The sequence below is a fragment of the Antennarius striatus genome, chromosome 10 (assembly GCF_040054535.1).
Source record: "Antennarius striatus isolate MH-2024 chromosome 10, ASM4005453v1, whole genome shotgun sequence".
NCBI classification, from domain to species: domain Eukaryota; kingdom Metazoa; phylum Chordata; class Actinopteri; order Lophiiformes; family Antennariidae; genus Antennarius; species Antennarius striatus.
Genome location: NC_090785.1, coordinates 11,169,599 through 11,311,991, shown reverse-complemented (window position 1 = coordinate 11,311,991; position 142,393 = coordinate 11,169,599). Strand labels below are relative to the sequence as shown.

The following is a 142,393-nucleotide window of genomic DNA, read 5'->3' as shown; positions in this document are numbered from 1 at the left end:
TGGAAATCAATGCGAAGGTGTCTTACAAATTATTAGATAATACTCAAAAAAATATTCCGTTTTCATCAATGATCAATATCAACTCAGAGACAGGAGATATCATCAGTCTGCAGTCTTTTAACTACGAGGAGTTGAAAACGTTCCAGTTTAAAGTTCAGGCCACAGACTCTGGTGTTCCTCCGCTCAGCAGCAACGTGACTGTCAACGTTTTAGTCCTGGATGAGAACGACAACAGTCCCGCCATCCTTCCTCCATATTCTGAGCACGGCTCCGTTAACAGTGAGAGCATCCCCTACTCTGCTGAAGCGGGATACTTTGTGGCAAAGATCAGGGCTGTAGACGCAGACTCTGGATACAATGCGCTGCTTTCCTATCACCTGTCTGAGCCCAAAGGGAACAACCTGTTCCGGATCGGAACCAGCACCGGGGAAATCAGGACCAAGAGGAGGATGAGTGACAATGACCTGAAGAGTCACCCCTTGGTGGTGCTGGTTTGTGATAACGGAGAACCCTCCCTGTCAGCTACTGTGTCTATTGAGGTGGTGGTGGTTGAGAACACAGCTGACATCCAGACTCAGTTCAGACATGTGCCCATAAAGGAGGAGAGCTTCTCTGATTTAAACCTGTATCTGCTGATCGCCATTGTGTCGGTGTCAGTCATCTTTCTGCTGAGCCTCATCACTTTAATGGCTGTCAAATGCCACAGGACAGACGGCACTTTCAGCAGGTACAGCGCCCCCATGATCACCACCCACCCTGACGGGAGCTGGTCTTACTCCAAATCCACGCAGCAGTATGACGTGTGTTTCAGCTCAGACACGCTGAAGAGTGACGTAGTGGTTTTCCCCGCACCGTTTCCACCAGCTGATGGTGATCTCATCAGTATTAACGGAGGAGACACTTTCACCAGAACTCAGACTTTACCAAGTACAGACAAGGTAAGATGTAATCCACCCCGTTACTTTTGTAACTAGCACACACTTCTCCCACTGAGTCAAAATTAACCTGGTAGCTCTGTTGAGTAGTGGAAGAAATGTCTTTGCAGCCTATTTTTCATCAAGTGTGTAGCTGCTTTGGTTACCATCCATGGACTTGGAAAGGGGTTTGCTTGCCGGTTGTGGGCAATGAATAAGTGTATGCCGATCACCTGTCACGTGACCGAGACCTGTCAAGCCGGTCAGACACACGCATTCGTCTGTGTGTCTTTCCGCACAGGCGTCACTTTTCAAAATAAAACAACTTTCAGAGTCTGAAAAAATTACAACGGAAGTACTGTTAAAAAATTGTTTTTCTTTTTGTGCGGCCCGGTACCAAATGACCCACGGACCGGTACTGGTCCGCGGCCCGGAGGTTGGGGTCCACTGAGTTAGTGAACTGGCTTGGCGGTTTATCATGAGACTCTTTCCGAGGTCTTAAACACACCACGTGTTCAACCTGTCCGCAAGCGGCGTGATTTCGTTGAGTATTTACGTTTTTTGTTTTTATTTTTTTATTTTGCGGTTGCTCAGGGGTGTAAATCAATTAATTTACTGTGTTGTAAACAGTTCCTACATAACTGCTGACATTGTTTGACATTTAATTCCGTTTTTCAACTAATTCATGGACGAAATTTATAAGATCCTCAATATTCATAGAAAACTTGTATTGTTTCTCCCACCTTTTAAAAATCTGTCCAGTATTTTACCGACAGTGTAACAGGAATTTGCTTTTATATCAGCTTTTTAACACTCGAGGTCGCTGATGACCACGTTATTCTGAGCTCGGCGTTTTGTTTCTCCTCCTTTCCATATGACGCGTCAGCAGACTGCGAGTGTTTTGTGAGGAGAGGACGAATGTCGACAAAGAGGAGCGAACTGGAGCCGATGGGATTTTAAGGCAGTAGTCGATCGAGAGACATGTAATGGGCGTTAATATATTTTACTCTCGTTTGTTTCTTTGAAAATAGCGATGGGCGTTGGAAGGAATACAATTTCGTGGACCTTGTTTATTCTATGTTTATGCGACTGGACTGCTGCACAGATTTCATTTTCTGTTACCGAGGAGGCGGACAAAGGCACTGTGGTGGGGAGTCTGGCAAAAGCTTTAAATGTCAACGTTCGAGACCTGGAAACGAGGAATCTAAACATCGTATCTGGGTATAGTAAGAAATATTTCGATGCGGATTTAAAAACGGGGGATCTTTATGTAAATGAACGGATAGACCGCGAGGAGCTTTGTCCAAACACGGTAAAATGCACGATCAATTTGGAGCTGATACTGACCGATCCCATGGTTCACCACCGCATCGAGGTCGTAATTGTTGATTTAAATGATAATGCGCCGATCTTCGTCGAGAAATTACATTCGTTGAACATATCAGAGCTATCACCCACGGGGGAACACTTTTTGCTTCCACTGGCTATTGATGCAGACACGGGGAGACATTCAGTAAAGACTTACAGGCTGAGTCCAAATGAATATTTCTCCCTCGATGTGCAGAGCAGTGGAGACCACAGCGTGTCTGCTGAATTGGTGCTGCTGAAAGCTTTGGATCGCGAAAAACAAGCGGTTGTTAAACTCAACCTGACCGCTGTAGATGGAGGAAATCCGGCTAAAACCGGCAGCTTGAACATCAACGTGAATGTTCTCGACGCTAACGATAACACGCCGTCCTTTAATAAAACACTCTACAAGGCAAGGGTGGACGAAGATGCGCCGACAGGATCCGTGGTGATTCAGCTCAGTGCCACAGATTCAGATGAAGGGGATAACGCGAGAGTTGTTTATTCTTTTGTTAAACGTGGGAACTTCAATCCTGCTGATGTCTTTTCTATTAATGGAGAAAGTGGGGAGATAACTGTTAAGAATAATTTGGATTATGAAGCGGAGTCAGCATACGAATTTCACGTCCAGGCGAGAGACCAGGGATCATCACCACGTAGTACAAATGTAAAGTTGCTGGTGGAGGTAGTTGATGTGAACGATAATGCCCCAGTAATAGCGGTGACGTCACTCATGAACCCGGTGAAAGAGGATGCTGAGATTGGGAGCGTAGTTGCTTTAGTGACAGTGACTGATAGAGACGACGGGAAAAATGGCCAAACTAAATGTAAGATTAGTGGTTCTGTGCCTTTTAAACTAAAGTCTAATTATAAAAATTATTACTCGTTAGTTGTTGATGGCCATCTTGACAGAGAAACACTTTCTTCTTACAATGTCATGATTACGGCTGTTGATGAAGGAAACCCACCTCTATCGAGCACCGACGTCATCACTGTTCACGTTTCTGATGTTAATGATAACCCGCCTAGATTCCTAGAACACGTGATTAATATTTATGTGAAAGAAAACAGTCCTGTTGGAGTGCTAATTCACACGATGACTGCAGTCGACCCGGATGTAGGCGAAAACGCTCGAGTGACATATTCATTAGATGGTGGTTCTACACTTATGTCTGTAGCGTCAGTTGTCAACATCAACTCAGAGACAGGAGATATCATCAGTCTGCAGTCTTTTAACTACGAGGAGATGAAAACGTTCCAGTTTAAAGTTCAGGCCACAGACTCTGGTGTTCCTCCACTCAGCAGCAACGTGACTGTCAACGTTTTAGTCCTGGATGAGAACGACAACAGTCCCGCCATCCTTCCTCCATATTCTGAGCACGGCTCCGTTAACAGTGAGAGCATCCCCTACTCTGCTGAAGCGGGATACTTTGTGGCAAAGATCAGGGCTGTAGACGCAGACTCTGGATACAATGCGCTGCTTTCCTATCACCTGTCTGAGCCCAAAGGGAACAACCTGTTCCGGATCGGAACCAGCACCGGGGAAATCAGGACCAAGAGGAGGATGAGTGACAATGACCTGAAGAGTCACCCCTTGGTGGTGCTGGTTTGTGATAACGGAGAACCCTCCCTGTCAGCTACTGTGTCTATTGAGGTGGTGGTGGTTGAGAACACAGCTGCCATCCAGACTCAGTTCAGACATGTGCCCATAAAGGAGGAGAGCTTCTCTGATTTAAACCTGTATCTGCTGATCGCCATTGTGTCGGTGTCAGTCATCTTTCTGCTGAGCCTCATCACTTTAATGGCTGTCAAATGCCACAGGACAGACGGCACTTTCAGCAGGTACAGCGCCCCCATGATCACCACCCACCCTGACGGGAGCTGGTCTTACTCCAAATCCACGCAGCAGTATGACGTGTGTTTCAGCTCAGACACGCTGAAGAGTGACGTAGTGGTTTTCCCCGCACCGTTTCCACCAGCTGATGGTGATCTCATCAGTATTAACGGAGGAGACACTTTCACCAGAACTCAGACTTTACCAAGTACAGAGAAGGTGAGTTATTCGTAACGCTCGGCCCTTATCGTGTGATTTAATGTCAGTTGTTCTATCAAGTTTTAATATCTGGGAGTCTTTCAAAATTTCTGATTTTTTTTTTAGGAATTTCGGGGACGGTTATGTAAAAGTGCAATGTATAGTGTCACATTGATCGATGTAAATCTCTCATCACATTTATTTACTTCAAAGCTATTCATTAAAATAATGTTTGATGATGGGGATTTTTGTTCTGGAATCCAATCCGAAACAGTGAAATAATAGTAACTCACAGTAAGTAGAGAAGTCATTGTCAGAAGTGTTGCGCTGCACTGAGAACGCTATCCACGGTGCTGAAATCTGGAGAACATTTCTTTGTGCCTGAACAAACGGTGTCGCGACTGAAAATTATTAACATCTGAATAGAAGACAAGGCTTAACTTTATTCAGTATGTTTTCCTCCGGTAATAATTAATAGATTTAATTTTTGAGGTATTCTCCAGAAACTAATTTAGTAGTTTTTGCATAGATTGCTCAACGCTTTGGCCCTATAAATAAGTAAATGAAAATTTAAAGATAAAAACGATTGCTGTTTTAAATAAGAGGCACTGGAACAACATTCGGTGTCGCTGGAGACCACAATATTTATGTAGTTCGTTTTATCCTCCAGACTCCTCCCCGAACGAAACACCCCCGGTTCTTTGTCGGGAGGCGCACACAATGGCCACGGGACAGAGAAGGCGTCGCTCCTGCCTTTATAGCGTGGAAATGTTTAAAAATGAATGTTGTTTTATTTCTGTAGCAGAGATGGGACGTAGAAAACTCTTATTTTCGTTGTGGATAAATTTAATAGCGCTGTTATTTTTAAATGACGGATCTTTGGCGCAACTCTCTTTCTCTGTGTCGGAGGAGGCTGACAAAGGAACGGTAGCGGGGAATCTCGCTAAGGAATTACGAATCAATGTTCGGGACCTGGAAAAACGGGATTTACGAGTTGTTTCTGGGAATTCTAAGATATATTTCGACGTGGATTTAAAAACCGGTGCTCTGTATGTCTGCGATAGGATCGATCGTGAAGAGCTATGTCCGAATTCAGAAAAATGCTCCTTGAATATAGAAGCCATTCTGAGCCATCCGACTCATCTGCATCGCATTGAAGTAGAAATCATTGACGTTAACGACAATGCGCCATCCTTTCGTGAAAAGGAGAATGTTTTTAACATTTCGGAATCTTCCATTCCCGGGGAGCGCTATCTTCTTCCGATGGCCAACGACGCAGACACAGGCAGCAACTCGGTTAACAGCTACAGGCTCAATGCAAATGAGTATTTTTCACTGGACGTACAACAAAGTGAGTCTGCTGAATTAGTGCTCCAGAAATCTTTAGACAGAGAGAAACAGTCTGTTATTCACCTGACATTAACTGCTCTGGACGGAGGAAAACCTCCCCGGTCAGGGACATTAGTAATAGTGGTGAATGTAATGGATACAAACGACAATGCGCCAGTATTCAGTCAGTCTCTGTATAAAGCCAGGGTTACTGAAAATGCTCCATTTCAGACATCCATCCTGAGTGTCAGTGCGACAGATTTAGACGAGGGAGTAAATAGTGAAATTGTGTATTCATTTATTGAAAGGGGGAATTTTAATCCAGAAAGTGTGTTCTCTATTAACTCAAACACAGGGGAAATATATGTGACAGGAGAGGTAGACTATGAGAAGAATACAGCATATGATATTAGAATACAGGCAAGAGATAATGGTATACATTCAAAAAGTGTGTATGGTAAAGTTTTGGTGGAGGTGATTGATTTAAATGACAATAGACCTGAAATCATTATCACCTCTCTCATGAGTCCAGTTAAAGAGGATGCTGAGATCGGGACAGTGGTGGCTTTGGTGACTGTGACAGACAGAGACGGGGGCAAAAATGGTCTCACCAATGCAAACATTATTGGTAGTGTTCCTTTTAAACTCAAACTTAATTATAAAAATTATTATTCATTAACAGTTGGTGGTCCCCTTGACAGAGAGAAATATTTTCATTATAATGTAACAATCATGGCTACCGATGAAGGCAGTCCACCTCTCTCCAGTATGAGGGTTATTTCTGTTCATATTTCAGATGTTAATGACAATGTCCCTATATTTTCAGAGCCTATAATTAATGTAAATGTAAAAGAAAACAGTGCAGTGGGAACTACTCTCTGTACTATAACTGCAGTTGATCCTGATGTAGAGGAAAATGCAAAAGTAACATACTCATTATTAAATGTCATTTCAAAAGGCATTCCAATAGCTTCGATAAGTATCAACTCAGAGACAGGAGATATCATCAGTCTGCAGTCTTTTAACTACGAGGAGATGAAAACGTTCCAGTTTAAAGTTCAGGCCACAGACTCTGGTGTTCCTCCACTCAGCAGCAACGTGACTGTCAACGTTTTAGTCCTGGATGAGAACGACAACAGTCCCGCCATCCTTCCTCCATATTCTGAGCACGGCTCCGTTAACAGTGAGAGCATCCCCTACTCTGCTGAAGCGGGATACTTTGTGGCAAAGATCAGGGCTGTAGACGCAGACTCTGGGTACAATGCGCTGCTTTCCTATCACCTGTCTGAGCCCAAAGGGAACAACCTGTTCCGGATCGGAACCAGCACCGGGGAAATCAGGACCAAGAGGAGGATGAGTGACAATGACTTGAAGAGTCACCCCTTGGTGGTGCTGGTTTGTGATAACGGAGAACCCTCCCTGTCAGCTACTGTGTCTATTGAGGTGGTGGTGGTTGAGAACACAGCTGACATCCAGACTCAGTTCAGACATGTGCCCATAAAGGAGGAGAGCTTCTCTGATTTAAACCTGTATCTGCTGATCGCCATTGTGTCGGTGTCAGTCATCTTTCTGCTGAGCCTCATCACTTTAATGGCTGTCAAATGCCACAGGACAGACGGCACTTTCAGCAGGTACAGCGCCCCCATGATCACCACCCACCCTGACGGGAGCTGGTCTTACTCCAAATCCACGCAGCAGTATGACGTGTGTTTCAGCTCAGACACGCTGAAGAGTGACGTAGTGGTTTTCCCCGCACCGTTTCCACCAGCTGATGGTGATCTCATCAGTATTAACGGAGGAGACACTTTCACCAGAACTCAGACTTTACCAAGTACAGACAAGGTAAGAGGCAATCCTCCCCAACGTGTTTGCAGGCCATTTACATTTCAAACTTGGACACACTCTCTTAATGTATCAAAGTTATTCCAGCAGTTATCTAGGGTAGTGAAAAATACCTTTGCAGACTATACTTACTTATACGATTGCTTTTGGAAGCTGTCTTACTGTGAAGAAGTCTGTGTGTGTGTGTGTGTGTGTGTGTGTGTGTGTGTGTGTGTGTGTGTGTGTGTGTGTGTGTGTGTGTGTGCGCATGCGTGTGTGTTTATGTTTGTGTGTATGTGTGTGTTAAATTTGGCATAAAACAATCTTTGATAATTTTTTGTACATGACATTTTTGTACGATCTACCACCTCTTCTTCTTCTTCTTTTCCTTTCGGCTTTTCCCCTCAGGGGTCGCCACAGTGAATCAATTGCTTCCATCTAACCCTGTCTTCTGCATCCTCTTCTCTCACACCAACTACCTTCATGTCCTCCCTCATTACATCCATAAACCTCCTCTTTGGTCTCCTCTAGGCCTCCCGCCTGGCAGTTCAAAACTCAGCCACCTTCTACCAATATATTCACTATCTCTCCTCTGGACATGTCCAAACCATCTCAGTCTGGCCTCTCTGACTTTATCTCCAAAACCTCTAACATGTGCTGTCCCTCTGATGTACTCATTCCTGATCCTATCCTTCCTGGTCACTCCCAGAGAGAACCTCAGCATCTTCATCTCTGCTACCTCCAGCTCTGTCTCCTGTCTTTTCCTCAGTGTACAATCTACCATACTTGTTGATTATTGCCCTTTATATCCCTGTTCTCTATTGTAGTCCATTGAGATCTTTGCTTTTTCTGTATTTGGTTCGAAAATAAATGTTTTTAGTTATTTAAATTCACTCTTAAGATATAAAATAAAATAATATATATTTTCTCGCTTCTGACGTCAACATTACCACTAGATGTCACCATTAGCTCGCAGAGATGAAAATCTTATTTTTTTTGTGACTCGCCTCCCTTCTGGAGAGAGGTTTGTGCGTCTTTGTTCGCCGTATAGCAGGACGGAACATTCTTATTGTTTTAAGGGTCGTGCTCTGGGTGTGCCATCGTTTAGTAATGTTACCGTTTGGATGATTACTTTTCTATTTACTTTGATCAGTCGGATATCAACAGAATGCAACAAGGAAATATTTCCCGGCACTGGATTTATTTTTTCTTTCACCTATCTCAGATATGGAGTATCGGAGCCGCACAGACTGTGTATTCTGTTACAGAGGAATCGAGCCCCGGTACCACTGTGGGCAATTTGGCGAAGGACTTACATTTAAATACACAGGATTTGGAAACTAGAGAATTTCATATTTCAGGACAGAATACAAAATATTTCGAAGTAAATGTTCAGAGTGGGATGCTTTTAGTGAAAGACCGAATAGACCGAGAGGAGATGTGCTCTCGGAATGTAAAATGTTCTCTTGAAGTGGAAGCCATTGTGAAGTCTCCGCTGAACCTCTATCGTTTTGAGGTTAAAATTCTGGATATAAACGACAACGCGCCGTCCTTTAGAATACCGAGAATTGTTCTGAACGCATCTGAATCAGCCTTCATTGGTGAAAGATTTGCGCTACCGAAAGCATTCGATGCAGATGTCGGTAACTATGCGGTGAAAGGCTATAAACTGAGTCAAAATGAACATTTCACCCTGGATGTGCAGAATGGAGGGGAGCCGACAATGTCCGCTGAAATGGTGCTGCATAAAAACTTAGACCGTGAAAAACAGTCGGTCATCAAACTGACACTGACCGCTGTTGATGGTGGAAAACCTCCTAAATCAGGAACGTTACATATCACAGTCAATGTCCAGGATGTAAATGATAATATTCCTATTTTTGACAAGCCGCTGTACAAAGCTGTATTACCAGAGAATACGCCCAATGGCACTGCCGTAGTGTCTGTGCGCGCTCGGGATTTAGACGAAGGCCTTAATGGTGAGATATTTTATTCTTTTATCAACCAAGACAATGATAACTTTGTCGATATATTCGCCATTAATCCCACGACAGGAGAGATTACAGTTAACGGTGAAGTCGATCACGAGAAAAGTAACGCAGTTGAAATTCGAGTACAAGCAAAGGACAAAGGATCAAGTCCAAGAGCGTCTCATTGTAAAGTGCTGGTTGAAATAACTGATGTTAATGACAATTCACCAGAAATAGCAGTGACATCTTTAGTTGACTTTGTGAGGGAAGACGCACCTTTAGACACGATGGTAGGACTGATAACAGTGAGAGATAACGACGCGGATAAAAACGGCGCTGTACAGGTGACGATAGTTAATCCTGTTCCATTTAAAATTAAGAACACATATAAGAATCATTTTTCTTTGGTCGTAGACGGGACTCTAGACAGAGAAGTGGCCTCTTACTATAATGTCACAATAACAGCGATTGACGAAGGGGATCCCCCTCTTTCTGGAACGAGTGTTATCACGGTGCAAGTTTCTGATGTTAACGACAATGCACCGCGATTTAAAGATCCTGTGATAAACGTATTCGTCAAAGAGAATAGTCCAGTGGGCGCTGTTATCTATACTATTACTGCAGATGATCCCGATGACGATGAAAATGCTAAAGTTACATTTTCAGTGATTAACACTAATCCTAAAAATAATTTGATAGGGTCTGTTGTCAACATCAACTCAGAGACAGGAGATATCATCAGTCTGCAGTCTTTTAACTACGAGGAGATGAAAACGTTCCAGTTTAAAGTTCAGGCCACAGACTCTGGTGTTCCTCCACTCAGCAGCAACGTGACTGTCAACGTTTTAGTCCTGGATGAGAACGACAACAGTCCCGCCATCCTTCCTCCATATTCTGAGCACGGCTCCGTTAACAGTGAGAGCATCCCCTACTCTGCTGAAGCGGGATACTTTGTGGCAAAGATCAGGGCTGTAGACGCAGACTCTGGATACAATGCGCTGCTTTCCTATCACCTGTCTGAGCCCAAAGGGAACAACCTGTTCCGGATCGGAACCAGCACCGGGGAAATCAGGACCAAGAGGAGGATGAGTGACAATGACCTGAAGAGTCACCCCTTGGTGGTGCTGGTTTGTGATAACGGAGAACCCTCCCTGTCAGCTACTGTGTCTATTGAGGTGGTGGTGGTTGAGAACACAGCTGACATCCAGACTCAGTTCAGACATGTGCCCATAAAGGAGGAGAGCTTCTCTGATTTAAACCTGTATCTGCTGATCGCCATTGTGTCGGTGTCAGTCATCTTTCTGCTGAGCCTCATCACTTTAATGGCTGTCAAATGCCACAGGACAGACGGCACTTTCAGCAGGTACAGCGCCCCCATGATCACCACCCACCCTGACGGGAGCTGGTCTTACTCCAAATCCACGCAGCAGTATGACGTGTGTTTCAGCTCAGACACGCTGAAGAGTGACGTAGTGGTTTTCCCCGCACCGTTTCCACCAGCTGATGGTGATCTCATCAGTATTAACGGAGGAGACACTTTCACCAGAACTCAGACTTTACCAAGTACAGACAAGGTAAGAGGTAATCCACCCCGTTACTTTTGTAACTTGTGCCGCTTCTCCCACTAAGTCAAAATTAACCTCTGTTGAGTAGTGGAAGAAATGTCTTTGCGCCTCTTTTTCATGGACTTGGAAAGGGGTTTTCTTGAAAAAACCTTCCTTGTCATTATCGTGCGTTCCTTTTCCAACCATACCTAAGAGTCTTCTTTTCCTTTCAGCTTTTCCCTTCAGGGGTCACCACAGCAAATCAGTTGCCTCCACCTAACCCTGTCTTCTGCATCCTCTTCTCTCACACCAACTACCTTCATGTTCTCTTACACTACATCCATAAACCTCCTCTTTGGTCTTCCTCTAGGCCTCCTGCCTGGCAGTTTGAAACTCAGCGTCCTTCTACCAATATATTCACTATCTCTCCTCTGGACATGTCCAAACCATCTCAGTCTGGCCTCTCTGACTTTATCTCCAAAACCTCTAACATGGCCTGGCCCGTTGTTCTGTACCTAAGAGTACGGCACAGAAATGTGCATGGATACAAAGTAGTCAGGAAAATTAAATTGTTGCAATCAATCATAGTGGAAACATATTTTTAGTAACATCAAGAACAGAAAAAGTCAAACATTTCTGGTGGACTCTGATGCTTACAGGCATCATGATGAAGCCAGTACTTTCACCTCACTGCAAGGAAACTGGAAAAAGTGTTGGATTAGATCCATCAAATATTTGGGTGTGTAGTGCTTTTAGTTTGCAGCACCTTTGTTTTTCACTTTTGTTTATATCATCTACAATAATGTGTTTTTCTGTGTTATTGCTCCAGTCATTGTTGCCCTATTCATGTAATTTTTTAGACATACATTTTCCTCCCTGCTTTCCTTACTATTTGCATTTTCTTTATTCAACTAAGCATCACACACACACACACACACACACACACACACACACACACACACACACACACACACACACACACACACACACACACACACACACACACACACACACACACACACACACACACACACACACACACACACACACACACACACACACACACAAATGAGCCTAGGGGAGTACCTTGCTTTGTATTTTAGCATCTATTCTAAAAAAAATACAGCTCACAAATGCAAAACAATTAGATTCTATTGATCAAAATTATCATGCACACATCCTCTATATTTCTGTGATTCGATTTCCGATTTCAGTTAATATACACAGCATACACACGACATTTTCTCCTTTATAGACGGTCCTTTTTTATTTTCCTCCACCAGCCTGCTGTCAGACTTCCTTCCCCTCCCCCTCTCTGACATCAGTGCTGCTGAGAAGGGGAGCAGCTGAGAGAACTAACAAGGAATTAACCCTCATCTCTGCAGGCATGAGTTCTATATGTTAGGCCACTGTAAACACGATCCAATATACTGTCATTAACCTAATTTGTAGACAGATTGGATGCAATTCCGATGTGCCTTTGACAAATAAGACAGATGCGCCTCGTGTATTGTTTTTTGATTGAATGTGTCGTGTTTACTCTGGATCGAATCTGCATTCTCCTGGTATATGTGCATAGTACTGTATTTTCACTCATAGCTCATGGTATTCGTTCAGAACGCCGTTCTCGCTCGCTGTGCTGTGCGCTCTGGTAAATCTATGACGTTTAGTATGACCGAGACAGTGTGACCTCATTTCAGGGAATGGAACAACACCAGGACGCACAAACAGATTTGTCCTAACTGTATTGGGTGAGAACGAACCGGGGCTTACATTTCTTTCAAAGACACGCTCCACATTGTCGTCAGTGGGTGTGGGCTGAGCTGTGTGAAGCTTATAACTGGGTCAGCGTGTGATTTAAAGATGGCAGCGCGCAACATGCACCATGTCAGTGGTTTGACCGAGCTTTTTCTCTGATGCAGTCCCTGTTTCCTTGTTTAAGGAAACAGTCTCTGTTTCCTTAAACAATGCCTGGAGCTGTCTCTGCGTAAAACTGGTTGAAAACTGGGCTCTGCATGCTGCAGTTCTCTGTGAATGTGAGCGGGGGAGGGGCAGGTAATTTTCCGCTACTTGCTGCAGCAGCAGGGACTTTCAGCACCGATCGCGGTAACAGCTCCTGTCGGCTCCGCTCTGCGGCTGGGTGGGGCCGGCAACGCCGTCTGTCTGACTTGTCCCATAAAATCATTCCAACATCGTGCGTCTGCGTTAGTTTTTGTCCCAGAGGCGTTTATATAATGAGAAATATAATGCATATAGATATATAGTATAATGAAAATAATTATGGTAATAATAACAATATACATGAAGAACGACTGAGGCCATTAAAGCTTTTAGGCAGTGCGCAATTACATTCGTGCTGCATTAAATTATTGATTCAACAGTATCCAGGTTGAAACAGACAGCTGAGTGGTTTGCAGTCAATGCATTGCAGGCATTTAGTAGAAGCAGTAATTTCGTTCGATAACACAAACGGGGTTCTGCAGATGGATCAAAAGGAAGTCAGTAGATGTCACACAAAGCGCCACAACAAAGTGGTGTCAGAAATAAAGGAAATGTGTTTATTCTTTTCCTCTCTGTCTGTTTCACACACGTCTTATGTAGCACTTCCTGTTTTTCTCCTTCACAAGGGTGTGTCCTTTGTGTGAGTGGGGTGAGCGCTGCTTATCCGTGGTTACCATGGAGACTGTTCTGAGCCAAAATGAAATGATGATGATCCAGTCTGTTGAGCTGCCAGTATATACACCACCCCCACCTAGATATCCATCCCAGCATGCATTGCACGGATGCAAATAGGAAGGAAACAGGGTGGACACAATGGGAGGCAGGAGAGACTTAGAGGGAGAGAACAGGAAGGATGCTAATTAAAGACATGCAGAATTCATGCAGTGATGCCACTGCAGATGAAGGGTTAAAGATGGTGAGCATGTGAAAGAGAAGAGTGTGTGAGATTACTGAATCCATTTTGAAAGGGGTAGTAATTTTGAGGAAGTCTCAAATATAACAGCTCATGCTGAAGCCTTGAGCAAGAGATAGTGACAAAACTAGAGCTTGTGAGGATGAGATGGACAAAATACACATTAAATGCTTCCCCTGCAGCTGAGGGAAAGCATCACAAGCTTGCAATTGGTCACAGATAAAAGGGAGAATTTATCACTTCCCTTCACCCTGCTTCAATCAAAGTGTCCTCCATCTATGCTCCCTCTTAGTGGTATTGGGATATTGTTGCAATCATTAGATTAGCTTTGTCATGCTCAGAGCCAAAGGATCCATCCTTCTCCACTCAGCAACGATACAAAGCCACAGCATCCTAAGAGGGAAGTGTGGAAAGCCTGCCTGCGTTCCCTGATAGCATTGTTCAGTACCCCAATAAGAATGTGTTTGATTTATTCATAGGGCGAACCAGAACCCTTGCAGGGCCGCTGAGGGAAGGATTTGTGCTGTTTAAAGTTTCGCATGCCCTTTATTTCAATAGCAAGTCGCACATGGGATCATCACAAACTAACTCACCCAGAGGATGCTTCCGCAATCCGCTTACTGCATCCACCTGACTAAAAGGATTGTGTTTACCATGGAACATTTGTTTTACAGATTTAAAATGGTAAAGTTCTTGTACATGAGAAAAGTGATGACATAAGAATGAAAATAAAATCCTTTTTCTCAAACCTTATAATCTTGTTAAAAAAATACACATAACTAGTCTGTTTTGTCTGACATATTTACTAGGCTGTATTTTGATATTTTTAATTTAAAAAAAAGTAATGATAACACGACTAACAGTGAGGCTATTAAAATAATTTTGCAACTTTCATTCCTTCTTGACGTGAATGAATGGTCTTTGTGATGAAATAATTGAGTTCAGATAGCTTTAAAGCACTTGACAGTGGCATGCATATCAGTTCTAGTTCTCATTGACTGAATTGTGAATTATATGATTTGCTGTTTATCGAGTACAGTCTATATGTAGAGAAAAAAATTCTACCATCTTTGAGCTTCGAACTGCTCCACCCTCACCCCCCCCCCCCCCCCCGTGCTCTGACGATGGTTGTCACGTGTCCAACCCTTGTACTACCAATTTCATCCAATAGAGGGACCAATTTCACTGTCTGCCCCACCTCTGTCTCCTCTGATACAGCCATCCTGTGTGCATTTGTTCAGTTTGAAAATTAATCTCTTTCATTATTTCAATTCAGGATTTAATTTTACTGGACTAAACTTAAAGCACTCTTCGTGACACCACAGATGCTGTTGCCCACCTACTCACCAGCTTGCAGACATCTTTTTAGCTCACTTTCTCTTCAGTGATATGAAGCAAAATGAATTCACCAGTACCAATACAATCTATAATACAATTATTGATATCCAATATATAAAGTAGCAGTGAACCAAAGCGTTATATGAAACAATCAATTTAATATTTAATTTATTACTAAACATGTTAAATATACTGTATATAGATAGAGTGTAAAGATAATTTCTTGATGGGAATGATTAAAGTGAATTTCTTCCTCATATAAGGTACAGTCACAGTGACACATGTCAGTGGCAATTACAGCAATATGATGTTGAAAATTGTTATATTTAGAGTAAATTAAAAACACATCCATGTCTCTATTACCCACAAAGTGATACAGCGTTTATCATAATTCTGGGTAAATCAATCTTCCACTAATATGTACTGTTTTCTATCAGTTGGCTCTGTCCTCTGCCAACTCTCGTTTTTTTTTTTTTTGCACGAGATTGTGTTATTTTTGCATGGATACAGAACAGGTGGAGCGGTGTTTGGGGGAAACAAAACATGTTTCTTGATGAATTTTACTGACCTATGTGTCACTGATGTATTATTTACAAGTAATCTACCAATTACAATAAATACATAAATAAATGATTTTTTTTGGTTTGGACCAGTGGTCTTTAATTATGGATGTACCTGTAAATATTAATAATATCTATTTATCTCTAAATTTTCTTGTCAGCATGACCTTTAAGAGCCTGTGGGTTCCTATCCCCTGCAGTCAAGAGCATCTGTTTATCTGAGCTTTTGGTAGCCACTTTTTGCTATTTAGAAACGAGACCGAACAACAACAAAATATGTTCTGATGTCCTTTGACAATAAATGAATTTGTCCTTGCATGCTATTTATTTTATGGTAGTGGCCGCAGAATGAATGTGCTTATGGGATTGTAGTTGCAAACACAAGTGACTTGTAAATTTATGATTGCGTTTTAATTTTATGTGCTGATTGGGGGAGTGATGTAAAATGAATGATATCCCACCTATGACCTTGTACTCCGTGGGTCTCGGGTGTTATTTGACTCATTAAAAATTGGAGCGAATCCAAATAGCAGACTCTTGGATGATGTAATATTAATGGTTTTTAGAGTGGCCACTTACATTATTAATGAGGTTAAGCTTAGTATGATGATCATCTTGGACTAACGATAGAAAATGGGAGATGTTAAAATGGGACAGAATGAAACAAAAAAGAGTATTAAATATTTAAAATATCTTTGCCCTATCTATCTCAAATTTATCTGCGCCAAGTCTTGTTTTCCCTCAGCCTGTTAAAAAAATGAGAGTTTGTGTTTCCACTGAGGACTCTGTTATGCCCTCAGGCACCTTTCAGCTGCATCAGCAGAATCTGTCTCAAGCACAGCTGTAGGCATTTCAAAGAGTTGGTGAGAGATTCTGCAGTGAATGTGAGATGGATAGCAATGGGTTTGATAAAATAAAATAAAAAACATTTTAAAGATGAGTTAATGAAGCTATCGATGATGGCTTCATTGACAACAAGGTAAAGCAAATAAACTCAATTTGATTCAATTACTACCTTGAAATGTGTGCATCTATGCATGACAGACATCTGTCTGAAGGCAGAATTATGATGATGACTTTATCTGTATCACCCTTGAGTGAAACATTAAGTAATCCACTGCTCAGCAGCATGGAACATGCCCTTAAACAGATGGGCACCTTTGAAATAGGTATTCCAGAGCGGCTGCATGCATCACAGCAGAGGAGTAGGAGAGGGAGTAAGATGAATGTGATAGACAGGTGCAAAGGTCAGGTGTAAAACCAGCCCTGTGTTTGTTGTTGATGAGATAAACATTGCCAGTTCCTTTATGGTTGTTTTACCACACCCAGAGGTCAACATCCCACCAGGAAAATCAGCTAAATGTCACAGTTACAGCTGACACCTGCAGACCATCTAAGACTGTAGAAAGAAACTGTGTTATCATCACTCCTCACTCAGGTAAACATGCAGAGAAAGAAAGCCCTGCAAAAAAGAAATATCAAGGGTTACAGCATATGCTTCCACAAATACAGGCAAGCATATTATATGATAGTCTGAAATGCATCCATCTTCTTAGGACTGCTATACAAATTGATTAGTTTGTGAACACTCCGTACATCAGATAGTTTTACGTAGTCACAATTTGTGTTCCTTCATCCAACATTTGGCTGCTTCTACATTTTGCCACCTCCTCCTCGTCACCTCAGAGTGCGAAGAGTCACTCTATCTAGCCATCCACTAGCAGCATCCCAGTGAGTCACTGTCTTCTCCACATCTCACGGTATGCCAAGCGCTGTCATTGCCGTGGGCAGTCTGGGCGTGGGTGAGAGTGGCAGTGCGCAAAGACAGGGAAGAAAAAGGCATTGTGGGCGTTGGACAATCTTGACTTGGTGGCTATAAGTTGAAACAAGAAGGCTCCGGATTTTCACACCCTGACCTGTTTAAAGCATGTATTACTATTTTAATATTGGTACATTATGTTGTTCCTGGGAATAATTTGTATTCTTGGTGACTTGGGGAAACTGAAATTGGCTTATAGTGTGTTCCATGGAGGAATCCATTGCTTAGAGGAAATTGTTTTTCATTCTGTAATGTTGGACACATTTATAATCGAGTTTAATTGAGTTTCCTGTAATATGATTCAAACACAGATCTTCTTTTCCTTTCGGCTTTTCCCTCCATGGTTTTCCAACCGAGGGACATCATAGCATGTTGAGTTTTGTATTAATTGTGGTACCTGCCCTACTGCGATGCTCATATATTTCGCTGTAAAATGCAGAGAAGTTTGTCTTGCATCATACAAAAGGTCGTTATGTGTTTTTGTCATTTGAGAAATGGAGTCATGTTCAGAGCATCTGGTCTGTGATCACAGGTTGGGTTTTTTTAATTTTTATGGATGAACTTGTGCAGCAAAGGACTCTCTCTCTCTCTCTCTCTCTCTCTCTCTCTCTCTCTCTCTCTCTTTTGTTTTTTGATTGTTGTTGTTGTTGTTTTTTTTAATCTACTGTCTTAAACAGCCAGACCAGCAACACTGCTGGGCTAATAGGTGTGTAACAAACCCATCAGATTCATTTCAGTTGTATCATTCTGATGTGATGTAAACTCGTCTGCACTGAAATCTTTCACATCAACGACAGTTGTTCTTTTTAAACAAATACAGGCTGCTTGGATTTTGTAATCGCTTCGTTTCTTGCTGTAGAGGATCCCTACGTGATTGTGTTTACATCAATGAGGACGTGGTGGCCAGGCTGGTTTATAAATCAGTTTTCAGCGCATTATGAAAAGGGCGGTGGCACGCACAAAAAAAAAAAAAAAAAAAAAAAAAGAGGAAAAACGATTGTGTCCAAACGAACTCGGTTTGCAGATGGCGCTGGCCGCTCCGTGTTCGGCATTTGGATCTGTATGCAGATGAACTGCTGGTCGTTTCCTCTTTTTTAGTTATTTTTATTTGGATGTGCTCGATCATTCTATCGGAGGTGCTGAAATGCAGCCAGCACAGCTTGATAGAATGCCCCCCCCCTCCCCTCTCGCCATCGCCACATCGCAGAGGGAGGGAGGGAGAGGGAGAGGGAGAGAGAGAGAGACCAGTAGGCAGCATCAGTGAAAGCCAGCCTTGTTCAGAGGAGAGAGAAATTTAAAAACAGCGTCCGTACAGACGGAGGAAAACATGGTTGCACGGGGGGATATTTCTTTTCACCAGGCACCTGAGAGGATGCGGTGGTGGTCCCGCACGTAGTGGAAGTTGTTCCCGGACTATTACCTCGTTTTTAATGAGGTGGGAGGGTATAATCAGCAACCAGGAAAGGCGGAAAGATTTCTCAAACCCCTCTACGAATTTCGCCTGCCAGCGATGGCTGTGACGGCGCGATGCTGTTACAGTATAAAAGAGAACGCGCCTTTTTCCTTGTATTTTTTTATTGTTGTACTCAGTGGCCTTATAAATGCACAAATTCGATACTCTATTCCTGAGGAGTTGGAGAACGGGGCTTTGGTCGGTGACATTGTCCGAGATTTGGATGTGGACCTGCGAAAACTTTCCACCCGACGTATCAAAATCACTTCGGACAGTGGTCGGAGATATTTCACCATCAATCACAAAACCGGGAAGCTGGTGGTCAGTGACCGTATTGACAGAGAGACGTTTTGTCAATTCAGTGGCTCCTGTTCACACAACCTGGAGCTGGTGTTGGAGAACCCACTAGAGGTGCACAACGTGGAGGTGGAGATTTTGGACGTGAACGACAACGCGCCACAGTTCCCCCGAGAGGAGTACCAGCTGGAGGTGTCTGAGTCCGCCCTCACAGGGTCGCGGTTCCACATCGAGGGAGCTCAGGATGCAGACGACGGTTTCAACTCTGTGAAGCAGTACCGCCTCAGCCCTAACGACCACTTCACCCTGGAGTCTATCAAGCCTTTTCCCGATGATAAGCATATCGAGTTTATCCTGAGAAAGCCCTTTGACCGAGAACAGATGCCTTCTCATCAGTTAATCCTGACAGCGATGGATGGGGGCACCCCACAGAGAAGTGGAACGGCAAAAATCAACATCCGTATCCTTGACGCTAATGATAACGTGCCTGCCTTTGACAGCTCAGTGTACAAAGTCAAACTGACCGAGAACGCTCCAAAGGGTGCACTTGTCATCAAGTTAAACGCAACAGACCCAGATGAGGGTTCCAATGGGGACGTCTTTTACTCCTTCAGTAGTTACACACCAGAGAGAGTCAGACAAATGTTTTCCTTGGACACAGACACAGGAGAAATTCGTGTGAAAAATAATATAGACTATGAGGAGACAAACTCCTACGAAATGTACATCCAGGCTATGGACAAGGGTCCTGCTCCTGTGGCAGTCCACTGTAAAGTAGTTGTAGAAGTTTTGGATGTCAACGACAACATTCCTGAGATTGTGCTGTCTTCACTATCGAGTCCTGTGCGGGAGGATGCACGGGCTGACACGGTTGTAGCATTGATCAGCGTGAATGACCGTGACTCTGGACCAAATAAACAAGTTACCCTGGAGATCATGCCTAATTTACCTTTTAAGATCACATCCTTCCGGAACCATTACACCATTGTGACATCTGCTTTCCTAGACCGAGAATCAGTTTCATCTTACAATGTCACTGTCAATGCTGTGGATGGAGGCACCCCACCCCTGTCATCTCAAATGACCTTTAAGGTGGATGTTGCAGATGTGAATGATAACCCACCTCGCTTTGAACAGACGTCGTATACTGTTTACATTACTGAAAACAATGCTCCTGGTGCACCACTTTGTATTGTCAAGGTCACAGATGCTGATGCAGCAGAGAATGCACGCATCACCTACACTGTCCTCAGTGACAACAACCATGGCATCCCAGTAGCCAGATATGTCAGCATCAAACCCAACACAGGTGAGGCCTACGCCTTGCAAGCCTTTGACTTTGAGAAGCTCAGAGAGTTTCACTTTCAGGTTAAAGCCCAGGACAACGGTGTGCCTCCACTCAGCCGTGTTGTCACGGTGTATGTTTATATCATGGATCAGAATGACCATGTTCCAAGGATAGTCCACCCACATGCCAATGGAAGCCACACTACAGAGACGCTAACAAAAAATGCTGAAGCAGGAGTGTTGGTTAGCAAAGTGACAGCGTGGGATGGTGATGCCGGCCACAATGCTTGGTTGCTCTTCTCCCTGGAGCACACCGATTCAGACCTTGACCTGTTTAAGGTGCATGAATACACGGGTGAGATCCGCACCACAAGGCGCGTAATTGAGGACAACACCACCTCCTTCACTTTGAAAGTGCTGGTGCAGGATAACGGTTTACCTCCTCTCTCGTCTACAGCTACTATCCATGTGCATGTCATGGAACTGCCGCCAAAGTTGAGCCCTGACCCCAAGCGGATCATAAGGCCCAACAGCCCCCTAATGTTTTCCAATGTCACAATCTACCTCATCATTGCCCTGTGTGCTACAAGTTTTGTGTTCCTGGTTACCATCTTTGTCCTGGCTATCGTGCGTTGCCACGCTTATTGCACACACCCTGGCTCATGCTCCCCATGTTGTGTTTCCAAGAAGAGTGTCCCAGAAGGGGGCACCTCAGCAGGTGGGGGTGGGGGTGAAGGAAGAGCTACAAGTGGAGGAGGCGGAGGCCAACCAAACAGTAATGTGGCCATGCGGCGGGACCTAAAAGTCGAGCCACATTATATTGAAGTTCGTCGAAATGGGTCTTTGACCAAAACATACTGTTACAAGACATGCCTGACAGCTACATCAGGAAGCGACACTTTTATGTTCTACAACACAGGACGGCCGCACAGTGGCACCTGGGGCTCAGGCTACGTCACCTGTCACAGTGGACAGAGCCAGATATTTGTACGGCGTCTGAGTATGCCAGATGCAACTACCATTCAGGTGTGTGTCTGGCTTATCGATGTGTTTTCTATTTTAGGTTGCATCATAACTTAAAATGACATACAAGTACAGCTGACAGTTATAGTTCAAGTTTTGCTCTAGGATAATTTTCTAAAGATACTGTTTTTTGTGCCTTGTAAACATACATAATATCACATACTTAATCACACACTGATCACATACTATTATTTTTTGTCATTGCTGCAGTTCATTTATCTGCACATCTGTATCTTTATTTGGCAGACCTAATGGTGGTTCGCTTTGATTTGTGTGTCTTGTTGGGCAGGTGTGGTCACTCTGATTTGCTGGATGTGGGAGTTCAGTCCTGAAGCATTATTTCTATGTCTTCTGGCTTTTCAAACCAAGCCCATAGATTTCAAAAGCATCTGCATCAATGGCTTCACACAATCAGCATCATTTTCAACTCTGGGCTGTGTGCCACGATAGTCCAGACCAGATGGTCCAAAGGGCATTGAGTGGTCATCTAGGGAAACAGTGCAGACTTTGTCAGCTATGAGGGCCACTGGTCCCACTGCACCAAAATATCCTATTCCACTTCTGGTCACGTACATCTCTGGTCCTGAGTGGTAAGCCAGAGTTTTAGAATCAGTAAAGGCAACAGGGATTTGGCAGTTTAACATACATTAGAGCTGCTTTACATATTTCCGTAGTGCTTTTTTTTTTTTTTTGACAAGCATAAGGGTGGTGACTATACGCAGAGGTTTTAGTTGTAGCAGAACAAACAGTACTGTTATGATAAAACAAACATTATCCCAGTGTCTGTCTCAATGCCTCTCTGGGTGTGTCTGCAGCAAGAAAAATCCTCTCGAAGAAAATAATTGATACAAAGAAAAATGAAGATACTTTTTGTATTCACACTTAACACACTCCCCGTTAAATACTAGTACTGTTTGTTCTTGCTTTATAATTAACTGGCAGCAATGATTTTCTCAGTATTGTGCATGGATTGGCTTGCTCTGCAAAGATGAGGCGGGGGATGAAAGGTGATTGGACCGAGTGTTGATGGCGGAGGTGTGAGCTCTGTTTCCATGCTAGAAATTTTCAGTCAGAGGGAGGGGGAAGAATGGAGATTGAGGTAAGAAAGGGCTTAAGTGGACAAACGCTAAGCATTTATTAGCCAATTCAGTGGACAACAAGGCAAGGAAATGAACATATTCAATAGATTTTATTGTTCTGTCTATGTCATGTGATTTACTCTCTTCTAATGAAAAAAAAAATACACGTGTACAATATGATTTGTTTTCCTCAGCACAAGTCATTTATTTCTCTACATTTACTTTGTGGTCACATCTGAATTTAGTTTTGCATGCACATCCTTTCTTGAGAATATATCAGACTACAAACATGTGTGGGTTCCAGATCCTTAATCGTGTGCATTTTTGCAGCATTGTGTGTTTTTATTTACCACAGTTAACAGCACACAGCTGGATAGACCTCTCCCTTAGGCCACTGGTATTGCATAACATTTAGAGGCTTTTGGTGTCATTTGTGGACAGTCTGGTCTTTCTTTAAGCCTTTTTTTAATGTCTTGGTCTTTTTTCTATATTGTGTGAAAGGTAAATTGGAGAAAATGCTTTTAGAAAGTTATGTTTGTAGTTCTGTACTAACATCTTCCTCGAAATCATGTGAATGTAAACCAGGGCTCAAGGCATTGGCTGCCTGTTGTTGTGTAATTGTCTTCTAATAATTAAGTACACCCTCAGTTTCCAGTAAAATTGGTCTCCGATGCAGCAGTATTCTTTATCCCTGAACACATTCAGCTCTGTTTGACTCCAAGAAGAATACCAGGCTTCTCTCATTAAGAACACATATTGGATTTTGAAGGTGATGAATGTTCTCTGCAGCCTCATAGAGGTCAATGCAGCTTGAGCAGCAAGTGAACATCTTTCATGTACAGTATTCCTTTATGAACTGTATGACCAAGCAGGAAAAAATTCTGTTTTTGGTCTGATTGGTTTAACTCTGTCAATTCTTTAGGTTAGGATTAGAAACAAATGCAAACTCACATTAACAATATGTTTAGTTTAACATTTAATTTCTCTGAATGTCAACTACTTTTGTTATTCTTTTCCTTTCAGAACATTTAGTAAGGTTTATATATAATATATATTAGTGAGCAGCATTTACAAGAATCATAGTCACTAAAGACCTATAATGTCAGTTCTAGTGATGTGTTGTCCCTTTTTGTGTAGGATTTTAGATGCAGGGCCGAGGGGTGTAGTCTGACACCCCCCCCCCCTTACCCCACCTGTGACCAGAAGTGTCAGACTGAGTCAAATAGACTGTTTGTTCTAGACGGGTGTCAAAAGGAGAACGGAGAAAGAACACAACAGCCAAGGAGAGGGGGGAGCTGTGGACGTGTTGCCCCAGAGTCTTTGGGTCAAAGTGTCAGTGTGAAACATCTTTTAAAGATTGTTTTACTGAAATGCATATATGGAACTGGGGATATGGAGGATGAGGAGAGGTTGTTTTGATAGGCGTAGTTGAGGGTACTTTATGCTTTAAATGCTGGCTTACATGGCTCCCATGGGGGGGGGGGGGGGGGGGGGGGCTGTGGAAACCTGCTATGTCACTGCTATGATTGTGTGTGTGCCTGAGTATATGTACTTTCATGTGTGTGAAACAGGCATACATTAGCAGCTCTTGTTATGACTTATTAATGAAATGGTACTGGTTTCAGCCTGTACTAAATACTCTGTTCCTCTCACTCTGTCTTACAGCCCAAAGTGCCGAGTGCAGATTGGAGATATTCAGCCTCCCTGAGAGCTGGAGGGGTGATGCAGAGGTAAGCATATCCCTACTTTTTCCTATCACTTGGAAGTAGACATCACATTACTTTCACATTTTGTTGAAGAATATAAGACACACATGCCATTGTCACACCTTATGAGACTTCAGCATAAACTGCAGCCTTCGCCTCGGGCAGCCGGGTTAACACCACTTCTAGTTCAACCAACACCACTGTTAGCTGGGCCTCCACCTCTGCTGGCTGGGCCAACACCACTGTTAGCCAGGCCTCCATCTCTGCTACCTTAAGAAAACATTTGATACATAAATCACTCTGTCTGTCTTACCAGCACAACCCAACCTTCCTGAAAACTGATTTTGTACCTCAGACAACCCTAAAAGGCATATAATTCCTTTGCTACTGTAGTAGAATAATTTGTAGATCTGAAAATCCACTAAAGCAGAGATTTATATTAAACATCAAATCCCATGTTCTCTGAAAATCTTAAAATAACCCTAGGGTTATTTAGTTTGATTGATCCTAGGTATTTCATGGCAGTGATTAACCTGTCCCTCTACCCAGTGGTAGGCTGTTACCCAGATACAATTTTAATAACTTAATGGAGGATAGGTAGCTAGGTGACGCTGGATAATGGTTTGGTTATTGAACTGGTGTCAAGATTGAATATTTGTTCTACCCAATTAGTAAAGAGTGAAGAATATAGAATTTATAAATATTTCAAGGCTTATCCTTTTTTTTAGAGAGCCTAGTGAGACACTTATGTTGATCCACTGGCCTGTTCCAGTAAAGATATCAGACATACTGTATTCTACCAACTGCTTCTCAACTGTAATTACATCCCGCTTCAAAACAGTGATGTATTGTAATTGTCAGCGTTCGTCTGTTCGTCCGTCCGTCTGTCCGTTAGTCCACCAAATATCTTCGCAACCGTTGCAGATGAAAGAAAAAGCACATTACTCTGGTGGAAAAGAGGATGAAAATGATAAGATAGAAAGACGAGGGAGAAGACCAGTGTAAGACCGTAGATCAAAGCTAGTGCTTTGATCAATGACAGTAGGTCAGAACACTAAATTTGATCTTTGACCTATGCAAGTAGGTCAGGGGAAAATTTTGAATTCAGGGGTGTCGCTGGATGTTGCAGTCTGCGACTGTCTTGGTTCTAGTTAATTATGAGGGTAAAGAGAGGAGCTTGGCTCAATATTGCCATAGACAGATGAAGAACTGACGGGAGGTAAGGGTACGCAGAGGTGGTCACAGATTGAAGGATGCCAGGTAGTCAGCTGGAAGAATGCACATGCAGGCATGTGGCCTTTTCTGTATGACCATAAAGTGATCACATCCATAAGACACAAGGCTATATTGCCCGCTGTGTAACCAGCTTGAACTGAACCAATCAAGAGTAAAGCCAATGTTTGTCTACTCTGAAAGTGTCATGCCATTCATATTATGTATTATTTGTATGACATAGATATTTACTCTGTATATGCAAATGTGAACTCTGATGTCCAGTGCAGATTAATAACTGTGCCTTATCTGAGCATCATTAATGGCACACCGTTTTGCTCATACTCACAGCAGGGATTAATGGGAATTAATGTGACCCAGTCCTGCAAATTAAATCTGTCCAGTGACTCTCCAGCCTCTGAAGCCTTTTAGGATGACTGTCACCCATGTCAAATGACCAAGCGTCAGTGTAAGAGATTTTAGATACCACACCCAAACACCATGTAATACATTAATCTCATGTATTAGTTTATTTTTGCTATGAAAGGCACATAATTTCCTCTTACCTGTGTTTTATAGGAGGCTGTCCAGGTTCATTTTGTAAACAGAATAGTTATAAATGTTGCCAAATAAAGAAATAACATAGATAATTTAATAAAAACTTTGTCAGTACTGCTATTCTTTGAAGAAGTAAATCTTACCGTTGCCCCAGAATTAAAATACAATAATCACGAAGAAATATCAGCTCCCACAAACTTCATTGAAATTTTCAGCATCCCTAGACCTATTTTATATTTACCATATTTACCAATATTTATCAAAGCAGAAGAGATTACTAGCCAGTAACCTGGTTTAGACTAAGAATTTCAGTTGATTGATAGGTGTCTTGAAGTCTTTCTATTTACTTGAACAAACATAAGTCTTGCTTAAGTGTTAATACTCTGCTGCCAACAAGCAGCAGCTTTATTTTCAACAAAAACAAGGATGATGAAGTCAAATCACAGAAAAAGCATTCTCAAATTCTTGGTCTGTATAGCCCGATATCTAATTTATAGCTATTAATAGTAATGAACAAAATATTAATGACTCATGGTGAGGCTGCTACAGCATATTTGTATAATTTTGGTAAAGCAAACATTTTAATTTTTTTGTTGTTGTTGTTGCTGCTTGGATTAAGTTTGAAAGCTTGGTCCCTTCCTGATTATTCTTAGGTTTGGATCTGTATGTCTAAAATCTCATCTTCGCTATGAAAAAATACACTCCTTCCTTTTTTAAAAATACATTTTTTAATTTTATTTTTGTGTTTGATTTTTATATTATGTAAAATTATGAACCTCTGTGATCCATAATGTGCTTGATCCATAATCTGTGATCCATAATCCAGAGGATGGCAAAATACTGTAATCCTAATTAGAACATTATATTACTGGGATTATGTCTGCTACAGCCCAAACCAAATTCCACTCAAAGAGAACTCAGTCTTTGCACTGTATGTCACTTCATAGAGAACATGAAGACCAAAAATCAATATATGGGATGTTGTAGCTTGATTCTATTGAACAATCAACATGAAGTATATGAATTCTTGAAGTATTTATCTATGTATGGATGGTGTGCTGTGTATTGGTATGTTTTTTAATTAAACATTACCGTACTTAGTTAGCAGACCATTGAGAGAAGATCTTTCCAGTTTGTAATATAGGCATGCTTTTTTTTTGTTGTTGTCCCAGCTCAGTGCACATGGAGGAGTCCTCGGTGATGCAGGGAGCCCAAGGAGTCCTGGTTCAGAACTGGCCTACTGCATCTAGCGCTGCCGGTAATAATCTTTTATGCAATGCTTACCTAAACAAATCACATCTCACTGAAACATTGGGTTATTCACAGTTAAAAATTATTTTTAAAAAAGTGAGGAACTAGTTTTGCATACACAAATTTGCGTTGCAATAGTGACAGCAGTCAACACTGATGTTCAGTTGATATTTCTGTAACACATTTCATGACAAAGACTGATCCAAAATCAACTAAGAACCTGATACTAATACCTATATGACTTGAAAAGCTTATTGACTCACAAGAGTAGAAAAAAGAAAGAGTAAAACAGAGATATCAAGTTTCGCTGACCTACTCCTACTCCTTCCCACCACTGCAGGAGAGGTAATGATCCATCCTACAGTTCATAGGCTTAGACAGACATCTCTGTTCCCTCTATCAAGGATGAAAGATACAGTATATAGGGAAACTGAAGAAGGAGAGCTAATAGATGTTTGGATTTTGAGCAAGATGATTAGAAAGGAATACATCACTGTGTTAAGGATGCCCTAATGAAGAATGTTGAAATATAATTATAATATTGAGAATATAATTTTGCTCTTTTACTTGATCTTGTTCTCTAGCTCCTCCAAAATAGAAGAGTTAAATTATTTTAAGAAAAAAAAATCTAAGCCCTCACTAATTTTATATGCCATTATTTGTTGGATACATCTGTGCATTGCATGGTGGTACCTTAGAATCAGCACCACCATGTATATAAATTGTGCTCAATTTATATATGTGTCGCTTAGCAGTGTGTCGATTTACTCAGTGAAAAGAACTCTCTTTATTTACAAGAGACACAACAAATTTTTTGGCTCTCATCTTGGTGGACCAGACCCACAGAAGCCAAAAAATGAGCGTATTAGAACACAGTGAAAGATGACTAAGAACAGTAATATTAGAGCACAGCATAAATGACAGCATATTCAGTGTGAGATGACAGTTCTTGGACTTCAAAATGTGGATGTGATTGCATATGTCTCTAACCATGATTTATGCTCAGTTGTGCACTGCATATAAAGTGTCAGAGACATTCATGCTTAAAGCAAAATTTGGTTGTCAACTTTTGACTTTCCTCACAATGACAAGAGGGGTCAACAAGGATTGAGAATGAAATAGAGAAAAGAGTGACCTGGAAGAGGAAAAATGGAGGAGAGCAGTGAGCTAAGACAAAGGTATGTTTAATAAGAGGACTGGAGCATGAACGACAGTACAATTAAGCCTTGATAAAGGAATGATTTCTTTTTATACTTAACGATGTAGAAATGGCTTGACCTGGTGTGTTTTATAAACAGCAGGCAGTAGACTAGACAGGTAGATAAACTACCCACACAGTGTGTTGCTTCATGCCGACAAACACCCGCCTCCTCCCTGCCATCGATTTCTTCTTTGGCTGAGGACGTGCAGTCTAAAGCGTCAAACCCAGTGAGAGCAAGAGACAGGAAGATGGACAAATAAGGGAGAGAAGAGAAGAGGCAACGGTGACGCAGATAGGGTGGGTCAGTGGTGACAAGATCAGCTGGTGAGGATTTAAGGTGGTCTAATTAAGCTGTGGCACTTCCATAGCAACACAATGTGCATACACGGTAATCTTGCAGTACTTAAGGGCTTATGCTGTGCCTTCTCATAGTAAGTCAGGTTAGGAGTGGAAATGATGGCTTCTGGTCACATTTCAGGATTGTATTAAGGGTAATTATGGTTTAAGATTCTCATGGTATTTATTTCAGCAGAACCATTTACAGAAGGATGACACTAAGAGAGACTTGTGCTATAACCTTCAAGTTCCGTGCCTCAGAAATAAAATATATGGAGATATTAATGGTACATGGTTAGCCTCATCACTCAGAGTTATTGTTTGTGCTAATTATAAGTGTGTTGTCTTGCTTGTCAGGCAGGCTGTAGTGCTAAAGTGGGGAACTGGGGACTATTGCAGCTCATTTGTTGGGTGAACATGGCTCAATATTTGTTGGTTTGCCTCAGTCTATTTTTTTTTTGCTTCGATATGAAACACGGAGATGCATCTGACAACACCCCTGTGTCTTCCCTTTAGATTTTGAGAATTTGAACTTGTGTTTTGGTATCAGTGTGTGCATCTGTGTCCTGTGCGCATGTGCTGCTTTTCAAAGTGTGCTTTGGCTATCTGCTTTGTGTGTCGCTCCTGCTGTGACAGATGGAGCACAGCCCACGCCTAGATTAATAGACCCACATTATTGAAATCAGGGTAGTGCTTGCTGTCTAACTCTCTCTGTCTGTTTTTTGCTCACTGCGTAACTACGTCTCTAGTAATGGACAGATAAAGACAGGTATAAGATGGACTGGTCGAAAACTGAGAGAATGAACAAAAAAAAAGACTGAAGGCATTAAAGGTTAATGTAGATCAGAAAGCAGAATAGCGATGGACATTTAACTGTTTGGGAGGGGGTGCATCAGAGTGACTGGACAAAAGGTATTAGAGGAAGCTGAATGTCGTTGCTGTTGCTAGGGTGGAATGGTTAGACTAGCTGGAGAGAGAGAGAGAGAGAGAGAGAGAGAGAGAGAGAGAGAGAGCTTGCGGCATCATTCTCCATTACCACAAGCACTGTCACCATGACTCTACGAATGTCCTACAAGCTCACAGGAGGATGTAGTTTCCATGGTAACCATTCATGGCCCCTAATATTGGCAAGGGAGAGGAGAATGGAGGGGTTCTGTGATATAGAAAGTGGTGCAAACATATGGTGTGCTGAAAGGTGGGGTGTGTGTGGAGGTGTGGGGTGTCTCTGGGGTTGGGAGTGGACTGGGGGGGGGGGTAACTCTGGCACCGGACAAGACAAAGGGAGGGGTTAACTGACATGGACACGAATCCAGGTGGTCATAGAATTTATGTAAGGAGGAATAGAAAGTGGAAAGTGACAGTTGGTGATGTAAAATGAAGGAGAGAACAGAATTGATGGAGTCATAAAAGAATAACCTACATCGAGGAGCGGTAATGTACTGAAGAAGTGAAATAATAGAAATTGATACGAAGATACATACAAAAAGGACAAAAAGGGAGAAATGTAGCATATAATGGAAGAAAATTAGTTTTCTCTACTTTTGTTGTATCTACTTATTGTAGATAAACTCGGAAGGAACTGTATTCTGTTTGATCGCTAACTAGCGCTAACCAGTGCTAATGGGCTGAACATCGCCACTAGGACCCTGCGGCGCATCTGGGCTGCCCGATGTCTGTGTAGGTTCTCAGTCATCCAGGTCATGGTTATCCAAAAGCTGTTTAAGTCAATCTGCTGGACGTTAAGAAAGTTCTTGAAGACGTTTCGTCTCTCATCCAAGAGACTTTTTCAGTTGAAGAAGTCTGAAGAAGTCTCTTGGATGAGTGACGAAACGTCTTCAAGAACTTTCTTAACATCTAGTGGATTGACTTAAACAGCTTTTGGATATGGGCTGCCCCTAAAAGGTAGCTGACTAAAATATAAACATCTTTATAACGTAACAAAACATCACGGAACATCAGGAATTACAACACTACTAATCTTACTCAATTTTACATGAACATACATAATCCTTAATGGTGAATATATTTTAGATGAAAGGTTTGATTAATTTCTCTATGTAATGAATGACAAGACAAAGATGTAAGCAACAAAAAATAAAACAGGCAGTTTAAATCATTTTGTTCTTTCTTCACTTACAACTAAAGTCTTTTAAATGGGGTTTATTTGGCATAAAACAGCACAATCACAAAGACAAAATAGAAAAGCCTGGAAGCTGACAGGCTGTTTCTGAGTGCCACTGCCCCATCCGCTTCCTATTCTCAGCCTTTTCCTTGCCTCTATTATCGGGTTTCTGAAACCCGACAATAAAGGCAAGGAAAACCAACAACCAGACATTATGAATGAATGAACACCCACAACATTATTATTTGTTTATTTGTTTGCAGTCAATAGATTTGGGAATGTGTGGTAATTTATGCAAGTACAAAACTGTACCCTCATTAATCGGGCATGCCAGTGAGAACGCATGAATAACAATGAAGTTCTGAATTACAAGCTTCACATTTTGTTGTATCAAAATTTGTACACACTCTATGGCACACTAACTTTGTAAGAATTATCTACCACTGCATTGTGGGAAAGAAACTCAGTCACACCTTCAGGATCTTCTGTTCAATTTTAGCACCCCACCCACCCACCCACCCACCGTTTTAGTGCCATGTTTCATATCTGGAGCCTGGCACTTCATGGCCCCTCATCTTCCTCCTCCGTCTCCTCCTCCTCAACTTATTATGTAACACTGCATTGCGCTCCACTGTGCTTCTGCCCAAATGGCTGATGGCAGGATGAGACAAGAGAACAAATAAAGTAGATGTGGCAAAATGGAACTTGGGTGATTTAAGATACTGAAAACCTTGTTCAGCACAGACGAATGAAAGGTTATCAACATGCTGAGATTCTGGACTGAAGACTGAAGTGATCAAAAAAGAGGGGAATACTAAGAAAATCACATCCTGTACCAAACTGATGTTAATCATTTCAAATACAAACAAATTCAAAATTATGTGAGTTACAGATTCAGGGGGAGAGTAGACTTGAGGGTAACTGACATCTCCATAAAACAAATGAACCGTACTCATCTCTAACATGCCGTGATATTAATGGTGAAGGACCCAATCATGTTAATGGTACAATGAATAGTTATAGACACAATTAAGATGAGATCAGTTGAAAGGTCAGGGCAGTAACAGAAAGAGAGGCAGGGATGTGTCCACAGTGACCAGTGACAAACCACACTGGCTTTTTGGAGATCAGTGAATGTGTTGATAATGAAGGAAGTGATGCAGACGAGTGAAATATATATGATATTAGACATGGAAAGTAGGAAAAACACAGATGAAATGCATTTGTAGCTGATATTTTTGATGTTGTCCTTAATGTACTGATTCCATATGTTGCCAGTTTCTCTATTGTGGGACAAATAAAGGATTGTCTCATGTTTTCTCAAATGTTTCTGCAAACAAACATAATATGATGGGAACTTTTCACTTGCATCAGATTGTCAGGTTGTCTGTCAAGCCTTCATGGTTTGTATTTTTCGTTTTAATGGACTATTTCGGAAGAGCTACCTCACCCTTCCTTACCACAATTCATCTGTCTGCTTACAGCATGACTCATTGCTCTCTATGGAAGTCTTTTGTTTATGGATGAAACTTTTCAAAAGCACACTTGTGTCTCATTAAGTTTGTGCATTGTATTGTGCAATGACAGCTAATTTCTTAGAGACTTGAGACAGGATTGACTGTACGAGCTTATTCTCCATTTTTCATTCTGTCTGCACTCTGCTCTTGTCTTGTTTCTCCATTCCTTTTAAGATTGTAGAATCAGGGTCATCTTTCTGCTTGGGGAGTCAGATGAGGGCTTATCAACTGTGGGAAAACTCTTGTCTTGTAAATCAATGTGACTCTGGCTGTCTCTGTGTCTACATGTGGAGGATGCAGTGACTGGATCGAGTCTGTCCTGTTCAAATTTTTTGAGTGTCTTTGTCAAATTCTGTATTCTCCCCATCGCTCTTGCAGCTGTGTGAAAATGTGAGGGGTTTTGGGAGTATCATAAAATTTCATATACAGGAGATAGATGGATATATACAGTATATATATATATATATATATATATATATATATATATATATATATATATATATATATATATATATATATATATATATATATAGACACACACACATATATAGATATATAGATAGATATATTTATATACACGTATATACGTACTGTTTATATACTGTATATATCAAAATCTTTTTTTAAACTTTTTTTTGGGGCATTTAGGTTTGGATGGATATTAACAAATCCAGAATTGAACCCACAGTTGCTGAAGCCTCTGAACATGGAGCACTTAAAAACCGTTGAAACTCCATCTATCCATCCGTTTTTTGCAGCGAGAAAACTGTAATTGTCTCGTCTACAGCCATTTTTCCACTTTACGGGACACAGTTGCCGAGGGAGAGGGAGTACGCTCCAGAGACATTACCAGTACAGCCCATCAAAATCCATGAAACTTTATTTATATAGCACCATTCAAATGATCTGCTTGCCATTGAAACTGCTAATGAAACAAGAAGCAATTATAAAAGAATCTTACGCAGACTAATGCAGAAACATTTATAAACTAAAATAATGATAAAATATGGGTATTGAAGATTAAAAATAGTCCTGTGATGTGAAGCATCCGGCGTGTACCCCACTTCTTGCCTGCAGCCATCAGGTATAGGGTCCAGCAACACCCGTAAATGTATAAGCGGTAAAGAGGCTAAAGATGAGATTATTATGGTTGTCTCATCTTCAAGATAATTGATGGATGAGTGGAAGATGAAAAAAAGAGAAAACAACTATCCACAGAATAAAATCCCTGTTTTTTCATCAGACAAAAATTTGAATGTTGGCTGCACCATCTTCCTTGCAGCAGGAATTTTATGGCAGTGTGTTCCTTTGAGACAGATTAGGATTAAATGCCAAGTAGAATTCATGATTGCCACTGATTTAAGTCCATGAACTTTACATGACATTTGCAATAAATAAATTTGGAAGGGTAAACATTCAAGAAGATTAAAAAACAATATGACCTGACACTAGCAGTATAAAAAAAGTAAAACAGCAACAGCAGAGACTGCAACATTCCGCGATTTACCCTGACCTACTTCCAGGGTAGATCAGGGTACCCAGAAATTAGTACCTGACAAGTGCATAGCTTTGACCTTTCAGGGTAGGTCAAGGCTATGCACTAGCTTTGACCATAGATCAAAGTTAGTGCATAGGTCAAAGCACTAGCTCTGATCTACGGTCTTCTACAGGCCTTCGCCCTCGTCTTTCTATCTTATCCGGTTCCTGAGTGTACAAAAGTTAAAATTTGACCTTTTCTCAAGGTTAAGGTCATCATCTTATTTTCATCACCATTGCCGCCCGAGTAATCTGCTTTTTGTTTCATCTTTCTATCTGCAACAGCGAAAATATTTCATGGACATACTAACGAACGGAAGGACGGACAAACATATGAACACTGACAATCACAACACATCACCGCTTTGAAGCGGGATGTAATTATATCAATGTATTTTATTCATTCATTACTTATGGCTATAAACTGGATTCATTTTATTGATCACCTTTACATCTGTATTTGGAACATCTAAACACACACTGCATATAAGACCAAGTCTGGTGTAACTTTCTGTTGGTCTTCAATAGATAAGATCCTGCACAGTGAAGAGAGTTCTTTCATTGTCAAGTTAAAGATGCATTTCCATCTTTATGTCTGATTATATTTAGCATTACAAATCATTACATGTTCGTCGTGTGTATGAAATGTAGCCTAAAGCAAACAGTCACCAAACATAGAGTGAATATTTTGAGGTTGGCTGGGTAAAATGGAAGCTGGTATTCATGCCCTGGGTACTGAATGAGGTCAGGCTTCTTCTTCCAGACACTGTTCCTTCTGGATGGATGGAGCCCTGCTCAGTTCCACATTTAGAAAGATGTTAGAAATGCAGTCATAGAAATAGTAGTAGTATATGAGGTAATAGTGGCTCACATAATGTGACAAAAATATTCCAACGCTTAAATGTGTAACCTTTTAGGATAAGGATGGCACCTTTAATGTTTGAACACACAGTTCCATGGATGTTAGCTTTGGCCCTGAAAAAGCTTTTGATTAATTGCCAATTTAAAACCTCCACCTTGGTGACACTGGTCCAGGCATTGGACCCCGTAGGCAGATAAAAGTTTCTGTAAATGGAAGGAATAATGAGGACTGGCAATGCTGTGTGTTGTATGTTCAGCTTCTCTCATTAGAATTTATTTACCATTAACCTAAATATCGCTTTCCTTTTTTCCCCCAAAATATCCACAAATAACCAAAATGAAGCAATATGCTTACACATTTCAGTATTTTCCCACCTTGAAATAAAACATACATTTTCCATTCATCCATGAAAATGATACTTAAATCATAGCAATACTGTACTAATAAATACTCCTTCAGGCCATAAACTGAGCTGTTTTAGTGTACTTTACAACTATCAAAAATACAATTTAACATTCATCTAAAATGTAATAATGCTGGGCACTTATTTTTCCCCTTGTTTTCATGACTTACAGTGCAAATAAAAAGTGATATTAACTGGCATTAGTCTAGTAAGAATATAAGCTGAAGACTGGCAAAGTGCTTTTCTCCTTTAAAACACAAGAAATGTTCACATGTGCATTAAACTGTAAACACCAGGTACACACACATGCACGCGCACATGCACACACGCACACACAAACGCACACACAAACACACACATATATACGAGCACATTCTGTCACTTCAAAAGGTCATAGGAGGGATTTGTCTGGAAAAAAATAAAATGTAATGATACTTGATAGAGGTATTTGTTCATTTTCGAGATGGATTCGACACATCTCTTTCTGATTCCACCACAGTATACCTGCCAATCTGAGAATGCGATTTATTTTGTACAAGAGCACATCATCAAACAAATTTAAATTAGCACACATTGCATTCCATCAAAATCCACATTTAATGATTTTTCAGTGGTTATAACTTTCACACATACCAAACACTTGTTCTTTGTTTAAAAAAACTGTAACATCACCAAATATTTTAAAACAAATTAATAGCAAATAACGAGCAATTCTCAATATCTCTGTTTATTTCAGATGCTGAAGGAGGAGAGGTATCCCCTCCAATGGGTGCTGGTGTAGACAGCAACAGCTGGCACTTTCGTTACGGCCCCGGCGGTCCTGGTGCACCCCCACAGCACCTGAAACCTGGTGAGGTTCCCCCAGAAGCATTCATCATCCCTGGCTCCCCCGCCATAATATCCATCAGACAAAACCAGGGAGGAGAGGATGACAAGAGTGATTTCATCACATTTGGGAAGAAAGAGGAGGCAAAGAAGAAAAAGAAGAAGAAGAAGGAGAAGAAAGACAAGAAGGATAAGGGGAAAGATGATGGAGACGAGTAAAGGAGCAGGAGAGGGAGAAAATAACAAAGAATACAAGGGTGTTGTTAAAACAGAGGTACCAACCAAAGTCCATGGAGCAAAAAGAAAATGCGAAAACTATTACACCTTTTCCAAATTTCCTGTTTCCAATAACAGCATCTTAAAATGCTTTCTGATATGAATTTGGCCTTTTTTTTTGTTTTAACTTCAGAAACATACTGAGGTAAAATATTGATATTGTCTTGACAAACATTGAAATAATTACTTTAGCTCCTCGCCCCGCTGTGCCTCTAAGCCATGAATCGTCTCATGTCAGTCAACATTCCCGAAAAAGAAAAATAGCCTTCTATGCCCTTGTCTTCAATTTTTTCCTCCTTCAACCCACTGGGCTTGTTGGCACCTCTGTCTTACACCCTCCCCGACTACAATGTGTAAACCATTCTCTCTGAGAGAAGACAACTACTTTGTACAAGAACAACAAAATGATTTGTGCCAGCTTCAGAAAAGAAGAAAGACAGCAAAGATGGAGACAAATGCACATCATCTGGAGCTGGACACACATTACTTGTAAATAGCATAGGAGGGACTCATTGATACTATGGCTAACACAACACTGCTTCAGATTCCTCTGGTAATTACCGATAATCTTTTCTGAAATCTCAACAAAACTACATGCACACACAAGCATGCTCGCATATTTCAAACATGCAACTGCATATATACACTTGCCATGACAAAGTAGAAATGGAAAGCACTGGAGACATACAGAGGTAGACAAGTGAAAAGAAGAAGATCAACAACCATCAAAGAAATGTGCTTAAAACTAGATCCTAAAGGCTTTTTTCCTTGCACAGTCACCAACGGGGTGCACATGTGTACATCGACTTTCTCAGGATGAAAGCATCCTTTGCAATCACTCTGTATTTTCTCACTGCATTCAAAGGACACAGAGAGCTTCATCTCCAATCAAAACCTCAACTGAGGAATGCAGAGTGCAGTGGAAAGTTTGAGGGATGAGAGGATATGTCACATTTCCTGGGTATCAGGATAGTCCAGCCGAGCTGGCATGTGACTCTGCTTTCTGTCCGTGGACTCTGATGAAACCTTATAGTATATGAGAAGAATCTCAAGATTTTGTATAACACCATCTCTTCTCGCCCTGCTGCAGCAAAAGCCTAATGCTTTTTGCTTTGAATGTTTAGTCGCAACTGGTCCTTACCTGTTACCTTGAGTTTACAACTGCTCACCTGCTTATACTTGCCCCAAGATGCCCCAAGCTGACCTCTCCTCCCCTAACTGCCTTTTTTTTCCTCCTCCATGGTCACCCACCCAACTGACTGCCTCGTCATGTGATTATGAAGTTCTGCTTTGATTTATTCTCTAGAGAGATTCAATGTTACATACTGTGGCTCTTTTCATTTATTCCTCATAGCTTTAACTTCTTTTTGTGTGTCATGCCCACCCCTATTTACCCTCAGACACTGCACCTAACCGCCACACTGACCCCCCGCTCAGGATCGATCCTGGGAATGGTCTACTCTGAACATTGTGGTGTGCTAAGAACAGCATGGAGTAATGTGGATGAGACCAGGGGAAGCTCAATCGGGGGTCAATGCCTGAACTTTTATCAGATGTCTGTCTATGTGCACAACGGTTCAGTGCTTTTAACTGCTCTGTACACTGTTCATCTTTTTGTGTTTGATGCCGCTGTTGGAGAGGATCAGGTGGAATGAGCCACATGTAAGGGGTGGACTACTAGGATAGAATGAGGGGCCATGGGCTGCCCCTCCCCAAATTGATATAGTTAGCTTTTAGGTCCGCAGGTACATTGCAAACAAAGCGCAGGCTTGTCATACACAGATTGTGTCTATATTACTAATTGTTAGAAAAACAAAATATGGTCATCTAGAGATCCCCAACTTGCAGCTGCATCCCACCAGTCCTCTCTCAAAATGTTCTGAAAACAGGGTGCAAACATCCCTCAAGACTTGCTTTTGTTGGTTCCTCTCTCTTGCCTGTAACTTGTTGCCACATCCCCAAAGGTTTGCAGCTCAGTATGATGTCAGTCCAGTAAGTGGCTGCTGCATGTACTGCTCTAAGGAAACACATACTATATAGAGAAATATATATATATAAATATAAATAGATAGATGGCTATGATTTTATTCTTTTGTATTATCATTTTTCTTCATTACTCACACAGGAGATATTTCTATGTACTTCTGTCCAAACATCTATGTAATACAATCTTCACACTCCACAAATGTTGTATGGCATCCACTAAACAGGTTTAAGGTATTTTGTAAATGCTATAGTGTGATACCTTTCAATGCAGGTTTTACTATTTTTGTTTTACCAGGTATGAGTTTTGCATTGAGAAAAAGCAGAGCAAAAATGTATTAAAAAAAAAAAACACTCTCTTTGTCCAGCTTTGACATGATGATCTAACTAACACTGTAATATTGTAACTGAAATATGTATGATCCTATGGTGAGCTTTCACTAACTTTTCACTCTAAAAATGACAAAATGACTTAAAAAAATTCCAATGTAAAAAACACCCTATATGTATTGTATGTTTGTGTTTAGTGAGCATTCATAATGTCATTCTTTCCCAGTGTATGGTGGTGAACTATGGTGGCGATGTGCAGTCCTAAATGGACTGGCCCGGATCTATTGTAAATCCTTTTTTAGTACACTCGCTCATCAAATGTGACAGTGAAGTAGTGAATTTCATTTATTTTTTTGATTTTTTTTTTTAATTTCAATTAAATGGAAACAGTTGTAATGTGTTTTCTTTATAAATCACTAATAAAGTTTTCTTTCATAAAAAAAATATATAAATTGAATGTCTTATGGTGTGTGACAGAGCCCATTTTTTTTCTCATTCAAACAACGCATTACAAAATTACATATTGGATTGTTAACCAGTAGTGCTTGAGATGAGTAAAATAGAGTTTTGCAGAGCCTTTTAAACCTCATCGATAAAAGCCAATGTTACCCCACTTCTTTCTCTGTACTGACAATCACTCTGATATGGCACACAGGAAGAATGACCCATCCAGCAATGATGTCATATTTGTCTTTGTTGAAAACTATGGTCACAGATGGTCCAGACATGTAGTCCCTTGTGAAAAGAAGCTTCTCTATATAATTTACTAGAGTGGCTAAGTAGATTTATTCTATCCCTGTGGGAGAGTTTGTTGAAAAAAAAAATTACAATAGAGAGACGTCATCACATGAGCCTCTATAAAATGTAAGAATAGTAATCAATGCACACACACACACACACACACACACACACACACACACACACACACACACACACACACACACACACACACACACATCCCAATAAATCTCTATTTCATTCCTGCTATGCATCACAATAAAGCACAATTAATTATGTTGCTGATTTAACACTGCAGTAACACAAATAGTATCTGACCTCTCACTGACATTAACTGTGCAAATATGTGGTTTAAAGAAAACATTAACACATACAAATAAAGCCTCCAGTTAAACATATTCCCATGAGAATTCTATAAATGTGCTCTTGTCCTGGTGAATTTTAGGTCGTTGAATTACACAAGCAAGTAAACAAATAAGCAAACCAGCAAACTCAGTTCAGAAAAGCACCCTGCAGTATTTTGTCTGCAGAACAGTAATGAGTATGGATATACTGTATATTATAGCATAATGAGGAGACCCATGGAAGCAGACAGTGGGTTACAGCGACCACTATATTTAAAACACATGTAAGCCAATTTAAATCTGTTATAAAAATAAACTAAACATTTAGAGAATGACATAAACCAATCTTAATTACACACGATGTTAAACAGGTTACGACAATTGAGGAAACTCTACTGAAGTGTACATGTGTTTGTCTGTGTGTTGACTGTTTTTTCACCAGCCCAGTGAGTCAGAGAACGTCATCCTGAGGAGTGCGAACGGCAGTGAAATTAGGATATTTGATCCTCAGCAATAACATTTCAACAGCTGCACAAAATAATGCATGAGTTCTAATACAGGTTGAAGCGCACACTGCTATTTATGTGACGGCAAATTGTACTGGAAAGCAAATATAGACATGTCATAACAATATTACGACATACCTATTGTAATCTGGCTTGATCCGTGCTGCAGCACGTTCAAGAGGTGCGACTTTGTTCACTCACTAATTTTCAGTTCGTTAAGGAGAATGACGTCGATGGTGTTGCGTTTTCAATACTCGACTTTTCCAGAAGCTGAAAAGATGCTCGGAAATACGACATGTCAGCAGCCTGTTTGTCTTCCAGTAAACTCAGTGAATGTATCACAAGTCCTCCATCCATCAACACCAAACCTCCTGTTCCCCATCAAAAAGTCCAGTACCTGCAGTAAAAATCGGATCGTCTCGCCTGCCCCTAAAACAGAAAAGAACATTTAACCCTCACCTTGCGCTTGTTCTTTATTGACGAGCGGTAAACCAAAGGCGCCATCTCCTGGTTCGTATATCACATCACATATGGACATATACAACCTAACAGTAAGAAACGGGTGCATTTATTAAAACATAATTTGACATTTTGATATATTTGACATTTTACTCAGTGGAAGGAAAGAAACACTATGACTGGACATCATAATTCAGATGTTGGCTCGTTCCAAAATGAATTGTGATAGAACAATGAACAGTGTCAGTGGTTCATAGTGAGGGAGAGTTCTTCAGAAGTTCTTTACCTCGCTTCAAATTCAGCTCAAATGACCGCTCATTATTGCATCTTTTTTTTCAAAATCTGCCATATATATATATATATATATATATATATATATATATATATATATATATATATATATATATATATATATATATATATATATATATATATATATATATATATATATGCATATATATGTATACTAGCAGGAACACATGGAAATTCCACAATAAAACAATAATATCAGACTTGGTTTGTTTTCTTCTTTTTTTTCTTGGCCGTCACAAGAAAACAAAGACCGCTTCGACGTTACGGTCCGGCTATCCGGGGAGACGCCGGCTTCGTGGGTTCGGTCCTGGTGAATAAAGCATCGGGTTCCCCACACGACAATGTGAGGTCCTTCACAATCAAAGAATTTAAACCCCTGTGTTTGACGAAGCCGAAAAGGTAATAAGTGAGAGACATGGACAAATATGAAGACCGGAGAAAACTTTTGTTTTCTTGTGTTGGCATTATATGTGAATGGATATTAAGCAGAAAATAGAGTATTTTTTTGTGGTGACGGCTGTTCGTTTAATTCCACGATGCTCTCAGGACCTCTTGTTCACGTGACTCCATCTGGCAGATGGGCCGTGATTGGTTGGGCGCTTGTTGATTGACAGGTAGTGTCCCTCTGTAACTTCCTTCCAGTGCTACGGCTTTCTTAGTCCACCAGTCCAAATGGCAAAACTCACAGGAGCATGCATCCAACTGAAAACAGACTCACTATACTTACCAATTACACGATGCGTGGTCAAGAGAAAAAAATACAAAAATTCCTCACACACACATACTGGCACCTTTCAAACCATTACGGCCATTGTTCAGCTCAGTATAATTTAAATTTCCCATTTGGGATTAGAAAAAAAATCATCTAATCTAATTATATAGGGATAGTGACATAAAAGTAGCATAATTATAATTTTAATCTAAGGCATATGATTATTGTCAGTAATAGAATGAATAATTAAAAATGTACAGTCTTTGGAAGAAAAACACAAAAACTAAAACAATTTTAAAAAGCAATTAAAAAAAATAATCAAAAGTGTTACATCGAATATTTCTGACCGATACGATTTGCATTCAACTCTGTGCATCATGTGCCATCGGACAGGATGGGTAAAGGGTCAGTTTATTTATTGACTAGTTGTTTCTGTCTGAATTGTGAAATTTTTAATCTTACAAATCTTACCATTTTATAACCACATCCTGGCTTCCCAAATGTGTGTACTACCGACTGCTTCCCCTTACCTTGTTTGGTTGGACTGAAGTTCTTGTTTATGATGAGCAGCAATTAAACGACGTCATACCCTGGTACAAATGACGTCGTGTTTAACATGTAGCACATAAAGGAAGATTTTGCAGCGATTATACGCGTAAAAACGAAAATGGGACTCATGGTGCCGCTGCAGACCAGCACAAAGTTAACAAGGACATCCCCACCCTCTGTGTCTGCATTGGTAAAGAAGAAAACCGTCAATCCGCGGATATTTTCAGTCTGAAACGGTGAGCTATTGCACGTATCGTTGAAATTTATTTAAGGGAATTTTTTTCCTCAAAAAATATTTGATTTTTTTTTTGTGTGTGTGTCATTTTTTTACTGAGGATGGACAACAAAGGCTTCTCATCGCATCGTCTGATAATCAGTGTTGCAAGCTTTATTGTATCGCTGCAGCTCGTTAATGGAGACCTCAGTTATTCTATTCCTGAAGAGATGAAACGGGATTCTGTCATTGGAAATATAGCCAAAGACCTCGGTCTTGGTCTGAGGACATTATCTTCAAGAAAGGCCCGTGTCAGTTTTGAGGGGACTCGGAAACGTTACTGCGAAATTAATCTGAGTTCAGGAGATTTGATCACATCGGAGAGGATTGACAGAGAAAGCCTTTGTGGAAAGAAACCATCGTGTGTCGTGAACTTAGATCTGGTTTTGGAAAACCCTTTAGAGCTTCACAGACTCAGTCTTCATGTTCAGGATGTAAACGATAATTCTCCAAAATTCAAGAAAAATTTAATTGAAATGGAAATAAGGGAGTCGGCAGAGAAAGGAAACCGTTTCTCTATCGAGGAGGCCCATGACGCAGATGTTGGTCAAAACGCTGTTCAAAGATACAACCTTCAGAAGAACGATAACTTTATTCTCTCTGTGGACAACAACAAGGTTGAATTAGTGCTGGAGAATAAACTTGATCGAGAGAAACAACAAGAGCTTAATTTGCTCCTCACAGCTCTGGATGGCGGCTCTCCTCAGAGATCAGGTACTGTAGTCATTCACGTCACTGTACTGGATGCTAATGATAACGCCCCGGTGTTCAGCCAGGACGTCTATAAAGCCAGTCTGCCTGAAAACTCTCCTGTAGACACCATGGTGGTTCATGTTAGAGCTACAGACGCAGATGAAGGAGTGAATGGACATGTGACGTACGAGTTTGGTCACGCAACTGATGAAGACGTGATTATTTTCTCAATTGATCCTAAAACAGGAGTGATCAGAGTTTCTGGTGAGATTGATTTTGAGGAAAGCAAATTGTTTGAAATGAGAGTTCAAGCTAAAGATGGTTTGGGGCTCACTTCTTACGCCAAAGTCATTATAGATATTACAGACGAGAATGATAATTCTCCAATGATATTTATGGATTCTCTGACCAATCCCGTGCCTGAGAACGTGTCACCTGGTACAGAGGTGGGCATCATTAACGTGCAGGATCGAGACTCTGAGAAGAACCGACAGGTCCGCTGTTCTATTCAGCAAAACGTCCCTTTCAAGTTGGTTCCGTCTATCAAAAACTATTATTCTCTGGTGACCACAGGACAACTGGACCGTGAAGTGGTGTCTGATTACAACATTACAATCACTGCCACTGACGAGGGCTCTCCACCTCTGTCCTCCTCCAAAAGTCTTCACTTGTCTGTAGCAGACATCAACGACAACCCCCCTGTGTTTGAGGAACAGTCCTACAGCGCATATGTGAGTGAAAATAACAAAGCTGGCTCCACTTTATGTTCCGTTACTGCTCGAGACCCCGACTGGAGACAAAACGGTACCGTGATTTATTCTATGTTAGCCGGTGAGGTGAACGGTGCCCCGGTGTCCTCCTACGTGTCTGTGAACGGAGACACGGGGGTGATCCACGCTGTCAGGTCGTTCGATTATGAACACATGAGGAGTTTTCAAGTCCACCTGATGGCCAGAGACAACGGTTCTCCTCCGCTCAGCAGCAACGTGACCGTCAGTGTGTTCATATCGGATGTGAATGACAACTGTCCTCAGATCCTGTACCCCGCCCCGGAGGGCAGCTCGTTCATGACCGAGCTGGTCCCCAAAGCTGCCCACGGAGGCTCTGTGGTGTCCAAAGTGATAGCGGTGGACGCGGACTCTGGACAGAACGCCTGGCTGTCCTATCAGATAGTCAAATCCACCGATCCGGGACTTTTCACTATTGGTGTCCACAGCGGAGAGATCCGGACCCAGCGGGACATTTCACAATCTGACAGCATGAAACAGAACCTGATTGTGTCCGTGAAAGATAACGGACAGCCCTCTCTCTCTGCCACCTGCTCCATGTATTTACTCATCTCTGATAACTTGGCTGAGGTGCCAGAACTGAAGGACATTTCTTACGACGAGAAGAATTCCAAACTGACGTCTTATCTGATCATCGCTCTGGTGTGTGTGTCCACCTTCTTTCTCACCTTCATCATCATCATCCTGGGTGTGAGGTTTTGTCGCAGGAGAAAACCCAGACTGTTGTTTGATGGAGCAGTCACCATCCCCGGCGCTTACCTGCCTCCTAATTACGCAGATGTTGACGGCACAGGAACTTTGCGCAGCGCTTACAATTATGACGCATACCTGACAACAGGATCTAGAACCAGTGACTTCAAGTTTGTGACGTCATACAATGACAACACACTGCCTGCTGAGCAGACTCTGAGGAAAAGCCCAACAGACTTTGTTGATCCGTTCGAGGATTTCGATACGACTGAGGTAGGAACATTTCAAACCTCTTCTACACTAATATCTGTTCCCACTGATTCATGCTGTTGTGCAGAATGCGTTTACTCTTCATTGGCTGTTTTCATTTTTAAGCAACGTATCAGGAGACAGGATATGGTTTGGGGTTTTTTTAACACATCAAAAATTCATTAAATATGTTTCGTTTTATCCTTCATTGTAACGAGAATCCTGAAGTTTTTTAAGTGTTGTGTAAGTGAAATAATGATGCTTTAGCTGTTGTTCATTCACAATAACTGATCGAGAAACTATTACATTTCGTTGTCTTATACTGTTTAATACTACTACCTCTGTATTTACTGTATTTTATGAGCAGCCGCCTCAGCGATAATGTACTGCATTTTTTACGGTTCTTGGTGGCATTTTACATTTACAGGAAATAATTATTGACTCAGAAGAAAATCCCAACAGACTCTGTTGATCCATTCAAAAATTTTGAGACTCCCATTGAGTCTCCCATTTAACACATTGCCCCCCCCCCCAGATTACGTTTCATTTCAAGACATTTCAATTTTTTAGGACTTTGGCTCCTTTGTCAGCTTGGCTTTTTGTTTTATTTCTGTGTCGTCAGAGGTACATTCATCTATTTATTCGTTTATTTGTTTGCTTATTTGCTTATTCATTATGCAAAACAATTAGCGTTACAGTGGTTTTGCATTGTTTTTGTTCTAAAGCTGTCAATGCATTTGTTTCAAAACGTTATTTTTTTGGGCAATCTGAAGTGTCACCGATCCCCCTCAACCCCAGAGCTATGTTATTCTGTGAAGTCGTTGTTTATTACTACTCAAGAATTTCAATGATTTCGTGGTTGTTGTAATGTTTTTAGTCGAATCATCAATTTGAATTCGGAATTATTATTGATACTTATCAGGAAATGGTGAAATCCTTACTCCCGGTTCTTGTTCGTTTTTACTTATTTACTAGTCTGCTTAAGTTTAAAAAAAAAGTATCTCTCCGTGGTGCTGAAACGGTCCTCAGAGTCCGGTTATACAATAAACTGGAGATGTTTGTGTGTCCTCACTAGTGACGTTTATTGAGATCATGATTACCTGACGTGAGTAAAATATTTTCCTGAGATGTTGTTTTACTCGATGAATTAGTGAGGCTTCAGTGTTTAAGTTGTCTGTATTTCATGACTTACATCAGAAAGCTGCATTTGGTAGCAACACACATTCCAATAGAAGGACCAGTTACTAGAAAACCAACTGTGTTGTTTCTGAGATTACACGACTCCCCTGTATATAAAGAGTAAAGTCCAACAATTGTAGATCTAATGGGAACGTAATTTTCGACAATTATCAATGCAAGAATTGTATATTTGTGCGTAGACAAAAATTACTCGTGATGTCGCTGTTGGCCAACAGAAAAGAGAATCTATCCACTCCACCCTTACACCCCGTGGACAGATTGCTCCGTCAAACGGTGGGATTTACAATCACATCTTTTTGTCTGCATTGCCGTTGATTTCCGGACTGTTTTTGTGATTTTCCTCGTCCTAAAACGTATGTATTGATCAAACCTGAGACGTTTTTTGAGCCGTGATGGGAGCCAAAGGATTATTATTGCGACGCGTCTTTCTCCGCATCGCCTCCTTTATTGTCTCGCTGCAACTCGTTAATGGAGACCTCAGTTATTCTTTTCCAGAGGAGACGAAACGAGGGTCGATCGTTGGAAATATAGCCAAAGATCTCGGTCTTGATCTGAGGACATTGTCTTCAAGAAAGGCCCGTGTCAGTTTTGAGGGGACTCGGAAACGTTACTGCGAAATTAATCTGAATTCTGGAGATTTGATCACATCGGAGAGGATTGACAGAGAAAGCCTTTGTGGAAAGAAACCATCGTGTGTCGTGAACGTAGATCTGGTTTTAGAAAACCCTTTAGAGCTTCACAGACTCAGTCTTCATGTTCAGGATGTAAACGACAACTCTCCAAAATTCACTGAAAATTTGATCGAAATGGAAATAAGTGAGTCGGCAGAGAAAGGAAACCGTTTCTCTATCGAGGAGGCCCATGACGCAGATGTTGGTCAAAATGCTGTTCAAAGCTACAACCTTCAGAAGAACGATAACTTTATTCTCTCTGTGGACAACAACAAGGTTGAATTAGTGCTAGAGAATAAACTTGATCGGGAGAAAGAACAAGAGCTTAATTTGCTCCTCACAGCTCTGGATGGCGGCTCTCCTCAGAGATCGGGTACTGTAGTCATTCACGTCACTGTACTGGATGCTAATGATAACGCCCCGGTGTTCAGCCAGGACGTCTATAAAGCCAGTCTGCCTGAAAACTCTCCTGTAGACACCATGGTGGTTCATGTTAGAGCTACAGACGCAGATGAAGGAGTGAATGGACATGTGACGTATCATTTCGGTCGCATGTCCGACGAAGTTGCGAATGTTTTCTCAATTGATCCTAAAACAGGAGTGATCAGAGTTTCTGGTGAGATTGATTTTGAGGAAAACAAATTGTTTGAAATGAGAGTTCAAGCTAAAGATGGTTTGGGGCTCACTTCTTACGCCAAAGTCATTATAGATATTACAGACGAGAATGATAATTATCCGATTATATTTATGGATTCTCTGACCAATCCCGTGCCTGAGAACGTGTCACCTGGTACAGAGGTGGGCATCATTAACGTGCAGGATCGAGACTCTGAGAAGAACCGACAGGTCCGCTGTTCTATTCAGCAAAACGTCCCTTTCAAGTTGGTTCCGTCTATCAAAAACTATTATTCTCTGGTGACCACAGGACAACTGGACCGTGAAGTGGTGTCTGATTACAACATTACAATCACTGCCACTGACGAGGGCTCTCCACCTCTGTCCTCCTCCAAAAGTCTTCACTTGTCTGTAGCAGACATCAACGACAACCCCCCTGTGTTTGAGGAACAGTCCTACAGCGCATATGTGAGTGAAAATAACAAAGCTGGCTCCACTTTATGTTCCGTTACTGCTCGAGACCCCGACTGGAGACAAAACGGTACCGTGATTTATTCTGTGTTAGCCGGTGAGGTGAACGGTGCCCCGGTGTCCTCCTACGTGTCTGTGAACGGAGACACGGGGGTGATCCACGCTGTCAGGTCGTTCGATTATGAACACATGAGGAGTTTTCAAGTCCACCTGATGGCCAGAGACAACGGTTCTCCTCCGCTCAGCAGCAACGTGACCGTCAGTGTGTTCATATCGGATGTGAATGACAACTGTCCTCAGATCCTGTACCCCGCCCCGGAGGGCAGCTCGTTCATGACCGAGCTGGTCCCCAAAGCCGCCCACGGAGGCTCTGTGGTGTCCAAAGTGATAGCGGTGGACGCGGACTCTGGACAGAACGCCTGGCTGTCCTATCAGATAGTCAAATCCACCGATCCGGGACTTTTCACTATTGGTGTCCACAGCGGAGAGATCCGGACCCAGCGGGACATTTCACAATCTGACAGCATGAAACAGAACCTGATTGTGTCCGTGAAAGATAACGGACAGCCCTCTCTCTCTGCCACCTGCTCCATGTATTTACTCATCTCTGATAACTTGGCTGAGGTGCCAGAACTGAAGGACATTTCTTACGACGAGAAGAATTCCAAACTGACGTCTTATCTGATCATCGCTCTGGTGTGTGTGTCCACCTTCTTTCTCACCTTCATCATCATCATCCTGGGTGTGAGGTTTTGTCGCAGGAGAAAACCCAGACTGTTGTTTGATGGAGCAGTCACCATCCCCGGCGCTTACCTGCCTCCTAATTACGCAGATGTTGACGGCACAAGAACTTTGCGCAGCGCTTACAATTATGACGCATACCTGACAACAGGATCTAGAACCAGTGACTTCAAGTTTGTGACGTCATACAATGACAACACACTGCCTGCTGAGCAGACTCTGAGGAAAAGCCCAACAGACTTTGTTGATCCATTCGAGGATTTCGATACGACTGAGGTAGGGAACTTTCATACCTCTTCTCTGATCCCAGACTAATGTCTGTTCCCACTGCTGTTGCGCAGAATGTGTTTACTCTTCATTGGCTGTTGTCATTTTTAAGCAACGTATCAGGAGAAAGGATATGGTTTGGCTATTTTAACACATCACAAATCCATTAAATATATTTCGTTTTCTCCTTCATTGTAACGACAATCCTGAACTTTTTTAATTGATGAAGTTGTTTATATTTTATCAAGGCGAATAAGCTAAACTATTATTGTAACAGTAGCAGACATACTGTAACACCTCTTGTATTGTCCAATGGTTGACAGAGATGACAGTCATGAACACCTCCTTTAGCGGGCTTCATGCCAACAAAAACCACAACTGAAAATTCGCGCAAAACTCTCCCTCACCGGTCTTTCTCTCTCTCACCGCCTCTAAGTCACGTGAACTGCTCCACACACGCATGGACACACACAATCACAATGAAATAACGATATTTGAGGCTGTAGTTCTTTCACAATATCTGATCGAGAAACTATTCCATTCCGTTGTCTTTTACTGTGTAATTCTACTACCTGTAAATTCACAGTATGTTACGAGCAGCTGCTTCAACAATAATATACAGTATTTTTCACGGTTCTTGGTGGCATTTTAACAATTACCGGAAATGACTGTTAACTTTACAGTTCCTTTTGTCATATTATAATTTTACGGCACATGTGATTGTCACAGCTTTTGAGTATATTACTATATACACTATGTAAAAGCAAATCTTAAAGAATGTCACAAATACTGATGATAATACTAATAATAACAATATCAATGAACAAAAGACAGGTGATTCTAATAATTTACAGCACAATTTCCAAATATGTTTTCAAAATAAAAATATCACCAGTACATCATGATCATAATTTACTTACCCTGTTATTTTGAAATCCCGTGTTGTGACATTTCTTTGCAGGGTGATATGGGTATGAGCAACATTTTATATAATTTTTTTTAGTGACGCATTATATGAACATTCACGTGAATTATACATGTTCGTGTTAGAACTTTTTATTGGTCATCGTCATCTGTACTTATCCAGAAGTGAATGAAGTGATGAAACCCCCCCACCATACATACTGTATATATATGTGACCAGGCTGTGTGGCCAGCCGGACAACACCGGGACACACAGTCTAGACGGCTCCCCAAATGTGGGTTCTATTTTTCGACTGCCCCCCCCACACAGAGAAAATAGACAACATTCATATCAATAGACAGCATTCATATCAATGCCATGTACAACTACAACACAGTATTTCAGTCAGTCATTTCTGTTCAATGGCTTCTAGTTTTGCATTTTTGAGATGACAGAAGGGGTTATTATCAGTAATGACAGTAAACTTGGAGCCAAGTAAATCACCCCGAATCATCTCAACTATGGACCACTTAAGTGCTAGCAGTTCTAACTTCATGCTGCTATAGTTTTTTTGTCATTTCGTTCTGCATTTCCCTCTGCTTGCATATGCAATCACCCTTTTTCTGTAACCTTGTTGTTGGTAGCTCCTAGACCCTGACTGCTTGTATCAGTTTCCAAAATTAAAGGGCGAGTGAAATCCGCAAACCCTAACGCTGGTGCAGTAATACGTTTTTCCTTTAACAGATCAAAGGCCTGTTGACAATTATTATCCCACAAGGCACTGAGCTTTTGGCTGGCCTTCACGGAACGGCAAGCTGCACGGCACTGATTCACCACATCATGCAAGGGAGAAGCAATCTTTGACAATCCTTCAATGTACCTTCAGTAGTAACTACACAGGCCCAAGAAAGGTTGCAGTTCTTTCACTGTAGAAGGTGCAGGTCATTTCTTGACAGCTGCCACCTTAAAAGGATCTGTTGCAATACCATCGGCTGAGATCTGATGTCCTAAAAATCTGACTTCCTTCTGCAAAAAGTGACATTTTCCCAACTTTACCTCCAGGCAGGGGTCTCTGAGACGCTTTAACACTATATCAAGCCTATCCAGGTGTGACTGAAAAGAGGGCAAGTACACCAAAATATCATCAAGGTATACAAGCATGATCTCAAAAATCAAGTCCTTCATAGTCGCTTGCATTAACCTTTGAAAGGTCGCAGGACCATTGCAAATACACATAGGCATACGCAGGTACTCAAACAGCCCAAATGGCATTGTAAATGCAGTCTTATGCCTGTCATGCTCATCCACCACCACCTGGTGATAGCCACTTCTAAGGTCAATGGCGGAAAAGTATCTGGCACCTTTCAAAGCATCAAAGCTTTCATTGATGCGAAGTAGTGGGAACCCATCTCTCATTGTTTTCATGTTTTTTCAGTAAGCCGCGATCTGGTGTATCATTGAGCTTAAGATTAACTACAGGACACTTGCTGATTGCACGCTCAATAACTTGCTCTCAAGTAAGTAGGTTTAGTTGAGTCTGATATCTGTCCCTGCATTGTTCGACTCACTAAAACAAGGGGTTCTCGTTTCCCTGCCGACTTGAAGCAGGAGTATTCTCTGTATGCTTCAGTTGTTTCTGTGGACACTGTTCATCAACATGACCTTCAGTTTGACATCTGAAACAGATTGGTTTACCATCAACTGTGAACTTTGGTGGAGTTTTTGGTCCACTAACTGGTGTGGTCTAGGATTTAGATTCTGAGTAGTCAAATTCTTTACTGCCTTAGTCAGTTCAATGATAACTTTCCCTTGTTCTGCGAGAATTAACATAACATCACCAAGTGAGACAGATTTCTCAGTAGCTTGACCAGTTGTGCTGACTTTGTGAGGACCTTCCTGACATCCTCAAGGTACCCTTTTTTCTCACCAGCAATTGCATCTGGACACTGTGCATCTGCTGTTATCTACTCTTTACATCTTTTGCATTTATTGCAGGCTCTTCTGAGGCCCACAAGTAAGCTTCTTCACGTACCTCTATCAAAGTTGATTCTGGATGAGCCCTGACATATTTACCAATTTCTCATCTCAATGCAGGGTCTCTTACTCCGTCAATAAACTGATCTCTTAAAGCCACTTTCTCATTTGCAACAGAGCTGGGATACTGTTTCAGTACTGAACTTTGCACTTGTGATAAGGCATGTGAAAACTCACGGATGCCCTCACCTTCTGTTTGCATCCATAAAAGTTCGGAAGTAGCTGGGAGGCACTGCGGTTATCTCCAAAATCTTCTCTTAGGTAGCAAAATATATCACTCATCTGGTCAGTTCCCTCATGATTTCTCAACAGTGACATAATGTAATCAAACTGCTCAGGCGGGGTCTGGTTTCTGGCAGAAATAACTCGTTCTACCTCTTCAATGAATTAATCCACAGACCTTCCATCTCTATGTCCCCACTAAATGGTACAATATGACGCTCCCTTGGCACATAAACATATGACCTCGTGGGCACACTGTTCAATGACAATATGGCAGCCATGACTTCTTGCTGTTTTTTAGCTAAATCACCTATTTGCCTTTGTACATCCCTTTGTTCTACTTCATTCTCAGAACTACTGTGTTGGTCATTGTCCATCATCTCTTCATCATCTACAACACTGCTTTCAACTTAGATTGACATTTGTTCTTGTTTGATCAGTTTTTCTTCTTCTTCTAGTATTCTTGTAATGGGAATTTCACGTTTGAATATTAATATGTCACCTGTGTGAATCACCATATTTGTTATTGATGTGTCACCTGTGTGAGTCACCTGTTTGAATATAACTGCTTCACAACATAATTGCTTCATTATGTCGTTACTGAGAGGAGGCTTCAAAACCTCTCCATGCAACCTGTTGGACTGTGTTTCATCTTAGTTGTTTGGACACCGAGAGATCACAGCAGCACTGCAAATCACATAGGGCTGCTGCAAGCACCAGACAGTACCAGGGTGACTCCTCTCTAAGGAGAGGAGATGGAGAGGGTCATGGAGAGCTGTTCTCAGACAATTCTGCTCATTTAAGATGTTCTAGTGCATTCCAGTGTGCAAGGTCACCTGATACATGTTTCTTCTCGGGGTATGTGAGCACCTCCTACACTGCTTTCGCAGGTGTAGCGATGGCCTCCCCACACAGTCTGATGAACTTATTTTTCCGACAGTGTGGTGCCACCGAAAGGAGGGGTGCCTGCGAGATGGGGCTGGCCACCCCTGCTCGCATGCAGACCTCATTTGTTCAAGAGTATAAAGGCGGAGAGTTTCCGGTTCCAGGTTAGAGTCAGCTGCGGTTTGCGTACGGACGCCCAGCATTGGTTGATGCTATTCTGGCTGGGTCGTGGGCTCTCCGATCCGTGTGTCAAGGTAAGATACGAAGCACATTTGGAATGCCACCATATAATTGCTTTAGCTCAACCAAAGAATTGCCTGTAAAGTGCTATGCTCTGTGGTGACTGAATGACACATTTAGTCAAGCATCATAGAAGTGATTTTGGGTTATGTGCTCTGAGGAGGATGAAATACATTTTTATTCTAACAACAAACATGTTTGTTCGCTTGTCCGCTTTATGCATTTACTGTTTGTGTTGCTATGCTTTTGTGGTGAATAAACCCACTTTTTATCCTAGTATCAAAGGAGTCTTGCTGCTTTATTATGTTTTCTGTGTACCTACCTCCGCGGACCTGTATAAAAGTTTTTCACAAAACAATTCTTTACACAGTTCAGTCTCTACTATACAAGCAAAGACCAAATTGGTTCAGAGATGAGTCCACCTGTTCCTGGACGATGTCTCGTCCAGCCTGGAGTCCCGCTCTGTCTGGCGCAACCTTGGCCGACGTCCTCTCCAGCCGCAGACAACTGTCCTTCCTCGTCTGGTCTGCCTCACCGAGTCCAACCAGCTAGCGCTCAACCATTTTAAGACGTATCTGTCCATGGTGCTGAAGCAGTCCTTAGACTTTCTGTTAGAATCATTAACATGGGAACTCTGCTACTCATCAATGTGCTGATTAGTCTTCGGTCAATCATTACGTGATGCTCTTATGATGTAAACATTTCTTGCGTTATTGATTGATTCAGTGATGTGTTTAGTTTTTATTTTCACATCATCGGTTGTTAGTTTATTTGATTCATACAAATATTTTTTTTTAATTGTGAAAATAACAACTGCATTCACAAGACTGGTCAGTTTTGATAACAAGACATTTAAGTATTTTTTTTTAACATTCCCCTTATATAAAATAAATTGTAACGGCCGTGAATACAACAGGACTGCTATTTTAGACACCGCTGTTTATGACTACATAAAATGACTCACGATGTCGCTGTTGTCCGATGGAAAATAGCTCTAACCTCTCCACCCAGTAGTCGATTTTCAGGAGAAGCGGTGTCGTTTCCTAACACATTTTGTCGTCTATGTGGTTATGAATTGTTGGATCAACGTTATAAAAATCGTTTTTCAGTACAAAGGTTGTTAAAGCTGCGGTTGCTTTTTTAAAGTCAAGATGGAAAAAAAGGGATTATCCTCGCTTCTTTTGATTCTCAGCCTCGCCTCCTTTATTGTCTCGCTTCACCCCGTGAATGGAGACCTGCGTTATTCTATTCAAGAAGAGCTGAAACTAAAGTCTGTCGTTGGAAATATAGCCAAAGACCTCGGTCTTGATCTGATGACATTATCTTCAAGAAAGCCGCGGGTGGATTTTGAGGAATCTCGGAAACATTACTGCGAAATTAATCTGAATTCTGGATATTTGATCACATCGGAGAGGATTGACAGAGAAAGCCTTTGTGGAAAGAAACCATCGTGTGTCGTGAACGCAGATCTGGTTTTAGAAAACCCTTTAGAGCTTCACAGACTCAATCTTCATGTTCAGGATGTAAACGACAACTTTCCGAAATTCACTGAAAATTTGATCGAAATGGAAATAAGGGAGTCGGCAGAGAAAGGAAACCGTTTCTCTATCGAGGAGGCCCATGACGCAGATGTTGGTCAAAACGCTGTTCAAAGATACAATCTTCAGAAGAACGATAACTTTATTCTCTCTGTGGACAACAACAAGGTTGAATTAGTGCTGGAGAATAAACTTGATCGGGAGAAAGAACAAGAGCTTAATTTGCTCCTCACAGCTCTGGATGGCGGCTCTCCTCAGAGATCAGGTACTGTAGTCATTCACGTCACTGTACTGGATGCTAATGATAACGCCCCGGTGTTCAGCCAGGACGTCTATAAAGCCAGTCTGCCTGAAAACTCTCCTGTAGACACTGTAGTGGTTCATGTTAGAGCTACAGACGCAGATGAAGGAGTGAATGGACATGTGACGTATCATTTCGGTCACGCGTCTGATGAAAACGTAAATATTTTCTCAATTGATCGTAAAACAGGAGTGATTAGAGTTTCTGGTGAGATTGACTTTGAGGACAGTAAATCATTTGAAATGAGAGTTCAAGCTAAAGATGGTTTGGGGCTCACTTCTTACGCCAAAGTCATTATAGATATTACAGACGAGAATGATAACGCACCAGTCATAAACCTGAAATCACTGACCAACCCCGTGCCTGAGAACGTGTCACCTGGTACAGAGGTGGGCATCATTAACGTGCAGGATCGAGACTCTGAGAAGAACCGACAGGTCCGCTGTTCTATTCAGCAAAACGTCCCTTTCAAGTTGGTTCCGTCTATCAAAAACTATTATTCTCTGGTGACCACAGGACAACTGGACCGTGAAGTGGTGTCTGATTACAACATTACAATCACTGCCACTGACGAGGGCTCTCCACCTCTGTCCTCCTCCAAAAGTCTTCACTTGTCTGTAGCAGACATCAACGACAACCCCCCTGTGTTTGAGGAACAGTCCTACAGCGCATATGTGAGTGAAAATAACAAAGCTGGCTCCACTTTATGTTCCGTTACTGCTCGAGACCCCGACTGGAGACAAAACGGTACCGTGATTTATTCTGTGTTAGCCGGTGAGGTGAACGGTGCCCCGGTGTCCTCCTACGTGTCTGTGAACGGAGACACGGGGGTGATCCACGCTGTCAGGTCGTTCGATTATGAACACATGAGGAGTTTTCAAGTCCACCTGATGGCCAGAGACAACGGTTCTCCTCCGCTCAGCAGCAACGTGACCGTCAGTGTGTTCATATCGGATGTGAATGACAACTGTCCTCAGATCCTCTACCCCGCCCCGGAGGGCAGCTCGTTCATGACCGAGCTGGTCCCCAAAGCTGCCCACGGAGGCTCTGTGGTGTCCAAAGTGATAGCGGTGGACGCGGACTCTGGACAGAACGCCTGGCTGTCCTATCAGATAGTCAAATCCACCGATCCGGGACTTTTCACTATTGGTGTCCACAGCGGAGAGATCCGGACCCAGCGGGACATTTCACAATCTGACAGCATGAAACAGAACCTGATTGTGTCCGTGAAAGATAACGGACAGCCCTCTCTCTCTGCCACCTGCTCCATGTATTTACTCATCTCTGATAACTTGGCTGAGGTGCCAGAACTGAAGGACATTTCTTACGACGAGAAGAATTCCAAACTGACGTCTTATCTGATCATCGCTCTGGTGTGTGTGTCCACCTTCTTTCTCACCTTCATCATCATCATCCTGGGTGTGAGGTTTTGTCGCAGGAGAAAACCCAGACTGTTGTTTGATGGAGCAGTCACCATCCCCGGCGCTTACCTGCCTCCTAATTACGCAGATGTTGACGGCACAGGAACTTTGCGCAGCGCTTACAATTATGACGCATACCTGACAACAGGATCTAGAACCAGTGACTTCAAGTTTGTGACGTCATACAATGACAACACACTGCCTGCTGAGCAGACTCTGAGGAAAAGCCCAACAGACTTTGCTGATGTGTTCGAAGATTTGGAGTCGCCCTTACAGGTAGGAATTGTTCAAACTTCTTCATGGGCACGTTATCTCTCCCCATTGAAAATATTTATTGTTATTGTTTCTAAAGAATTATTTTTATTTCCAGACATGTATAATTGTTGAGGATTTTTGCTCTGTTAGTCTAATACATCTTTGCTCGCCGTTCTATTTCCATGTAGTCAGACGATTATTTATTTTTGATTTTTTTATTTATTTACTTATTTACCTACTTACTTATTTACTTTCTTATTTGCTTTTTTCTTAATTCATTCTGAAGGATGTTTAGTCTGGCGATGGTTTGGCCTTCACAATATGGGTTTTGTACGTTTCTAATCTGTCAATTAATACGTTTAAAAGTATTTTTTTGTGCAGAATTTTTTTTGTTCACGATCATTTTAAATGCGTATCAGGAAATGATGGAATCGTTAATCCCGTGTCTTGATCGTTTTAACCTCTTTTAAACAAATTTAAATGCAAACTAAAACATCGTTTTGATTATCTCCCGATAAAGTCACTACTGGCCAAAGAAAGCACCCTAATTCCAAGTTTGACTAACAACACCATTAGTCCGCTTAAGTTTGACAAAAGTATCTTTCCGTGGTGCTGCGATGCTCGGACGGTCCGGTTATACAATTGTTTGTGTGTCCTCACTAGTGACATTAATTGTGATCATGATTGCTTGTAGTGAGTAGAATGCTTTCTTGTGTAGCCCCCCTTTGCTGTCCCTAGCAAATACTACGGGTAACTAACCTGAGTTCGTTGTTTCCGATCCTGCTGTTGATGAGCTCCAGGTGGGGCCTTGTATTTCAGTTTACTGTAGTGTTCCCTATTAGCTCTGAGAAAGTACTATTTAATATTCCTTTCAGTGAATGACACTCAATCATATTTAACAACTTACGTGTATTTGTCAACACACAGAACACATGGCATCATCACAAAACTCAGCAAGTAATATAAAACAAAACCAGTCCAACAAGTACTGAAATAAAACTTACTTTAAGCCTGCAATACCTAAATACCCAGTCCACGTGCGTTGCAGGCCTGGTGCTTGTAGTTTTATTTTTTGTTTGTTTGTTTGTTTGTTTGTGTTTTGTATCGATCCCGTCCGGCGGCTGCTCCTGGGCTCGTAGCACTGCACCAGCAAACTCCCAGTCCGCCAGAATGGATGCTCCTCGGCGGAGAGTTGCTCCACACCTGCTCCTTCTGCGGCAGCGAAAACTAGCGACTCTTGTCCCTCCCTTGGCAACTGGCTCCAAAATTAGGACCAAACTCGTGGAAACGTGCACTAGACACCGCCACACTCTGTTATCAATTCGTACGCTTCGCTCTTAATCTCAGCCGTCTCTTCGCGCCTCTCTCCACCTCTCCTCTCGCGTGTACTTAACGATCTTCCGGCCACCTGACTCTTTCTCCGCGCCCCATTGGTTCATGAAACCCACAGCACCTTTGCAGGTTAGTCTTTCTCTGTGTGTCCTTTTTCATAGGTCCGTGAGTAAACAAATTACCTTAGAGTATCCCCAGCAATACAGAGAATACACCACACATGTCATAAAAAAGTCAACATAATAATTCAACATAATAATGAGTTTTCCTCCAATATGAATAAAACGTTTTAATAATGCTTTACTCAGCGTATTTTATCTGTGAAATGATATTAATACTTTTATTTTATCAAATATTTATTAACTATTTATTAACTTTATTTATTAACGATTTGTTAAAAATAATTTTAGCCCAATAAACGCAGGGCTACACTTGTAACGCTGTTTTAGTGGATAAATAAGTGTTGTCTTCAGCGTTTAAGTTGTCTATATTTCATGATGACTTTCATGAGAAAGCTGCATTTGGTAAGAACTTACATTCCAATATGGACCAGTTATGAGTAAACCAACTGCCTTGCTTCTGAGAAGTACATGTCTCCCCTGAATACAGAGGAAAAGTCCAACGATAGTAAATCGTATAACGTAGTTTTTGACAATGGTAAATATATGAATGCCATACTTGTGTGTAAAAAAAAAATTACTCGTGATGTCGCTGTTGGCCAACAGAAAGAGAATCTCTCCACTGCACCCATACACCCCGTGGACAGATTGCTCCGTCAAACGGTGGGATTTCGGATCGCATTTTATTGTCCGCTTTGCTGTTGATTTTGGGATTGTTTCTTCTGATATTCCATGTTCTAAAACGTGTGAAGTGATCAAAGTTGAGACGTCTTTTGAGCCGAAATGGGAGAAAATGGATTATCATTGCGTCGTCTGCTTCTCCGCATCGCCTCCTTTATTGTCTCGCTGCAACTCGTTAATGGAGACCTCAGTTATTCTTTTCCGGAGGAGATGAAACGAGGGTCGATTGTTGGAAATATAGCCAAAGACCTCGGTCTTGGTCTGAGGACATTATCTTCACGAAAGCCGCGGGTGGATTTTGAGGAATCTCGGAAACATTACTGCGAAATTAATCTGAGTTCAGGAGATTTGATCACATCGGAGAGGATTGACAGAGAAAGCCTTTGTGGAAAGAAACCATCGTGTGTCGTGAACGTGGATCTGGTTTTAGAAAACCCTTTAGAGCTTCACAGACTCAGTCTTCATGTTCAGGATGTAAACGACAACTCTCCAAACTTCAAAAAAAATCTGATTGAAATGGAAATAAGTGAGTCGGCAGACAAAGGAAACCGTTTCTCTATCGAGGAGGCCCATGACGCAGATGTTGGTCAAAACGCTGTTCAAAGATACAACCTTCAGAAGAACGATAACTTTATTCTCTCTGTGGACAACAACAAGGTTGAATTAGTGCTGGAGAATAAACTTGATCGAGAGAAAGAACAAGAGCTTAATTTGCTCCTCACAGCTCTGGATGGCGGCTCTCCTCAGAGATCAGGTACTGTAGTCATTCACGTCACTGTACTGGATTCTAATGATAACGCCCCGGTGTTCAGCCAGGACGTCTATAAAGCCAGTCTGCCTGAAAACTCTCCTGTAGACACTGTAGTGGTTCATGTTAGAGCTACAGATGCAGATGAAGGAGTGAATGGACATGTGACGTACGAGTTTGGTCACGCATCTGATGACGTGAATAGTTTCTCAATTGATCCTAAAACAGGAGTGATTAGAGTAACTGGTGATATTGATTTTGAGGAAAGCAAATTGTTTGAAATGAGAGTTCAAGCTAAAGATGGTTTGGGGCTCACTTCTTACGCCAAAGTCATTATAGATATTACAGACGAGAATGATAACGCACCAGTCATAAACCTGAAATCTCTGACCAATCCCGTGCCTGAGAACGTGTCACCTGGTACAGAGGTGGGCATCATTAACGTGCAGGATCGAGACTCTGAGAAGAACCGACAGGTCCGCTGTTCTATTCAGCAAAACGTCCCTTTCAAGTTGGTTCCGTCTATCAAAAACTATTATTCTCTGGTGACCACAGGACAACTGGACCGTGAAGTGGTGTCTGATTACAACATTACAATCACTGCCACTGACGAGGGCTCTCCACCTCTGTCCTCCTCCAAAAGTCTTCACTTGTCTGTAGCAGACATCAACGACAACCCCCCTGTGTTTGGGGAACAGTCCTACAGCGCATATGTGAGTGAAAATAACAAAGCTGGCTCCACTTTATGTTCCGTTACTGCTCGAGACCCCGACTGGAGACAAAACGGTACCGTGATTTATTCTGTGTTAGCCGGTGAGGTGAACGGTGCCCCGGTGTCCTCCTACGTGTCTGTGAACGGAGACACGGGGGTGATCCACGCTGTCAGGTCGTTCGATTATGAACACATGAGGAGTTTTCAAGTCCACCTGATGGCCAGAGACAACGGTTCTCCTCCGCTCAGCAGCAACGTGACCGTCAGTGTGTTCATATCGGATGTGAATGACAACTGTCCTCAGATCCTGTACCCCGCCCCGGAGGGCAGCTCGTTCATGACCGAGCTGGTCCCCAAAGCTGCCCACGGAGGCTCTGTGGTGTCCAAAGTGATAGCGGTGGACGCGGACTCTGGACAGAACGCCTGGCTGTCCTATCAGATAGTCAAATCCACCGATCCGGGACTTTTCACTATTGGTGTCCACAGCGGAGAGATCCGGACCCAGCGGGACATTTCACAATCTGACAGCATGAAACAGAACCTGATTGTGTCCGTGAAAGATAACGGACAGCCCTCTCTCTCTGCCACCTGCTCCATGTATTTACTCATCTCTGATAACTTGGCTGAGGTGCCAGAACTGAAGGACATTTCTTACGACGAGAAGAATTCCAAACTGACGTCTTATCTGATCGTCGCTCTGGTGTGTGTGTCCACCTTCTTTCTCACCTTCATCATCATCATCCTGGGTGTGAGGTTTTGTCGCAGGAGAAAACCCAGACTGTTGTTTGATGGAGCAGTCACCATCCCCGGCGCTTATCTGCCTCCTAATTACGCAGATGTTGACGGCACAGGAACTTTGCGCAGCGCTTACAATTATGACGCATACCTGACAACAGGATCTAGAACCAGTGACTTCAAGTTTGTGACGTCATACAATGACAACACACTGCCTGCTGAGCAGACTCTGAGGAAAAGCCCAACAGACTTCGAGGATATGTTTGGTCAACCAGATGTCTCTCCAGAGGTAGGATTTCTGTGTCTAACATCTGATCGTACTCGTTTTTGTCAAACCGTGTGGCCGTGCACAACAATTATGTTTGCATGAAATCCTTGCATAATGTAATCAGTAAGTGTCACCGTGTGTCCTCCTGCCTTTTGTTATCTTTTTTTTTTAAATGTTCTTTTATGTGTGACCGACCCATAAGTGGCCGGCTGAACATCACCGGGACACAGACAGTCAGGACAGCTCGCAAATGGGGGTTCTAATTTGTTTGAAATTGTCGTAGTTTGTAGCATAAGTACCGCTAAATATTAAAGTCCTTGTTTACCTCTTTTTAATCATGTTCAAGAAGAAGAACAAATAAAAAATGAAAGGAAAAAAAATAAAAGTAACAAAATATAAACTAGTGTAGCAAAGTCTTTTCAAAGCTTTATTCCGTGGGTTCTTTTTACTGAGGTAAAGTAATGAATGGACGATTTAAAACAACAATGCACCAAATAATATAATTGCTATTGAACTGTGACGTGCAATGTATGGATTTGGTTGACAATGTGCTGCAATGAGAGAGATGTTGATGATTTAGGGGACGGGAACCTTACAAGCCAATGGCTTCTACCCGTCAACCCGCCTTTTTTTCTTTTCTGATGTTGTTGTTGATGGTCCAACACTGATGAAAGTCAAACGTGTTGTAATAACATGTCTGGAAAGAAGAAAAAGAAACTGAATAAATAAACAAATAAAGTAGGAGACTTAGCCGATCGTCATAAGTTTAAAAAGTTTATTCCTGACAACCAATCTAATACAGATATCCGGGCTCTCCCACAATACCTTACTGCCGGTACTACACAGGTCTTACATCAGACGCAGCCATCTTGGCCCGGTCACATTTAAACAACTCAGAATAGGAATATGCATGAGGGGATGTGGTGTCTTCTGGTCCAATCAGATCGCGACAGGTTTTCAGCCGCATCTTCTAGTTTCCGTTTCTGGTCTCATCCTGTAAACAAACCTGCCTCCATCCTGATCACCCCATAAGTGTCAAAACTTCCATAAATTGAACTGTTATTGTAAATGTGTGTGTGTGTGTGTGTGTGTGTGCGTGCGTGTGTGTGTGTGTGTGTGTGTGTGTGTGTGTGTGTGTGTGTGTGTGTGTGTGTGTGTGTGTGTGTGTGTGTGTGTGTGTGCGTGTGTGAAATTATACGAGTTCAAGTGTGTGGCAATTTACTAAAATTGAGTCATGGAAAAGTTTATTGGATTTTTCAAACTAAATATTTAAGCAGCCAGCAAAATACTTAATAGCATACATTTAAATGTCTTCATTAGTTAAAAAAAAAAAAAAATTAAAAAAATAATAATAAAAAAAATAAAAAGACAATAGTAGTAACTATTCCTATAAAATAAAATAAACATTATCGAATACCAGTTCAAAAATATGTGTGTGCAATACATAGTGGAAGTGAAAGTTCCGACGTGAGCCGCGGTGAGCGGGTCTGTGTCGAGGTATGTTCGGGTGTTGGAGCAGATTGGTTTCAGGCTCTTGGGATGGAAACAAGTTGTTGTCCAGAGTCATGTTAATGCAAAGTGCAGTCTTCGTAGCAGGTATAGTAGCTAGTAGGGAGCATCATCTAGCAGCTAACGACTAGGGAGCACCAGCAGAGAAGAGTAGGGAGTAGAATTTTATTGATCCCTTAAGGAGGTTTCGTCAGGGAAATCAGGATATTTGTCACTTTTCAAACTAATCCCGGCTTGAAAAGTGACAAACTTTGTCCAAGCCAGAAAGATCTATAGCTTTTGAAATGAATGAATGAATGAATTTTTAAAAACTTTGTTCACTGGAGGAAGATGCGGCAGCCGAAAACGCGCCAGTGTCCTCGACAGGAAAGAGGAAGTATAGCCTCGGTAGCTTGTGTAATTAAGATTAAGTCCAGAAAGAGGTTTGTCATAGCACGTGATGTAATCATCTATTTTTAATCTCGACCTTGCTGAATTTTTATAGTACCCCACATTCTTTCATGTTTAGATTGATGACGTTTACATTAACCAGTTAAGACGTTCATGGGCAGGTTTTCTTTATGGTATTTCTCCTTTCATGTTGAGATAATTCGATGAATCAGTTATCATGTTTAAATGTGTTGTTCTTCTGCTGTAGGAATCATGAACTGACCACACATGTGCTCTAAAACGGAACAGATACTCCAAAACAAATGGGTCATATCATATCTTAACGAGACTGTGGAAAATATTGAGGTTTCATCTCTGGTATTGTTTTATTTTTTGAAATTGATAAAAACAAAAAATCCAAATAAATTACATGGATATTGAACATGTTAATGTGATCTACAGATATTTACTTCCAAAAAATATAATTTATTTTCAGCAGACTGTAAACTACTAAATAATTAATTAATGAATTCAACAACTGAATGCTAAATTTTGATTGAATGTGAGTGTATAATTCACACAAACACATAGGTAGGTGACATTTATTGATCGAAACATTTGTCATTTTAATTTCTTAATTGATATAATACACCATTTAATTTCAAAGTTAATCCTTGTGTTTATGGAGTAGATCTTATTATTTCCGAATAGAAATGATAAATAAGGTCCATTTTAGATTCGTCTCTGGTCCTTCAGTCTCTGACCTTGGTGCTGAAATGTTGTCCGTGCCAGCAGTTCACCCCTGAAATAAATCTTTAACCTTCTGATGATGTCTTTGAACTTTGAGTTCTAACATGTGTGACATTACTGTGCTGATCATGGTATCAATGGAGGTTTGTATGCTTTCAGTTTCTGATATGTAGTGTTACTAAAATGACTCGTGGCGTCGCTGCTCACTCACAGACGTCAGCCGGGTTGTTCTCCACCTACTGCAAAAGAGACCTTCTCGTGTTCAATCCAGAGCAGCCATTTTTTGCAGAAGCAGTGAATCATAATTTGACAACGGTGTTTTCTTTTAATTAATTCATTCGTGGTGAAAAAAAAAATGAACGCACACGACAACTTAATTTGGATTTTAATCTGCGGATTTGCTTCCATCGTCCACATTACAAATGCGGACCTCAGTTACTCTGTTCTGGAGGAGATGAAATCCGGATCCATTGTTGGAAATATTGCCAAGGACCTCGGTTTGGACGAAGGGAAATTGTCCGCTCGCAAAGCCCGAATTGATACTGAAGAAAGCAATCAACCGTATTGTGATATCGATCTCAAAACGGGAAATTTGATCATAAAGGAACGAATTGACAGGGAGGAGCTGTGTGGGGAAAAAATGTCCTGTTTACTTAGATTTGAATTGGTTCTGGAGAGTCCTTTGGAACTACATCGGATTTTACTGCACATTCAGGATGTAAACGATAATTCGCCCAGTTTTCCAAAACATGTAATTAATTTTGAAATTAGCGAATCAGCCTACAAGGGAGCTCGATATCGAATTAACGAAGCACATGACGACGACATCGGACAATATTCAATAAGACAATATGAATTAGAGAAGAACGAACATTTTGTTTTATCCGTTGGAGAAGACACGGATGGATCGAAGAATGTCGAGTTGGTGTTAGACAAAGAGCTTGACCGTGAAAAGGAGCACAATATAAATCTGGTGCTGACTGCTGTTGATGGTGGCAATCCACGGAAATCAGGTAGTGTAAATATAATTGTGACTGTCTTGGATGCTAATGATAACGCCCCAGTATTCAACCAAACCATTTACAAAGCCACTATAGCAGAAGACGCTGCCCTTGATACTGTAGTTGTTAAAGTAAGTGCTACTGATGAAGACGAGGGTGTCAATGGGGAGGTGACGTATGATTTTAGCCGAATTTCGGAGAGGGCGAAAAAATTGTTTTCAATCAATAGTAAATCGGGAGAAATAAAAGTCATCGGGCCCTTCGACTTCGAGAGTAATTCTAAATTTGAAATTCGCGTTAGTGCCAAAGATGGTTATGGACTTTCATCTGATTCCAAAGTTATGATTGACATCACTGATGTGAATGATAACGCCCCGGTGATTCATCTAAAGTCTCTGACCAATCCCGTGGCTGAGAACGTGTCACCTGGTACAGAGGTGGGCATCATTAACGTGCAGGATCGAGACTCTGAGAAGAACCGACAGGTCCGCTGTTCTATTCAGCAAAACGTCCCTTTCAAGTTGGTTCCGTCTATCAAAAACTATTATTCTCTGGTGACCACAGGACAACTGGACCGTGAAGTGGTGTCTGATTACAACATTACAATCACTGCCACTGACGAGGGCTCTCCACCTCTGTCCTCCTCCAAAAGTCTTCACTTGTCTGTAGCAGACATCAACGACAACCCCCCTGTGTTTGAGGAACAGTCCTACAGCGCATATGTGAGTGAAAATAACAAAGCTGGCTCCACTTTATGTTCCGTTACTGCTCGAGACCCCGACTGGAGACAAAACGGTACCGTGATTTATTCTGTGTTAGCCGGTGAGGTGAACGGTGCCCCGGTGTCCTCCTACGTGTCTGTGAACGGAGACACGGGGGTGATCCACGCTGTCAGGTCGTTCGATTATGAACACATGAGGAGTTTTCAAGTTCACCTGATGGCCAGAGACAACGGTTCTCCTCCGCTCAGCAGCAACGTGACCGTCAGTGTGTTCATATCGGATGTGAATGACAACTGTCCTCAGATCCTCTACCCCGCCCCGGAGGGCAGCTCGTTCATGACCGAGCTGGTCCCCAAAGCTGCCCACGGAGGCTCTGTGGTGTCCAAAGTGATAGCGGTGGACGCGGACTCTGGACAGAACGCCTGGCTGTCCTATCAGATAGTCAAATCCACCGATCCGGGACTTTTCACTATTGGTGTCCACAGCGGAGAGATCCGGACCCAGCGGGACATTTCACAATCTGACAGCATGAAACAGAACCTGATTGTGTCCGTGAAAGATAACGGACAGCCCTCTCTCTCTGCCACCTGCTCCATGTATTTACTCATCTCTGATAACTTGGCTGAGGTGCCAGAACTGAAGGACATTTCTTACGACGAGAAGAATTCCAAACTGACGTCTTATCTGATCATCGCTCTGGTGTGTGTGTCCACCTTTTTCCTCACCTTCATCATCATCATCCTGGGTGTGAGGTTTTGTCGCAGGAGAAAACCCAGACTGTTGTTTGATGGAGCAGTCACCATCCCCGGCGCTTATCTGCCTCCTAATTACGCAGATGTTGACGGCACAGGAACTTTGCGCAGCGCTTACAATTATGACGCATACCTGACAACAGGATCTAGAACCAGTGACTTCAAGTTTGTGACGTCATACAATGACAACACACTGCCTGCTGAGCAGACTCTGAGGAAAAGCCCAACAGACTTTGTTGATCCTTTCCAAGATTTGGAGTCGCCCTTACAGGTAGGAATTGTTCAAACTTCTTCATGGGCACGTTATCTCTCCCCATTGAAAATATTTTTTCGTTATTGTTTCTAAATAGTAAATTAGTAATTGCTGACGATTTTTGCTCTGTTAGTCTAATACATCTTGGTTCGTCGTTCTGTTTCCATGTAGTCAGACGTTTGTTTATTTATTTATTTATGTATTTTTTTATTTTTTTATTTTTTTATTTTTTTATTTATTTATTTATTTATTTATTTACTTACTTACTTACTTACTTACTTACTTACTTACTTACTTACTTACTTACTTACTTACTTACTAACTTACTTACAAACTTACTTACTTATTTACTTGCTTATTTCTTAATTCATTCTGAAGGATGTTTAGTCTTGCGATGGTTTGGCCTTCAAAATATGGGTTTTGGTACGTTTTTAATACGTTAATTAATTCGTTTTTAAAACATATTTTGTTCGTGCAGAATTTTTTTTTTTCACGATCATTTTAAATGCGTATCAGGAAATGATGGAATTGCTAATCCCGTGTCTTGATCGTTACAACTTCTTTCAAACAAATTTAAATGCAAATCAAAACAGCGTTTTGATTATCTCCTGATAAAGTCACTACTGGCCAAAGAAAGCACCCTAATTCCAAGTTTGACTAACAACACCATTAGTCCGCTTAAATTTTACAAAAGTATCTTTCCGTGTTGCGGCGGTGCTCGGACGGTCCGGTTATACAATTGTTTGTGTGTCCTCACTAGTGACATTGTGATCATGATTGCTTGTAGTGAGTCGAATGCTTTCTTGTAACGCTGTTTTAGTGGATGAATAAGTGATGTCTTCAGCGTTTAAGTTGTCTATATTTCATGATGACTTTCATTAGAAAGCTGCATTTGGTAAGCAACACACATTCCAATATGGACCAGTTATGAGTAAACCAACTGTCTCGTTTCTGAGAATTACATGTCTCCCCTTAGAGAGTAAAGTCCAACGATAGTAGCTCTTATAACGTAGTTTTTGACAATGGTAAATGTATGAATGCCATACTTGTGCGTAGACAAAAATTACTCGTGATGTCGCTGTTGGCCAACAGAAAGAGAATCTCTCCACTGCACCCATACACCCCGTGGACAGATTGCTCCGTCAAACGGTGGGGTTTCGGATCGCATTTTATTGTCCGCTTTGCTGTTGATTTTGGGATTGTTTCTTCCTATAGTCCGTGTTCTAAAACGTGTGAAGTGATCAAAGTTGAGACGTCTTTTGAGCCGAAATGGGAGAAAATGGATTATCATTGCGTCGTCTGCTTCTCCGCATCGCCTCCTTCATTGTCTCGCTGCAACTCGTTAATGGAGACCTCAGTTATTCTTTTCCGGAGGAGATGAAACGAGGGTCGATCGTTGGAAATATAGCCAAAGACCTCGGTCTTGGTCTGAGGACATTATCTTCACGAAAGCCGCGGGTGGATTTTGAGGAATCTCGGAAACGTTACTGCGAAATTAATCTGAGTTCAGGAGATTTGATCACATCGGAGAGGATTGACAGAGAAAGCCTTTGTGGAAAGAAACCATCGTGTGTCGTGAACGTGGATCTGGTTTTAGAAAATCCTTTAGAGCTTCACAGACTCAGTCTTCATGTTCAGGATGTAAACGACAACTCTCCAAACTTCAAAAAAAATCTGATTGAAATGGAAATAAGGGAGTCGGCAGAGAAAGGAAACCGTTTCTCTATCGAGGAGGCCCATGACGCAGATGTTGGTCAAAATGATGTTCAAAGCTACAACCTTCAGAAGAACGATAACTTTATTCTCTCTGTGGACAACAACAAGGTTGAATTAGTGCTGGAGAATAAACTTGATCGGGAGAAAGAACAAGAGCTTAATTTGCTCCTCACAGCTCTGGATGGCGGCTCTCCTCAGAGATCAGGTACTGTAGTCATTCACGTCACTGTACTGGATGCTAATGATAACGTCCCGGTGTTCAGCCAGGACGTCTATAAAGCCAGTCTGCCTGAAAACTCTCCTAAAGACACCATGGTGGTTCATGTTAGAGCTACAGACGCAGATGAAGGAATGAATGGACATGTGACGTACGAGTTTGGTCATGCATCTGATGACGTGAATAGTTTCTCAATTGATTCTAAAACAGGAGTGATCAGAGTAACTGGTGATATTGATTTTGAGGAAAGCAAATTGTTTGAAATGAGAGTTCAAGCTAAAGATGGTTTAGGGCTCACTTCTTACGCCAAAGTCATTATAGATATTACAGACGAGAATGATAACGCACCAGTCATAAACCTGAAATCTCTGACCAATCCCGTGGCTGAGAACGTGTCACCTGGTACAGAGGTGGGCATCATTAACGTGCAGGATCGAGACTCTGAGAAGAACCGACAGGTCCGCTGTTCTATTCAGCAAAACGTCCCTTTCAAGTTGGTTCCGTCTATCAAAAACTATTATTCTCTGGTGACCACAGGACAACTGGACCGTGAAGTGGTGTCTGATTACAACATTACAATCACTGCCACTGACGAGGGCTCTCCACCTCTGTCCTCCTCCAAAAGTCTTCACTTGTCTGTAGCAGACATCAACGACAACCCCCCTGTGTTTGAGGAACAGTCCTACAGCGCATATGTGAGTGAAAATAACAAAGCTGGCTCCACTTTATGTTCCGTTACTGCTCGAGACCCCGACTGGAGACAAAACGGTACCGTGATTTATTCTGTGTTAGCCGGTGAGGTGAACGGTGCCCCGGTGTCCTCCTACGTGTCTGTGAACGGAGACACGGGGGTGATCCACGCTGTCAGGTCGTTCGATTATGAACACATGAGGAGTTTTCAAGTCCACCTGATGGCCAGAGACAACGGTTCTCCTCCGCTCAGCAGCAACGTGACCGTCAGTGTGTTCATATCGGATGTGAATGACAACTGTCCTCAGATCCTCTACCCCGCCCCGGAGGGCAGCTCGTTCATGACCGAGCTGGTCCCCAAAGCTGCCCACGGAGGCTCTGTGGTGTCCAAAGTGATAGCGGTGGACGCGGACTCTGGACAGAACGCCTGGCTGTCCTATCAGATAGTCAAATCCACCGATCCGGGACTTTTCACTATTGGTGTCCACAGCGGAGAGATCCGGACCCAGCGGGACATTTCACAATCTGACAGCATGAAACAGAACCTGATTGTGTCCGTGAAAGATAACGGACAGCCCTCTCTCTCTGCCACCTGCTCCATGTATTTACTCATCTCTGATAACTTGGCTGAGGTGCCAGAACTGAAGGACATTTCTTACGACGAGAAGAATTCCAAACTGACGTCTTATCTGATCATCGCTCTGGTGTGTGTGTCCACCTTCTTTCTCACCTTCATCATCATCATCCTGGGTGTGAGGTTTTGTCGCAGGAGAAAACCCAGACTGTTGTTTGATGGAGCAGTCACCATCCCCGGCGCTTATCTGCCTCCTAATTACGCAGATGTTGACGGCACAGGAACTTTGCGCAGCGCTTACAATTATGACGCATACCTGACAACAGGATCTAGAACCAGTGACTTCAAGTTTGTGACGTCATACAATGACAACACACTGCCTGCTGAGCAGACTCTGAGGAAAAGCCCAACAGACTTTGTTGATCCTTTCGAAGATTTGGAGTCGCCCTTACAGGTAGGAATTGTTCAAACTTCTTAATGGGCACGTTCTCTTCCCATTGAAGATATTTATCGTTATTGTTTCTAAAGAATTATTTTTATTTCCAGACATGTATAATTGTTGATGATTTTTGCTCTGTTAGTCTAATACATCTTTGCTCGCCGTTCTATTTCCATGTAGTCAGACGATTATTTATTTTTGAATGTTTTTATTTACTTATTTACTTACTTATTTACTTTCTTGTTTGCTTTTTTCTTAATTCATTTTGAAGGATGTTTAGTCTGGCGATGGTTTGGCCTTCAAAATATGGGTTTTGTACGTTTCTAATCTGTCAATTAATTCGTTTAAAAGTTGTTGTTTTTTTGTGCAGAATTTTTTTTGTTCACGATCATAAAATGCGTATCAGGAAATTATGGAATCGTCAATCCCGTGTCTTCATCGTTTTAACTTCTTTTAAACACATTTAAATGCAAACTAAAACATCGTTTTGATTATCTCCTGATAAAGTCACTACTGGCCAAAGAAAGTACCCTAATGCCAAGTTTGACTAACAACACCATTAGTCCGCTTAAGTTTGACAAAAGTATCTTTCCGTGGTGCTGCGATGCTCGGACGGTCCGGTTATACAATTGTTTGTGTGTCCTCACTCGTGACATTAATTGTGATCATGATTGCTTGTAGTGAGTAGAATGCTTTCTTGTGTAGCCCCCCTTTGCTGTCCCTAGCAAATACTACGGCTGACTAACCTGAGTTCGTTGTTTCCGATCCTGCTGTTGATGAGCTCCAGGTGGGGCCTTGTATTTCAATTTACTGTAGTGTTCCCTATTAGCTCTGAGAAAGTACTATTTAATATTCCTTTCAGTGAATGACACTCAATCACATTTAACAACTTACGTGTATTTGTCAACACACAGAACACATGGCATCATCACAAAACTCAGCAAGTAATATAAAACAAAACCAGTCCAACAAGTACTGAAATAAAACTTACTTTAAGCCTGCAGTAATAACTAAATACCTAAATACCCAGTCCACGTGCGTTGCAGGCCTAGTGCTCTAGTTTTTTTTTGTTTTTTTGTTTGTTTGTTTGTTTGTTTGTTTGTTTGTTTGTGTTTTGTATCGATCCCGTCCGGCGGCTGCTCCTGGGCTCGTAGCGCTGCACCAGCAAACTCCCAGTCCGCCAGAATGGATGCTCCTCGGCGGAGAGTTGCTCCACACCTGCTCCTTCTGCGGCAGCGAAAACTAGCGACTCTTGTCCCTCCCTTGGCAACTGGCTCCAAAATTAGGACCAAACTCGTGGAAACGTGCACTAGACACCGCCACACTCTGTTATCAATTCGTACGCTTCGCTCTTAATCTCAGCCGTCTCTTCGCGCCTCTCTCCACCTCTCCTCTCGCGTGTACTTCCCGATCTTCCGGCCACCTGACTCTTTCTCTGCGCCCCATTGGTTCATGAAACCCACAGCACCTTTGCAGGTTAGTCTTTCTCTGTGTGTCCTTTTTCATAGGTCCGTGAGTAAACAAATTACCTTAGAGTATCCCCAGCAATACAGAGAATACACCACACATTTTATTAAAAAAGTCAACATAATAATTCAACATAATAATGAGTTTTCCTCCAATATGAATGACACGTTTTAATAATGCTTTACCCAGCGTGTTTTATCTGTGAAATGATATTAATACTTTTATTTTATCAAATATTTATTAACTATTTATTAACTTTATTTATTAACGATTTGTTAAAAATAATTTTAGCCCAATAAACGCAGGGCTACACTTGTAACGCTGTTTTAGTGGATGAATAAGTGTTTTCTTCAGCGTTTAAGTTGTCTATATTTCATGATGACTTTCATGAGAAAGCTGCATTTGGTAAGAACTTACATTCCAATATGGACCAGTTATGAGTAAACCAACTGCCTTGCTTCTGAGAAGTACATGTCTCCCCTGAATACAGAGGAAAAGTCCAACGATAGTAAATCGTATAACGTAGTTTTTGACAATGGTAAATGTATGAATGCCATACTTGTGTGTAAAAAAAAATTACTCGTGATGTCGCTGTTGGCCAACAGAAAGAGAATCTCTCCACTGCACCCATACACCCCGTGGACAGATTGCTTCGTCAAACGGTGGGATTTCGGATCGCATTTTATTGTCCGCTTTGCTGTTGATTTTGGGATTGTTTCTTCTGATATTCCGTGTTCTAAAACGTGTGAAGTGATCAAAGTTGAGACGTCTTTTGATCCGAAATGGGAGAAAATGGATTATCATTGCGTCGTCTGGTCCTCCGCATCGCCTCCTTTATTGTCTCGCTGCAACTCGTTAATGGAGACCTCAGTTATTCTTTTCCGGAGGAGATGAAACGAGGGTCGATCGTTGGAAATATAGCCAAAGACCTCGGTCTTGGTCTGAGGACATTATCTTCACGAAAGCCGCGGGTGGATTTTGAGGAATCTCGGAAACATTACAGCGAAATTAATCTGAGTTCAGGAGATTTGATCACATCGGAGAGGATTGACAGAGAAAGCCTTTGTGGAAAGAAACCATCGTGTGTCGTGAACGTGGATCTGGTTTTAGAAAACCCTTTAGAGCTTCACAGACTCAGTCTTCATGTTCAGGATGTAAACGACAACTCTCCAAACTTCAAAAAAAATCTGATTGAAATGGAAATAAGTGAGTCGGCAGACAAAGGAAACCGTTTCTCTATCGAGGAGGCCCATGACGCAGATGTTGGTCAAAACGCTGTTCAAAGATACAACCTTCAGAAGAACGATAACTTTATTCTCTCTGTGGACAACAACAAGGTTGAATTAGTGCTGGAGAATAAACTTGATCGAGAGAAAGAACAAGAGCTTAATTTGCTCCTCACAGCTCTGGATGGCGGCTCTCCTCAGAGATCAGGTACTGTAGTCATTCACGTCACTGTACTGGATGCTAATGATAACGCCCCGGTGTTCAGCCAGGACGTCTATAAAGCCAGTCTGCCTGAAAACTCTCCTGTAGACACTGTAGTGGTTCATGTTAGAGCTACAGACGCAGATGAAGGAGTGAATGGACATGTGACGTACGAGTTTGGTCACGCATCTGATGACGTGAATAGTTTCTCAATTGATCCTAAAACAGGAGTGATTAGAGTAACTGGTGATATTGATTTTGAGGAAAGCAAATTGTTTGAAATGAGAGTTCAAGCTAAAGATGGTTTGGGGCTCACTTCTTACGCCAAAGTCATCATAGATATTACAGACGAGAATGATAACGCACCAGTCATAAACCTGAAATCTCTGACCAATCCCGTCCCTGAGAACGTGTCACCTGGTACAGAGGTGGGCATCATTAACGTGCAGGATCGAGACTCTGAGAAGAACCGACAGGTCCGCTGTTCTATTCAGCAGAACGTCCCTTTCAAGTTGGTTCCGTCTATCAAAAACTATTATTCTCTGGTGACCACAGGACAACTGGACCGTGAAGTGGTGTCTGATTACAACATTACAATCACTGCCACTGACGAGGGCTCTCCACCTCTGTCCTCCTCCAAAAGTCTTCACTTGTCTGTAGCAGACATCAACGACAACCCCCCTGTGTTTGAGGAACAGTCCTACAGCGCATATGTGAGTGAAAATAACAAAGCTGGCTCCACTTTATGTTCCGTTACTGCTCGAGACCCCGACTGGAGACAAAACGGTACCGTGATTTATTCTGTGTTAGCCGGTGAGGTGAACGGTGCCCCGGTGTCCTCCTACGTGTCTGTGAACGGAGACACGGGGGTGATCCACGCTGTCAGGTCGTTCGATTATGAACACATGAGGAGTTTTCAAGTCCACCTGATGGCCAGAGACAACGGTTCTCCTCCGCTCAGCAGCAACGTGACCGTCAGTGTGTTCATATCGGATGTGAATGACAACTGTCCTCAGATCCTGTACCCCGCCCCGGAGGGCAGCTCGTTCATGACCGAGCTGGTCCCCAAAGCTGCCCACGGAGGCTCTGTGGTGTCCAAAGTGATAGCGGTGGACGCGGACTCTGGACAGAACGCCTGGCTGTCCTATCAGATAGTCAAATCCACCGATCCGGGACTTTTCACTATTGGTGTCCACAGCGGAGAGATCCGGACCCAGCGGGACATTTCACAATCTGACAGCATGAAACAGAACCTGATTGTGTCCGTGAAAGATAACGGACAGCCCTCTCTCTCTGCCACCTGCTCCATGTATTTACTCATCTCTGATAACTTGGCTGAGGTGCCAGAACTGAAGGACATTTCTTACGACGAGAAGAATTCCAAACTGACGTCTTATCTGATCATCGCTCTGGTGTGTGTGTCCACCTTTTTTCTCACCTTCATCATCATCATCCTGGGTGTGAGGTTTTGTCGCAGGAGAAAACCCAGACTATTGTTTGATGGAGCAGTCACCATCCCCGGCGCTTACCTGCCTCCTAATTACGCAGATGTTGACGGCACAGGAACTTTGCGCAGCGCTTACAATTATGACGCATACCTGACAACAGGATCTAGAACCAGTGACTTCAAGTTTGTGACGTCATACAATGACAACACACTGCCTGCTGAGCAGACTCTGAGGAAAAGCCCAACAGACTTCGAGGATATGTTTGGTCAACCAGATGTCTCTCCAGAGGTAGGATTTCTGTGTCTAACATCTGATCGTACTCGTTTTTGTCAGACCGTGTGGCCGTGCACAACAATTATGTTTGCATGAAATCCTTGCATAATGTAATCAGTAAGTGTCACCGTGTGTCCTCCTGCCTTTTGTTATCTTTTTTTTTTAAATGTTCTTTTATGTGTGACCGACCCATAAGTGGCCGGCTGAACATCACCGGGACACAGACAGTCAGGACAGCTCGCAAATGGGGGTTCTAATTTGTTTGAAATTGTCGTAGTTTGTAGCATAAGTACCGCTAAATATTAAAGTCCTTGTTTACCTCTTTTTAATCATGTTCAAGAAGAAGAACAAATAAAAAATGAAAGGAAAAAAAATAAAAGTAACAAAATATAAACTAGTGTAGCAAAGTCTTTTCAAAGCTTTATTCCGTGGGTTCTTTTTACTGAGGTAAAGTAATGAATGGACGATTTAAAACAACAATGCACCAAATAATATAATTGCTATTGAACTGTGACGTGCAATGTATGGATTTGGTTGACAATGTGCTGCAATGAGAGAGATGTTGATGATTTAGGGGACGGGAACCTTACAAGCCAATGGCTTCTACCCGTCAACCCGCCTTTTTTTCTTTTCTGATGTTGTTGTTGATGGTCCAACACTGATGAAAGTCAAACGTGTTGTAATAACATGTCTGGAAAGAAGAAAAAGAAACTGAATAAATAAACAAATAAAGTAGGAGACTTAGCCGATCGTCATAAGTTTAAAAAGTTTATTCCTGACAACCAATCTAATACAGATATCCGGGCTCTCCCACAATACCTTACTGCCGGTACTACACAGGTCTTACATCAGACGCAGCCATCTTGGCCCGGTCACATTTAAACAACTCAGAATAGGAATATGCATGAGGGGATGTGGTGTCTTCTGGTCCAATCAGATCGCGACAGGTTTTCAGCCGCATCTTCTAGTTTCCGTTTCTGGTCTCATCCTGTAAACAAACCTGCCTCCATCCTGATCACCCCATAAGTGTCAAAACTTCCATAAATTGAACTGTTATTGTAAATGTGTGTGTGTGTGTGTGTGTGTGTGTGTGTGTGTGTGTGCGTGCGTGCGTGCGTGCGTGTGTGTGTGTGTGTGTGTGTGTGTGTGTGTGTGTGTGTGTGTGTGTGTGTGTGTGTGTGTGTGTGTGTGTGTGTGTGTGTGTGTGTGTGTGCGTGTGTGAAATTATACGAGTTCAAGTGTGTGGCAATTTACTAAAATTGAGTCATGGAAAAGTTTATTGGATTTTTCAAACTAAATATTTAAGCAGCCAGCAAAATACTTAATAGCATACATTTAAATGTCTTCATTAGTTAAAAAAAAAAAAAAAATTAAAAAAATAATAATAAAAAAAATAAAAAGACAATAGTAGTAACTATTCCTATAAAATAAAATAAACATTATCGAATACCAGTTCAAAAATATGTGTGTGCAATACATAGTGGAAGTGAAAGTTCCGACGTGAGCCGCGGTGAGCGGGTCTGTGTCGAGGTATGTCCAGGTGTTGGAGCAGATTGGTTTCAGGCTCTTGGGATGGAAACAAGTTGTTGTCCAGAGTCATGTTAATGCAAAGTGCAGTCTTCGTAGCAGGTATAGTAGCTAGTAGGGAGCATCATCTAGCAGCTAACGACTAGGGAGCACCAGCAGAGAAGAGTAGGGAGTAGAATTTTATTGATCCCTTAAGGAGGTTTCGTCAGGGAAATCAGGATATTTGTCACTTTTCAAACTAATCCCAGCTTGAAAAGTGACAAACTTTGTCCAAGCCAGAAAGATCTATAGCTTTTGAAATTAATGAATGAATGAATTTTTTAAAAACTTTGTTTACTGGAGGAAGATGCGGCAGCCGAAAACGCGCCAGTGTCCTCGACAGGAAAGAGGAAGTATAGCCTCGGTAGCTTGTGTAATTAAGATTAAGTCCAGAAAGAGGTTTGTCATAGCACGTGATGTAATCATCTATTTTTAATCTCGACCTTGCTGAATTTTTATAGTACCCCACATTCTTTCATGTTTAGATTGAAGACGTTTACATTAACCAGTTAAGACGTTCATGGGCAGGTTTTCTTCATGGTATTTCTCCTTTCATGTTGAGATAATTCGATGAATCAGTTATCATGTTTAAATGTGTTGTTCTTCTGCTGTAGGAATCATGAACTGACCACACATGTGCTCTAAAACGGAACAGATACTCCAAAACAAATGGGTCATATCATGTCTTAACGAAACTGTGGAAAATATTGAGGTTTCATCTCTGGTATTGTTTAATTTTTTGAAATTGATAAAAACAAAAAATCCAAATAAATTACATGGATATTGAACATGTTAATGTGATCTACAGATATTTACTTCCAAAAAATATAATTTCTTTTCAGCAGACTGTAAACTACTAAATAATTAATTAATGAATTCAACAACTGAATGCTAAATTTTGATTGAATGTGAGTGTATAATTCACACAAACACATAGGTAGGTGACATTTATTGATCGAAACATTTGTCATTTTAATTTCGTAATTGATATAATACACCATTTAATTTCAAAGTTAATCCTTGTGTTTATGGAGTAGATCTTATTATTTCCGAATAGAAATGACAAATAAGGTCCATTTTAGATTCGTCTCTGGTCCTTCAGTCTCTGACCTTGGTGCTGAAATGTTGTCCGTGCAAGCAGTTCACCCCTGAAATAAATCTTTAACCTTCTGATGATGTCTTTGAACTTTGAGTTCTAACATGTGTGACATTACTGTGCTGATCATGGTATCAATGGAGGTTTGTATGCTTTCAGTTTCTGATATGTAGTGTTACTAAAATGACTCGTGGCGTCGCTGCTCACTCACAGACGTCAGCCGGGTTGTTCTCCACCTACTGCAAAAGAGACCTTCTCGTGTTCAATCCAGAGCAGCCATTTTTTGCAGAAGCAGTGAATCATAATTTGACAACGGTGTTTTCTTTTAATCAATTCATTCGTGGTGAAAAAAAAAATGAACGCACACGAGAACTTAATTTGGATTTTAATCTGCGGATTTGCTTCCATCGTCCACATTACAAATGCGGACCTCAGCTACTCTGTTCTGGAGGAGATGAAATCCGGATCCATTGTTGGAAATATTGCCAAGGACCTCGGTTTGGACGAAGGGAAATTGTCCGCTCGCAAAGCCCGAATTGATACTGAAGAAAGCAATCAACCGTATTGTGATATCGATCTCAAAACGGGAAATTTGATCATAAAGGAACGAATTGACAGGGAGGAGCTGTGTGGGGAAAAAATGTCCTGTTTACTTAGATTTGAATTGGTTCTGGAGAGTCCTTTGGAACTACATCGGATTTTACTGCACATTCAGGATGTAAACGATAATTCGCCCAGTTTTCCAAAACATGTAATTAATTTTGAAATTAGAGAATCAGCCGACAAGGGAGCTCGATATCGAATTAACGAAGCACATGACGACGACATCGGACAATATTCAATAAGACAATATGAATTAGAGAAGAACGAACATTTTGATTTATCCGTTGGAGAAGACACGGATGGATCGAAGAATGTCGAGTTGGTGTTAGACAAAGAGCTTGACCGTGAAAAGGAGCACAATATAAATCTGGTGCTGACTGCTGTTGATGGTGGCAATCCACGGAAATCAGGTAGTGTAAATATAATTGTGACTGTCTTGGATGCTAATGATAACGCCCCAGTATTCAACCAAACCATTTACAAAGCCACTATAGCAGAAGACGCTGCCCTTGATACTGCAGTTGTTAAAGTAAGTGCTACTGATGAAGACGAGGGTGTCAATGGGGAGGTGACGTATGATTTTAGCCGAATTTCGGAGAGGGCGAAAAAATTATTTTCAATCAATAGTAAATCGGGAGAAATAAAAGTCATCGGGCCGTTCGACTTCGAAAGTAATTCTAAATTTGAAATGCGCGTTAGTGCCAAAGATGGTTATGGACTTTCATCTGATTCCAAAGTTATGATTGACATCACTGATGTGAATGACAACGCCCCGGTGATTCATCTAAAATCTCTGACCAATCCCGTGGCTGAGAACGTGTCACCTGGTACAGAGGTGGGCATCATTAACGTGCAGGATCGAGACTCTGAGAAGAACCGACAGGTCCGCTGTTCTATTCAGCAGAACGTCCCTTTCAAGTTGGTTCCGTCTATCAAAAACTATTATTCTCTGGTGACCACAGGACAACTGGACCGTGAAGTGGTGTCTGATTACAACATTACAATCACTGCCACTGACGAGGGCTCTCCACCTCTGTCCTCCTCCAAAAGTCTTCACTTGTCTGTAGCAGACATCAACGACAACCCCCCTGTGTTTGAGGAACAGTCCTACAGCGCATATGTGAGTGAAAATAACAAAGCTGGCTCCACTTTATGTTCCGTTACTGCTCGAGACCCCGACTGGAGACAAAACGGTACCGTGATTTATTCTGTGTTAGCCGGTGAGGTGAACGGTGCCCCGGTGTCCTCCTACGTGTCTGTGAACGGAGACACGGGGGTGATCCACGCTGTCAGGTCGTTCGATTATGAACACATGAGGAGTTTTCAAGTCCACCTGATGGCCAGAGACAACGGTTCTCCTCCGCTCAGCAGCAACGTGACCGTCAGTGTGTTCATATCGGATGTGAATGACAACTGTCCTCAGATCCTGTACCCCGCCCCGGAGGGCAGCTCGTTCATGACTGAGCTGGTCCCCAAAGCTGCCCACGGAGGCTCTGTGGTGTCCAAAGTGATAGCGGTGGACGCGGACTCTGGACAGAACGCCTGGCTGTCCTATCAGATAGTCAAATCCACCGATCCGGGACTTTTCACTATTGGTGTCCACAGCGGAGAGATCCGGACCCAGCGGGACATTTCACAATCTGACAGCATGAAACAGAACCTGATTGTGTCCGTGAAAGATAACGGACAGCCCTCTCTCTCTGCCACCTGCTCCATGTATTTACTCATCTCTGATAACTTGGCTGAGGTGCCAGAACTGAAGGACATTTCTTACGACGAGAAGAATTCCAAACTGACGTCTTATCTGATCATCGCTCTGGTGTGTGTGTCCACCTTTTTCCTCACCTTCATCATCATCATCCTGGGTGTGAGGTTTTGTCGCAGGAGAAAACCCAGACTGTTGTTTGATGGAGCAGTCACCATCCCCGGCGCTTATCTGCCTCCCAATTACGCAGATGTTGACGGCACAGGAACTTTGCGCAGCGCTTACAATTATGACGCATACCTGACAACAGGATCTAGAACCAGTGACTTCAAGTTTGTGACGTCATACAATGACAACACACTGCCTGCTGAGCAGACTCTGAGGAAAAGCCCAACAGACTTCGCTGATGTGTTTGGGGATAGTGATAACTCGCCTGAGGTAGGAACATGTGACGTCATTAAATTGATATATGCTTTTGTTTTATTTTTGTTCCATACCATCAATTTTAACTGCACTAAACAATGCATCAAATGCTTTGAGTGTTGTTGTATGAATCTCACGATAGTGACTGACAGTAGTGGGAGTCATCGGTCGTCCGCTAACAATTTCAGTGAATTAAAAGTCTGAGTATCGCTCCATCAAAAAGATCATTGTTTCCTTAAATGTTTCTAACTATTCCTACTACTTGCCAATGCTGGAGGAGAAACATGTAGTTCATGCTTCTTTTTTATCTGTTCACACAGCGGTAGCATGTTGAGCTTTGTTTTATCGAGTTGATTTCTTGGCATCTTTGTGTCTCTGTCCGTGGTTCTGAACCACCCTTTTTTTATCCACGTGTCAACGCTGTAGCAACACGTTTGACTTGAACACTTCAGGATGACATACAATAAGCGATATTAAATCAATCGTTGTATGATGTCACATGTCCATTATTTTGCTGGAATCATTTGTCCATTGTGAGTAGAAATAGTCTTTACTGAACTTCTCAATCACAAACACCGAATGTGTTTTCATAAAAGAGATCTAAAACTTGGCAGTACTTCAGGACGCTATAATTGTTTTAACGTCATTAGAAGATTTTGATATGTAGATTAACTGCTGACCAGACTGTCAGAAGTCCAACGCAGTTTATTGATCATTTTAGAGATTGTGGTGATTTTCTTGAGGTTAGAATAATTACCATTTCCCACTTGTAATTGCTGCCTGTTCATTATTAAGACAAACACTAGCTTAGCCTATCCCATAATCTCGAAGGGGCATTGGGGCACCAGAGATGATCTGTAGTTGTCATCATACGGTGTGTCTTTGGCAATATAACTGGCGCCTTTCCCTCTCCAAGACGCATAACGTCATTCCTAGAATGCAGACAAACACACGTCAATGTAATATTAAGTTTGTCGTGTTGTTTTGAAATGAGCATTTTACACAATGCATTAGATGTTTTGAGCTGTCATTTCCTGTTGAAAACGCACCATTCTTTTGTTTGCATATCTTTTTTAATTTGCTTGACCTTGCAGCAGTCATCCTTCATCTCACTGACTGCTTCAAGGAACTGATACGCAAAGGTTCTAGTCTTGCAGCTATGTAGTAGTCTAGACTGTCAATGCTTTATTTTCTGTTGTTCTTTCTTTGTAGCCGTCCATCTGTTTACACACAGTACAAATTTGTCTCCCAGTGTATGCTTTGCAGTGTCACAAAATTAGTTTTTTCTTGTCTCTGTCCTTGACGGTCAACCACCGGTTTGTTTTTGTTGCATAGAGCCGGAGAAACTATCATTCTCTTATGTATCCTGTTCTTTGTAGTATTTTGGATTTCACTTTGACTCAAAAATGTTCTTTCTGGAAGTGGCCTTGTGTCATTGTTGACACTGTACTTACAATTTCATTTATAGTTTGCTGAACCACACTAAACAATACGTAAAACCAAAGTTATAACACATTTGGAGTCAGTGAAAAATATTTTTATATTTGTTAGAGGTGCCATAATTTAATTACTTCTGCCTTGCTGCTGAGATTTCATTTCTTCAGTAAGTCTTAGCTGTTTAATATTAATTCTATGTTGTCGCCCTGTAGATCATTTGTTTAATTTGAAAGAACCATCTACATTGAATGTGAATCACTTTTTAATACAAGAGGACTCTGACGGAAGGGGAAGGATGCACTGCATTTGTTGACATTACAGTAGTTTCACTGCTTGTTTGGTGATGTCCTGGTTGTGATTGTGTCTCAGTTCGTTGGTCTGATACACAGTGTTGCGTTTGCATTGTGAGAGTATTCCTATTGTCTCTGTCTATGTCACCTTCCAAACTTTTTTGGTTACAATCCAATTTGACGTGTTGATCTTGGAAAATCTTTCCATGGCACATGTGGTGATGCATGCAATTACTCAGGTATATATATTGTTGCACATTTATAAGGAATGCTCCATCCCAAAATTGATCAAAATGTTTTTATTTGCCACTAATATTACACTGTTTGCCCACTTGATGGTTTTATGCACTTAACTGTCTATTGATTATTATCACAGGTACTTTTTATAGAAATCTGTAACAATAGAAACTGTGTTCTGAGTCTTTATTAAATCATAATAATAATAATTTAGAAAAAGTTTAATTTCAGGCTAAAATCAGTCATGATGTGATCACTAACTGTGCTGACAGCAGTGTTTCATGAGAGGTTTCAGACTGGTCCTTTGGTCATTTACCTTTATAGTTTTATTATAGGTGATCACACAATTGTTCATGTCCCAGTCTTCACAAAACTCCTGGGGATTCAAACGTTTAATTTTAAATAAGCACACAAGTCGTTACAAAAATTCTAGTTTATTTGTTCTTCCCTGTGAATGGAGCCCTGGATAAATTACAGATTTAAAAATGCTTTATGTTTGGACATCTTAACATGTATCGACTGCATCAGATAATTTTCTATGTACATTTATATTTTCCTGAAAAATTCAGATTCATAACTAGACTTGTACAGTCCAATGAATGGAAAAATGCAGTTTCTAAAAGAGACTCATGATGTCGCCATGCACCAGACAAAACAGACTGTACATCGACATCAACCCACTTTTGTCCACGCATAACGTGATTGAAGGTGCTACAGTTGACGAGAGAGACGCAGAAATCTGCTTTTGAATTGTGTTGATTATTGCTTGAACTCTTCATTGGATTCGCTTCGCTCCTGAAAGTGGACTAGTAGAGCTGCACTCTTTCACAACGGCATCAAGATGGGCATCACAAGATTCCTGATCCACGGCTGTGTCGTTGTATCGATGCTCCTCTCTTTTAACTGTGCGACAGGAGATATCAGCTATTCTTTCCCAGAGGAGATGAAACGCGGAACAGTAATCGGAAATATCGCCAAAGATCTGGGTCTCGAAACAAGTAAACTATCGACTCGAAAGGCCCGAATCGACACAGAAGGAGGTGAGGAACGATTTTGTGACTTGAATGTCCATAACGGGGATCTGACTGTAGCCGACAGAATTGACAGAGAAGGCCTCTGTGGAGACAAAGCAGCTTGCGTCTTAAAGCAGGAACTCATGTTAGAGAGTCCGTTAGAATTACATCGGATTAATCTTCACATTCAGGATATAAATGATAACTCCCCTCACTTCAAGAAAGAATTAATCCAGATAGATATCAGTGAGTCGGCTGACAAAGGCGCCCGTTTCCCCATAGAAGAGGCGCACGATGCGGACATTGGCAAATATTCCGTCCAAACCTACAACCTACAGAGAAATAATAACTTCATTCTGGGAGTCGGGACGAATTCTGTGGAACTTGTGCTTAACAAAGAACTTGACCGCGAAAATTTGAAGGAAATCAGTCTAGTCCTCACAGCTCTGGATGGCGGCTCTCCTCAGAGATCAGGTACTGCAGTCATTCACGTCACTGTACTGGATGCTAATGATAACGTCCCAGTGTTCAGTCAGGCCGTCTATAAAGCCAGTCTGCCTGAAAACTCACCGATAGATACAGTGGTTTTAACAGTCAGTGCTACTGATGCCGACGAGGGACTAAATGGAGACGTGAATTACGATTTTGGACACATTTCAGAAGATGTTAAGTCAAAATTTTCTATTGACCGTAAGACGGGTGATATAAAACTCACCACTTCAGTTGATTTTGAAACAGCATCAACATTTGAACTTCGTGTAACTGCAAAAGATGGTTTGGGTTTAACATCTTACGCCAAAGTCATCATTGATGTTACTGATGTAAATGACAACGCCCCGGTGATTCATCTAAAATCTCTGACCAATCCCGTGGCTGAGAACGTGTCACCTGGTACAGAGGTGGGCATCATTAACGTGCAGGATCGAGACTCTGAGAAGAACCGACAGGTCCGCTGTTCTATTCAGCAAAACGTCCCTTTCAAGTTGGTTCCGTCTATCAAAAACTATTATTCTCTGGTGACCACAGGACAACTGGACCGTGAAGTGGTGTCTGATTACAACATTACAATCACTGCCACTGACGAGGGCTCTCCACCTCTGTCCTCCTCCAAAAGTCTTCACTTGTCTGTAGCAGACATCAACGACAACCCCCCTGTGTTTGAGGAACAGTCCTACAGCGCATATGTGAGTGAAAATAACAAAGCTGGCTCCACTTTATGTTCCGTTACTGCTCGAGACCCCGACTGGAGACAAAACGGTACCGTGATTTATTCTGTGTTAGCCGGTGAGGTGAACGGTGCCCCGGTGTCCTCCTACGTGTCTGTGAACGGAGACACGGGGGTGATCCACGCTGTCAGGTCGTTCGATTATGAACACATGAGGAGTTTTCAAGTCCACCTGATGGCCAGAGACAACGGTTCTCCTCCGCTCAGCAGCAACGTGACCGTCAGTGTGTTCATATCGGATGTGAATGACAACTGTCCTCAGATCCTGTACCCCGCCCCGGAGGGCAGCTCGTTCATGACTGAGCTGGTCCCCAAAGCTGCCCACGGAGGCTCTGTGGTGTCCAAAGTGATAGCGGTGGACGCGGACTCTGGACAGAACGCCTGGCTGTCCTATCAGATAGTCAAATCCACCGATCCGGGACTTTTCACTATTGGTGTCCACAGCGGAGAGATCCGGACCCAGCGGGACATTTCACAATCTGACAGCATGAAACAGAACCTGATTGTGTCCGTGAAAGATAACGGACAGCCCTCTCTCTCTGCCACCTGCTCCATGTATTTACTCATCTCTGATAACTTGGCTGAGGTGCCAGAACTGAAGGACATTTCTTACGACGAGAAGAATTCCAAACTGACGTCTTATCTGATCATCGCTCTGGTGTGTGTGTCCACCTTTTTTCTCACCTTCATCATCATCATCCTGGGTGTGAGGTTTTGTCGCAGGAGAAAACCCAGACTGTTGTTTGATGGAGCAGTCACCATACCCGGCGCTTACCTGCCTCCTAATTACGCAGATGTTGACGGCACAGGAACTTTGCGCAGCGCTTACAATTATGACGCATACCTGACAACAGGATCTAGAACCAGTGACTTCAAGTTTGTGACGTCATACAACGACAACACACTGCCTGCTGAGCAGACTCTGAGGAAAAGCCCAACAGACTTCGCTGATGTGTTCGGGGATAGTGATAACTCGCCTGAGGTAGGAACACGTGACGTCATTAAATTGATATATGCTTTTGTGGTTTTTTTGTTCCATACCATCAATTTTAACTGCACTAAACAATGCATCAAATGCTTTTGAGTGTTTTTGTATGAATCTCACGATAGTGACTGACAGTAGTGGGAGTCATCGGTCGTCCGCTAACAATTTCAGTGAATTAAAAGTCTGAGTATCGCTCCATCGTAAAGATGATTGTTTCCTTAAATGTTTCTAAATACTCTGAATACATGCCGATGCTGGAGGAGAAACATTTGTAGTTCATGTTTCTTTTTTATCTGTTCACATTTCGGTAGCATGTTGAGCTGTGTTTTATCGAGTTTATTTTTTGTCATCTTTGTGTCTCTGTCCGTGGTTCTGAACCCCCCCCCCCCTTTCTTTAATCACGTGTCAACGCTGTAGCAACACGTTTGACTTGAACATTTGAAGATGAAATACAATAAGGAATATTAAATCAATTGTTTTTTGTATCTGTCCTTGACGCTCAACCTCCAGTTCGTTTTTGTTGCATATGCCGGAGAAACTATCATCTCTGGTGTATTCTGTTCTTTGCAGTATTTTAAATTTCACTTTGACTAATTAATGTTCTTTCTGTAAGTGGCCTTGCATCATTGTTGACACTGTACTTACAATTCCCTTTATAATATGCTGAACCACACCAAACAATACGTAAAACCAAAGTTACAACATATCACTAGGTGATGCATGCAACTACTCAGTTATCTATTTTTGGAGTTTTTTTTTAAAGAATGCTCTTCTTCAACATTTATCATAATTTGTTATTAGCCACTAATATTATCCTGTTTGCCCACGATGATTTTATTATGCACTTTGCTTTTCATTGATTAGTCTCACAGTAGATACTTTTTTTTAGAAATCCGTAATAATAGAAACTGTCTTCTGACTATTCAATTGCCATTTCCCAACTGTTGTTTCTCTGGACATTGTAATAATACTTTAGTAAAGTTTCATTCCAGGCTAAAATCAGTCATGATGTGATCACTAACTTTGTTGGCAGCAGTGTTCATGAGAGGTTTCAGACTGGTGATATTGCTGTCATCGTTTACCTTTTATTTTTATTAGTGATCACATAATTGTTCATGTCTTAGTCTTCACAAAACTCCTGGGGGATTCAAACGTTTAGTTTTAAATAAGCACACAAGTAGTTACAAAAATCCTAGTTTATTTGTTCTTCCCTGTGAATGGAGCCCTGGATAAATTACAGATTTAAAAATGCTTTATGTTTGGACATCTTAACATGTATCGACTGCATCAGATAATTTTTTAATTTACATTTATATTTTCCTGAAAAATTCAGATTCATAACTGTAGACTTGTACAGTCCAATGAGTGGAAAAATGCAGTTTCTAAAAGAGACTCATGATGTCGCCATGCACCAGACAAAACAGACTGTACATCGACATCAACCCACTTTTGTCCACGCATAACGTGATTGAAGGTGCTGCAGTTGACGAGAGAGACGCAGAAATCTGCTTTTGAATTGTGTTGATTATTGCTTGAACTCTTCATTGGATTCGCTTCGCTCCTGAAAGTGGACTAGTAGAGCTGCACTCTTTCACAACGGCATCAAGATGGGCATCACAAGATTCCTGATCCACGGCTGTGTCGTTGTATCGATGCTCCTCTCTTTTAACTGTGCGACAGGAGATATCAGCTATTCTTTCCCAGAGGAGATGAAACGCGGAACAGTAATCGGAAATATCGCCAAAGATCTGGGTCTCGAAACAAGTAAACTATCGACTCGAAAGGCCCGAATCGACACAGAAGGAGGCGAGGAACGATTTTGTGACTTGAATGTCCATAACGGGGATCTGACTGTAGCCGACAGAATTGACAGAGAAGGCCTCTGTGGAGACAAAGCAGCTTGCGTCTTAAAGCAGGAACTCATGTTAGAGAGTCCGTTAGAATTACATCGGATTAATCTTCACATTCAAGATATAAATGATAACTCCCCTCAATTTAAGAAAGAATTAATCCAGATAGATATCAGTGAGTCGGCTGACAAAGGCGCCCGTTTCCCCATAGAAGAGGCGCACGATGCGGACATTAGCAAATATTCCGTCCAAACCTACAACCTACAGACAAATGATAACTTCATTCTGGGAGTCGGGACGAATTCTGTGGAACTTGTGCTTAACAAAGAACTTGACCGCGAGAATTTGAAGGAAATCAGTCTAGTCCTCACAGCTCTGGATGGCGGCTCTCCTCAGAGATCAGGTACTGCAGTCATTCACGTCACTGTACTGGATGCTAATGATAACGTCCCAGTGTTCAGTCAGGCCGTCTATAAAGCCAGTCTGCCTGAAAACTCACCGATAGATACAGTGGTTTTAACAGTCAGTGCTACTGATGCCGACGAGGGACTAAATGGAGACGTGAATTACGATTTTGGACACATTTCAGAAGATGTTAAGTCAAAATTTTCTATTGACCGTAAGACGGGTGATATAAAACTCACCACTTCAGTTGATTTTGAAACAGCATCAACATTTGAACTTCGTGTAACTGCAAAAGATGGTTTGGGTTTAACATCTTATGCCAAAGTCATCATAGATGTTACTGATGTAAATGACAACGCCCCGGTGATTCATCTAAAATCTCTGACCAATCCCGTGCCTGAGAACGTGTCACCTGGTACAGAGGTGGGCATCATTAACGTGCAGGATCGAGACTCTGAGAAGAACCGACAGGTCCGCTGTTCTATTCAGCAAAACGTCCCTTTCAAGTTGGTTCCGTCTATCAAAAACTATTATTCTCTGGTGACCACAGGACAACTGGACCGTGAAGTGGTGTCTGATTACAACATTACAATCACTGCCACTGACGAGGGCTCTCCACCTCTGTCCTCCTCCAAAAGTCTTCACTTCTCTGTAGCAGACATCAACGACAACCCCCCTGTGTTTGAGGAACAGTCCTACAGCGCATATGTGAGTGAAAATAACAAAGCTGGCTCCACTTTATGTTCCGTTACTGCTCGAGACCCCGACTGGAGACAAAACGGTACCGTGATTTATTCTGTGTTAGCCGGTGAGGTGAACGGTGCCCCGGTGTCCTCCTACGTGTCCGTGAACGGAGACACGGGGGTGATCCACGCTGTCAGGGCGTTCGATTATGAACACATGAGGAGTTTTCAAGTCCACCTGATGGCCAGAGACAACGGTTCTCCTCCGCTCAGCAGCAACGTGACCGTCAGTGTGTTCATATCGGATGTGAATGACAACTGTCCTCAGATCCTCTACCCCGCCCCGGAGGGCAGCTCGTTCATGACCGAGCTGGTCCCCAAAGCTGCCCACGGAGGCTCTGTGGTGTCCAAAGTGATAGCGGTGGACGCGGACTCTGGACAGAACGCCTGGCTGTCCTATCAGATAGTCAAATCCACCGATCCGGGACTTTTCACTATTGGTGTCCACAGCGGAGAGATCCGGACCCAGCGGGACATTTCACAATCTGACAGCATGAAACAGAACCTGATTGTGTCCGTGAAAGATAATGGACAGCCCTCTCTCTCTGCCACCTGCTCCATGTATTTACTCATCTCTGATAACTTGGCTGAGGTGCCAGAACTGAAGGACATTTCTTACGACGAGAAGAATTCCAAACTGACGTCTTATCTGATCGTCGCTCTGGTGTGTGTGTCCACCTTTTTTCTCACCTTCATCATCATCATCCTGGGTGTGAGGTTTTGTCGCAGCAGAAAACCCAGACTGTTGTTTGATGGAGCAGTCACCATCCCCGGCGCTTACCTGCCTCCTAATTACGCAGATGTTGACGGCACAGGAACTTTGCGCAGCGCTTACAATTATGACGCATACCTGACAACAGGATCTAGAACCAGTGACTTCAAGTTTGTGACGTCATACAATGACAACACACTTCCTGCTGAGCAGACTCTGAGGAAAAGCCCAACAGACTTTGCTGATGTGTTTGGAGATAGCGACTGTTCACCTGAGGTAGGAAGCAATCACAGACTTGAATTCCTGGCAAACTGACAAAACGTTTAATTTCTGATGCATTGTGCTCTCTCCTTTTTCATTTTGTGATTCTTAACAAGTTTTTATTGGTTTTGGTTGTTAAGAAGTATTGATTCCAGCTTCCACCCAGTGTCGCAATTCTGTATCGCTGAATTTCCGCCTGATGGTATACCTCATCTTTCCAAGATTAACGTTATTTTTCCTCTGTTTTTAGTGCTGATCTGTTGCCGTTCGTTGGTGCAGTTTTTTGTTTTTTTTTAACCTGTATCTGTGAACATTTTGAGACCTGGAAGTCATGGTAGTTCAATTCGTTGTGTGAACTGGGTTTGTAGCAAAATTTTGAAAACTTAATGTTTACAGATAGACAGATACAGTATCTATGCTTTTTAGAGAGTTTTATCAATGTTTCACAAGTTATTGTACTTCATTCTTTCTAGATGTTTAGAAAGCAAGTTAAGAGTTGAAACAATATAAATATTTCTCTGAATTCATCGGTAACTTTTGTTTGTACTTTGCTGTCATGTCTCAGCCAACTGTAATATTAGCACTTCCAGGTTTTTTGGGTAACTTAGTCAATCATTTAACTTCATTTTATTGATTTAAGCTGATGGTAAATATTGTCTATTTGGTACTTTTGAGTGGAAGTTCAAACAGTTTTGATCATTGTTGAGCACTGGCCTCCATGTACTTCAATTTTCTATCCAACTCTTGCCTGACGAGTGCCAACAAGCTTGTAAAGGGGTTAGGGTTAGGTTGGGGTAACGTTTTTGCCTTACACAAAGAACTTGAGTTAGGTTGGCAAACCAGGCGCCCTTTGTTACACTTGTCCAATGATGACAACGTTCTTGCAGGTGCCAGTGACTTTATTGACATCCATAAAGTTTGTTATACATCCTCAGTGGCTCAACTTGACTTTCAGCATCATCAGTACTGTTACAGGTCCAGGTATTGAATCCCGTAGACAAAGGATTCTGTAAATTGAAGAAATAATGAGGACAGGTAACATTGTATTCCTTCAGCTCAGCTTCTGTCTTCTGAATCTTTATTTACCATTAACATAAATATCTTTACTTTTCTTCTGAAATATCCACAAATTACAAAAATAAAACAATATACTTACACATTGAAGTCTTGTCACATTTTTAACTACAACATACATTTTCCATTCATCCAATGAAGTTTATACTGAAATCACAGCAATACTGTATCCTCTTTCAGTCCATAAACTGCAATTTTAGCGTACTTTATAAGTATCAAAAATATAAATTTAGCATTCATCTACAATATGAAAATATTGGGGTGCTTATGTTTCCCCTTGACTTACTGTGCAAAACAAAAAGTGCAATTAACTGAAATTAAAATGAACTGAAATAAAATTTAAGCTGACAAAACTACGAAACAAATTGAAATGTTCACATGTGCATTAAACTGCCAACACCAAGAACATACACATATATACATCTGGGACAAGTTATTGCACAAAACACCGATTTAACTTAAACCAGATATACACTGGTGAACTAACATGCTAATCAAACATAAAACTGGTAAAACTGCGACTTCGATGCGATGTTATAAAGAACGTCATTTTAAGTGACCACAACACTACAAAAGCGGTAGTTTCTACACTTTCCCATAACACATGTAAATCCGGCATTTACTCTCGCAACATTACTCTAACATATCATATAAGTGTTAAACAACATGTATGTACATGCATACTTGTTTACAAAACTTACAAACCTGTAAATTGAAGAAATAATGAGGAGAGGCAACGTTGTATTCAGTCAGCTCAGCTTCTTTCATCAGAATGAGGAAGTAGCAAAAGTCCGTGAACAAGACCGTACACAACGGAAAACTAACGCCTCGCACCTGCTGGCAGCACTGAGGTGCTCCAGAAGTCCATTAAACAAAACAAAATTATACACTTACACTGTATTTTTTTTCCAGACAGACAATAAATGAAAGCTATGGTTCAAATTAAAACATAATTACAAAAATTACCAAAATGAAAGCATTCATCACATTACATCAAATTTGACCATACGTTTTGTGTGTCACAGTACCATTTTCTTGAATTGACTGTATGAATGATTGGAGATCACTTATGAACTGCTGGAACACGTACGTTTCCTCAATCTCTCCTATTTCATCCAACATGCTATCAGCTAGCCCAGGGGTCGGCAACCTGCGGCTCTTTAGTGCCTCCCTTGCAGCTCCCTGGAGATTCATCACAAAATAAAAAAATAATACTTAAAAGAAAAAAATAGACAGATATTGTACTCTTAGCTAAAAATCTTTTTTTTAAAAACCAAAACTTATTGTTGTAAATTTCTTGTTTTTTTATGTTATCGTGATATTTAAAAATTTAGACAGGCACCTTTTAGGACAGCTCAGATGCGCTGTGGGGTCCTAGGCGATTGTAGCCCTGGCTTCAGAAAGCAGTGGTAATTGATTGGCAGCACAGTGGGCGGGTGATGACGGCTTTGACATGAGTCCTGACGGGTGAGACTCCCGGCATTCATGGCCACCTGAGGTAGGGTCTGCTCATTGCTGTCAGCCACGGCACTACCATTTTGTCCTGGAGGGCACACTGCCAGCCTGTGTCAAGTTGTGAGAGAGCCACGAAGATTCCACATTCTATTTAATAAAGGACAGCAGCGTTGCGGCCATCCGGTGGTGAGTGGAGAAGGTCCGCTGCTTGTCGGTACACATACTGTATATGTGCATATATATGAGTTCATACAGATTAGATGGGAATTGAAAATCACGCTAGCCACGCTAATTTTGCTAGCCACACTAATCGTGCTAGCTGCGCTAGTGAGGTTAGTCGTGTTGGCCATGCTAGGTGTGCTGGTCACATGAATTGCGTCAGCCATGCCGGCTGCTAATTGCACTGTTAGTAATCGCAATGTGAATACAGTAGTTACAACCATTAATCAAAACAAGTGTGTTGTTGTTTCGGTTTGTTCAACCTTATTATATGTAATATTGTGTAAGTATGGCCTGTCAGCAGGTCAGGTTTTTCTGGTAGAGGGTGAAATTGGGACCCGGTATAGAAGCGGAGAAGCGCCTGTTGCTCTGTTAAAGGAGAACGTATCCATTGGACGGAGGCGATTCTGGAGAGCGCGGTGATCTACAAAACCAAGTCGTTCACGAAATTATGTTCTGTAATGCTGCAAGTTACTGATTAAATACCAGAAATCAATTGCTCCCTGTGTGGTGCCTGCTGTCTGACTGGAGGTACTGCTGTGGATAAGGTGGTTCCAACACACAAACAGTCCCCCCAATTATATCACCGATAGTGATTACACGAAGGACCCATTCATTAAAATAATGAAAAAAAAACAGATAATATGCTTCTCTCTGCAAAGACAGTGAAGGAAAGAACACACAACATTACCAATCAGTAAATCAAGGACATTAATTCAACTCCAGTATACTCAATTAAACATGACGAATCGTGTGATGTGATCGATACTGAACAGACAGCGCTATTGCGCAGGTATGTAAACTCTGACGAGCTGCAAGAAGAAATGATGGAATTAATAGCACTGCTTGTTTAGAACACGTTACCTAAATGTAGCCAGGTGGACTAAAGACAAAGTATTTTCAGCTGTTCACACAGTATTATTTACATACACCCCTGAATTAGTACTGTAGTGACTGTATTTTTGTTTTAATACTTATTTTACTTGATAACAACTTATTCTGTGCGTTTCACAATGTTACGCGTCATATGTGGAAAGGATAACTGTGCTTTTGGTAAAGTGACGCTGTCACTTTAAGACTAGCGCAGCCGCAGAACTCGGGAGCGAGCGGAGCTCACATGAGACCACACACACACACACAAGGGCGCAGCGGTAGCGGGAAATTATGGTCTGTTCAGTTCTGTAGAGCAGTATGTGCGTGCAATATCTCCGTGCTGAGGGCCAACACTGAAAAGCAGTGCAGCAGGGGAGATTGAGAGCCACGCTGATTCCTGTTTCACTTCCGGTTGTGTGTATTTTCGCGCGCAGGGTGCACACCAGAGTGTGCACACCTGCGCGCAGTGTTGTCTAGATTTTAGAGAAGTTTTTCCAGATTGGTTAAGTTTTCCCCAGATGTGTCTAGAACTGTTTTAGATGTAGTATAGATCTGTCTAGATCTGCCTACTATTGTTAAGTAGCTGTATCTGAAGTTATCTAAAACTGTTAAGTTTTGTAGTTTTCCTTTTCTTACTGTGAATATGGATTAGGGACAGAAGAAGAATTATGGAGATAAACGAAATGAAGCTTTCTATTTTATGTTGTTATTGTTTTGGTCAACCAACAACTTCAGCTCATCAAATGAATGCTGTGCTATGTACAGTCGGGTAATAAAGACCCACATAAAAATTATTTTTGCTGTGTCCGGTCCCTATCATTTTAAACCAGGCCACATAAACATGCTCAATATACGTCCCCAGGAGCGGAAACACTGTTTTGTCATTGTAGCTCAAGCTGACTGTATTCATCAGGGATGTACAGCTCTCTCACCTGCCCTCCCTGGGAGTCCAGAGACGTTCATCACCATCACACACTGAACGGGATTACTGTATTTAGGAGTGATCGTCGATATGGAAAATAAACAATCATGAATCTCATTATGCATTTGTGGACTAGTTAGTCAATTTGATAGTAGACTAATATAGACAATTAGAGCTTGTGTTGCTTTAATTTAAGGCTTATATTTTTTTGCGGCTCCCGCCAGGTTTGATTTTATTTTTTCTTGGTCCAGTTTGGCTCTGAACGTTTAAGGTTGCCGACCCCTGAGCTAGCCGAACCAGGGCCCGACGGGACTGTTCTTTGTATCCCTCCCCTGCTGGTTCACTACACTTGAGGTGCTGGAACACTTTAATGAGCTCTGCCGTGCTAAGTGTATACAACACCGCACTAACCTCATCCTGGAGCTGCTCCATCTTTGACTTTTTTCGGTACCGTTCCGTCTGGGTTCGTTATTTTGAAGACGGGCTTCGTCGTTGTTACAGCGACTCCTGGCTGGCTCGCCAAATTTATGCTACACTTGTCCAATGATGACAACGTTCTTGCAGGTTCCAGTTATTTTATTGACATCCACAAAGTTTGTTATACATCCTCAGTGTCAAGTTATTCCTCCTCATTTTCTCCGTAACCGAACTGCGTATAGCTCGCTAGGTCCGACATTAACTCAATCTCTCTGCTCTCCCCGCGCGCGCGCTCACTCGCTTCACTTCTTCCTGAGTCACCGGAAGTCAGCGGCCGTCAGTCCGTCTCACCGCTGGTGCTGACACCTGCTGACGGAAATAGGTATTACACGACGTTTACTCCAAGTGAAGCAGGTGTGTCTCGTAGGTGACCCAAAACGAACAATATGAACATATAAACAATACTAAGAATAATGGTGGGGACAACAAACTGACTGAAATAATGAACACGAAACAATTCTGAACATAATCTTAACTAAATAAATGTTCAGGGTGTCACATCTTCATTAAAACAGAAGGAATCAAAATTATGATTATCATAATATCAGCAATCAACATGTGGTTTTTGATGTTTTTGTTCTCATGTAGTTTTTAAAATCAATTTAGAATCTAATTGAATTATCTGAGGTGATCCCGAATGTATTTCTTTTTATGGGAATAATATTTTGCCATTCCTTTCTTAATTAACATTTGGAAATATGAGCTATTCAGCACACAGTGTCTACAGAGTCATCATTCTGTTGATTTGTCTAAATGCAAGCATAATCTTTCAATTATATTTCATTCAATAGTCACAATAACAACACTCAAAATTATCAGACACCTGATGTTTTTTGTTTTTAGTCTGATATTAGAATGTATCTATCTACGTTGGTCATCAACTTTAAACATGTGTGAAACAGTTCCTTGTTGTACCTTAAAAAGTACTCATGGTGTCAGTGTGTACCAATAAACGAGAGAATGGGATATGCGCACTGTTCTGACTCAAAGAATGAAGTGCGGTCTCTCCCACTGGACTGCATCAGACAACGACAGTTTCGTTGATCGCAAAGCTAACATTTTTGTTTTATTTGAAGGGACCACGGCTATTTAATTGACATATTTTATAACTTCAGTGTGTGAATGATCCAACTCCCAGTAAAAATGGGAAACAACAGAATGTTACTGCTCTGCGGCCTAGCTTCTGTTTTCCTCGCCCCCCGCTTTATCTGTGGAGACGTGATCTACTCGATACCGGAGGAGATGAAACGTGGATCTGTAATTGGAAATATCGCCAAGGATTTGGGACTTGATTTGACCAGACTGTCTGCTCGCAAGGCCCGCATCGACACGGAGGATAACAGTGTTCATTACTGCGGTGTGAATCTCAACACCGGAGACTTGATCGTTCAGGAGAGGATTGACAGAGAAGCGCTTTGTTCCAAAAAGGCGTCGTGTGTTCTAAAGCAGGAACTTGTGCTGGAAAATCCTCTAGAACTGCATCGTGTTAATGTCCGCGTTCAAGACATCAACGATAATTCACCGCAGTTCAAGGAGGACTCACTAAAGATTGAAATACGGGAATCTGCTGACAAAGGCGAACGTTTTCTTCTAGGCGAGGCCCACGACGGAGACATCGGAGAGAATGCTGTTCAGCGCTACTCACTGCAGCAGAATGATCATTTCAATTTAAATGTAAACGATAAAGCAGGTGGACGAAAACACTGTGAACTGGTGTTAAATAAAGAGTTAGACAGAGAGGATAAGAAGGAAATTGTTTTGCTCCTAACAGCATTTGATGGCGGCTCTCCTCAGAGATCAGGTACTGTAGTCATTCACATCACTGTACTGGATGCTAATGATAACGTTCCAGTGTTTAGTCAGTCGGTCTATAAAGCCAGTCTGCCTGAAAACTCTCCTCTGGACACTTTGGTGATCACAGTTAGTGCTACTGACGCAGACGAGGGAGTGAACAGTGAGATTTCCTACGAGTTTGATCATGTCTCTGATGAAAATAATTTATTTTCTTTAGATTCTAAATCAGGAGAGGTGAGAGTAGCTGGAAATATTGATTATGAGAAAGAATCTTCATATGAAATGCAGATCAGCGCAAAAGATGGTCTGGGGTTAGTGTCATACACAACTCTAGTTATTGAGATTACTGATGTGAATGATAACGCACCTGTTATAAACCTGAAATCTCTGACCAATCCCGTGGCTGAGAACGTGTCACCTGGTACAGAGGTGGGCATCATTAACGTGCAGGATCGAGACTCTGAGAAGAACCGACAGGTCCGCTGTTCTATTCAGCAAAACGTCCCTTTCAAGTTGGTTCCGTCTATCAAAAACTATTATTCTCTGGTGACCACAGGACAACTGGACCGTGAAGTGGTGTCTGATTACAACATTACAATCACTGCCACTGACGAGGGCTCTCCACCTCTGTCCTCCTCCAAAAGTCTTCACTTGTCTGTAGCAGACATCAACGACAACCCCCCTGTGTTTGAGGAACAGTCCTACAGCGCATATGTGAGTGAAAATAACAAAGCTGGCTCCACTTTATGTTCCGTTACTGCTCGAGACCCCGACTGGAGACAAAACGGTACCGTGATTTATTCTGTGTTAGCCGGTGAGGTGAACGGTGCCCCGGTGTCCTCCTACGTGTCTGTGAACGGAGACACGGGGGTGATCCACGCTGTCAGGTCGTTCGATTATGAACACATGAGGAGTTTTCAAGTCCACCTGATGGCCAGAGACAACGGTTCTCCTCCGCTCAGCAGCAACGTGACCGTCAGTGTGTTCATATCGGATGTGAATGACAACTGTCCTCAGATCCTGTACCCCGCCCCGGAGGGCAGCTCGTTCATGACCGAGCTGGTCCCCAAAGCTGCCCACGGAGGCTCTGTGGTGTCCAAAGTGATAGCGGTGGACGCGGACTCTGGACAGAACGCCTGGCTGTCCTATCAGATAGTCAAATCCACCGATCCGGGACTTTTCACTATTGGTGTCCACAGCGGAGAGATCCGGACCCAGCGGGACATTTCACAATCTGACAGCATGAAACAGAACCTGATTGTGTCCGTGAAAGATAACGGACAGCCCTCTCTCTCTGCCACCTGCTCCATGTATTTACTCATCTCTGATAACTTGGCTGAGGTGCCAGAACTGAAGGACATTTCTTACGACGAGAAGAATTCCAAACTGACGTCTTATCTGATCGTCGCTCTGGTGTGTGTGTCCACCTTCTTTCTCACCTTCATCATCATCATCCTGGGTGTGAGGTTTTGTCGCAGGAGAAAACCCAGACTGTTGTTTGATGGAGCAGTCACCATCCCCGGCGCTTACCTGCCTCCTAATTACGCAGATGTTGACGGCACAGGAACTTTGCGCAGCGCTTACAATTATGACGCATACCTGACAACAGGATCTAGAACCAGTGACTTCAAGTTTGTGACGTCATACAATGACAACACACTGCCTGCTGAGCAGACTCTGAGGAAAAGCCCAACAGACTTTGCTGATGTGTTTGGAGATAGTGATGGTTCTCCTGAGGTAGGACATAATATATCACTATATTCCTTTTATATTTCCTGAACATACCTGTTTCTTTTGTCCTGTGCTTTACTTTTTTTTGTTTTTTGGTAACTTCAGTATACATTTTCAATCACGTCAAACTTGTTCCCGAAGTTATTAATATTGGAAAACAATTGCACTTTCAGCTGTCAGTATCCAGTCACTTAATCTCTCGGTACTCAAAATAATAACAGATCAAGTTGATCACATTTCCATTTTATTTTTTGCAGTATTGTGAAAACCATCTCTCTCGGATATTACGCAAACACACATGTAGCGCTTGTTGAAGTATATTTAGTGTTGTTTTTTCATCTAAACTTTTGATTGCTCCTGTTTATTTTGCACTCTCATAAAGCTGTAGTATAATGCTGCCTGTGTAACGGTTGTGAATAGGGAGGCAAAATGATGACTCAAATAGTTTTCTGTAGGAGACAATATTTAGTCTCCTAGTGTCTGCTTCTGCACCTCCGCTCCATCAGCAATGCAGCGCATCATTCTCTTGAGGCTAACACTAGTCCTCCAATACAGTACATATAAATATATTATAAATATAACAGGACTTAACAGGATTTAACTTAGTGCACAAATTGATCTGACGGAGTCGACACAAATTATTTGGAGACAATTGATATTTACAATATGATAAATTTCGGGAAGACAGCATAAAGCAAATAAACCCAGACTGTTGTTTGATGGAGCAGTCACCATCCTCAGCGCTTATCTGCCTCCTAATTACGCAGATGTTGACGGTACAAGAACTTTGCGCAGCGCTTACAATTATGACGCATACCTGACAACAGGATCTAGAACCAGTGACTTCAAGTTTGTGACGTCATACAATGATAACACGCTGCCTGCTGAGCAGATTCTGAGGAAAAGCCCAACAGACTTCGCTGATGTGTTTGGAGATTGTGGTGACTCCCTTGAGGTAGGGACACGTGACGCTTTTTTTATAAAATAAGGAATATTTATGATAAAGTTAAGTACTGAACGTATTGCCTTTTAGTTATTTATTTACATTCCATACATTTAAGCCACTAAACGATGAAACACACGTTTTCATGTGAATCTGCTGAATTTTGCATCCAGTTTCACTTTTTTTCTATCTTGTTAACCGTTTCGGCTGATGTAAATTGACACACTGCGCAATCCTTCCATTGCATGAGTGTTTCCTCATATATGCAAATTTTCTTGACATATGCCGATGTCAAATGTGAAACTCCAGCATTCCTTTCTGACTCTGCATGAGCACATCGAGATGTCCTTGACGAGTTGAAGGATTTGGTTCCTTGTGTCTCTGTCCTTGGTGCTTAATCACCGCTTCCTTATTTCATTTGTTGACGCTGCAATTTCGGTCGACCTAAGTAGAGCGGAAAAAACGATTTCAAATTAATTTTTTTGACTCATACATTTTCTGTTCTGAATGGACCATGTTTTTGAGAAAACTTTCGGTCTCTGAATTATTAACATCCTTTAATTAAAGGTAAAATAATATTGTCGATAAACATCACATCCTGTTTTGTCTTTAGTTTGAGAGGTGCTTTACTTGTCTGTAGATCCAGTCATTTGTAAGAGCCATCCTTTTGCTCAGTTGCTCATGTCTTAGGTTGATATAATTCCTTTACGTCAATCGCAATTTCTTGTGACATTTTTGAGGAACAGGAGCCATTATTTTTCTTTTTTTGAGTGCATTTCTTCAATTACTATCATTCCATTTGCTTTAGAGAGGACGAAAGACACATAGAAAGAGAGTTTTAACAACACGTTTGATTTGAACACTTGTGGATGATACAATATATAATGAATAATTGTGACATAATTGCTGCATCACGTCACCCACCATGAATCACGTTGGAATCATTTTTATTAATGAGGGCCAACGATCTTATCTGAACTTTTCAAGCACAAACATGGAACGTCCAGCTTTACGCAAAGACTAAAGCGACTTCAGTGTGTCATTTGTTCCATCGTGGTAGTGTGTTGTAATTTAAACACTTACGAAACTTGATGAAGTGATAGAACTTTAATAATTTCTGCAAAACTGTTGTATCGTATTTTTACAGAGGGGGTCACTATAGACCAGCGATGGAGTTAAATGTTCAGCCATCTTTGCACAACAGCCATTATTTGTACCGACCGCCCACAATTTCTGTATTTTTATGAACAACCACGAGGAAAATCGTTCAGGGCACCCACGATTACAATAGATTCTGTTCCAAACGTGGAAAAAAAAATTGTTTTAATTGTCCAGGTATCATTTTGACCGGCAGCCATGAATGGAAGGGGCGTCCTTCAGGGCAGTGTCTTTTTCTTTATTGTCATGTTTTACGCACACGGAGACCCGAGTTACTCGGTAATGGAGGAGCTCAAACGTGGATCTTTAATTGGAAACATCGCCAAGGATCTTGGGCTGGAATTGAATAAACTGTCTTCCCGTAAAGCTCGGATTGATATAGAAGGAAACGACAGACAATACTGCGAGATCAACCTTCGAAGCGGTGATTTGGTCGTTGCAGAAAGAATAGACAGAGAGGAGCATTGCGGAGAAAAGCTTTCGTGTTTTCTGAGATTCGACCTCCTTTTAGAGAACCCCCTGGAGTTACACCGGTTGTCCCTGCAAGTGCAAGATGTAAACGACAATGCACCGACTTTCCAGAAGGACAGGATTAAACTGGAAATCAGGGAGTCGGCTGTCAAAGGAGCAAGGTATCGCATTAATGCAGCACACGATGCTGATATAGGAACGAATTCCGTTGAGACCTATATTTTGGAAGAAAACCCGCATTTTGTCTTCAATATTCAGACGTCAAATGCTGGTACAAAATATGGTGAATTAGTTTTAGACAGGGAATTAGACCGAGAGGAGCAGCAAGACATAAAATTACTACTGACAGCTGTGGATGGTGGTTCGCCTCAGAGATCAGGTACTGTAGCCATACACGTCACTGTACTCGATGCTAATGATAACGCCCCAGTCTTCTCTGAAGCCGTATACACAACCACGTTACCAGAAAACTCGGAGATAAATACCCCAGTAATTACAGTACGTGCATCAGACGCAGATGAAGGTGTTAATGGAGAGGTCACTTATGAATTTAGCCGAATCTCTGAGAAATCACTGAAGCTTTTTTCATTAGATGAGAAAACAGGAGAAATCAGTGTGAGAGGTGGAATAGATTATGAAGAAGGATCCAATTATGAAATGTTCGTTGAAGCAAAAGATGGTTATGGTCTGTCTTCAGAGGCAAAGGTGACCATTGACATCACTGATGTGAATGATAATGCACCTGTGATACATGTAAAATCTCTGACCGATCCCGTGGCTGAGAACGTGTCACCTGGTACAGAGGTGGGCATCATTAACGTGCAGGATCGAGACTCTGAGAAGAACCGACAGGTCCGCTGTTCTATTCAGCAAAACGTCCCTTTCAAGTTGGTTCCGTCTATCAAAAACTATTATTCTCTGGTGACCACAGGACAACTGGACCGTGAAGTGGTGTCTGATTACAACATTACAATCACTGCCACTGACGAGGGCTCTCCACCTCTGTCCTCCTCCAAAAGTCTTCACTTGTCTGTAGCAGACATCAACGACAACCCCCCTGTGTTTGAGGAACAGTCCTACAGCGCATATGTGAGTGAAAATAACAAAGCTGGCTCCACTTTATGTTCCGTTACTGCTCGAGACCCCGACTGGAGACAAAACGGTACCGTGATTTATTCTGTGTTAGCCGGTGAGGTGAACGGTGCCCCGGTGTCCTCCTACGTGTCTGTGAACGGAGACACGGGGGTGATCCACGCTGTCAGGTCGTTCGATTATGAACACATGAGGAGTTTTCAAGTCCACCTGATGGCCAGAGACAACGGTTCTCCTCCGCTCAGCAGCAACGTGACCGTCAGTGTGTTCATATCGGATGTGAATGACAACTGTCCTCAGATCCTGTACCCCGCCCCGGAGGGCAGCTCGTTCATGACCGAGCTGGTCCCCAAAGCTGCCCACGGAGGCTCTGTGGTGTCCAAAGTGATAGCGGTGGACGCGGACTCTGGACAGAACGCCTGGCTGTCCTATCAGATAGTCAAATCCACCGATCCGGGACTTTTCACTATTGGTGTCCACAGCGGAGAGATCCGGACCCAGCGGGACATTTCACAATCTGACAGCATGAAACAGAACCTGATTGTGTCCGTGAAAGATAACGGACAGCCCTCTCTCTCTGCCACCTGCTCCATGTATTTACTCATCTCTGATAACTTGGCTGAGGTGCCAGAACTGAAGGACATTTCTTACGACGAGAAGAATTCCAAACTGACGTCTTATCTGATCATCGCTCTGGTGTGTGTGTCCACCTTCTTTCTCACCTTCATCATCATCATCCTGGGTGTGAGGTTTTGTCGCAGGAGAAAACCCAGACTGTTGTTTGATGGAGCAGTCACCATCCCCGGCGCTTATCTGCCTCCTAATTACGCAGATGTTGACGGCACAGGAACTTTGCGCAGCGCTTACAATTATGACGCATACCTGACAACAGGATCTAGAACCAGTGACTTCAAGTTTGTGACGTCATACAATGACAACACACTGCCTGCTGAGCAGACTCTGAGGAAAAGCCCAACAGACTTTGCTGATGTGTTTGGAGATAGTGATGGTTCTCCTGAGGTAGGACATAATAAATCACTATATTCCTTTTACATTTCCTGAAGATACATGTTTCTTTTGTCCTGTGCTTTACTTTTTTTTTGTTTTTTGTGGTAACTTCAGTATATATTTTCAATCACGCCAAACTTGTTCCCGAAGTTATTAATATTGGAAAACAATTGCACTTTCAGCTGTCAGTATCCAGTCACTTAATCTCTCCGTACTCAAAATAATAACAGATCAAGTTGATCACATTTCAATTTTATTTTTTGCAGTATTGTGAAAACCATCTCTCTCGGATATTACACAAACACACATGTATACTGTATTGCAGCGCTTGTTGAAGTATATTTATTGTTTTTTTTTCATCTAAACTTTTGATTGCTCCTGTTTATTTTGCACTCTCATAAAGCTGTAGTATAATGCTGCCTGTGTAACGGTTGTGAATAGGGAGGCAAAATGATGACTCAAATAGTTTTCTGTAGGAGACAATATTTAGTCTCCTTAATGTCTGCTTCTGCACCTCCGCTCCATCAGCAATGCAGCGCATCATTCTCTTGAGGCTAACACTAGTCCTCCAATACAGTACATATAAATGTATTATAAATATAACAGGACTTGAATTTAATCTACTGCACAAATTGATCTGACGGAGTCAACACAAATTATTTGGACACAATTGATATTTACAATATGATAAATTTCGGGAAGGCAGCATAAAGCAAATCAAGCAGTGACACCTGTGAACAAATCAAATAATTGTTGCTGAACAAAATATCCAAAGTGATTTCTAACATTCAAAAACAAAGTCATATCTGTAGGAGACAATATACATTAATTCTCCCCGATTTCTGCGTCTGCACCTCCGCTCCTAAAACATAAATAATAAATGTTACGTTTGGTATTTATGCTCCACCGTCTTCGCGGCATTTTTACCAGACCGGGACTATCAATTATGTCTCAGCTCTGGCGCCAAACTTTTACATCAGTACAAAAATCTTATAAAAGAATGCCAAATACAAATTAAAACTGCGAGTAACATGAGAACATTATCTGTTGTTATGTATTGGAGGTTACAACGAAAACAGCTCAGGTCTAAAAGACTAAATAAGAAAACAGCGGAGCGGCTCTCTCACATATAACCCAACTTCAGAATGCAGCGCATCATTGAGGGACAGACGGGAGGAGCTACGGAAGCACAGAAGGTACAGAAGCCACGAAGTGCGCACAAGGCAAGCTTCGCAATAAACACGAAAGAAAAACAAGAACACCAACGTCTCTATAAAATTCACATAAACCCGACAAAAGGCTCAAAAGTAAATAACAATTTAACTCCTCTACACTTGTATCGCTGTCCTTGGTGCTGAATTGTGGCTGTTTGGTTTTTGCAGTTTCAGAAGTTGTCCTACCTCTATTTCTTTCTCCTTGACATGCGCGTTTCATTTTACACTTTGCTGAAATGTGGTTCAATAGGTTGTCTTCAGGCTTATCATCAGTAACCAGGTTCGTTCTGTCGTATTTTAAATCTGTATTTTGCAATTATTTTGCATTCATCTGAAGTACCGCTTTTTTATCGATACTTGTTAGCTGTTCATTTCTTAACCACAGTTTGTGAGCGGTGCATATACTCTAACAGCTTAGCTTGTGTGCTGTTATTCCATTCCTATCCTTTAGTTTAACGTTTTTAAGGTCTCTTGTGAATGACAATTATTTACTGTGTCTCTTTGAAAAATGCGCCTTTCAAAAATGTTTCTTGAGCTTGCTATCAACCAAACGTGAAATCGCTGGCGAAATTACAATTTCATTTGTTAGAGACGCAGTCACGTTGGTGTGTTGTTATCCTATCTTAGAATATGAATTGTTCCATTATGCAGGGACAATAGTCGTTTAAAATCGCACGTTAAAAAGCGTCTTTAACATATAGAGTATATCACTGCACATTTGAAGATTATTCTTTTCATAGTATGTAAGCACAGAATGTGTACTAGAGTGCTTTTAATATTTTCACTTTTCGACCATGTGTGACGTTCAGGTACGAAGAGGAGGAAACAGTATGGTTAAAATTCCTCAAAACGACATATGCATTACTAAATGTGAGGTTGCGTTAATAGATTTGAGGTTTACAAAAATAAAATAATAAATCAATTAAAGAAAATAACGATTATAGTCTCTATATGCATGTTACATTTTCGCTGTGTCTTATTTTTTTAAACACTAAAAATTACTTGAATTCCAAGACTTTTCTGAGACACTTTTAATAAAGTTGATACTAGTTTTGGTATACTTTCAATGACACAAACGGATAATGTAAAAAATCTGATATCATATAGATATTATGAGAATTATTTTCAATCGTACTATTAGTAGAAATATTAGTAGAAATGATTTCTCGACATCAACTTGTTGTACCTTAACAAATGCTCATGGTGTCAGTGTGCACCATTAAACGAGGAGACTCGGAGAGAACGCACCCTTTCTGTGTCAAATATCCGAGCGCCGGAGTATTCCTTTATACCACAGCTGAGAGGAACAGGTCGTGCATGACAAGAGTGTGAAGGTTTTGTATTTGAGTTCATCGCTGGTTTGATGGGTTATAACGTAGTGCGACATTTCTCTTTTTCGGAAACAATGGGTTTTAAAAGATTTGCGCTGCTCTGCGGCCTTGCTTTTATTTCCCTCGTCCTCCACCCTGTCTGCGGAGATGTTACCTACTCGATACAGGAGGAGATGAAACGTGGATCTGTAATTGGAAATATCGCCAAGGATTTGGGACTTGATTTAACCAGACTGTCTGCTCGCAAGGCCCGCATCGACACGGAGGATAACAGTGTTCATTACTGCGGTGTGAATCTCAACACCGGAGACCTGATCGTTCAGGAGAGGATTGACAGAGAAGCGCTTTGTTCCAAAAAGGCGTCGTGTGTTCTAAAGCAGGAACTTGTGCTGGAAAATCCTCTAGAACTGCATCGTGTTAATGTCCGCGTTCAAGACATCAACGATAATTCACCGCAGTTTAAGGAGAACTCACTAAAGATTGAAATACAGGAATCTACTTTCAAGGGTGCGCATTTTCTTCTAGGCGAGGCCCACGACGGAGACATCGGAGAGAATGCTGTTCAGGGCTACTCACTGCAGCAGAATGATCATTTCAATTTAAATGTAAACGATAAAGCAGGTGGACGAAAACACTGTGAACTGGTGTTAAATAAAGAGTTAGACAGAGAGGATAAGAAGGAAATTGTTTTGCTCCTAACAGCATTTGATGGCGGCTCTCCTCAGAGATCAGGTACTGTAGTCATTCACATCACTGTACTGGATGCTAATGATAACGTTCCAGTGTTTAGTCAGTCGGTCTATAAAGCCAGTCTGCCTGAAAACTCTCCTCTGGACACTTTGGTGATCACAGTGAGTGCTACTGACGCAGACGAGGGAGTGAACAGTGAGATTTCCTACGAGTTTGATCATGTCTCTGATGACAACAATTTGTTTTCTTTAGATTCTAAATCAGGAGAGGTGAGAGTAGCTGGAAATATTGATTATGAGAAAGAATCTTCATATGAAATGCAGATCAGCGCAAAAGATGGTCTGGGGTTAGTGTCATACACAACTCTAGTTATTGAGATTACTGATGTGAATGACAACGCTCCTGTTATAAACTTGAAATCTCTGACCAATCCCGTGGCTGAGAACGTGTCACCTGGTACAGAGGTGGGCATCATTAACGTGCAGGATCGAGACTCTGAGAAGAACCGACAGGTCCGCTGTTCTATTCAGCAAAACGTCCCTTTCAAGTTGGTTCCGTCTATCAAAAACTATTATTCTCTGGTGACCACAGGACAACTGGACCGTGAAGTGGTGTCTGATTACAACATTACAATCACTGCCACTGACGAGGGCTCTCCACCTCTGTCCTCCTCCAAAAGTCTTCACTTGTCTGTAGCAGACATCAACGACAACCCCCCTGTGTTTGAGGAACAGTCCTACAGCGCATATGTGAGTGAAAATAACAAAGCTGGCTCCACTTTATGTTCCGTTACTGCTCGAGACCCCGACTGGAGACAAAACGGTACCGTGATTTATTCTGTGTTAGCCGGTGAGGTGAACGGTGCCCCGGTGTCCTCCTACGTGTCTGTGAACGGAGACACGGGGGTGATCCACGCTGTCAGGTCGTTCGATTATGAACACATGAGGAGTTTTCAAGTCCACCTGATGGCCAGAGACAACGGTTCTCCTCCGCTCAGCAGCAACGTGACCGTCAGTGTGTTCATATCGGATGTGAATGACAACTGTCCTCAGATCCTGTACCCCGCCCCGGAGGGCAGCTCGTTCATGACCGAGCTGGTCCCCAAAGCTGCCCACGGAGGCTCTGTGGTGTCCAAAGTGATAGCGGTGGACGCGGACTCTGGACAGAACGCCTGGCTGTCCTATCAGATAGTCAAATCCACCGATCCGGGACTTTTCACTATTGGTGTCCACAGCGGAGAGATCCGGACCCAGCGGGACATTTCACAATCTGACAGCATGAAACAGAACCTGATTGTGTCCGTGAAAGATAACGGACAGCCCTCTCTCTCTGCCACCTGCTCCATGTATTTACTCATCTCTGATAACTTGGCTGAGGTGCCAGAACTGAAGGACATTTCTTATGACGAGAAGAATTCCAAACTGACGTCTTATCTGATCATCGCTCTGGTGTGTGTGTCCACCTTTTTTCTCACCTTCATCATCATCATCCTGGGTGTGAGGTTTTGTCGCAGGAGAAAACCCAGACTGTTGTTTGATGGAGCAGTCACCATCCCCGGCGCTTATCTGCCTCCTAATTACGCAGATGTTGACGGCACAGGAACTTTGCGCAGCGCTTACAATTATGACGCATACCTGACAACAGGATCTAGAACCAGTGACTTCAAGTTTGTGACGTCATACAATGACAACACACTGCCTGCTGAGCAGACTCTGAGGAAAAGCCCAACAGACTTTGCTGATGTGTTTGGAGATAGCGACTGCTCACCTGAGGTAGGAAGTGATCACAGACTTGAATTCTTGGCGAACTTACAGAACGTTTAATTTCTGATGCATTGTGTTCAACCCTTTTTCATTTTGTGATGCTTAGCAACAGTTTTTTTTGGTTTTGGTTAAGAAGTCATGATCTCTGCTTCCACCTGTTGTCTTAAAATTCTGAAGTTGTACAAACAATAACCCAACGTTTATGAAGTTTTTAAGCCTTTTTTAAATTCTGTTGCGCTGAGTTTCCGTTCGATGGCATGGCTCATCTTTCCAACATTAACGTTATTGTTTCTCTATTCTTAGTGCTGATCTGTTGTCGTTTATGGTGGTGGTGATGTGGTGATGCAGTTTTTTTTAGCTATATCTGTGAACATTTTGAGACATGGCGGTCATGGTGGTTCAATATGTTGTGTCGAGTCAACTGGGATTGTTATCTATCCGTTCGTCCGTCCTTCCATCCATCCATCTATCTAAAGTAGAGAGAGAGAAGACTAGAACTTTATTGATCCTTTAAGGAGGTTCCGTCAGGGAAATTAATTACTCCGTCGCACTACACACAGCACAGTGAGTATACAAAAACACAGAAAAAGAACACAGAAAGTACCAGCATATACAAAGTAGTACCAACACCAAATAGAAAGATTAATAATTAACCCATCAAGAATATACAAATATAAAGGCATAAATAGGCATAGGAATAAAAAGATAAAAATAAACAGGCCTAGTTAGGCATGGGTAGTGTGAAATGTCTATAGTGTTTGCATTGTTTTAGGTGTATTATGTGTGTCAACCATCAGCTCTCGCGTAGACTTTCTTCTTCTTTAGAGAGGAGTTGAGCAGTTTAATGGCTCGGGGGATGAAGGAGTTCTTAAGTCTGTTGGTCCTGCATGTTGGGAGGGGCAGCCTCTGGCTGCTCAGGCTCCTCAGACTTCTCTGGTTGTTAGTAACGTAGTGCAGAGGGTGGCTGACATTGTTCATGATGTCCAGCAGTTTGTCCAAGGTTCTCTTCTCTGCCACCGTTGCCAGAGGGTCCAGCTTCATTCAGACCACTGAGCTAGCCCGCCTGATCAGCTTTTGCAGCCTGGAGAGATCCACCCTCGTCACGCTCCCTCCCAAACACACCACAGCGTACAACAGGACGCTGGCCACCACAAGGACTAGGGACAGCAAAGGGGGGCTACACTTGGTTTCTAAATATTATCTAGAAAGAATGAAGTACAATAGCTGGTGAAACATCGATTAAACTATCTATAAAATGGATAGATAGAAAGATGGAAAGATAGAAAGATGGAAACATAGATAGATAAACAGATAGATAATATTTAGAAAGCAAGTGTACCCCCCTTTGCTGTCCCTAGCAGATACTATGGGTGACTAACCTGAGTTCCCGGTGGTGCTTTGTATTTGTATTTACAGGGAGTGCAGAATTATTAGGCAAGTTGTATTTTTGAGGATTAATTTTGTTACTGAACAACAACCCTGTTCTTAATTAACCCAAAAGACTCATTAATATCAAAGCTGAACACTTTTGGAAGTTGGAGTGGGTTTTTTTTTTTTAGTTTTAGCTATTTTAGGAGGATATCTGTGTGTGTTGGTGACTATTACTGTGCATAATTATGAGGCAACTTCCTTTCCTTCGGCAAAATGGGTCAGAAGAGGGACTTGACAGGCTTTGAAAAATCAAAAATAGTGAGATATACTGCAGAAGGATGCAGCACTCTTAAAATGGCAAAGCTTCTGAAGCATGATCATCGAACAATCAAGCGTTTTTTCAAAATAGTCAACAGGGTCGCAAGAAGCGTGTGGAAAAACCACAAAATAACTGCCCATAAACTGAGAAAAGTCAAGCGTGCAGCTGCCAAGATGCCACTTGCCACCAGTTTTGCCATATTTCAGAGGTGCAACATCACTGGAGTGCCAGAAGGCACAAGCCCCACTCCAACTTCCAAACATATTCAACTTTGATATTAATGAGTCTTTTAGGTTCATTAAGTACATGGTTGTTGTTCAATAATAAAATTAATCCTAAAAAATACAACTTGCCTAATAATTCTGCACTCCCTGTACTTTACCATTCCCTATAGCTCTGGGATAGTACTATTCAATATTCCTTTCAGTGAATGACATGCAATCACATTTAACAACTTACGTGTACTGTAATTGTCAACACACAGAACGCATGGAATTATCACAAAATTCAACAAGTAATATAAAACAAACACAACCCGACAGGTACTGAAATAAAACTTACTCTAAGCCTGCAGTAATAACTAAATACCTAAATACCCAGTCCACGTGCGTTGCAGGCCTGGTGCTTGTAGTTCTTGGTGTATCGATCCCGTCCGGCGGCTGCTCCTGCGCTCGTAGCGCTGCACCAGCAAACTCCCAGTCCGCCAGAATGGATGCTCCTCGGCGGAGAGTTGCTCCACACCTGCTCCTTCTGCGGCAGCGAAAACTAGCGACTCTTGTCCCTCCCTTGGCAACTGGCTCCAAAATTAGGACCAAACTCGTGGAAACGTGCACTAGACACCGCCACACTCTGTTATCAATTCGTACGTTTCGCTCTTAATCTCAGCCGCCTCTTCGCACTTCTCTCCACCTCTCTCTCTCTCTCTCTCTCTCTCTCTCTCTCTCTCTCTCTCTCTCTCTCTCTCTCTGTGTGTCCTTTTTTTTCACATGTCCCGTGAGTAAAACAAAATTGCCTGACAGTATTCTCAGCAATACACAGAACACACCGCACATTTCCTCAAACAATAATTCAACATAATAAACAATTAATTTCCTCCAACCTGAATTAAACATTCTAAAAATGTTTTAACTAGCTAATTTTATCTGTGAATTGATATTTATATTTTTCATTTTATTTATTAACTATTTATTTATTAACGATCTGTTAATAATAATATTAGCCCCACTAAACGCAGGGCTACACAAGTTAAGACATGAAACAATATAAATATTTATCTGAACTTATCAGTGACTTGTTTGCACTTTGCTGTCATGTCTCAGCCAACAGTAAGTGATGAGTGGCAATAAGCATGTAAAGGGGTTAGGGTTAGGTTGGGGTAACGTTTTTGCCTTACACAAGGAACTGGAGTTAGGGTAGAACGCTAGACGCTGTTCACTATAACAGAAAGACCCAAAATTATGATGTTAATTTATCTTAATGTAAACATAATCTTTCAATTGTATTTCATTCAATAGTCACAATAACAACACTCAAAATTATCAGACACCTGATGTTTTTTTTTTGTTTTTAGTCTGATATTAGAATGTATCTATCTACGTTGGTCATCAACTTTAAACATGTGTGAAACAGTTCCTTGTTGTACCTTAAAAAGTACTCATGGTGTCAGTGTGTACCAATAAACGAGAGAATGGGATATGCGCACTGTTCTGACTCAAAGAATGAAGTGCGGTCTCTCCCACTGGACTGCATCAGACAACGACAGTTTCGTTGATCGCAAAGCTAACATTTGTGTTTTATTTGAAGGGACCACGGCTATATAATTGACATATTTTATAACTTCAGTGTGTGAATGATCCAACTCCCAGTAAAAATGGGAAACAACAGAATGTTACTGCTCTGCGGCCTAGCTTCTGTTTTCCTCGCCCCCCGCTTTATCTGTGGAGACGTGATCTACTCGATACCGGAGGAGATGAAACGTGGATCTGTAATTGGAAATATCGCCAAGGATTTGGGACTTGATTTAACCAGACTGTCTGCTCGCAAGGCCCGCATCGACACGGAGGATAACAGTGTTCATTACTGCGGTGTGAATCTCAACACCGGAGACCTGATCGTTCAGGAGAGGATTGACAGAGAAGCGCTTTGTTCCAAAAAGGCGTCGTGTGTTCTAAAGCAGGAACTTGTGCTGGAAAATCCTCTAGAACTGCATCGTGTTAATGTCCGCGTTCAAGACATCAACGATAATTCACCGCAGTTTAAGGAGAACTCACTAAAGATTGAAATACAGGAATCTACTTTCAAGGGTGCGCATTTTCTTCTAGGCGAGGCCCACGACGGAGACATCGGAGAGAATGCTGTTCAGGGCTACTCACTGCAGCAGAATGATCATTTCAATTTAAATGTAAACGATAAAGCAGGTGGACGAAAACACTGTGAACTGGTGTTAAATAAAGAGTTAGACAGAGAGGATAAGAAGGAAATTGTTTTGCTCCTAACAGCATTTGATGGCGGCTCTCCTCAGAGATCAGGTACTGTAGTCATTCACATCACTGTACTGGATGCTAATGATAACGTTCCAGTGTTTAGTCAGTCGGTCTATAAAGCCAGTCTGCCTGAAAACTCTCCTCTGGACACTTTGGTGATCACAGTGAGTGCTACTGACGCAGACGAGGGAGTGAACAGTGAGATTTCCTACGAGTTTGATCATGTCTCTGATGACAACAATTTGTTTTCTTTAGATTCTAAATCAGGAGAGGTGAGAGTAGCTGGAAATATTGATTATGAGAAAGAATCTTCATATGAAATGCAGATCAGCGCAAAAGATGGTCTGGGGTTAGTGTCATACACAACTCTAGTTATTGAGATTACTGATGTGAATGACAACGCTCCTGTTATAAACTTGAAATCTCTGACCAATCCCGTGGCTGAGAACGTGTCACCTGGTACAGAGGTGGGCATCATTAACGTGCAGGATCGAGACTCTGAGAAGAACCGACAGGTCCGCTGTTCTATTCAGCAAAACGTCCCTTTCAAGTTGGTTCCGTCTATCAAAAACTATTATTCTCTGGTGACCACAGGACAACTGGACCGTGAAGTGGTGTCTGATTACAACATTACAATCACTGCCACTGACGAGGGCTCTCCACCTCTGTCCTCCTCCAAAAGTCTTCACTTGTCTGTAGCAGACATCAACGACAACCCCCCTGTGTTTGAGGAACAGTCCTACAGCGCATATGTGAGTGAAAATAACAAAGCTGGCTCCACTTTATGTTCCGTTACTGCTCGAGACCCCGACTGGAGACAAAACGGTACCGTGATTTATTCTGTGTTAGCCGGTGAGGTGAACGGTGCCCCGGTGTCCTCCTACGTGTCTGTGAACGGAGACACGGGGGTGATCCACGCTGTCAGGTCGTTCGATTATGAACACATGAGGAGTTTTCAAGTCCACCTGATGGCCAGAGACAACGGTTCTCCTCCGCTCAGCAGCAACGTGACCGTCAGTGTGTTCATATCGGATGTGAATGACAACTGTCCTCAGATCCTCTACCCCGCCCCGGAGGGCAGCTCGTTCATGACCGAGCTGGTCCCCAAAGCTGCCCACGGAGGCTCTGTGGTGTCCAAAGTGATAGCGGTGGACGCGGACTCTGGACAGAACGCCTGGCTGTCCTATCAGATAGTCAAATCCACCGATCCGGGACTTTTCACTATTGGTGTCCACAGCGGAGAGATCCGGACCCAGCGGGACATTTCACAATCTGACAGCATGAAACAGAACCTGATTGTGTCCGTGAAAGATAACGGACAGCCCTCTCTCTCTGCCACCTGCTCCATGTATTTACTCATCTCTGATAACTTGGCTGAGGTGCCAGAACTGAAGGACATTTCTTATGACGAGAAGAATTCCAAACTGACGTCTTATCTGATCATCGCTCTGGTGTGTGTGTCCACCTTCTTTCTCACCTTCATCATCATCATCCTGGGTGTGAGGTTTTGTCGCAGGAGAAAACCCAGACTGTTGTTTGATGGAGCAGTCACCATCCCCGGCGCTTATCTGCCTCCTAATTACGCAGATGTTGACGGCACAGGAACTTTGCGCAGCGCTTACAATTATGACGCATACCTGACAACAGGATCTAGAACCAGTGACTTCAAGTTTGTGACGTCATACAATGACAACACACTGCCTGCTGAGCAGACTCTGAGGAAAAGCCCAACAGACTTTGCTGATGTGTTTGGAGATAGTGATGGTTCTCCTGAGGTAGGACATAATATATCACTATATTCCTTTTACATTTCCTGAAGATACCTGTTTCTTTTGTCCTGTGCTTTACTTTTTTTTGTTTTTTGTGGTAACTTCAGTATATATTTTCAATCACGCCAAACTTGTTCCCGAAGTTATTAATATTGGAAAACAATTGCACTTTCAGCTGTCAGTATCCAGTCACTTAATCTCTCCGTACTCAAAATAATAACAGATCAAGTTGATCACATTTCAATTTTATTTTTTGCATTATTGTGAAACCCATCTCTCTCGGATATTACACAAACACACATGTATACTGTATTGCAGCGCCTGTTGAAGTATATTTAGTGTTGTTTTTTCATCTAAACTTTTGATTGCTCCTGTTTATTTTGCACTCTCATAAAGCTGTAGTATAATGCTGCCTGTGTAACGGTTGTGAATAGGGAGGCAAAATGATGACTCAAATAGTTTTCTGTAGGAGACAATATTTAGTCTCTTAGTGTCTGCTTCTGCACCTCCGCTCCATCAGCAATGCAGCGCATCATTCTCTTGAGGCTAACACTAGTCCTCCAATACAGTACATATAAATATATTATAAATATAACAGGACTTGAATTTAACCTAGTGCACAAATTCATCTGAGGGAGTCAACACAAATTATTTGGAGACAATTGATATTTACAGTATGATAAATTTCGGGACGACAGCATAAAGCAAATCAAGCAGTGACACCTGTGAACAAATCAAATAATTGTTGCTGAACAAAATATCCAAAGTGATTTCTAACATTCAAAAACAAAGTCATACCTGTAGGAGACAATATACATTGATTCACCCCGATTTCTGCGTCTGCATCTCCGCTCCTAAAACATAAATAATAAATGTTACGTTTGGTATTTATCCTCCACCGTCTCCGCGGCATTTTTACCAGACCGGGGGTATCAATTATATCTCAGCTCTGGCGCCAAACTTTTACATCAGTACAAAAAAACTCATAAAAGAATGCCAAATACAAATTAAAACTGCGAGTAACGTGAGAACATTATCTGTTGTTATGTATTGGAGGTTACAACGAAAACAGCTCAGGTCTAAAAGACTAAATAAGAAAACAGCGGAGCGGCTCTCTCACATATAACCTAACTTCAGAATGCAGCGCGTCATTGAGGGACAGACGGGAGGAGCTACGGAAGCACAGGAGGTACAGAAACCACGAAGTGAGCACAAGGCAAGCTTCGCAATAAACACGAAAGAAAAACAAGAAAAACAACGTCTCTATAAAATTCACATAAACCCAACAAAACGCTCAAAAGTAAATAACAATTTAACTCCTCTACACTTGTATCGCTGTCCTTGGTGCTGAATTGTGGCTGTTTTGTTTTTGCAGTTTCAGAAGTTGTCCTACCTCTATTTCTTTCTCCTTGACATGCGCGTTTCATTTTACACTTTGCTGAAATGTGGTTCAATAGGTTGTCTTCAGGCTTTGCATCAGTAACCAGGTTCGTTCTGTCGTATTTTAAATCTGTGTTTTGCAATTATTTTGCATTCATCTGAAGTACCGCTTTTTTATCGATACTTATTAGCTGTTCATTTCTTAACCACATTTTGTGAGCGGTGCATATACTCTAACAGCTTAGCTTGTGTGCTGTTATTCCATTCCTATCCTTTAGTTTAACGTTTTTAAGGTCTCTTGTGAATGACAATTATTTACTGTGTCTTTTTGAAAAATGCGCCTTTCAAAAATATTTCTTGAGCTTGCTATCAACCAAACGTGAAATCGCTGGCGAAATTACAATTTCATTTGTTAGAGACGCAGTCACGTTGGTGTGTTTTTATCCTATCTTAGAATATGAATTGTTCCATTATGCAGGGACAATAGTCGTTTAAAATCGCACGTTAAAAAGCGTCTTTAACATATAGAGTATATCACTGCACATTTGAAGATGATTCTTTTCATAGTATGTAAGCACAGAATGTGTACTAGAGTGCTTTTAATATTTTCACTTTTCGACTATGTGTGACGTTCAGGTACGAAGAGGAGGAAACAGTATGGTTAAAGTTCCTCAAAACGACACAATGCATTACTAAATGTGAGGTTGCGTTAATAGATTTGAGGTTTACAAAAATAAAATAATATATCAATTAAAGAAAATAACGATTGTAGTCTCTATATGCGTGTTACATTTTCGCTGTGTCTTATTTTTTAAACAATAAAAATTACTTGAATTCCAAGACTTTTCTGAGACACTTTTAATAAAGTTGATACTAGTTTTGGTGTACTTTCAATGACACAAACGGATAATGTAGAAAATCTGATATCATGAACATATTATGAGAATTTTTTCTATCGTACTATTAGTAGAAATATTAGTAGAAATGATTTCTCGGCATCAACTTGCTGTACCTTAACAAATGCTCATGGTGTCAGTGTGCACCATTAAACGAGGAGACTCGGAGAGAACGCACCCTTTCTGTGTCAAATATCCGAGCACCGGAGTATTCCTTTATACCACAGCTGAGAGGAACAGGTCGTGCATGACAAGAGTGTGAAGGTTTTGTATTTGAGTTCATCGCTGGTTTGATGGGTTATAACGTAGTGCGACATTTCTCTTTTGCGGAAACAATGGGTTTTAAGAGATTTGTGCTGCTCTGCGGCCTTGCTTTTATTTCCCTCGTCCTCCACCCTGTCTGCGGAGATGTTAGCTACTCGATACCGGAGGAGATGAAACGTGGATCTGTAATTGGAAATATCGCCAAGGATTTGGGACTTGATTTGACCAGACTGTCTGCTCGCAAGGCCCGCATCGACACGGAGGATAACAGTGTTCATTACTGCGGTGTGAATCTCAACACCGGAGACCTGATCGTTCAGGAGAGGATTGACAGAGAAGCGCTTTGTTCCAAAAAGGCGTCGTGTGTTCTAAAGCAGGAACTTGTGCTGGAAAATCCTCTAGAACTGCATCGCGTTAATGTCCGCGTTCAAGACATCAACGATAATTCACCGCAGTTTAAGGAGGACTCACTAAAGATTGAAATACGGGAATCTGCTGACAAGGGCGCGCATTTTCTCCTGGATGAGGCCCACGATGAAGACATCGGTGAGAATGCTGTTCAGGGCTACTCACTGCAGCAGAATGATCATTTCAAATTGAACGCAAAAACCAACACAGGCGGATGGAAATATGCAGAATTGATCCTAGAAAAAGAGTTAGACAGAGAAGAGAAAAAGGAAATTATGTTACTGCTAACAGCATTTGATGGCGGCTCTCCTCAGAGATCAGGTACTGTAGTCATTCACATCACTGTACTGGATGCTAATGATAACGTTCCAGTGTTTAGTCAGTCGGTCTATAAAGCCAGTCTGCCTGAAAACTCTCCTCTGGATACATTGGTGATCACAGTTAGTGCTACTGACGCAGACGAGGGAGTGAACAGTGAAGTGACATACAGTTTTAATCATATTTCAGAAAAAGAACAACTATTCTCTCTGCATCCTAAAACAGGAGAGATTAAAGTGGTTGGGTTTATTGATTACGAGAAAGAGTCCTTATATGAAATGCAAATCACCGTCAAAGATGGTCTAGGACTGGGGTCATATGCCAGGTTGATAATTGAAATTACTGATGTGAATGACAATGCACCTGTTATCAATTTGAAATCACTGACCAACCCCGTGCCTGAGAACGTGTCACCTGGTACAGAGGTGGGCATCATTAACGTGCAGGATCGAGACTCTGAGAAGAACCGACAGGTCCGCTGTTCTATTCAGCAAAACGTCCCTTTCAAGTTGGTTCCGTCTATCAAAAACTATTATTCTCTGGTGACCACAGGACAACTGGACCGTGAAGTGGTGTCTGATTACAACATTACAATCACTGCCACTGACGAGGGCTCTCCACCTCTGTCCTCCTCCAAAAGTCTTCACTTGTCTGTAGCAGACATCAACGACAACCCCCCTGTGTTTGAGGAACAGTCCTACAGCGCATATGTGAGTGAAAATAACAAAGCTGGCTCCACTTTATGTTCCGTTACTGCTCGAGACCCCGACTGGAGACAAAACGGTACCGTGATTTATTCTGTGTTAGCCGGTGAGGTGAACGGTGCCCCGGTGTCCTCCTACGTGTCTGTGAACGGAGACACGGGGGTGATCCACGCTGTCAGGTCGTTCGATTATGAACACATGAGGAGTTTTCAAGTCCACCTGATGGCCAGAGACAACGGTTCTCCTCCGCTCAGCAGCAACGTGACCGTCAGTGTGTTCATATCGGATGTGAATGACAACTGTCCTCAGATCCTGTACCCCGCCCCGGAGGGCAGCTCGTTCATGACCGAGCTGGTCCCCAAAGCTGCCCACGGAGGCTCTGTGGTGTCCAAAGTGATAGCGGTGGACGCGGACTCTGGACAGAACGCCTGGCTGTCCTATCAGATAGTCAAGTCCACCGACCCGGGACTTTTCACTATTGGTGTCCACAGCGGAGAGATCCGGACCCAGCGGGACATTTCACAATCTGACAGCATGAAACAGAACCTGATTGTGTCCGTGAAAGATAACGGACAGCCCTCTCTCTCTGCCACCTGCTCCATGTATTTACTCATCTCTGATAACTTGGCTGAGGTGCCAGAACTGAAGGACATTTCTTACGACGAGAAGAATTCCAAACTGACGTCTTATCTGATCATCGCTCTGGTGTGTGTGTCCACCTTCTTTCTCACCTTCATCATCATCATCCTGGGTGTGAGGTTTTGTCGCAGGAGAAAACCCAGACTGTTGTTTGATGGAGCAGTCACCATCCCCGGCGCTTATCTGCCTCCTAATTACGCAGATGTTGACGGCACAGGAACTTTGCGCAGCGCTTACAATTATGACGCATACCTGACAACAGGATCTAGAACCAGTGACTTCAAGTTTGTGACGTCATACAATGACAACACACTGCCTGCTGAGCAGACTCTGAGGAAAAGCCCAACAGACTTCGCTGATGTGTTTGGAGATCTTGAAACATCCACTGAGGTAGGATGAATCATGGTGACATGTTTACCTAATAGTATGATGATTAATTGATTTGTTTGAAGTAAAGCGTTACTCTTTAAATCATCTTTTGTATTGTCAGTTGAGGTGTGGGATTAACGTTTCAACACAAGTTCATCTCACAGTTTTCATATTTAATGCTGTCATATGGCATTTTATAACACATGAAATCTAACATGTAGCCAGGTCAAGTAATAAAACTGTATATTTTTTACACAATAAAGCAGTTAACTGGAGTTACACCTGACTCTTACAGTCAGGTGTAACTCCAGTTTAGGGAGCTGTCTGGGTCCTGTGAATGTCTTGATGTTGTTCAACTGGCCACACTAATCAGTGAGCTTACATTGGGAAGTACTTTCACCTGAGGGGATTAGTGGCTTGCACTCATTGATTTAATATCATTTTATATCTACTTAAGACAAGAAAACATATACTTTATTTATCCAAACTGGGAAATTTAAATGTTGCAGCAGAATTCAGACACAAAGAAAAAACAGAAACAGGTAAAATATACATTGAAGAAAAATTAAGACATAAGGGGAAAAGGAATAATAATAATAATGATATTAACAATATTAACAATAATAATACCCTAGCATGGCAAGTATAACGTTATTAAGTGTGGCACTTTGGCAACACACAGGACTTAATGAAAGTCGTATTTAAATATCACACTGGTGGAACTCTATCTGATATGTAAGCTGTTGTACAGAGCGATGGCTCGTGGCAGGAATGATTTCCTGTACCTGTCCCTTCGACAGTGGAGATGTAGCAGTCTGTTGGAGAAGGAGCTCCGCTTCTGTCCAGTGTGTGGAGGAGACGGTGAGCAGGGTTATCCATGATGGATAACAGTTTGTTCAGAGTCCTCTCCACCACAGCCTCCACAGTGTCCAGACTACAGCCAATCACAGAGCCTGCATTCCTAATCAGCTTGTTTAGTCTGTTGGTATTGCTGGCTCCGATGCTGCTCCCCCAGCAGACCACATCAAGGAAGGTAATGCTGGCCACAACAGACTGGTAGAACATCTCCAACATCTTATTGCATACATAGAGGGGTCTCAACTTCCTCAGGAAGCAGAGTCTATTCATCCCCTTCTTGTAGACAGTCGGTGTTGGATTTCCAGTCCAGTCTGTTATTGATATTCACGCCCAGGTACTTGTAGTACTCCACCTCCTCTACAACCTCTCCCAGGATGTGTATTGGTTGTGGCGTGCTCCTCTTTTTCCTGAAGTCAAAATCAGTGGTGTATAATAATATAATGCGAAGAGGAAAGGGGACAGTACAATCCCCTGAAGGGCTCCTGTATCACTGGCCACCATGTCAGACAGAACACTGCCCAGACAGACAAACTGTGGCCTGCCCGTCAGCTAGTCACTGATCCAGGAGACGGTGGAGGTGTCGACACCCACCCACCCCCCCAGCTTCTCACCCAGCAGCCTTGGCTGAAGGTGTTAAAAGCACTAGAGGAATCAAAGAAGGTGATTCTCACAGTGCTTCCCCCACTATCCAGATGCAAATGGGCTCTCTGCAAGAGGTAGATGACAGCATCATCAACTCCCAAGTGGGTCTGATAACCGAACTGTAGAGGGTTTAGAGCAGGGGCACTATTAAAATTTAGGGAGGTTCAGGTATTAAAATTCCCTCCCAGTAAAAGGTGCGAACTCAAGTTCAGTTTGTGTCTTATAGCCAGCCACTATGTCCACATTTTCATTTATTATCAATTTTCAATGCAGTATAGGTTTAACTGAGTGCACAGCTAGCTTTTACCATGAATAAAAGTAGACCCAGGAAAATACATTTAAAGTTGTTATGTTAGATTGAAGAAAACACAAACCTATAATAAAAATAAAGTGCAAACAGCTGAATTTTTTTTCTCATATATTAAAGACATCCCAGCCTGAAGAACCGAAGGCCTACATTTAGAGTAAAAAACATAATCATATTCAGAAAGCTCTTTCATGTGGAAAATGCAAACAGTACGTTCTTCATGAAAGAAAGGGGCATGTGACTGTCCTGCCAGTAATTTATATCTTGGTTGGAAGCAGACAAGTAGGTGCTAATTGGTGAGCCCTAAACGGTAATTATTTGTGATAATGTTCATGGTGTAAAAAGCTGACTCACAGCTGTACGTCGATCCAAACAGTCAAGGTGCACACAAGGTACACCTTGACTGTTTGGCACAGCCCCCCCCCTCTTTTCCCACCATGGCCCCATCTGTGGTGACAGAGACCACCCTCTTCAGATCTACGCACCTTTTTGTCAGCATCTCTTTTATTGCCAAATTGATGTTCTCTCCTCTTGTGTGTGTTTCATAGTGGTGTTGCATCCAGCAAAGAGCTCCTTATCTTTGTGAAGGAACCTGATACACATAAAAGCTTGACATTAGTAACATCTGTAGTCTCATCAATGGCCAAAGATATACATGGTGCTCTCTGAATAGCTGCATCAAGCTGTTAATATTTCTGATTTTCTAGTTGCTGTTGAAGCATCTCATCTTTAGCTTCTTCACAACTGTCCCACCACTAAAAGATTTTTACGTTGCCCCAAAATCCACTTTGCCTTTAGTGAACATCCTTTTGCATTTTGCTGTTATTTGATTTTGCCCTCATCTCAGACCTCAGGGGATAACTTTGCTCAAAATCTCTTTGCTTTTTTTCATAGTGCTTTGTTTCATAGTGGTGCTTCACGTAACCACTTTTAATTAATGATACGTGTTCAGACCATAGGAGGTCAAATGGTTTTGACCTGCCTGACGGAAGAATAAACATAAATTTCGTCCACTCATTGTTAACCAGCGGTTTTCCTGATCAACCTTTCTTCGTTTGGAACAAGCTATGTTGTCTTCATTGTCTCCCTTCCTCTGTGCTCCGCTCTAGCGGTAAACTCACAGTGGTAGCTGCAGCGGGCTGCTGTGGCACTTCAAGGTGCGTTGAGCACGCAGGTAAACTGAGTGGCGCTACTACCATATTAACTGGAGTAGCAGCGCCCGCTGTCTATAGCCGCAACCATCAGTAAAAATGGGCCAAGAAAATCTATTCTCGTGAATTTATCAGAGAGTGGTCACGGGTCCACCATTAGGTGATGCCTGGTCTTGACTTTTCAGCTGACACTCAAAGTCCCACTACATCTTGATTTTGTTTCCCTATTGATTTTTCTTTTCACCATAAAAGAAATGGAAGAATTGCTAGAATTTGTTAGATGAAAGAAATTAATCTCCCCTTTATTTGAGGAGTTAGAATTATATAAATTCTTCAAAAATCAAGAGGCAGTCTGTTGGTTTGCAACATTGAATTACATTGTAGTTGTATAGTGGTGGTAAAGTTATGTTAAGCTTGTGCTGTTTCTCATAGTGACTTTTCTAACTTTTCCACTTTTGTACTGATTTTTTTCTTCATGTTTTATTTTTTTTTCCCCTTGAGATCCCAGTGTAACAGAAGATGTATTTTTATCTGAATTTAAGCACATTTCACATTTGTCATTTAATGTATAGCATTGCAGGATCATAAAATTAATCTTTTTTTCAAAGCAACTTAATGCAGTTTGTAAGATGCCAGGCTGGGATGACCCGAGTTTGATTGAATTTCATGATGAACGCTGTAACTTCAGCCTTGGAGCTGACAAAAAAGATTGTATTCACGCATATTTGAAGCATGGCTTGATCAAACAAACACCTTATGAAATTACATGATGGTAAATCATTACAATGTTTTGGTATAATGACATAGTTAATATGAATAACCAAAACAAAAACAAAACAAAATAACCTCGTTCATGCTTTAAAAAAGAGAAGGACTTTTTGTCATGTACACATTTCACACAATATTTGAGCTCAATATCACTCTGCAAAAATATACGTACATTGATCTTTTGAAACAAATAAAAAAACACGAAGAACCTGAAAATACAGATTTCAATCTAATATGTATATTTTTTGAAGTATGACTGTATTGCTTTTTATTCCTGGAAGTATGCAGTGAAGAATGAGGATATGATCTGGACCATGCATAGATGATCCCTTGATATAATGTCAAAAAAATCATCTCCCCCTTTAAATTTATTTCGCAAATATCTGTTCAGATTTGTGTTGGACTCGCAAATGAAGACATATTTTTTCAATGCCCTTGTGTCTCAGGGAATCTATTCAATGGCAGCATTCATTAGGTATTTATGAAAACTTTTAATGTCTGAGTTTGGTGATTACATACTGTAATGAAAGAGATGTTTGTTGATTCTGGGGGACGGGAATTTCACAAGCCTATTGGCCTCTACCCGTTAGAACCTTTTTTTATGCTGTTGTTGATGTTGTAAATGTGATGAAGGTGTGAAGTCTGTTATATTAACATGTCCGAAAAAATAAATTGACTAACTTACTAACTAACTAATGTTATCCTCTTGTGCTGATTGATATGTTAAAGACTATGTGAACTGACTTGCAACCCTTGCTTTACATATAGCTTTCATGTATTATCTTAAAAAAAGGTGTGACACGTGGCGGGCTGTTTTCACACCTTGATACCAGACAAACTACATCCACTTGTTGACAATGAGGCTTAATTTGAAGTGGCTGCTGATCCCTGTGTTTCAAACATAGAAGTAAATGTTCTGTTTCATTCAAAGATGAATGAAACGACTACTATAGACTAGGAGATTTTTATATGTGTCAAATGCTGTGATATTGTATATTTTTGACTCACGGTGTCGCTGTGCACCAGCCTTAATATGGGTTACTCATTTATTCTTTGTGAACAGACTTAGATATCCGCCCAGTACGTTTAGACCCAACCACTGCAAAATACGTACTGCTCGTCGTGTTATGCGGATTAACGTTGTCCATTGTGTTGATTCTTTGAGGTCCTTGAAAATTTATTCTAAACGACGGACTTTACCATCATCATGTTTCAACCGTTTACATTCTACTTCCTTGTCTATTTCATGCATGGAGTTTATGGGGATATGAGCTATTCTTTTCCAGAGGAGATGAAACGAGGATCGGTTGTCGGAAACCTTGCCAAGGATCTCGGGCTGGAGATGGGAGCTCTCTCCAAGAGAAGAGCCCGCATCGACGCCGAGGGGACTGATAAACGTTTCTGTGACATAAACCTGAGTAACGGGGAACTGATCGTCGCCGACAGGATTGACCGAGAGGGGCTTTGTGGAGACAAAGCTTCGTGCGTCCTGAAACACGATCTGGTGCTGGAGAATCCTCTGGAGCTTCATCGCATCACTCTTCATGTTCAGGATATCAATGACAACTCACCACAATTTAACGAGGAAATAATCAATATAGAAATTCAGGAGTCTGCAGTCAAGGGAGCTCGTTTTGTCATTGACGGAGCGCACGATGCGGATGTCGGTCAAAATTCCGTTCAGCACTACAGCCTGAAGAAGAACGATCATTTTATTCTGTCTGCTAATGAAAACACAATAGAGATCGTTCTCGATAGAGAGCTTGATCGAGAAAATCAACAAGAGCTTAATTTGCTCCTCACAGCTCTGGATGGCGGCTCTCCTCAGAGATCAGGTACTGTAGTCATTCACGTCACTGTACTGGATGCTAATGATAACGCCCCGGTGTTCAGCCAGGACGTCTATAAAGCGAGTCTGCCTGAAAACTCTCCTGTAGACACTGTAGTGGTCACAGTGAGCGCAGCTGACGCAGACGAGGGGGTCAATGGAGACGTGACGTATGAATTTGTGCACCTCTCTGAAGACTTAAAGAACCGTTTTAGTGTCGACCGTAAATTAGGAGAGATCCGACTAATTAGTGCTGTTGACTATGAAACCACTTCATCATATGAAATTCGCGTCAAAGCAAAAGATGGATTGGGTCTTTCATCTTATTCTAAGGTCATTATTTCTATCACTGATGTGAATGACAACGCTCCTGTTATAAACCTGAAATCTCTGACCAATCCCGTGCCTGAGAACGTGTCACCTGGTACAGAGGTGGGCATCATTAACGTGCAGGATCGAGACTCTGAGAAGAACCGACAGGTCCGCTGTTCTATTCAGCAAAACGTCCCTTTCAAGTTGGTTCCGTCTATCAAAAACTATTATTCTCTGGTGACCACAGGACAACTGGACCGTGAAGTGGTGTCTGATTACAACATTACAATCACTGCCACTGACGAGGGCTCTCCACCTCTGTCCTCCTCCAAAAGTCTTCACTTCTCTGTAGCAGACATCAACGACAACCCCCCTGTGTTTGAGGAACAGTCCTACAGCGCATATGTGAGTGAAAATAACAAAGCTGGCTCCACTTTATGTTCCGTTACTGCTCGAGACCCCGACTGGAGACAAAACGGTACCGTGATTTATTCTGTGTTAGCCGGTGAGGTGAACGGTGCCCCGGTGTCCTCCTACGTGTCTGTGAACGGAGACACGGGGGTGATCCACGCTGTCAGGTCGTTCGATTATGAACACATGAGGAGTTTTCAAGTCCACCTGATGGCCAGAGACAACGGTTCTCCTCCGCTCAGCAGCAACGTGACCGTCAGTGTGTTCATATCGGATGTGAATGACAACTGTCCTCAGATCCTGTACCCCGCCCCGGAGGGCAGCTCGTTCATGACCGAGCTGGTCCCCAAAGCTGCCCACGGAGGCTCTGTGGTGTCCAAAGTGATAGCGGTGGACGCGGACTCTGGACAGAACGCCTGGCTGTCCTATCAGATAGTCAAATCCACCGATCCGGGACTTTTCACTATTGGTGTCCACAGCGGAGAGATCCGGACCCAGCGGGACATTTCACAATCTGACAGCATGAAACAGAACCTGATTGTGTCCGTGAAAGATAACGGACAGCCCTCTCTCTCTGCCACCTGCTCCATGTATTTACTCATCTCTGATAACTTGGCTGAGGTGCCAGAACTGAAGGACATTTCTTACGACGAGAAGAATTCCAAACTGACGTCTTATCTGATCATCGCTCTGGTGTGTGTGTCCACCTTCTTTCTCACCTTCATCATCATCATCCTGGGTGTGAGGTTTTGTCGCAGGAGAAAACCCAGACTGTTGTTTGATGGAGCAGTCACCATCCCCGGCGCTTATCTGCCTCCCAATTACGCAGATGTTGACGGCACAGGAACTTTGCGCAGCGCTTACAATTATGACGCATACCTGACAACAGGATCTAGAACCAGTGACTTCAAGTTTGTGACGTCATACAATGACAACACACTGCCTGCTGAGCAGACTCTGAGGAAAAGCCCAACAGACTTTGCTGATGTGTTTGGAGATCTTGAAACATCCACTGAGGTAGGATGAATCATGGTGACATGTTTACCTAATAGTATGATTATTAATTGATTTGTTTGAAGTAAAGCATTACTCTTTAAATCATCTTTTGTATTGTCAGTTGAGGTGTGGGATTAACGTTTCAACACAAGTTCATCTCACAGTTTTCATATTTAATGCTGTCATATGGCATTTTATAACACATGAAATCTAACATGTAGCCAGGTCAAGTAATAAAACTGTATATTTTTTACACAATAAAGCAGTTAACTGGAGTTACACCTGACTCTTACAGTCAGGTGTAACTCCAGTTTACGGAGCTGTCTGGGCCCTGTGAATGTCTTGATGTTGTTCAACTGGCCACACTAATCAGTGAGCTTACATTGGGAAGTACTTATCTACTCAAGACAAGAAAAGATGTACTTTATTTATCCAAACTGGGAAATTTAAATGTTGCAGCAGAATTCAGACACAAAGAAAAAACAGAAACAGGGAAAATATACATTGAAGAAAAAATAAGACATAAGGGGAAAAGGAATAATAATAATAATAATATTAACAATATTAACAATAATAATACCCTAGCATGGCAAGTATAAAGTTATTAAGTGTGGCACTCTGGCAACACACAGGACTTAATGAAAGTCGTATTTAAATATCACACTGGTGGAACTCTATCTGATATGTAAGCTGTTGTACAGAGCGAAGGCTTGTGGCAGGAATGATTTACTGTACCTGTCCCTTCGACAGTGGAGATGTAGCAGTCTGTTGGAGAAGGAGCTCCACTTCTGTCCAGTGTGTGGAGGAGACGGTGAGCAGGGTTATCCATGATGGATAACAGTTTGTTCAGAGTCCTCTCCACCACAGCCTCCACAGTGTCCAGACTACAGCCAATCACAGAGCCTGCCTTCCTAATCAGCTTGTTTGGTCTGTTGGTATTGCTGGCTCCGATGCTGCTCCCCCAGCAGACCACATCAAGGAAGGTAATGCTGGCCACAACAGACTGATAGAACATCTCCAACATCTTATTGCATACATAGAGGGGTCTCAACTTCCTCAGGAAGCAGAGTCTATTCATCCCCTTCTTGTAGACAGTCGGTGTTGGATTTCCAGTCCAGTCTGTTATTGATATTCACGCCCAGGTACTTGTAGTACTCCACCTCCTCTACAACCTCTCCCAGGATGTGTATTGGTTGTGGCGTGCTCCTCTTTTTCCTGAAGTCAAAATCAGTGGTGTATAATAATATAATGCGAAGAGGAAAGGGGACAGTACAATCCCCTGAAGGGCTCCTGTATCACTGGCCACCATCTCAGACAGAACACTGCCCAGACAGACAAACTGTGGCCTGCCCGTCAGGTAGTCACTGATCCAGGAGACGGTGGAGGTGTCGACACCCCCCCCCCCCCCAGCTTCTCACCCAGCAGCCTTGGCTGAAGGTGTTAAAAGCACTAGAGGAATCAGAGAAGGTGAATCTCACAGTGCTTCCCCCACTATCCAGATGCAAATGGGCTCTCTGCAGGAGGTAGATGACAGCATCATCAACTCCCAAGTGGGTCTGATAACCGAACTGTAGAGGGTTTAGAGCAGGGGCACTATTAAAATTTAGGGAGGTTCAGGTATTAAAATTCCCTCCCAGTAGAAGGTGCGAACTCAAGTCCAGTTTGTGTCTTATAGCCAGCCACTATGTCCACATTTTCATTTATTATCAATTTTCAATGCAGTATAGGTTTAACTGAGTGCACAGCTAGCTTTTACCATAAATAAAAGTAGACCCAGGAAAATATATTTAAAGTCGTTATGTTAGATTGAAGAAAACACAAACCTATATTAAAAATAAAGTGCAAACAGCTGAATTTTTTTTTTCTCATATATTGAAGACATCCCAGCCTGAAGAACCGAAGGCCTACATTTAGATTAAAAAACATAATCATATTCAGAAAGCTCTTTCAGGTGGAAAATGCAAACAGTACGTTCTTCATGAAAGAAAGGGGCATGTGACTGTCCTGCCAGTAATTTAAATCTTGGTTGGAAGCAGACAAGTAGGTGCTAATTGGTGAGCCTAGAATGGTAATTGTTTGTGATAATGTTCATGGTGTAAAAAGCTGACTCACAGCTGTACGTCGATCCAAACAGTCAAGGTGCACACAAGGTACACCTTGACTGTGTGGCACAGCCCCCCTCTCTTTTCCCACCATGGCCCGGTGACAGAGACCACCCTCTTCAGATCTACGCACCTTTTTGTCAGCATGTCTTTTATTGCCAAATTGATGTTCTCTCCTCTTGTGTGTGTTTCATAGTGGTGTTGCATCCTGCAAAGAGCTCCTTATCTTTGTGAAGGAACCTGATACACATAAAAGCTGGACATTAGTAACATCTGTAGTCTCATCAATGGCCAAAGATATACATGGTGCTCTCTGAATAGCTGCATCAAGCTGTTAATATTTCTGATTTTCTAGTTGCTGTTGAAGCATCTCACAACTGTCCCACCACTAAAAGATTTTTACGTTGCCCCAAAATCCACTTTGCCTTTAGTGAACATCCTTTTGCATTTTGCTGTTATTTGATTTTGCCCTCATCTCAGATTTCAGGGGATAACTTTGCTCAAAATCGCTTTGCTTTGTTTCATAGTGCTTTGTTTCATAGTGGCGCTTCACGTAACCACTTTTAATTAATGATACGTGTTCAGACCATAGGAGGTAAAATGGTTTTGACCTGCCTGATGGAAGAATAAACATAAGTTTCGTCCACTCATTGTTAACCAGCGGTTTTCCTGATCAACCTTTCCTTGTTTGGAACAAGCCGTGTTGTCTTCATTGTCTCCCTTCCTCTGTGCTCCGCTCTAGCAGTAAACTCATAGTGGTAGCTGCAGCGGGCTGCTGTGGCACTTTGAGGTGCGTTGAGCACGCAGGTAAACTGAGTGGCGCTACTACCATATTAACTGGAGTAGCAGCGCCCGCTGTCTATAGCTGCAACCATCAGTAAAAATGGGCCAAGAAAATCTATTCTCGTGAATTTATCAGAGAGTGGTCACGGGTCCACCATTAGGTGATGCCTGGTTTTGACTTTTCAGCTGACACTCAACGTCCCACTACATCTTGATTTTGTTTCCCTATTGATTTTTTTTCACCATAAAAGAAATGGAAGAATTGCTAGAATTTGTTAGATGAAAGTAATTAATTTCCCCTTTATTTGAGGAGTTAGAATTATATAAATTCTTCAAAAATCAAGAGGCAGTCTGTTGGTTTGCAACATTGAATTACATTGTAGTTGTATAGTGGTGGTAAAGTTATGTTAAGCTTGTGCTGTTTCTCATAGTGACTTTTCTAACTTTTCCACTTTTGTACTGATTTTTGTCTTCATGTTTTATTTTTTTCCCCTTGAGATCCCAGTGTAACAGAAGATGTATATTTATCTGAATTTAAGCACATTTCACATTTGTCATTTAATGTATAGCATTGCAGGATCATAAAATTAATCTTTTTTTCAAGGCAACTTAATGCAGTTTGTAAGATGCCAGGCTGGGATGACCCGAGTTGGATTGAATTTCATGATGAACGCTGTAACTTCAGCCTTGGAGCTGACAAAAAAGATTGTATTCACGCATATTTGAAGCATGGCTTGATCAAACAAACACCTTATGAAATTACATGATGGTAAATCATTACAATGTTTTGGTACAATGACATAGTTAATATGAATAACCAAAACAAAAACAAAATAACCTCGTTCATGCTCTAAAAAAGAGAAGGACCTTTTGTCATGTACACGTTTCACACAATATTTGAGCTCAATATCACTCTGCAAAAATATACGTACATTGATCTTTTGAAACAAATAAAAAAACACGAAGAACCTGAAAATACAGATTTCAATCTAATATGTATATTTTTTGAAGTATGACTGTATTGCTTTTTATTCCTGGAAGTATGCAGTGAAGAATGAGGATATGATCTGGACCATGCATAGATGATCCCTTGATATAATGTCAAAAAAATCATCTCCCCCTTTAAATTTATTTCGCAAATATCTGTTCAGATTTGTGTTGGACTCGCAAATGAAGACATATTTTTTCAATGCCCTTGTGTCTCAGGGAATCTATTCAATGGCAGCATTCATTAGGTATTTATGAAAACTTTTAATGTCTGAGTTTGGTGATTACATACTGTAATGAAAGAGATGTTTGTTGATTCTGGGGGACGGGAATTTCACAAGCCTATTGGCCTCTACCCGTTAGAACCTTTTTTTATGCTGTTGTTGATGTTGTAAATGTGATGAAGGTGTGAAGTCTGTTATATTAACATGTCCGAAAAAATAAATTGACTAACTTACTAACTAACTAATGTTATCCTCTTGTGCTGATTGATATGTTAAAGACTATGTGAACTGACTTGCAACCCTTGCTTTACATATAGCTTTCATGTATTATCTTAAAAAAAGGTGTGACACGTGGCGGGCTGTTTTCACACCTTGATACCAGACAAACTACATCCACTTGTTGACAATGAGGCTTAATTTGAAGTGGCTGCTGATCCCTGTGTTTCAAACATAGAAGTAAATGTTCTGTTTCATTCAAAGATGAATGAAACGACTACTATAGACTAGGAGATTTTTATATGTGTCAAATGCTGTGATATTGTATATTTTTGACTCACGGTGTCGCTGTGCACCAGCCTTAATATGGGTTACTCATTTATTCTTTGTGAACAGACTTAGATATCCGCCCAGTACGTTTAGACCCAACCACTGCAAAATACGTACTGCTCGTCGTGTTATGCGGATTAACGTTGTCCATTGTGTTGATTCTTTGAGGTCCTTGAAAATTTATTCTAAACGACGGACTTTACCATCATCATGTTTCAACCGTTTACATTCTACTTCCTTGTCTATTTCATGCATGGAGTTTATGGGGATATGAGCTATTCTTTTCCAGAGGAGATGAAACGAGGATCGGTTGTCGGAAACCTTGCCAAGGATCTCGGGCTGGAGATGGGAGCTCTCTCCAAGAGAAGAGCCCGCATCGACGCCGAGGGGACTGATAAACGTTTCTGTGACATAAACCTGAGTAACGGGGAACTGATCGTCGCCGACAGGATTGACCGAGAGGGGCTTTGTGGAGACAAAGCTTCGTGCGTCCTGAAACACGATCTGGTGCTGGAGAATCCTCTGGAGCTTCATCGCATCACTCTTCATGTTCAGGATATCAATGACAACTCACCACAATTTAACGAGGAAATAATCAATATAGAAATTCAGGAGTCTGCAGTCAAGGGAGCTCGTTTTGTCATTGACGGAGCGCACGATGCGGATGTCGGTCAAAATTCCGTTCAGCACTACAGCCTGAAGAAGAACGATCATTTTATTCTGTCTGCTAATGAAAACACAATAGAGATCGTTCTCGATAGAGAGCTTGATCGAGAAAATCAACAAGAGCTTAATTTGCTCCTCACAGCTCTGGATGGCGGCTCTCCTCAGAGATCAGGTACTGTAGTCATTCACGTCACTGTACTGGATGCTAATGATAACGCCCCGGTGTTCAGCCAGGACGTCTATAAAGCGAGTCTGCCTGAAAACTCTCCTGTAGACACTGTAGTGGTCACAGTGAGCGCAGCTGACGCAGACGAGGGGGTCAATGGAGACGTGACGTATGAATTTGTGCACCTCTCTGAAGACTTAAAGAACCGTTTTAGTGTCGACCGTAAATTAGGAGAGATCCGACTAATTAGTGCTGTTGACTATGAAACCACTTCATCATATGAAATTCGCGTCAAAGCAAAAGATGGATTGGGTCTTTCATCTTATTCTAAGGTCATTATTTCTATCACTGATGTGAATGACAACGCTCCTGTTATAAACCTGAAATCTCTGACCAATCCCGTGCCTGAGAACGTGTCACCTGGTACAGAGGTGGGCATCATTAACGTGCAGGATCGAGACTCTGAGAAGAACCGACAGGTCCGCTGTTCTATTCAGCAAAACGTCCCTTTCAAGTTGGTTCCGTCTATCAAAAACTATTATTCTCTGGTGACCACAGGACAACTGGACCGTGAAGTGGTGTCTGATTACAACATTACAATCACTGCCACTGACGAGGGCTCTCCACCTCTGTCCTCCTCCAAAAGTCTTCACTTGTCTGTAGCAGACATCAACGACAACCCCCCTGTGTTTGAGGAACAGTCCTACAGCGCATATGTGAGTGAAAATAACAAAGCTGGCTCCACTTTATGTTCCGTTACTGCTCGAGACCCCGACTGGAGACAAAACGGTACCGTGATTTATTCTGTGTTAGCCGGTGAGGTGAACGGTGCCCCGGTGTCCTCCTACGTGTCTGTGAACGGAGACACGGGGGTGATCCACGCTGTCAGGTCGTTCGATTATGAACACATGAGGAGTTTTCAAGTCCACCTGATGGCCAGAGACAACGGTTCTCCTCCGCTCAGCAGCAACGTGACCGTCAGTGTGTTCATATCGGATGTGAATGACAACTGTCCTCAGATCCTGTACCCCGCCCCGGAGGGCAGCTCGTTCATGACCGAGCTGGTCCCCAAAGCTGCCCACGGAGGCTCTGTGGTGTCCAAAGTGATAGCGGTGGACGCGGACTCTGGACAGAACGCCTGGCTGTCCTATCAGATAGTCAAATCCACCGATCCGGGACTTTTCACTATTGGTGTCCACAGTGGAGAGATCCGGACCCAGCGGGACATTTCACAATCTGACAGCATGAAACAGAACCTGATTGTGTCCGTGAAAGATAACGGACAGCCCTCTCTCTCTGCCACCTGCTCCATGTATTTACTCATCTCTGATAACTTGGCTGAGGTGCCAGAACTGAAGGACATTTCTTACGACGAGAAGAATTCCAAACTGACGTCTTATCTGATCATCGCTCTGGTGTGTGTGTCCACCTTTTTTCTCACCTTCATCATCATCATCCTGGGTGTGAGGTTTTGTCGCAGGAGAAAACCCAGACTGTTGTTTGATGGAGCAGTCACCATCCCCGGCGCTTATCTGCCTCCTAATTACGCAGATGTTGACGGCACAGGAACTTTGCGCAGCGCTTACAATTATGACGCATACCTGACAACAGGATCTAGAACCAGTGACTTCAAGTTTGTGACGTCATACAATGACAACACACTGCCTGCTGAACAGACTCTGAGGAAAAGCCCAACAGACTTTGCTGATGTGTTTGGAGATATAGAAGATAGTCCTGAGGTATGATTTCACAAATTCAATCAACTCAAACTCCTTAAAGAGCTCGTAGGATGATTTTTGTTGTTGTTGTGATTTCAAGGTATTGTTTTAGAAATACTTCCTGTGCAGTTTTCTATCTAATTTCCTAATTGCATCTCATCGTTTCCATTAACTATTCCATTTCAGTAGTCAAATTGCAGATTAAATTCCCTACAGTTATTGCATGGTATTTTTCAATTTCTCCATTTCAGCGTGGTTTTCTGAATTTTTTTTGCTGTTTATTTCATAATTGTTTTCAGCCTTTTTTTTTTCGTTTCACAACTTTTCACCATGGTCATTTTATGTTGTTAACTTAACATTGCATTTTTTCACTATGGATACTGTATGTGACTCTCCGTATTTTAATTGTTTAACCATTGATAGCGTTCTTGAGGCAGACCAGTGGATCAGCCTTACATAGTTGATATCTCTTTGTTTGAGTTTTGCAGGGTAATGGATAAATGTTATGTTGTGTCATACTTCCTCAAATCAAAATTTACTATATCTGCCTGAATTAAGTTATCTCTAAGTTAATATATTAACTTCAAAGTCTCTGATCGACTGGAGCATAAATGATGCAATATATGATGTATTTCTAAAAAAAACCCAAATTACTGGTAAATATCATCGTCTGATCACATGATCAGTTCTATATACAGTTAACATCATGTCAATTTATTACCTACTTTCACCTTGCAGTCATGCTTTTCAAAATGCCTTCCTTTTCTAAACGAGATAACAAATAATCATGAGTCATTCATCCTCTGTAGAATTGTCATGATTACGTACTTCAGACTGACTTTCAAAATGAGGTTGGTCGGTTCTTCTTCTAATGATGTGTTTCTCCTCAATTTTTCATTCCTGTGATCATAGGTACAGTATCTGGCACATTAATGACTTGTGTCTAAGTTTAGGGATTCAACGCTATAATATTTTTTTGTAAACAGACTATACCTTTCAAGCTGACTCACTCAAAACCTAAAAACATGCAATGCTGTTTCCTTAATAACTGTTGAAACACGTCTATTATTTGGCATCACTGTTTGGAAAAACAAACAAAAGCAATTTTACTTTGTCAGCACCACTGTTCTCTATTTTAGCCACTGTGGTTATGAAATATACATAACATAAATGTCAAAAAAAAAAAAAAACTTTGTTGTTTCTCAGTTTGCATATATGTGCGGACATCTCAGCGCTGGTTTTGTGGAATCAGTGAGCTTTACTTTGATTGATTTAAAACATTGTGTATCATAATGGAATTTTATTCAGTCTCGGTTTCGTTTTGAAAAGGGTTGCACATTTTTTTGGGGAGAGGGGATTTTCCGCTTGACATTGTTTACTTTTGTTATCAAGAACCATTTATACATCTGTAGCTAATAGTTAAAATGAGTTGTCTCTTTCTATGGATTTGGTGGTTTTATTGAGCTGTATACATGTTTTTTTATGCTGCTATGTCTGGTTGTTGTTTGTTCATCTGAGATTTGGATTCAATGGACCTGTGGTTGTGTTGTTGAAAGTCACTGACAGAACATGGCTGATGCTGTTTCAGTTCATATTTGAGTGTTGTGGTATGGCAGGCATTTTTAATCAATCAAAATAACTTTGGATATTGTTCTGTGGTGTTTTATGGTAGTATACATGTGGTCTCCAAAACACTTTTGGACAAGGCCTTTTAGCTTACAAAAAAAAAGACCAATCACAAAGTTAATGCAACTGCATCGAGGATATGTGACAAAATAAGAATTATTTTCTGGTTTTACAGTCAGTATATTTACTGGATGCTTGTATTGGATTTAGATTAATTGTTGTCCTCTTAGATCTGTCTTCATGATATTCATGACATGGTGTGAGGACTGCATTTCAACAAATGATGTTGCTGTGTGCAGCTGTATTCCTTTTATTTATTAATTTTTATTTTTATTTTTATTTTTTTGGGTGGGGGTTCTTTGTTTTTTACCTGGTAACTAAAGTCAGTCAAGACAACTTGTTGAGAGAACTGAAAAACTTCAATTTATTCATGTTTTCTCAGCAATCTTGTATCTGAAGCACCCGAGATTAAGGAAAACAGGAGAACAACATAAACATTACAAGTTATATCTTCAAAATGGACAGAAAATGATGAATATATCTCAACCACAGATAAATAAAACTGTAACGTGCAAAACACAGACTGAAACATCCCATTTTTCTTTTTGGAATGCAAAAATAAAACATTGGGATACATGTCTGCACTTTACTCTGTATTTTAAATTTTTTAAAAAAATATTATTATCACTAGAGTATTAAGGAGTATGCAAGTAGAATGGAATAATTCAGCAGGTTTTAGATTTGTTTGGCCACACATTTATTTGAGTCCACAGAGCTACTATAGTGATTCATTTCTGATATGGTTACAATGAATATTGTAAAATAATAGAAAGATTATCTTTATTGATATGCATTTATAATGAAAGTGAAAAATTCACACTTGTGATTATGTTTTGTTTTTAAGTATGCCGTTAATAAAGACGCTGATCTCGAACTAACTCCCTGGGTGCTTTAAGCTACTCCCAATCATCCTGTGCAAAATGCTCTTTATGTGTGAATTCCCTAAGAATAAATGAATTCTTATTCCCTCATATCAACTAAAAATGAACTTCCTGATGAATATTACAGGTTACTATTCAACCTTTAAATCCTAATTAATATTAGACTGCTCATTACATCAACCATTTACAAGACATAATTATTTTCAAATCACCGCAAAAACAACTTTGCATGACTAAAGACAACAAAAACATTCTGGGAACATGGTTATATTTCAGTTTTCATAATGCAGTGCACAAGCACAAATAATCATTGGGGCAACTGTGATTGTGAGACATTTGTGAATGCAGTCTGGATTAATATAATTTACACATTTCATAGGGAGAATCTGAGGCAAAGCGTTTGAGACTCTAGAAAACAGTTAAGAAATACTGTTCTAGATCAGCAGATTATACTTGGGGTAAAATGACACTGAGGTCAGTACTTTAGGTTTTCTCAATGACAAGGAAAGTGAAACTGCTATTCACCAAAGAAGAGAGAAGCAAATGAAAAAGAAACACATTTTATTGATTCCCATTGGGAAATTATTTTTTCAACTTTTTTCTTTTCCACACACATGTATAATGTACAGGCCCCCGCCTGTTTACAATTGACAGACACAGGTGGGCCTGTAGGCATGAAAATAGGGAGAGGTTAATGTTAGAGTGGCAGGCAGCTACATTGCATAGCTGCCCCCTACAGCATCTTGGAGGAAAGTGCCTTGCTCATGGGCGTTTCGGCATTGCTTATAAGGCGAACTGGCACCTATCCAACTGCACCTCTCCAACTGCTGGTCCACACTCCAAATTGTGTCGCCAACCAGCCACCCTCCGTTCCCCAACCAAATACCCAGTGGACCGAACTACTGCTATATATACTTGATTCAGTTGTTGAAGAGAAGATGAGGAAAACTGTGTGACTGATCATGTGAGGACATCAGGACTAATACACCAAACCCAGACAGTGATTGAACAGTACAGAAAATGACATTTCATAATATACCAGCCAGACTAACACCCTCAAACCTGCATGTTAGGAATACTTTGAGATATTCTACTTATTTTTTTTCTCCAGTTAATTCAGTGTTACAGATTGTTACCTTCGTTACCAATAAAGACACAAAGTTATAAGCTGATGGGTCCGTATAATAAAAAAGCAGAATGCGTCGGTAGTGGAAATGAATTATTGGGTTTACTTGGTGTTATTGCAGAGTTGAACTCGCGGTGGCGCTATAACACCAGCCTTACAATGTTTGAAGTCAACACACAGGGAGGACGCAGTACTTTATGTAGACGAGGAGAACCACCCTTCAGTCGATGCGACCATTTGTGTTACGTCGTGAATCACATTTTTTCGCCGGGGAATTTTTAGGGTGATGCCAAATATTTTACGATGGATTTTAAAGTAATCTTGGTCCAAACGTGCTGGTTTATCCTCATCCATCATTTGCATGCTACGTATGGGGATATGAGCTATTCTTTTCCAGAGGAGATGAAACGAGGATCGGTTGTCGGAAACCTTGCCAAGGATCTCGGGCTGGAGATGGGAGCTCTCTCCAAGAGAAGAGCCCGCATCGACGCCGAGGGGACTGATAAACGTTTCTGTGACATAAACCTGAGTAACGGGGAACTGATCGTCGCCGACAGGATTGACCGAGAGGGGCTTTGTGGAGACAAAGCTTCGTGCGTCCTGAAACACGATCTGGTGCTGGAGAATCCTCTGGAGCTTCATCGCATCACTCTTCATGTTCAGGATATCAATGATAACTCACCACAATTTAAGGAGGAACTAATCAATATTGAAATTCGGGAGTCTGCAGACAAGGGAGCTCGTTTCGTCATAGAAGAGGCGCACGATGCGGATGTCGGTCAAAATTCCGTTCAGCACTACAGCCTGAAGAAGAACGATCATTTTATTCTGTCTGCTAATGAAAACACAATAGAGATCGTTCTCGATAAAGAGCTTGATCGAGAAAATCAACAAGAGCTTAATTTGCTCCTCACAGCTCTGGATGGCGGCTCTCCTCAGAGATCAGGTATTGTAGTCATTCACGTCACTGTACTGGATGCTAATGATAACGCCCCGGTGTTCAGCCAGGCCGTCTATAAAGCCAGTCTGCCTGAAAACTCTCCTGTAGACACTGTAGTGGTCACAGTGAGCGCAGCTGACGCAGACGAGGGAGTCAATGGAGACGTGACGTATGAATTTGGACACGTGAATGAGAATGTGAAGAAAATGTTTACAATTGATCGTAAATTAGGAGAGATCCGACTAATTAGTGCTGTTGACTATGAAACCACTTCATCATATGAAATTCGCGTCAAAGCCAAAGATGGATTGGGTCTTTCATCTTATTCTAAGGTTATTATTTCTATCACTGATGTGAATGACAACGCTCCTGTTGTCAATTTGAAATCTCTGACCAATCCCGTGGCTGAGAACGTGTCACCTGGTACAGAGGTGGGCATCATTAACGTGCAGGATCGAGACTCTGAGAAGAACCGACAGGTCCGCTGTTCTATTCAGCAGAACGTCCCTTTCAAGTTGGTTCCGTCTATCAAAAACTATTATTCTCTGGTGACCACAGGACAACTGGACCGTGAAGTGGTGTCTGATTACAACATTACAATCACTGCCACTGACGAGGGCTCTCCACCTCTGTCCTCCTCCAAAAGTCTTCACTTGTCTGTAGCAGACATCAACGACAACCCCCCTGTGTTTGAGGAACAGTCCTACAGCGCATATGTGAGTGAAAATAACAAAGCTGGCTCCACTTTATGTTCCGTTACTGCTCGAGACCCCGACTGGAGACAAAACGGTACCGTGATTTATTCTGTGTTAGCCGGTGAGGTGAACGGTGCCCCGGTGTCCTCCTACGTGTCTGTGAACGGAGACACGGGGGTGATCCACGCTGTCAGGTCGTTCGATTATGAACACATGAGGAGTTTTCAAGTCCACCTGATGGCCAGAGACAACGGTTCTCCTCCGCTTAGCAGCAACGTGACCGTCAGTGTGTTCATATCGGATGTGAATGACAACTGTCCTCAGATCCTGTACCCCGCCCCGGAGGGCAGCTCGTTCATGACCGAGCTGGTCCCCAAAGCTGCCCACGGAGGCTCTGTGGTGTCCAAAGTGATAGCGGTGGACGCGGACTCTGGACAGAACGCCTGGCTGTCCTATCAGATAGTCAAATCCACCGATCCGGGACTTTTCATTATTGGTGTCCACAGCGGAGAGATCCGGACCCAGCGGGACATTTCACAATCTGACAGCATGAAACAGAACCTGATTGTGTCCGTGAAAGATAACGGACAGCCCTCTCTCTCTGCCACCTGCTCCATGTATTTACTCATCTCTGATAACTTGGCTGAGGTGCCAGAACTGAAGGACATTTCTTACGACGAGAAGAATTCCAAACTGACGTCTTATCTGATCATCGCTCTGGTGTGTGTGTCCACCTTCTTTCTCACCTTCATCATCATCATCCTGGGTGTGAGGTTTTGTCGCAGGAGAAAACCCAGACTGTTGTTTGATGGAGCAGTCACCATCCCCGGCGCTTATCTGCCTCCTAATTACGCAGATGTTGACGGCACAGGAACTTTGCGCAGCGCTTACAATTATGACGCATACCTGACAACAGGATCTAGAACCAGTGACTTCAAGTTTGTGACGTCATACAATGACAACACACTGCCTGCTGAGCAGACTCTGAGGAAAAGCCCAACAGACTTTGCCGATGTGTTTGGAGATATAGAAGATAGTCCTGAGGTATGATTACACAACTTCAAGCGACCAAAAGTATTTGACGAGCCGTTAGAATGACATTATTAATATTCAGTTATCCTCAAATAATTATATGAACATGTTTTGTTTATATCGAACCTGCTACAGCATGATTTTTTTGAGAATTATGCTAAGTATTTGTACTTTTCTTTTTCCCCAGTTAATATAACCTATGTCTCATAAATTTTGAACAAAGCAGACTGTAGTGTGCTTAAATGAATATTTCACTTGGATTCTAAATCAGCATCTAAATCTGCCATAACATGGAGCCAAAATGCAACAATATGCCTCAGATTTAGACTTGAAAAATAAATAAACTTTGAAAGAAATCATCTATCAGATGATCAGTTCTGAAGAGATACCATTATGACAGTATATGTTACCTGCTGCATACATTTCTTTCTGAACAGACAGCAGATAATCACAATGCATTTGTTCTCTGTAGAACTGTTGTGCTTTTACCACCTGCTTTCATGACTAAAAGAATGAGCTTGATCAGTTCTTGATCTACTGCTGGTGTGTTTCCTCTCAGTGTTTTATTCCTGTGATCATTGGTATATGGCATATTAATGATTTGCTTCTAACTTTAGAAATTTAACACTCTAATGGCTTTTAGTTAACTGATATATGTTTCAAGCTGACACTGAATACCTGCAAACACACAATGCTGTTTTCTTAAAGACTGCTGATACAAGTCCATTGTTAGGCATGACTGTTTTGGCGAACATTTGTTTGGGTTTGGTTGAGACCTGTGTTCTCTGGTTTATCCACTGCGATCTTGGAATGTACATAACATAAATGGTTTCAGAGACATTTTTATTTGAATTATTTTTTGTCTGTTTGCGTATTTGTGTGGACATCTCAGCACTGATTGTGTTGAATCAGTGATCTTTACTTCTGTTTATTTAAAGCATTGTGTGTCATAATACTATTTTATTCAGTCACTTGTATGTTCTGGCCAGGCTTGCACATTTTTTGTTTGGTCGCCACTTGACTTCAGTTAATTTGGTTACCAAGAACCATTATCACATATGGGGCTAATAGTGCAATGGCATCTTTTTTTTTTTTTACTGTGGACTGAGTGGTTTTAACTGGACCAGTAGTTGTCTTTATTATGCTGCTATATGTCTGGTTGTTTCAAAGCATCCTCTGTTGAGATTTGGATTTACTGGACCTGTGGTTGTATTGTTGAAAGTTAATGACAGAGCTTGATAGAGATTTCTTTTTGATTTAGTTTTTCTTCATACAGAACATGGCTGATGCTGTTTCAGTTAATATCTCAGTGATGTGGTATAGCAAGCCTTCCAAATCAGTTTTACTCACCTAATTTGTAGTTCTGTAATGTTTTACACTTGTGGCAGTATCTATGTGGTCTCCAGCACACCTCTGGACAGATCAATTTTGCTTACAAGACACCAAACATGAATCTAAATGCAACTCCATTTAGGATATACAACCAAAGGTGAATGTATAGTCAGTGTATTTATTGCATCCTTATTTTAGATCATTTTGATCAGCTCCGATCTTTCTTTATGATATTTATGTCACGGTGTGGGGACTGCCTCCAAACAATAGATGTTGCTCCATGTGTATGTTACCTGTCCCAAATACTGAGGGGCGTAATAACAAATGATTGGTGGTTCTGTACGCCTCGCACCCTGAAAACACAGGAAAACAGTCACAGGAATGAGATAGACGAACCACCCTTGTTGCATCTCCAGTATGTTCTCTTCTTATTTGAACAATTATTCACAATATTACGATAAACATTCATGTCCCTAATCTATCCCTAATACAATAAAGTTCATGTCTCAATGTCCATTGTGCGGCTCTCATATGTCCATGCTTAAACTCCAGGACACAGTGTATTCTGCTCCATCTCACATCACAGTCAGTTTAAGATTTTCCCCTTAAAACTCAAAATAAACCAAAAAAAAAAATAAAGATGAACCAGAGGGATTCAGATGGTACATTACTTTTGTCCCAAAAGCATATTTTCGGCATCTATGCTATTTCCATGGATACTATGATATATAGCGCTCTAAAGTCAATTTCACATTTACTGTACCAAAATCCACTGAAAGCTACTTACAGTAGTATAAGACTGGTATAATGTAAACAGTAAACTCATTGCATAGGGAATGTTAATGGACTCATACACAGTAAAACTAACACCTTTAAAACTGACGAAAATGCAGTTTCGACCTTCATACTGTAACTATTCCTGAAAGGCACATGAAACTAACAGTGCTTTTTATAAACAGAAAATAGCCATTCAAAAATATATGCATCGGCTTGTTCAAGTAATTTCCTTAATGCACCATAGTAAACAAAGATCCTACAATATTAATTTAATCATATCCCAACAGAAACACTCTATTTACAATGTTTGTCAGGTGTGCAGGGTCAAAAGAGGGAAAACAACTAAAATCTTGCCACGCAATGTGCACATATGCAAATGAGCTCTGCCTAATATGTAACAGGTAGGCGCCATTTTCTGAAACTCCCGCCAAGCGGCTTTGCCTGCTAGGCGGAGTTTTCTAGCTAACATCAAACTTACTTATATACGTTGAAAAACGCCACCAAAGCATGTCAATAATGCTAAAAATAATTACCTCTTAGGAGGTAGTCATTTTGTGATTGTCACAATGTACTAACCTGAAAACACAGGAAACCAGTCACAGGAATGAGAGAGACGAACCACCCTTGTTGCATCTCCAGTATGTTG

General features: G+C 41.8%; 19 protein-coding genes and 1 long non-coding RNA gene across 26 annotated transcripts in view; 19 read left to right on the top strand and 1 right to left on the bottom strand.

The window, feature by feature from the left end:
• Window positions 1–974, top strand: part of LOC137603152 (protocadherin alpha-2-like) — a 2,415-nt gene extending 1,441 nt beyond the window's left edge. Inside the window, exon 1 of the mRNA XM_068326392.1 lies at window positions 1–974. This exon is cut by the window's left edge and continues 1,441 nt beyond it. Coding sequence (XP_068182493.1) covers window positions 1–974 — 974 coding nt within the window.
• Window positions 1–39,280, top strand: part of LOC137602777 (protocadherin alpha-C2-like) — a 117,558-nt gene extending 78,278 nt beyond the window's left edge. For 4 of the 7 annotated variants that reach the window (XM_068325793.1, XM_068325792.1, XM_068325789.1 and 1 more), the window contains exons 2-4: window positions 24,393–24,457; window positions 27,376–27,461; window positions 36,168–39,280. In XM_068325793.1, coding sequence (XP_068181894.1) covers window positions 24,393–24,457; window positions 27,376–27,461; window positions 36,168–36,475 — 459 coding nt within the window. In that variant the 3' untranslated portion in view covers window positions 36,476–39,280. Of the gene's footprint in view, window positions 1–1,947; window positions 4,315–18,915; window positions 21,652–24,392; window positions 24,458–27,375; window positions 27,462–36,167 lie in introns of those variants that run through there. The other 3 variants (XM_068325788.1, XM_068325791.1, XM_068325786.1) reach the window with 3 other exon arrangements.
• Window positions 5,101–11,348, top strand: LOC137603151 (protocadherin alpha-5-like). The gene is made up of 3 exons (XM_068326391.1): window positions 5,101–7,471; window positions 8,916–10,987; window positions 11,328–11,348. Exons 1-3 carry the CDS (start codon window positions 5,101–5,103, stop codon window positions 11,346–11,348), a joined length of 4,464 nt encoding a protein of 1,487 aa, XP_068182492.1.
• Window positions 39,281–42,801: 3,521 nt separating the features above from the next.
• Window positions 42,802–46,143, top strand: LOC137603200 (protocadherin gamma-A12-like). The gene is made up of 2 exons (XM_068326438.1): window positions 42,802–45,183; window positions 46,135–46,143. The coding sequence occupies exons 1-2, from the start codon at window positions 42,802–42,804 to the stop codon at window positions 46,141–46,143; spliced, it is 2,391 nt and encodes a 796-aa protein (XP_068182539.1).
• Window positions 46,144–46,751: 608 nt separating this feature from the next.
• LOC137603199 (protocadherin gamma-A12-like) lies at window positions 46,752–49,172 on the top strand. Its single transcript, XM_068326437.1, has one exon. The coding sequence runs from the start codon at window positions 46,752–46,754 to the stop codon at window positions 49,170–49,172; it is 2,421 nt and encodes an 806-aa protein (XP_068182538.1).
• A 4,010-nt stretch (window positions 49,173–53,182) lies between these two features.
• LOC137603198 (protocadherin beta-15-like) lies at window positions 53,183–58,429 on the top strand. The gene is made up of 4 exons (XM_068326436.1): window positions 53,183–53,333; window positions 53,780–53,933; window positions 54,602–56,945; window positions 58,418–58,429. The coding sequence occupies exons 1-4, from the start codon at window positions 53,183–53,185 to the stop codon at window positions 58,427–58,429; spliced, it is 2,661 nt and encodes an 886-aa protein (XP_068182537.1).
• A 729-nt stretch (window positions 58,430–59,158) lies between these two features.
• On the top strand, window positions 59,159–63,674 carry LOC137603197 (protocadherin gamma-A12-like). Its single transcript, XM_068326435.1, has 2 exons — window positions 59,159–61,540; window positions 63,666–63,674. Exons 1-2 carry the CDS (start codon window positions 59,159–59,161, stop codon window positions 63,672–63,674), a joined length of 2,391 nt encoding a protein of 796 aa, XP_068182536.1.
• Window positions 63,675–64,502: 828 nt separating this feature from the next.
• LOC137603196 (protocadherin beta-15-like) lies at window positions 64,503–68,102 on the top strand. The gene is made up of 2 exons (XM_068326434.1): window positions 64,503–66,893; window positions 68,091–68,102. The coding sequence occupies exons 1-2, from the start codon at window positions 64,503–64,505 to the stop codon at window positions 68,100–68,102; spliced, it is 2,403 nt and encodes an 800-aa protein (XP_068182535.1).
• A 42-nt stretch (window positions 68,103–68,144) lies between these two features.
• On the top strand, window positions 68,145–70,550 carry LOC137603195 (protocadherin gamma-A11-like). The gene has a single exon (XM_068326433.1). It carries the CDS (start codon window positions 68,145–68,147, stop codon window positions 70,548–70,550), a length of 2,406 nt encoding a protein of 801 aa, XP_068182534.1.
• Window positions 70,551–72,760: 2,210 nt separating this feature from the next.
• Window positions 72,761–75,223, top strand: LOC137603194 (protocadherin gamma-A12-like). The gene is made up of 2 exons (XM_068326431.1): window positions 72,761–75,142; window positions 75,188–75,223. Exons 1-2 carry the CDS (start codon window positions 72,761–72,763, stop codon window positions 75,221–75,223), a joined length of 2,418 nt encoding a protein of 805 aa, XP_068182532.1.
• A 2,904-nt stretch (window positions 75,224–78,127) lies between these two features.
• Window positions 78,128–86,301, top strand: LOC137603193 (protocadherin beta-15-like). The gene is made up of 5 exons (XM_068326430.1): window positions 78,128–80,535; window positions 82,327–82,333; window positions 83,399–83,524; window positions 84,269–85,704; window positions 86,278–86,301. Exons 1-5 carry the CDS (start codon window positions 78,145–78,147, stop codon window positions 86,299–86,301), a joined length of 3,984 nt encoding a protein of 1,327 aa, XP_068182531.1. The 5' UTR covers window positions 78,128–78,144.
• A 1,007-nt stretch (window positions 86,302–87,308) lies between these two features.
• Window positions 87,309–89,844, top strand: LOC137603000 (protocadherin gamma-A12-like). The gene has a single exon (XM_068326168.1). The coding sequence runs from the start codon at window positions 87,315–87,317 to the stop codon at window positions 89,730–89,732; it is 2,418 nt and encodes an 805-aa protein (XP_068182269.1). The 5' UTR covers window positions 87,309–87,314; the 3' UTR covers window positions 89,733–89,844.
• A 1,975-nt stretch (window positions 89,845–91,819) lies between these two features.
• On the bottom strand, window positions 91,820–94,896 carry LOC137602287 (uncharacterized). Its single transcript, XR_011037151.1, has 3 exons — window positions 94,633–94,896; window positions 92,095–92,295; window positions 91,820–91,934 (listed from the first exon to the last, which is right to left on the bottom strand). It is a non-coding gene; the product is annotated as an uncharacterized lncRNA (long non-coding RNA).
• Window positions 94,897–95,856: 960 nt separating this feature from the next.
• LOC137603192 (uncharacterized) lies at window positions 95,857–104,769 on the top strand. The gene is made up of 4 exons (XM_068326429.1): window positions 95,857–98,229; window positions 100,154–100,225; window positions 100,547–102,907; window positions 104,761–104,769. The coding sequence occupies exons 1-4, from the start codon at window positions 95,857–95,859 to the stop codon at window positions 104,767–104,769; spliced, it is 4,815 nt and encodes a 1,604-aa protein (XP_068182530.1).
• Window positions 104,770–105,419: 650 nt separating this feature from the next.
• Window positions 105,420–108,202, top strand: LOC137603190 (protocadherin beta-15-like). The gene is made up of 2 exons (XM_068326428.1): window positions 105,420–107,902; window positions 108,197–108,202. Exons 1-2 carry the CDS (start codon window positions 105,473–105,475, stop codon window positions 108,200–108,202), a joined length of 2,436 nt encoding a protein of 811 aa, XP_068182529.1. The 5' UTR covers window positions 105,420–105,472.
• A 3,266-nt stretch (window positions 108,203–111,468) lies between these two features.
• LOC137603189 (protocadherin gamma-A12-like) lies at window positions 111,469–114,379 on the top strand. Its single transcript, XM_068326427.1, has 3 exons — window positions 111,469–111,886; window positions 112,532–113,841; window positions 114,356–114,379. Exons 1-3 carry the CDS (start codon window positions 111,469–111,471, stop codon window positions 114,377–114,379), a joined length of 1,752 nt encoding a protein of 583 aa, XP_068182528.1.
• A 1,972-nt stretch (window positions 114,380–116,351) lies between these two features.
• On the top strand, window positions 116,352–118,843 carry LOC137603188 (protocadherin gamma-A12-like). The gene has a single exon (XM_068326426.1). It carries the CDS (start codon window positions 116,405–116,407, stop codon window positions 118,841–118,843), a length of 2,439 nt encoding a protein of 812 aa, XP_068182527.1. The 5' UTR covers window positions 116,352–116,404.
• A 4,926-nt stretch (window positions 118,844–123,769) lies between these two features.
• LOC137603187 (protocadherin beta-15-like) lies at window positions 123,770–127,660 on the top strand. The gene is made up of 2 exons (XM_068326425.1): window positions 123,770–126,107; window positions 127,586–127,660. The coding sequence occupies exons 1-2, from the start codon at window positions 123,786–123,788 to the stop codon at window positions 127,658–127,660; spliced, it is 2,397 nt and encodes a 798-aa protein (XP_068182526.1). The 5' UTR covers window positions 123,770–123,785.
• A 3,301-nt stretch (window positions 127,661–130,961) lies between these two features.
• LOC137603186 (protocadherin beta-15-like) lies at window positions 130,962–133,305 on the top strand. Its single transcript, XM_068326424.1, has one exon. The coding sequence runs from the start codon at window positions 130,978–130,980 to the stop codon at window positions 133,303–133,305; it is 2,328 nt and encodes a 775-aa protein (XP_068182525.1). The 5' UTR covers window positions 130,962–130,977.
• Window positions 133,306–137,225: 3,920 nt separating this feature from the next.
• LOC137602970 (protocadherin beta-15-like) lies at window positions 137,226–139,816 on the top strand. The gene has a single exon (XM_068326115.1). It carries the CDS (start codon window positions 137,275–137,277, stop codon window positions 139,654–139,656), a length of 2,382 nt encoding a protein of 793 aa, XP_068182216.1. The 5' UTR covers window positions 137,226–137,274; the 3' UTR covers window positions 139,657–139,816.
• The last annotated feature ends 2,577 nt before the right edge of the window (window positions 139,817–142,393 follow it).

Coding starts and splice junctions, on each gene's coding strand:
- LOC137603151 (XM_068326391.1), top strand. CDS start 5,101: ATGGGACGTAGAAAACTCTTATTTTCGTTGTGGATAAATTTAATAGCG. Junction 7,472..8,915: donor AAGTACAGACAAGGTAAGAG/GCAATCCTCCCC, acceptor GTTCTCTTGAAG/TGGAAGCCATTGTGAAGTCT. Junction 10,988..11,327: donor CTTTACCAAGTACAGACAAG/GTAAGAGGTAAT, acceptor GTCTTCCTCTAG/GCCTCCTGCCTGGCAGTTTG.
- LOC137603200 (XM_068326438.1), top strand. CDS start 42,802: ATGGACAACAAAGGCTTCTCATCGCATCGTCTGATAATCAGTGTTGCA.
- LOC137603199 (XM_068326437.1), top strand. CDS start 46,752: ATGGGAGCCAAAGGATTATTATTGCGACGCGTCTTTCTCCGCATCGCC.
- LOC137603198 (XM_068326436.1), top strand. CDS start 53,183: ATGGCCTCCCCACACAGTCTGATGAACTTATTTTTCCGACAGTGTGGT. Junction 53,334..53,779: donor CGGAGAGTTTCCGGTTCCAG/GTTAGAGTCAGC, acceptor TTCTTTACACAG/TTCAGTCTCTACTATACAAG. Junction 53,934..54,601: donor CAACTGTCCTTCCTCGTCTG/GTCTGCCTCACC, acceptor TTTGATTCTCAG/CCTCGCCTCCTTTATTGTCT.
- LOC137603197 (XM_068326435.1), top strand. CDS start 59,159: ATGGGAGAAAATGGATTATCATTGCGTCGTCTGCTTCTCCGCATCGCC.
- LOC137603196 (XM_068326434.1), top strand. CDS start 64,503: ATGAACGCACACGACAACTTAATTTGGATTTTAATCTGCGGATTTGCT.
- LOC137603195 (XM_068326433.1), top strand. CDS start 68,145: ATGGGAGAAAATGGATTATCATTGCGTCGTCTGCTTCTCCGCATCGCC.
- LOC137603194 (XM_068326431.1), top strand. CDS start 72,761: ATGGGAGAAAATGGATTATCATTGCGTCGTCTGGTCCTCCGCATCGCC. Junction 75,143..75,187: donor AACCAGATGTCTCTCCAGAG/GTAGGATTTCTG, acceptor CGTTTTTGTCAG/ACCGTGTGGCCGTGCACAAC.
- LOC137603193 (XM_068326430.1), top strand. CDS start 78,145: ATGAACGCACACGAGAACTTAATTTGGATTTTAATCTGCGGATTTGCT. Junction 83,525..84,268: donor CCGAATCGACACAGAAGGAG/GTGAGGAACGAT, acceptor TAACTGCAAAAG/ATGGTTTGGGTTTAACATCT. Junction 85,705..86,277: donor ATAGTGATAACTCGCCTGAG/GTAGGAACACGT, acceptor TGTTCTTTGCAG/TATTTTAAATTTCACTTTGA.
- LOC137603000 (XM_068326168.1), top strand. CDS start 87,315: ATGGGCATCACAAGATTCCTGATCCACGGCTGTGTCGTTGTATCGATG.
- LOC137603192 (XM_068326429.1), top strand. CDS start 95,857: ATGTTACTGCTCTGCGGCCTAGCTTCTGTTTTCCTCGCCCCCCGCTTT. Junction 98,230..100,153: donor ATAGTGATGGTTCTCCTGAG/GTAGGACATAAT, acceptor GAACTTTTCAAG/CACAAACATGGAACGTCCAG. Junction 100,226..100,546: donor TCATTTGTTCCATCGTGGTA/GTGTGTTGTAAT, acceptor GGCGTCCTTCAG/GGCAGTGTCTTTTTCTTTAT.
- LOC137603190 (XM_068326428.1), top strand. CDS start 105,473: ATGGGTTATAACGTAGTGCGACATTTCTCTTTTTCGGAAACAATGGGT.
- LOC137603189 (XM_068326427.1), top strand. CDS start 111,469: ATGTTACTGCTCTGCGGCCTAGCTTCTGTTTTCCTCGCCCCCCGCTTT. Junction 111,887..112,531: donor ACAGGAATCTACTTTCAAGG/GTGCGCATTTTC, acceptor CACCTGGTACAG/AGGTGGGCATCATTAACGTG. Junction 113,842..114,355: donor ATAGTGATGGTTCTCCTGAG/GTAGGACATAAT, acceptor CCGCTCCATCAG/CAATGCAGCGCATCATTCTC.
- LOC137603188 (XM_068326426.1), top strand. CDS start 116,405: ATGGGTTATAACGTAGTGCGACATTTCTCTTTTGCGGAAACAATGGGT.
- LOC137603187 (XM_068326425.1), top strand. CDS start 123,786: ATGCATGGAGTTTATGGGGATATGAGCTATTCTTTTCCAGAGGAGATG. Junction 126,108..127,585: donor ATCTTGAAACATCCACTGAG/GTAGGATGAATC, acceptor CCCACTATCCAG/ATGCAAATGGGCTCTCTGCA.
- LOC137603186 (XM_068326424.1), top strand. CDS start 130,978: ATGCATGGAGTTTATGGGGATATGAGCTATTCTTTTCCAGAGGAGATG.
- LOC137602970 (XM_068326115.1), top strand. CDS start 137,275: ATGGATTTTAAAGTAATCTTGGTCCAAACGTGCTGGTTTATCCTCATC.